This window comes from Oryx dammah, unplaced genomic scaffold (assembly GCF_014754425.2).
Source record: "Oryx dammah isolate SB20612 unplaced genomic scaffold, SCBI_Odam_1.1 HiC_scaffold_29, whole genome shotgun sequence".
Classification (NCBI taxonomy): Eukaryota; Metazoa; Chordata; class Mammalia; order Artiodactyla; family Bovidae; genus Oryx; species Oryx dammah.
This window is the reverse complement of record NW_024070213.1, coordinates 79,856,430-80,000,608: the sequence shown is the minus strand read 5'-3', so window position 1 is coordinate 80,000,608 and position 144,179 is coordinate 79,856,430. Positions and strand designations below refer to the sequence as shown.

The 144,179-nt window shown below is 39.4% G+C and overlaps 1 non-coding gene across 1 annotated transcript; it reads left to right on the top strand.

The window, feature by feature from the left end:
* Window positions 1-106,299: 106,299 nt before the first annotated feature.
* LOC120858959 lies at window positions 106,300-106,446 on the top strand. The gene has a single exon (XR_005719985.1). It is a non-coding gene; the product is annotated as a small nucleolar RNA SNORA62/SNORA6 family (small nucleolar RNA).
* The last annotated feature ends 37,733 nt before the right edge of the window (window positions 106,447-144,179 follow it).

The window sequence follows — 144,179 nt, the reverse complement described above, 5'->3', positions numbered from 1 at the left end:
AAGCTTATTTGCATTTCTATACTAGGAGATCTTACTTTTAAGGAAATAGAAAATTTTTTATTTTTTTACATAAAGTAAAAAAAAATCCTTTTGTAATATATTTAATTATTTTTGTCATTTGAGTATAGTTTATTTGTTATTTAATCAGCTTGCTTAAATCAAAACATATCTCACAACTTATTATTAATTTACTATAGAAAAAATTTTCTCAGAGCCTAATTGTTGAATTACACAGCACAGAGATGTTTTAAAAATCAAAGCTTATGTTATAAAGCAATCTACTTGGGCTTTTCTAAACCATGCAAGCTAAACCTCATGTCTTAAGATGTGTATTTCTAATATAGCATAAAGCCATCCCTGGAGACATGTTATCTAAATGTGTCTTAATTTTGAAGACCTGGCTGAGACTGAACAAGCCCTTCAGCATCTCTGAGTATCAGTTTCTCCATCAGAAAATGATGTGATGGATTAGATGTCCTTACAACCCCTTCCTGCCTTGGGATCAATGGCTCACAGCAAATGGAGAATGTGACTCGAAGACAATTTCATTTCAGAGACTTGCCTTTTAAGGTCACTTTAAAATGTCTCCAGTAGTGGCCCACATACTATGCTTTATTATCCATATCATTTACATTACAAGATCCTCAGTGTTCTGGTCAATTTCAACATTTATAGTCATAATTTATTAGTTATTAACTAATAAAGAAATAAGTGAGTTTTTGAAGTTTATATTATATAATGCTATGTTATGAATGGGCTTCCCTAGAGGCTCAGATGGTAAAGAATCTGCCTGCAATGCAGGAGACCTGGGTTCGATCCCTGGTTTAGGAAGATCCCCTGGAGGAAGGCATGGCAACCCACTTCAGTATTGTTGCCTGGAGAATCCCCATGGACACAGGAACCTGGTGGGCTACAGTCTATAGGGTCTCAAAGAGTTGGACACGACCGAGGGACTAAGCACAGCACATGTTGTAAATGACTTTTGCAAAACATCCCATAGTTTTAAATGTTTTAAGTCAGGCAGTATTTTAAGCATAGTAAAAAAACCTCTAGAATAGGGGCTTCCCTAGTGGCTCAGATGGTAAAGAATCTGCATGCAATGCAGGAGACCCGGGTTCAATCCTTTGGTTGGGAAAATCCCCTCAAAATTGGAATGACAACCCACTCGCCAATATTCTTGCCTAGAGAGAGTAACCTGGTGGGTTACACTTCATGGGGTTGCAAAGACTCAGACAGGCTGAGTGACTACACCTTCACTTTCACTTTCATAGACTATACTAAAACAGAATCTATGTATCTGTCATTCTGATTCACCAGTGCATTTTGTAAATTTTGCTCAAGACATTTTAGAAATAAAATACTACCTATAAAGCTAGTTTCAAGGGTTGAATCTCCTTTGTGAACTTCTCCCTCTCCACTCAACCTTTAAATGTGCTTGTTCCTGACCTTGATCTTAAAATGACCTTTCCTCTTTCTCTACTTTTTCTCTCTAAATGATTTCATCTATTTCCTCAGATTTAAAGGCATCATTAAGATGCAGGCACACACTTTGCCAGAAGGTCTTAGTCACAGAGCCTTTCCCCAGCACTGAAAGGACCTACCAGCCAGACTTACTGCTAAATATCAGCAATTATATACTGAGCAAAATATATTAAAGTTATACTATTTATCTTACTTAAACTTATTTTCAATGTATTTATAAGGATTGCTTTTAAATTTAATATTGATTAATTTTGATTAATTAGGTTTGTTTTAATATTTTATGAGATTAATTCTCACCTATGTCTTTCCTCATTATTACAGTTAATACAAATATTTTTGCTTATAATATTTCATTGTGACATCATATGTTGTCATACCTGTGCATATTATATATGTTTCATTTCAATACAAATTAATATAGTACATTGTTGTTGTTCAGTCACTCAGTCATGTCTGACTTTTTGCACCCCCATGGGTTGTCCTTCACTATCTCCAAGAGTTTGCCCCAATTCATGTCCATGGAGTTGGTGAGGCTCTCCAACTGTCTTATACTCTGCTGCCCTCTTCTCCTTTTGCCTACAATCTTTCGCAGCACCAGGGTCTTTTCCAATTAACCAGCTCTTCGCATCAGGTGGCCAAAGTACTAGAGCTTGAGCTTCAGCATCAGTCCTTTCAATGAATATTCAAGATTTATTTCCTTTAGGATTGACTAGTTTGATCTCTTTGCAGTCCAAGTGACTCTCAAGAGTCTCTTCCAGTACCATGAACTGTAGCTTACCAGTGTCCTCTATTCATGGGATTTTTTAGGCAAGAAAACTGGAGAGGGTTGCTATTTCCATCTTCAGGGGATCTTTCCAACCCAAGAGCTGAACCTGCATCTCTGGCATTGGCAGGTGAATTCTTTACCACTGAGCCAACGTAGGTATGGATTTATCACAATACAGTGACAATTTACTGTTGATTATTATAAATTGCTTTGAACAGTAATGTATCTGGAGCCATAAACAAGAGATGATTCTTTAAGAAAAACTGGAGACAGTAGAGCAGTTTTAGGCAAATTAAGTAGGCATTACTTTGTGTAAACATTGTTGATGTTTAGTCATTTGGTCTTTAACCTAGTCAAAAAAAAAATAATAATACAGAGCGAGACACAAAATAAAGGCCTTTCAGTTTGGCTCCCTTCACTCAAGCTATAAAGATAATAAATGTTTATTTCTTTGAAGTAAAATATTTATTTCCTTGAGTTAGTAGGAAAATAATAATATTTTCATTTGAAACATATCTAAAGACCATCAACACTTATTTTATTAATATGTTTCACTATTTAAGACAAACATTCTTCTGTGAAAGGTATTGCATCACCCACTGGGTCCCAAAATAAGGTGAAGAGCCAGCCAGCCCACCTTCATTAAAAAACCATAGCAGATAGTACATCATTGACATAGGTGCCCCCAGGTCCTGTAGCCTAGGGCAAAGGGGGCACATGGGAAGGCACACTGATTCCTTTAGTTAAGAGTCCTTTGGGGAAGATGACATTCATATTGGAATTTGAAGGATGGATAGAGTTTCACCAAGTTGAGAATAGAAGAAAAGGGCAATCAACATTGAAATCAGAGTAAGTAAAGGCATGGGAAGCACAACTTTTAAAATCTTTAATATACAGAGCTGACTTGTCCTTCAATAAAAATCCAGTAGTTCATTTTTTCAGTTACACACATTTCATAGGGGGAAATAAACCAAATGTACTATCTTTGTTATAAAATCCATATTCTTTGGCCCAAAACTCCAAAGCAAATATATTAGTGGAAGAGATAATCACACACATATACTGAAAGAAAATTAATTTACTAGTATATAATGAAATTTTTAAAATATATACATGTTAGGTTAGTGGCAATTCATGTCTCACTCACAGAGAGGCATAAAATTGTTTTTGGAGTTATTTTTAAAATCTAATTTTAGCAGATTAATTTCCATACAAGTATCTGACTTGTTTTCCTTTTTAAATGCCAATGCTATTATTATAGGAGACAATAAATGTTAGTTAACAATATAAGTAACTTCAATACAGAATAACATCTGCCACAATGCAGTCAAAGCCACCTATAACAAAGCTTCCATATCTAAATTATAAATACATGCCTTTTGTTATACTCTTTCTTACAGATTATGGAAGAAGCAAAGAAATTAAAGGCCTTTTTATTTGGTGCCTTGAAATGAACAACATGAAAGACACATGTGAAATTCACAGCCATTAACAAGTTCACAGAACACTTTAGACACACGTATTTATCAAAAAATGTTTATAGTTTTGGGAAACCATAGAAGAAATTTCACTGGCCAATCATTATCTCTTTTTCACTGTGCCTACTGCACATGGCCAACCCAGCATCAGGTCTTCCTCTGAGTCATCAGGCCATGCTGTGCAAGGGCAAATACCACCACGTTCCTAGGCAGTGTTCCATGCTTCGTTTACACAGAGCACCTAGTACCTGTGTGTTTTTTATTTTAAGTTTTGCCTCCTTGAATGCTATTTTCTCTCTTTTGGCTTTCACCAAGGTCAAAGGAATCTCTAGCAAAAAAAAAAAAAAAAATCTTGTACTGGAAATCTGTCTACCCAGTGTCTAAACAACCCTAACTTCAAAGTTCACAAATTCATTAAGTATACTACCAAGTCAACATCAATATTCTAATAGTTAGGGGCAGTAACAAGACCTATTGAAGGCTGACTGTGATGACTTTAATATTTCTCCTTTTGGCGCAGTCTCTGAGGATATATGCAAATGTCAATCGTCACAAGGGTGATCAATTCTAAACACCAATCTCTAAACAGCATCCAGGCTAAAGAGTCTCTAATTCACGTTCCAACTCATTCCATCATCCGCTTACCATAGAGCATCTCAGCATCAAGTTCACGCCAACAGGCAGACTAGAGCCTCCATGAGCCTCATGGAGGGGGAAATCTAGACAGGCCAGTATGTGAGCACAGCCTCTAGAAGCAATTCTACTCTTCCACACAGGACCTTTCATAAGTAATCTCTTCTTCTTCTCATTCCTTAAAGGCCTGTAGTGTTTGATGTCCAGAAGACTGAATATGAGATGTGAATGCTGCATTGCAGAAGCTTTCAGCAAGATCTTTAAAAGTAATGCCCTGGGAAAGTGAAGCATCCAGTTACTAATTACAGATAAAGGAATTACCAGGATTCAATTTTCAAAAGAGCTACCTAATTATCCACACTCATTGCTGCCTCATTATGAACACATGTATGGCAAACAATTAGAATTTTATCACTAAACTGAAGCTGAACTTTTATAAATTGAAATACATTAAAGAGACTCTCTCACAATGAATTTTATAAGCAGGTTTCAAAGATGTTTAGAAACATAGTTCTTGCAACCCCAAATGAAAAGAATATATGAAATTTCATTGCAGCAACCTTCAGTTTATATACTGCTTCCATTTGATGCTTTTTTATTTTAAATGCTCATATGTTAAACCTCATCCAAAGGCTCTTTTGACTAAATTACCCACTGTGTAACATTTTCTCACATAAAAGGTGGAGAAGTAGCCTCCTGGAAGTCATTAAAAATATATTTCTAAGTATACATTTTTTGACATAGATGTTCCAAAACATCAATTCAGTTTAAAAAATATTGATCTCATTTGGCTTGTTAAAACAAGTTGTGTGCTAATAACATGAAGGATATTTTTTAAATCTATAACTTCTGTTATTGCTTAATGATTGTCAATTTTATGGAATTAATTTAATTATTCAAGCTATATTTTGACATTTACTATGTCCCTCAGTGTTTGTTGCTTCCCTGGTGGCTCAGATGGAAAGGGATCTGCCTGCAATGCAGGAGACTTGAGTTCAATCCTTGGATAGGGAAGTTCCCCAGGAAAAGGAAATGGTTATCCACTCCAGTATTCTTGCTTGGAGAATTCTTTGGACAGAGCAGCCTGGGGAACTACAGCCCATGGGGTTGCAAAGGGCTGAGCAACTAACACACTCAGGGCTTGGAGTTGGCAAGAGGCTATCTGGTGGTATTCTCGAAAGGTGAAAACAACAACAACAACAACAACAGCAAAAGAACAGGACCAGGGGAAAAGGACCAAGACAGAAAGCTCTTGAGTGTGATCTACTTGCAAGATAGCTAGATATCCATGAGTAGTAGGCAACAAAAGATGAGAATTATCAAGTTAGAGATATAAATTGTTATGAATGAGACTATGCAGCCTGTGTGTACAGGATGAAAAGAGGGAGGAGAACCAAATCCTGTGAAACATTAACTTTTAAGGGAAAGATGGAATTAGAGGAGCTTGAAGAGGAAGCTGAGAAGGAGGAGCCAGAAAGAAAGAAAAAATTCCAGCAGCATGTGGTGCCAGGAACTTCATGGAGCAGCACATTCTGAGAAAGAGAAAGTGAGAATTAAGTTCAGAGCTGAGAAGTATGGCTTTGGTTGACCATTGGCTTGGATTGACCATTGAAGAAATCAGGCTGACTGTCACGGGGACCTCTTCAAGTGTGGGGAAGGGAAAGGGAAGAAGAGGAGATGGTAACTGCAGGATTCTCTCAACTTGCAGATCTGGAGTTTTTGTTTTAAAACTCTATAGAAAGGATTTTAGTTTTGTAAGCAATCTAAGGATTGAAACCGTTTAGTAGCTCTTGGAAGGGGACCTGTGGCAAAGAGCATGGAGATAAAAGCCTGAAAGAGACAATATCACTTATTTCACAGGAAAAAGATATACTTTCAGCAATAACCTGAATAAGATGTAATTATAAATAAATAAATGAAAAGTTTTCCCTAAATCTGTGTTTATTATTTACTAAGCTTTCATTATTTACTGTGTTTATTATTTATTATTTCCTAAATCTCTGTTGATGATTTACTAAGACACTTAAGTACTATCTCCTTAGTACTTGAGGTACTTGAGGTCCTTAGTACCTCAAAGGGCTTGAGGGACTTTGAGTACCTTAAGGGACTTGAGGTCAATAACAGCAAGACAATAACAAAAAGTGAAACTGTATTGAAAAATTGCAGATTTGATCTGAGGCTTTGGGTTAAAATGATGTAATAAAATGTAATAAACATACTAATAAAAACATAAGAATATATAATTATAAATGTATAAATTATAAAATAAACATAAAATCTTTCCAATGATCATCATTTAACTTAACAGTTCCTCATCTGAGGAATTTATTAAGCAAATAATCTGCTATCTGCTGAAAAAATATGTACAGAGATATTCATCAAAGAATTATTCTCAACAACAAAAACTGCAAATAATCTAATTTTCCAGTTATATGAAACAGATTAAATTGCTTATGATATATCCAAATGATTGAAAATATGGGTATATTAAAAGTCATGGTCTTAAATGATACAGAATGCAATACATACAACAGTATATAGCCTTGGAATTAAATTTGTAAACATAATTTACACTCATAAATAAGTGATATTTTCAAAATAAAAAGTGGTTACCTATGGATTGTAAGATCATGAGACTTTTGTATTTCTTCATATTTTATGTTGTTCACAGTCTCCAAAGTTTATATAATAATTAATATGTTACTTTTGTAGTCAGAAATATATTATTGTTATTATCAAAGACTGATAATTTGTATTTTTCAAAATATTTACCTAAAGTTTAGTATGCATTAATATTGCTTAAGATGCTATGTATCTTAAAACTGAAAAAAACTGATTCTCTTGGTCATTATTCAACACAGAAATTGTTTAATATCCTCATTCAGATTTTCTTGATGTTTAAAGCTATTCAGTGAAGTTTTCTAACACTTATACATATTAGTGCATTATTGGGACTAGATTAGCAACTTAGTGAATATCTTTGGTGACTTAGCATTTGGCAGATTGCTATTGCCAAAAAAAAGTCTATGGCTATGATTTCTCTGAAACACTAAAGTAAAAAAATATAGATTTATGGATGAAGTTGATTTATATTAAATTCTATTCCCTACACACTGTATTAATATTTGCATTTTTAGAGTATTGTTTGTTGCTGTTTATTTGCTAACTCATGTCTGACTCTTTGAAACTCCATGGACTGTCATCTGTCAGGCTCCTCTGTTCATGGGATTTTCCAAGCAAAAATACTGGAAGGGGTTGCATTTCCATAAAATTTTGTAGCAAGACTTTTAAGTATGCTATTGCTAACAACATTAAATAGTACCTGATTCAGTTCAATTCAGTTCAGTCACTCAGTCGTGCCCAACTCTTTGCAACCCCATGAATCGCAGCACGCCAGCCTCCCTGTCCATCACCATCTCCCGGAGTTCACTCAGACTCACGTCCATCGAGTCAGTGAAGCCATTCAGCCATCTCATCCTCTGTCGTTCCCTTCTCCTCCTGCCCCCAATCCCTCCCAGCATCAGAGTCTTTTCCAATGAGTCAACTCTTTGCATGAGGTGGCCAAAGTACTGGAGTTTCAGCTTTAGCATCATTCCCTCCAAAGAAATCCCAGGGCTGATCTCCTTCAGAATGGACTGGTTGGATCTCCTTGCAGTCCAAGGGACTCTCAAAGTCTTCTCCAACACCACAGTTCAAAAGTATCAATTCCTCGGCATTCAGCTTTCTTCACAGTACAACTCTTGCATCCCAGCATGGCCACTGGAAAAACCATAGCCTTGACTAGACGGACCTTTGTTGGCAAAGTAATGTCTGTGCTTTTGAATATACCATCTAGGTTGGTCATAACTTTTCTTCCAAGGAGTAAGTGTCTTTTAATTTCATGGCTGCAATCACCATCTGCAGTGATTTTGGAGCCCCCCAAAATAAAGTCTGCCACTGTTTCCACTGTTTCCCCATCTATTTCCCATGAAGTGATGGGACCAGATGCCATGATCTTCGTTTTCTGAATGTTGAGCTTTAAGCCAACTTTTTCACTCTCCACTTTCACTTTCATCAAAAGGCTTTTTAGTTCCTCTTCACTTTCTGCCATAAGGGTGGTGTCATCTGCATATCTGAGGTTATCAATATTTCTCCCAGCAATCTTGATTCCAGCTTGTGCTTCTTCCAGTCCAATGTTTCTCATGATGTACTCTGCATATAAGTTGAATATGCAGGGTGATAATATACAGCCTTGACAGACTCCTTTTCCTATTTGGAACCAGTCTGTTGTTCCATGTCCAGTTCAAACTGTTGCTTCCTGACCTGCATATAGGTTTCTCAAGAGGCAGGTCAGGTGGTCTGGTATTCCCATCTCTTTCAGAATTTTCCACAGTTTATTGTGATCCACACAGTCAAAGGCTTTGGCATAGTCAATAAAGCAGAAATAGACGTTTTTCTGGAACTCTCTTGCTTTTTTGATGATCATGATTAGATTATGTTAAATGTAATTTATTAAACTGATTATCTGAAATTACTTATTTCTTTAATTCAATAGATGAATGTTAAAATTTATTCCAACCCTGAGACTCTGTGATTGCATGAATTATCATATTTGGCGTATGATAAATCTCCTTTTAACCAGAATATTCATACAATAAAGATCTTTCTGTATAAATCTATTTTTATTGAATATATGTATGAGCACAATTCCAGAAGTCACAGTAATCACAATAATTTACAGAAGCAAATTGTGGAGATTTGCTTTTAAAAAGTTCAAAGATACCTCAAACAGATCTATTCATTATCAAATCATTCTTCAAACGTAGTTTAAAATGTTTGTCATTGAGGCTTTCACCACACATTTTTTTAAAGTCTTAACTTAACAAAATTAGCATAATTCTTAGGAATTTTAGAATTGATGTTTTGTGAAATACTAAATCTCCTATTCAAGAGATGGGAATACCAGACCACCTGACCTGCCTCTTGAGAAATCTGTATGCATATCAGGAAGCAATAGTTAGAACTGGACATGGAACAACAGACTGATTCCAAATAGGAAATGGAGTCCGTCAAGGCTGTATATTGTCACCCTGCTTATTTAACTAATATACAGAGTACATCATGAGAAACTCTGGCCTGGATGAAGCACAAACTGGAATCAAGATTGCTGGGAGAAATATCAATAACTTCAGATACGCAGATGACACCACCCTTATGTCAGAAAGTGAAGAGGAACTAAAGAGCCTCTGGATGAAAGTGAAAGATGAGAGTGAAAAAGTTGGCTGAAAGCTCAACATTGAGAAAACAAAGATCATGGCATCTGGTCCCATGACTTCATGGCAAATAGATGGAGAAACAATGGAAACAGTGGCAGACTTTATTTTCTTGGGCTCCAAAATCACTGCAGATGGTGATTGCAGCCATGAAATTAAGCTACTTGTTCCTTGGAAGAAAAACTATGACCAACCTAGACAGCATATTAAAAAGCAGAGACATTACTTTGCCATCAAAGGTCTGTCTAGTCGAGGCTATGGTTTTTCCAGTAGTCATGTATGGATGTGAGAGTTGGACTATAAAGAAAGCTGAGTGTAGAAGAATTGATGGTTTTGAACTGCAGTGTTGGAGAAGACTCTCGAGAGTCCCTTGGACTGCAAGGAGATCCAACCAGTCCATCTTAAAGGAAATCTGTCCTGAATGTTCATTGGAAGGACTGATGTTGAAGCTGAAACTCCAATATTTTGGCCACCTGATGTGAAGAGCTGATTCATTTGGAAAGACCCTGATGCTGGGAAAGATTGAAGGTGAAAGGAGAAGGGGACGACAGAGGATAAGATGGTTGAATGGCATCACCGACTCAATGGACATGAGTTTGAGTAAACTCTGGGAGTTGATAATGGCCAAGGAGGCCTGGCGTGCTGCAGTCCATGGGGTCACAAAGGGTCGGACACGATTGAGTGACTGAACTAAACTGAACTGAAATACTAAATATCTTCATTTTTAAACCAGGGTTCAATTAGATATGCAGTCACTTGAATCTAAAATTATCTTAAGTGACACAGTAGACATATTTAGCAAAGTCAGTGTTTTTTTGGTTGATTTAGAAGAGTTTGTGTTTGAGAACATATTTGTTTATGTTTTATTACCACTCACACCTAAATAACTTACAAAACTGCAATGGGAAATTGTTCATGTTTAATTACATTTTAACCAGTCATTCTCTTGCCACTGAAATTCATGAAACTGGCACTAAACCAAGTGATTTGATGTGAGTCCAGAAACATTAAGAGCATTTGATGAAATTGCCTGAATTATACAGCTAGCTAGTGCTTAAATCAGTGGTTCAGAATTTAGATAATTTAATTAGATTCCTTTTAGATTAATGTGGAAATCAGAACAATTAGCACTTATAGGTTTTTCCTATTCTACTCTAAAAGCACTATGACAAACACCTGCATAAAAAGTTAAGTTTCATGAATCACTGTCTTTAATTTTATCTACAAAATGTCAAAACTCTAAAATATTGAAAGTTTCAAAGTGTTAAATGCTATGTACTCAACTATCAGGTGATGATTGATTTCATCAGTATTTATCTAGATGTTTTGGTGACATCATGAGCAGGACTACCTCCTACTGAATATCATCTTACCTAGAAATAAACTGTGACTATAAACCATTGCTATCTGTCCCATTATCATTTTTATAGCTCATTCAGAGTGATAAAGAGTTAAATGTCAATATCATTTTAACCAGTTTGATTCAAAATATTTCCAGGTTAATGTGTTAACAACCTAAAAATGTATTTATCTAATTATTTACAAATATGCCATTAATAAGTTATAAGAATAATGATTACAGTAAAATATTATGTCCCAAGATATATGGCAATTAAAGTTGAAGGAATTAAATTAAGGAAATAATAATGAGTTATATAGTCCAATTATCACTTGATCACATATCAGCTTTGTCTGGGTCAGTTAAGGAAACTGAAGCACATGTGTTCAAAACAAAGCGACAAATAATGTAAAAACTAGAGGTTTTGTGAATGTGGGAAGAACTGGGCAGCAAACACCTGGAAGTCTGCAACTAGAACATCAGGGAAGCAATTACTCATGACCTCAGCCCACAGCACTGGAGAAGGTGGCCATGCCAGAGTCACCAAGAAGGTCGAGAAGCCACCACATCTGACTGCCATGACTCTGGAGGAAGGGCTCATGGAAAGATCTGTGATGCTACCATGTCTGGCTGTGAAGTGAGGCTGCCAGAGAGTTACCACATCTGCCTCAACATCCTCCCGCTATGTCCTCCCAAGACGAGTGACTTCTTTTTTATTTCCAAATTCCAAATCTCCCAGTAGTTCTTCTAACTGGCAAACTCTAATGCCACAACCACATAGGGAAGCACATTCTTAGAAATATACTTAACATTGTTAAAAGTTTTGATGAACGGGTCAACTCAACATCCATAAACATCTTTTTACCCACATTTAATTTCTAAATAGAGACAAAAACATATTCCACCTAATATTGCAACTATTCTTTTTTCAATTGAAGACAAGCTTACCTCCACAAAAGATGAAACACAAAGTCCCATATCATTTTATGCTTCTCTGAGTGATTTTTATTTCTTTCCTAGATGATTCACAATCCCTCTTTGATACTATGTAGTTTCATATTGAGATTAATCATTGTAACACACCTTAGATTATAAGAGAATTGAGCAGAGGAAAAGACTGATGTAAAGGAATATATGAATAGCAAAGCAAGGAAAAAATACACATGACTTCTGCAGCTCTTGTTTGTGAAAACACTCATGGGGCTGCAGTTGGTATTAATAATGTCCTTCTTCCATTACTGCTCTAAATTTTCTCTAGTCTCATCAAGCACCTGATTTGTCTTGGTTCTTTTCCTGATGTGGTAATTCATATCTTTGTTCCTGGAGTGTTTGTGTCGTTAGCAGTTATGCCTATATCATTTTACCACTGAACATGGAAAAACTGAGTGGCACATTGAGAGAATCATCCAAGTTCCAAGCAGATTCATCTTCAGTGCCATCGTGTCAGATCAACTCCATTTCCCCATAATAATCAGGATTAATCTTCAGTCAAAAGATATCCATTTCTTCTTGTGGTTTCAGGGTCATGAGGTACCCTAAGTGGCCTGGTGGCAGTCTCAAATTCTAGTTCAGTGGAACTATTGCAGTGTCCCCTGGTGGGACTATCCCTCTCTTGTGGGCTAAAATCTGGAAACAGGTGAAGATAAAGAATAGGAAAAGTGTTTTGATGGTAGATCAGTAAGATACGCATTAGGAGGAGTCACTCTCATTTTCCCTACATTTTGTTCTTTGGGGTTATTAACACATTCACCTTGGCAATGCCTCCAACCCCATGGGGAGAGTGTATTTCTCTGCATGGGATCGTCCCAGCGGAGGGGCTTCATGCAGGACGTGGACTGCTCCAGTTTAGTTCCACCACTGCTCCCTGCACACTGCACTGACTCCATGAAAAGTGCTGGTGAACCAATGGCATCTTTCCGTGATGCTTCTGCTCCACTATGCTTTATTTTACTTTTGGTTTCAAATTCTAAAATGGAAAACTAACCAAGTCAGCAGCAGCAAAGTAACAAACCGTTGATTTTGTTCAGTTGCTCAGTCGTGTCTCTTTGTGATCCCATGGACTGCAGCACGCCAGGCTTCCCTGTCCATCACCAACTCTCAGGGCCTACTCAAACTCACGTCCATTGAGTGGGTGATGCCATCCAGCCATCACATCCGCTGTCCCCTTTTCCTCCTGCCCCTAATCCCTCCCAGCATCAGGGTCTTTTCAAATGAGTCGGTTCTTCCCATAAAATCGCCAAAGTATTGGAGTTTCAGCTTCAGCATCAGTCCTTCCAATGAATATTAAGGACTGGTTTCCTTTAGGATGGACTGGTTGGATCTCCTTGCAGTCCAAGAGACTCTCAAGAGTCTTCTCCAACACCACAGTTCAAAACCATCAATTCTTTGGTGCTCAGCTTTCTTTATAGTACAGATCTCACATTCATACATGACTACTGGAAAAACCAAAGCTTTGACTAGACAGACTTTTGTTGGTAAAGTAATGTCTCTGCTTTTTAATATACTGTCTAGATTAGTCATAGCTTTCCTTCCAAGGAGCAAGTATCTCTTAATTTCATGGCTTCAGTCACCATCTACAGTGATTTTGGAGCCCAGAAAAATAAAGTCTAACACTGTTTCCATTGTTTCCCCATCTATTTGACATGAAGTGATGGAACCAGATGCCATGATCTCAGTTTTCTGAATGTTGAGTTTTAAGCCAATTTTTTCACTCTCCTCTTTCACTTTCATCAAGAGGCTCTTTAGTTCTTCACTTTCTGCCATAAACGTGGTGTCAGTGCGTATCTGAGGTTATTGATATTTCTCCGAGCAATCTTGATTCCAGCTTGTGCTTCATCCAGCCTGGCATTTCACATGATGTACTCTGCAAAGAAACTAAATAACCAGGGTGACAATAAACAGCCTTGACATACTCCTTTTCCTATTTGGAACTAGTCTGTTGTTCCATGTCCAGTTCTAACTGTTGCTTCCTGACCTGCATGCAGATTTCTCAGGAGGCAGGTCAGGTGGTCTGATATTCCCATCTCTTTCAGAATTTTCCACAGTTTGCTGTGATCCACACAGTCAAAGGCTTTGGAATAGTCAATAAAGCAAAAGTAGATGTTTTTCTGGAACTCTTTTGCTTTTTCAGTGATCCAACAGATAGTGGCAATTTGATCTCTGGTTCCTCTGCCTTTTCTAAGTCCAGCTTGAACATCTGGAGGTTCACGGTTCACACACTGTTGAAGCCTGGCTTGGAGAATTTTGAGCATTACTTTGCCAGTGTGTGAGATGAGTTCAATTGTGCAGTAGTTTGAGCATTCTTTGGCATTGTCTTTCTTTGGGATTGAAATGAAAGTTGATCTTTTGCCATCCTGTGGCCACTGCTGAGTTTTCCAGATTTGCTGACACATTGAGTGCAGCACTTTCACAGCATCATCTTTTCAGTTCAGTTCAGTCGCTCAGTCACGTCTGACTCTTTGCAACCCCATGAATCGCAGCACGCCAGGCTTCCTTGTCCATCACCAACTCCCGGAGTTCACTCAAACTCACATCCATCTAGTCAGTGAAGCCATCCAGCCATCTCATCCTCTGTCATCCCCTTCTCCTCCTGCCCCCAATCCCTCCCAGCATCAGAGTCTTTTCCAATGAGTCAATTCTTCACATGAGGTGGTCAAAGTACTGGAGTTTCAGCTTCAACATCATTCCCTCCAAAGAAATTTCAGGGCTGATCTCCTTCAGAATGGACTGGTTGGATCTCTTTAGTACCATCCCTTAGAAGAAATGGAGTAGCCATCATGGTCAACAAAAGAGTCCGAAATGCAATACTTGGATGCAATCTCAAAAACGACAGAATGGTCTCTGTTTGTTTCCAAGGCAGACCATTCAATATCACAGTAATCCAAGTCTATGCCCCAACCAGTAACGCTGAAGAAGCTGAAGTTGAATGGTTCTATGAAGACCTACAAGACCTTTTAGAACTAACACCCAAAAAAGATGTATTTTTCATTATAGGGGACTGGAATGCAAATGTAGGAAATCAAGAAACACCTGGAGTAACAGGCAAATTTGGCCTTGGAATGCGGAATGAAGCAGGGCAAAGACAATAGAGTTTTGTCAAGAAAACGCACTGGTCATAGCAAACACCCTCTTCCAACAACACAAGAGAAGACTCTACACATGGACATCACCAGATGGTCAACACCGAAATCAGATTGATTATATTCTTTGCAGCCAAAGATGGAGAAGCTCTATACAGTCAACAAAAACAAGACCGGGAGCTGACTGTGACTCAGATCATGAACTCCTTATTGCCAAATTCAGACTCAAATTGAAGAAAGTAGGGAAAACCACTAGATCATTCAGGTATGACCTAAATCAAATCCCTTATGATTATACAGTGGAAGTGAGAAATAGATTTAAGGGCCTAGATCTGATAGATAGAGTACCTGATGAACTATGGATGGAGGTTCATGACATTGTACAGGAGACAGGGAACAAGACCATCCCATGGAAAAGAAATGCAAAAAAGCAAATGGCTGTCTCAGGAGGCCTTACAAATAACATCATCTTTTAGGATTTGAAAAAGCTCAATTGGAATTCCATCACCTTCACTGGTTTTGTTCACGGTGATGCTTTCTAAGGCCCACTTGACTTCACATTCCAGGATGTCTGGCTCTAGGTGAGTGATCACACCGTTGTGATTATCTGGGTCATGAAGATCTTTTTTGTACAGTTCTTCTGTGTATTCTTGCCACCTCTTTTTAATATCTTCTGCTTTTGTTAGGTCCATATCATTTCTGTCATTCTCTTGGAGTCTAGTCTAAGCAGGAAAATAACTACTGACTTTAGAGGAGGTTTTTCCAAAATAATAGCAGCATCACTCTGTCTTTAATCAGAACTGTTATATACTTAATAAAGAATAACGTATTGGATGACAATTTATGTGAATGAATTTCACAAGATAGAAGTGAATAAGAAGAGAAGAATTAAATAGATGTTGAAGGCCATAGCATTACTTAGTCTAGGGAAGAGAAAGTTATTGGGTGACAATAATCTTTCAATATCTAAAATAATTAATGAGGAAATTTTAGTTTAGCAAATGGGAAAAAAGACTCCATGAGTAAAAAGATCAAAGGGCTAGACTGGATTATTGAAAGGAGACTTCATGAGTCTTGTCTGTGGTTCTAGATAAACAGTCCAATGTTAGGAAAGGAATGAAATAAGGTGATCATAAGGGCCTCATAAATTCTAAGTTTTTCATACTGTATCTTATTTACAGAGAAGAAAAGTGGTCCAGAAAGTCTGGCAGTACAGTATAAATGTGGCAGAACCAGGGATTACAATAATTATGTCATGTCCATTTCAGGGATAGGAGGAGGGTTTGGGAAGGTTGTCTGGCAAGTTTGTATTTTACAAAGTACTATCTCCCAAACAAACTTCTCTTAACCCCATAGCAGCACTAGGAAATTTGTATCATTAAATACATGCTCTGAAGTGGCTTTTTAAGGTTACACAACTGGAATAGAAAGTGTAGGGTACATGGAATATTTATTGACCTCTTATGAGTAAAAGCTTCTATGAATAAATATTGTCCTATATACTTTAATAATATTAAAATAATTTGACAAATAGACATTTACACAAGGATAAATCTTAAATAAAGATAGTTGTGATTACTAAAAGAAGTATCTCCAAAATCAATATTTGCTGTCTGATTTTCTCAAAAGTTCTCACTAGAGGAAAAGTATTATAATGATAAAGAGTTTGTGCTTTGGAGTTTGTTTTGACTCTTGATAGGCAAGAACTGGAATAGTTTTGGAAAAGTTACCTAAACTCTCAGAGCTACTGATTCTTCTCCTATGAAAACAGAGAAAATAACATATATCCACATAGGTGTTTTGAGTAAAAATTCCCCAATACAGTGTTTTATTTTCCTTTCCTTTTTCCCCATCTGTCTTTATTTGTTCATCTTCTATCTAATTTGGTCCCTTCAGCTTTTGTAAAGACCAAGTAGAAGCCAGCTGGCATGAGCATAAATTATAAATATAAATAGAGATAAAAATATATAACAATCAGTTCCCATGAACAGTTAATTTATATATACAACCAAAGGGTGTTCAACAAAATAATCAAGAATTACCAAAGGCTTTGAACCTAGGAGAATCTGTGAGAAGAGTGGCAACCTTCTGGAGCAGCACATTCCGATACAACTACAATGGGAGCCACATATGTAATCTACATTATCTGTGGCCACAGTAGAATAAGTGAAAAAGAAGCCAGTGAAATCAATTTTCAGAGAAGGCAATGGCACCCCACTCCAGTACTCTTGCCTGGAAAATCCCATGGTTGGAGGAACCTGGAAGGCTGCAGTCCATGGGGTCGCTAAGAGTCGGGCACGACTGAGCGACTTCACTTTCACTTTTCACTTTCCTGCATTGGAGAAGGAAATGGCAACCCACTCCAGTGTTCTTGCCTGGAGAATCCCAGGGACGGGGAGCCTGGTGGGCTGCCCTCTGGAGTCGCACAGAGTCGGACACAACTAAAGTGACTTAGCAGAAATCAATTTTATATTATCATTTCAAAATATAATCAATATAGAAAGATTGAGATACTTTCATTGTTTTTTATTCTAAGCCTCTGAAATCTGGTGTGTGTTTTACATTCATCAGTCAGTTCAGTTCAGTTCAGTTCAGTTCAGTCGCTCAGTCGTGTCCGACTCTTTGCGATCCCATGAATCGCAGCACGCCAGGCCTCCCTGTCCATCGCCAACTCCCAGAGTTCACTCAGACCCACGACCATCGAGTCAGTGATGCCATCCAGCCATCTCATCCTCGGTCGTCCCCTTCTCCTCCTGCCCCCAATCCCTCCCAGCATCAGAGTCTTTTCCAATGAGTCAACTCTTCCCATGAGGTGGCCAAAGTACTGGAGTTTCAGCTTTAGCATCAGTCCTTCCAAAGAAATCCCAATAGGATATGTCAATTATAGCCACGTTTCAAGTGCTCCACAGCCACATGTGGCTTGTGGCTCCCACATTGAACAGAGCAGCCCTAGCCCTCAGTCTTCTGGGAAATATTGAACATACAAAACAGAAGCCACTGGAAGGAAGCCAACTCGCTACTCTTTTACGTAATGACAGGTTGCTAAGAGTCACTCCAGCCCTGATCTCAGGTCTGCACTGAGTTTCTGGGCCAGAAACCGAATGCTTTCTGGGCAGCCTCTGACCTCTTCATGAGCCTCTTTATAACCTTTTAGAAGTATGGGTCATTGACTGTGAAACAAACAAATTAAAAAAAAAAATGTTAGTCTTGGGACAAACAGGATATAGTCCCAAATGCTCAAAGCTCTGATGAGAACAAAGGGACTTGGTGAATATCCTTAGAGCTGCTAAAGCATTTTATGGTCCAGCTGTGAGGTCTTATGCTTTGAGTTGGCTGGGAACACCCAAATCAGTTCTATAATCTAGCTTTGAAAAAAGGGCATTTGGGGCAATTTATTGTCTTTTATTTGTTTGCAAAAATCCGTGGAGCCTCATTAAGGAAAGGAAGGGGTTGGTCTTTCCGTTAGCTCATTTGATCTTTGTTGTTGTTTGAACAGGTGTGAAGGCTAGAATTATCTGGTGTATTTATATAATTTTTTTACTTGTACAAACCATTGTAAATTTGGTCATCAAACTTTTAAAACCTAACCACTCAACAGGGAGAAGCTTAAATTTGGGGACTATTAAAAATCACACATTTCACATTTTATTTCTCACCTATTGAAGGTTTTAAAATGTTTGAACCCTGACTTTTCCAGAGTTGATACCCCAAGTCAAGACCTCACTGTACCTCACTCAAACCTCTTGCCTAATAAGCTCCAGTCTGCTTTATGAATTTCAACTCAATTCCTTTCTCTAAGTATTCTAGCCCTTTTGCCCCTACCCCAGCCTGTTGTCAGACTGCACCAGAGTCTTTTTGAGGTGCAGCTCTAATCACATCCTAGCTGAGACTAGTAATTACTTTCAATTGCTATGCTTCAGGCATATGCACTTTGCCATTTAAAGCCTCATAGCAACTCTTAAAAGTAATGACTCTTATACAGATTTTACTTTTAAGGACACTAAGGTTTAGATAAAGCCCAATATCAAAACAATTTATAAGTGTTTCAAACTGAGATTTAAATCACAGTAGACTTGAGTCTCATTGCATAAACAAGAAACTATCTCAAAAATATTTGGTGGCTCCCTATCCTCATGAATCTATAGTAAGGCCTTCCACCATCCCACATCCTAATTTTCATAAATCCATGCCTTTATTTAACATCATTCCTACTGTCAGAAACGTCAAACCTTTGTACTTTAAACCATTTTCAAGGCATATGTTATTTTCCCCAGATAAAACTGGTACCTTCATTTCATCAGTTAGAACTGGTCTTTTTTTTTTAAGGATCCCCATCCCCATAAAAACCCTTTACATCATTATTAATTTATTTGAGACATTGCACTTGATGCCTCCAGCTTGAACTAAGAAAATCAAGGACTTTCTTAAACAAAAAAACTTGGCTTTACCAGTGAGGGATTTGTGGGCCAGTAAGAGTGCCCCAGGATGTATTCTCTTAGCCTCACACAGAACATATATGCTCCTGGTCATTTTTTTATTCCTTTCAATATAATTATACAAAACAAATATAATTTTGAAAAGAAATATAATTAATAACTACTATTGCTAGACTTCGCTGGTGGCTCAGAGAGTAAAGAATCTGCCTGCCGATTCAGGACACCGGGATTTGATCCTTGGGTCAGAAAGATCCCCTGGAGAAGGGAATGGCTACCCACTCCAGTATTTCTGGCTGGAGAATCCCATGAACAGAAGAGCCGGGCAGGCTACAGTCCATGGGGTCACACAGAATTGGACACAACTGAATGACTAAGCACACAACTACCTATTGCTAGTATAGTCTTCTGTTTCTTATATATTCTTCTTTTACTCATAAGATTTTATAAGGTTGAGAAAAAAGCAAGATGCAAATGCAATGCTGACCTACTGAAGAAGCTCAATTGATCCCCTGATCCAGACTTTACAGAAAGAATCGAAAAGGAAATTTGGACCTAATATACAGCATAAAAATCTCATTTCTGATTCCCTAATTAAAAAAAAACAAAACAGGATGATTGGAAGCAGTTAATGCCTTGGATTTATATAATGCATTTTGTTCTGAAAGTGCTTAATTTTTGGTACAGATTTCAAATGTTTCTCTATAAACTAAAAGTGAAACTAATACATAAAATCTGTATTTTACCAGCTTTAATATTTTCTAGAGGTTTGCACAATTGATCTGTCACTGATCTGTGAGGTAGCTACTTCCTCTACAGATATGAAATTGACAACAGAGTGTATAAATGGTTCCTTTTAAGGGACAGTGCAAATTGCAAGTTAAATATAGATTCCACATATCTTGTCTTTCAGATTCTTTTGATTTAAGTGTTCTGCTTTCCCTGACATTTTAATCTATTCATTGGGCTTTCATGACAAGTTCAATAACACTAAAAGAAAAGAAAATGTAATCACTAAGATTGACTCTTTGAAAAAAACTCAAAGATAAAAGGAGCCCAAGTCACAGTCTACACAATTTGTGCTTATTACATGCTTCTGATAAAAGAACAAGTGAGAGAGAAAAAAACTACTCTATATTATCTGGATTTAACATATTCATTTTATGGGACTATTTTTCTTGGGTGTCATAAAAATGGATGCATGCATTCAGTTCAGTTCAGTTCAGTTCATTTCAGTTGCTCAGTTGTGTCCGACTCTTTGCAAACCCATGAATCACAGCACACCAGGCCTCACTGTCCATCACCAATTTCTTGACAGAGATAATTTTTAAAAGACAAGTAGAAAAAGTATTAAAGAAGAATATAAATTTTATCATTATTCATTGAATGGTATTGACCTAAAACAGACGCCAACTATTTCTCCCACAAAAATGAGTTTATTCAGCATCAGCAGCAAATTGCAATTTGGGGTCTATTATACAACCATGATGAGCCACATGCAAGTCCCCACACAGAAGAGAAGACAAATTCATTTATTGAAGGGAAAAGAAAGTTTAGTGTTATTGAACTTGTCATGAAAGCCCAATGAATAGATTAAAATGTCAGGGAAAGCAGAACACTTAAATCAAAAGAATCTGAAAGACAAGATATGTGGAATCTATATTTAACTTGCAAATTTGCACTGTCCCTTAAAAGGAACCATTTATACACTCTGTTGTCAATTTCATATCTGTAGAGGAAGTAGCTACCTCACAGATCAGTGACAGATCAATTGTGCAAACCTCTAGAAAATATTAAAGCTGGTGAATAGTAAACAAAGAGTCTGTGGCTGAACATTGGCTGAGTTGTTGCCAAAAAAGAAGAGAGTTCTTCTTTGTTTCCTTAGAGACCAGATAGATATGAAGGACATGAAAGCTTCTCTTTCTGGTCACCTGAGTCTAATATTTAATTGATATTTCTGTTTAATTAATCTTGTTGACATTTCCCCCTTCTGATCAAGACCTTTCTCTGAAATCATTGATCAAGAGTCACATTTACCACTTTTGAGGGATTGTTTCCCCTCAATGCCAAGAAGGATCCATGTCCCACAATGGAAAGAAAATTTACAGATTAGAAACCTATTGATATCATTGCCTCCCTGCTGGCTCAACAGTTAAAACGTCTGCCCTTAATGTGGGAGACTGAGGCCCGATCCCTGAGTTGGGAAGATCCCCTGGAGAAGGAAATGGCAACCCACTGTGGTACTCTTGCCTTAAAAATCCCATGAATGGAGGAGCCTGGTAGGCTATAGTCCATGGGGAGGCAAAGAGTTGGACACGACTGAGCAAACTCACTTTAACTTTCAAGTAAAAAGGAGGGGTAGAAGGGAGAACTCTGAGACACTTTTTATTTAAAGTCAATCTGGTATCAAGGTCATGACAATGGAGTTCATTTGAAGTGTTGTTCAGCAGTATGTGTAGGTGAACTTTCAGATGTTCAAGCTGCTTTTCAAAAAGGCAGAGGAACCAGAGATCAAATTGCCAACATCTGCTGGATCATCAAAAAAGCAAGAGAGTTCCAGAAAAACATCTACTTCTGCTTTATTGACTATGCCAAAGCCTTTGGTTGTGTGGATCACAATAAACTGTGGAAAATTCTGAAAGACATGGGAATACCAGACCACCTGACCTGCTTCTTGAGAAAACTATATGCAGGTCAGGAAGCAACAGTTTGAACTGGACACAGAACAACAGACTGGTTCCAAATAGGAAAAGGAGTCCATCAAGGCTGTATATTGTCACCCTGTGTATTTAACTTATATGCAGAGTACATCATGAGAAATGCTGGGCTGGAAGAAGCACAAGCTGGAATCAAGATTGCTGGGAGAAATATCAACAACCTCAGATATGCAGATGACACCACCCTTATGGCAGAAAGTGAAGAGGAACTAAAAAGCCTCTGGATGAAAGTGAAAGGGGAGAGTGAAAATGTTGGCTTAAAGCTCAACATTCAAAAAATGAAGATCATGGCATCTGGTCCCATCACTTCATGGGAAATAGATGGGAAAACAGTGGAAACAGTGTCAGACTTTATCTTTTTGAGTGTCAAAGTCACTGCAGATGGTGATTGCAGCCATGAAATTAAAAGATGCTTACTCCTTGGAAGAAAAGTTATGACCAACCTAGATAGCATGTTGAAAAGAAGATATTACTTTGCCAACAAAGGTCCGTCTAGTCAAGGCTATGTATGGTTTTTCCAGTGGTCATGTATGTATGTGAAAGTTGGACTGTGAAGAAAGCTGAGCACCATAGAACTGATGCTTTTGAACTATGGTGTTGGAGAAGACTCTTGAGAGTCCCTTGGACTGCAAGGAGATCCAACCAGGCCATCCTAAAAGAGGTCAGTCCTGGGTGTTCATTGGAAGGACTGATGCTGAAGCTGAAACTCCAATACTTTGGCCACCACATGCGAAGAGTTGACTCATTGGAAAAGACTCTGACGCTGGGAGGGATTGGGGACAGGAGGAGAAGGGGACAACAGAGGATGAGATGGCTGGATGGCATCACCGACTCAATGGAAGTGAGTTTGAGTGAGCTCCGGGAGCTGGTGATGGACCAGGAGGCCTGGCGTGCTGTGATTCATGGGGTCGCAAAGAGTCAGACGCAACTGAGCGACTGAACTGAACTGAACTGAACTGAACTGAACTGAACTGATCATCATAGGAGATTTTTGAAGACAAGCTTCCAACAGGACTAACTGGGCTATTTTGGGAAATATGTTTCATCAAATGTTTTCTGCTTCAATTTTGGGAAATTTTCCTATAGATCACCAGATGATACGCAGGTCCAGTCAGGTTTAGGTGTGTCACATGGATCCAAGAATCTGTTCTCTGGAGTTTGGCAGCACAAGTGTTTGTTAGCAATACTTAATAAGGGCTTTTTCCAGTGAGGTTGACGAGAGTTATTTTGGAGATGTCTTTTCCAATAGATAAAATCTCAAGTTTTCAAGTTTTGATGCTTAAAGTTTTTGTCTCCTGAGAGTGCTCTGTGAAAACATTGTTCTACCAAAACATGGTTATTTTTAATTGAGGCAATTAGAGGTTTTCAATATTGCAGTATCTCTTCCTTTGTCTGCTGTGGTCAAACAAAACAGGAGCCAAGTACGTTGGGTATCCTGTGACTATTTCAAAAGATGAGAGTTTATGAGTTCCTAACACAGTGGATCTATGATTTAGGACAAACAGCAATGCTTTTGCCCAAGGTATTTGGAGGGTCTTGGTAAATTTTAATTTAATTTTAATATGGCTGTTAGTACATTCAACTGAAAAGAAAGATTGAGGGTGGCAAGCACAGTGAAATTCTGTTGCTATTTTTCAGTCACTCAGTCATGTCTGACTCTTTGCAACCCCATGGACTGCAGCACACCAGTTTTCTCTGTCAATCAACATTAGTTCAGTTCAGTTCAGTCGCTCAGTCATGTCTGACTCTTTGCGACCCCATGAATTGCAGCATGCCTGCCTGTCCATCACCAACTTCCAGAGTTCACTCAAACTCACGTCCATTGAGTCAGTGATGCCATCCAGCCATCTCATCCTCGGTCGTCCCCTTCTCCTCCTGCCCCCAATCCCTCCCAGCATCAGAGTCTTTTCCAATGAGTCAACTCTTCGCATAAGGTGGCCAAAGTACTGGAGTTTACATCTCCTGGTGTAATTTCTGTAAAACTGGCCAAACAAAGTATCTGACCAATAAAATGAGTTTCCTAATTGCTGCAAAGTTTAAGAGGAGTTCTTCAAGTATGGATACTCTTCTCTAAAAGGATTTTAGCCACATAAGAGACAGTAGTCTGTCAGCAATGGAATGCTTCAGTCCAGTGTCAAAACATACATACCATGGCTAAAGCATATTTATACCATGATATGGAGGAAGTTGTAAGAAACCTAATTTCTAGATCTTACATGACCCATTAGGTAGTTTAAAATGCCCAATAGCAGTACAAACAGGCTTCCTTGGGTTGTATTTCAAACAAGTGGGACAGTGAAGCAGGTACTTTTTACAGCTTTGCTACTGTTTCCCCCAATGTTGATTCATTAATGATATAATTTGTAAGAATACCAATAGTTTAATTCTTGTACTGTGGTGAGGAATGATGATTTTAGAACCTCCAGTAAGACTGGGTTGTGACTTGGTACAAACTAGAGTTCTCTCTTTAATCAGGCCAATAATTATTGAATTTCCAGTCTCATTTTTCCTTATTTGAGGCTAATTGTTGGGCATCTCTGGCCAGCTTTTATAAGTTATCATTTGGGGAAATATCCTTTTGGACCTGACAGAGGTTTATCTGCTCTTAGCTTCTTTAAGGGCATCATTCTCTGTGGAAATGTCAGCAGGGTGATTTTCCTTAGCTTTAGACAGTCAAGTTTAGAACACACAGAAACCTTAATAACTAAAGTAACAGATAATAATTGCATCTGATAATTCTTGAACATAAAGCCATTTTTAAATTTTATTTTCATCAGAAGTAAGAAAGCCACATTGCTTCCAAGACTTTCCAAAAGCATGTCAGTACAAATATTGACAGTGTTTTGCCCATGGCCAAAGTACAAACCTGTGTAGTAGTGGTAGTGTTAGTTGCTCAGTCATGTCTGACATTTTGCACCCCCATGGACTGTAGCCCACCAGGCTCCTCTGTCCATGGAATTCTCCAGGCAACAATACTGGAGTGGGTAGCCCTTTCCTTCTCTAGAGGATCTTCCCAACCCAGGGATCAAACCCAGGTTTCCCACACTGCATGCAGATTCTTTACCATCTGAGCCTATGTAAGAGTGTATACTCTTAAGGCAATGGCAACCCACTCCAATACTCTTGCCTTGCAAATCACATGGATGGAGGAGCCTGGTAGGCTGCAGTCCATGGGATCGTGAAGAGTCAGACACGACTGAGTGACTTCACTTTCACTTTTCACTTTCATGCATTGGAGAAGGAAATGGCAACCCATCCTAGTGTTCTTGCCTGGAGAATCCCAGGGATGGCAGAGCTTGGTGGGCTGCTGTCTATGGGGTCTCACAGAGTCAGACACGACTGAAGTGACTTAGCAGCAGCAGCAGCAAGAGCATATAATTCAGCCTGTTGAGCTGAAGTAGCCATAGGTAAACACCAACAACATCAAAAGAAGTTGCAATAAATTCAATATCAGAAAAAACAAAAAACCCAATAAAAATGGGCAAAAGACCTAAACAGACATTTCTCCAAAGAATACATACAGATTGCTAATAATAATGAAAAAATGCTCAACACTGCTTATTATTAGAGAAATGCAAATCAAAGCTACAATAAGATATTACCTACACTGGTCAGAATGGTCATGATCAGAAAAAATCTATAAATAATAAATGCTGGAGAGGATGTGGAGAAAAGGCAACACTCTTGCACTGTTGGTGGGAATGTAAATTGATGCATCACTATGGAGAATAGTGTGGAGATTTCTTTAAAAACTAAGAATAAAACTACCATATGACAGCAATCCAACTAGTGGGCAAATAACCTGAAGAAACCACAATTCTAAAAGACACATGTACCTCAATATTCATTACAGCACTATTTACAATAATCAGGACATGGAAGCAACCTAGATATCCATAAACAATGAATGGATAAAGAAATTAGGGTATATATATACAATGGAATATTGTCGTTGTTCAGTCACCCAGTTGTGTCTGACTCTTTGAGACCCCATGGACTGTAGCGTTGAGTAATGGGATATTACTCAGCTATAAAAAGGAATGAATTTGAGTTGGTTCCAGTGAGGTGGATGAGCCTGTTGTACAGAATGCAGTAAGTCAGAAAGAGAAAAGCAGATATCATTAATGCATATATATGGAATTTAGAAAAATGATACTGATGAACCTATTTGTTGGGCAGCAATAGAGAGGCAGACATAGAGAAGAGACATGTAGACACAGTGAGGGAAGGAGAGGGTGGGGCTGACAGAGAGAGTAGCATTGAAACATGTACATTACCATATATAAAACAGATAACCAGTGGGAACTTGCTGTATGTTGTAGGGAGCTCAACCCAGTACTTTGTGACAACCTAGAGGGATTGAATGGGGTGGAAGGTGGAGGGAGGTTCAGGAGGGAGGGGACATGTGTATTCCTATGACTGATTCAGATTGATGTTTGACGAAAACCAACACAACACTGTAAAACAGTTTTCTTCCGATTAATATTAAATAAATTTTAAAAAAGAAAAAAGGGCTTGCAATAGCATTGTTGTTCTGTCACTCAGCCATATCCGACTCTTGTTACCCTATGAACTGCATCACGCCAGGCTTCCCTGTTCTTCACTATTTCCCAGAGTTTGCAGGGCTATTGTGAAGACTAAATATCTCCCAAGTAACTAACGTCATGCCAGGCACAGGACAGTCACTTGATCCATGGAGCTGCCGCCCCCAGGACCCAACACAATATCAGGCCCATGACAGGTATTCCTGGGTAGGATGGATTGTTCAGTTGATAGACTGGAGATGGTGGCAGTATAATCATAATCATTTTTTCAGTGTTTCCATATTAGAGAATAATATGATTGATGGAGGTTGACAAAGAGAAAGGAAATGAGCAGTAATTTGAGGGAAGTAGTAAGAGAGATAGGACAATGTCACGCACAGAAATGTATGCATACAGTGACTGCCTTCTTAAAGAAACAGGATAATATAGACATTGCTTCCTGGTCACAATTATAGGCTCTGAAGGCTGAAAAGGAGTGCTGCTGCTGCTGCTGCTGCTGCTGCTAAGTTGCTTCAGTCGTGTCTGACTCTGCGACCCCATAGACAGCAGCCCACCAGGTTCCTCTGTCCCTGGGATTCTCCAGGCAAGAATACTGGAGTGGGTTGCCATTTCCTTCTCCAATGCATGAAAATGAAAAGTGAAAGTGAAGTCGCTCAGTCGTGTCCGACTCTGTGCAACCCCATAGACGGCAGCCTACCAGGCTTCTCTGTCCATGGGATTTTCTAGGCAAGAGTACTGGAGTGGGGTGCCATTGCCTTCTCCAGAAGAGGAGTGCTGGAGACCCTAGACCTACTCCCTCATTGCAGAGATAAGGCAACCAAGACCTAGGGAGAGAACTGTCAAGATAGGAATAGAATTGGGTTCCGGGAAGAGGCTATACAATCCCAGGAGCAGCAGGGGCGCAAAGTCTCACCTTAGGCCTGACTGCACCTTTCCTTCCCAAAGCCACTCTAGCCCAATTCCTGTCCTTGTACATGTGGAAGATTACTTCACAGATTTTGCAGATTCAGTATGTAGATCAACAATTTGCATATAATGCATTTCTTCTTTTCTTTTTTATTCTTTCTTGTTCATAAGCTTTTCTTTCTCTTTTCCTCTTTTTTATGATTCTCTTGCTGAAGGACTTGGTCTCATCCAAGCAGATGAGGCCATTGGATCTTAAATGTCCATAAATCCCTCTCCAGCCCTGCTCACCTATTTTCTTAGCATTGACCTAGTTTCTGACCCACTAGTTATAATGAAAGACTGAATATGCAAATAGACCATAGCTGACGGTGTGTAAAAATAGGATTCAATATGTACCTGAAATATGTAGCAACCAACCCAGGAATCAACACATTATCCAGTTTTCAGTCCAGGAAGCAGGCCTACCAAGTGGAAGTCAGACATATTGGAAGTTTGACCATTGTATCTAGCAACAAGTTCAGGAATCTAAATAATAATCTGACAATAATTGGCCTAAAATAGTCATATTTATAACCAAGAGTTTTCCTAATTATTGTACTCTCTTCCAACTTAAGACCAACCAGAGAAAGCCATATATGTACCCCTGAAAATCACACAGGATGTCCCACTTCTAGATAGATTCTTACAGCTTCCTCATGCCTACACACTCTAATTGGGACATAGCTGAAGCCTTCCCTTCTCCCAATGTAAAGATTCCCCACTCCTCTGCCTGATTTTGAGTCTCTGTCAGAATGTGAGTGATAGTGGCTCTAGACATGCCTGAATAAATAGTCTTTGTTTGTTCTCATTTGGTTGGCCTTTGTTTGTTGGACAGTTAATTGTGGAGAATCCACTGAGGCCCAGTATGATGAGCATCCTGTTGCTCCAGACCCCAGTTGAAGCAGGTATAGTACCCAGAGAGGCCATTGCTTTGCTGCTTGCAGCTTGTAGAGCCCATGATGATATGGTAAGTCCTCTGGGTCTGAACTTCACTCTTGTTGTGTGAGTTCCTGCTTATTCTCAGTTTGGTGCCCCTTTGTTTAGCTCCTTGGTGGAATCAAGCCATTCCTTTTCATCCCTTTTTGTTGTAATCTGCGGTACTGTTTTGTTTGGTGCTGTATAAAAGTATTGTGTCATAAGAAGGATAATCAAAGGATAAAACCAAAAATAGGTCTTATGAGTCTTCTTTGAGCCAGCCTTACAGAGTGTGATTGACATTCCACAGGACAGGTATCCATCTGGAAGAATTTTGTTGAAAGTCACCAATCATGCCAGATGAGGTTCTTTTTCTATCTGGATTTTTATTTCCTAAGAGAATCTTTTCTTTGGTTTTTCCACGGGCTGGCAGTACAAAAAGTTCAGTCTGTGATCAGAGCACAAGCAGTGTATTTGTAGCAACTGTCACCTTGGGATATTTAAGTCTAAACCCTCTTCTCTACCAAAAAAAAAAAAAAAAAAAAAGCTTGATTCTTGCATACATGCTCATTAAATCCTGATTCTGTTTCCCTTTCTAAATGGTACAACTTCAGCAAGAAATATTTGGATCTTCAGTGCCCACTCTGGAGAAGACTTAATTAGAACAAAACTGTTCATTTAAGGTGAGCCTTAGAAAATAAAGGAAGTAAGGTTTCACAAGCTCAATGGGCTGCATTTTTTGATAGATATGATGAGGCCTCCAAAGAAAATTCTGAATTGAAAATTGCTTCCTAAATCTACCCAGTGCTCTGTGGTGACTAAATGGGAAGGAATTCAAAAAAGAGGGAATATATGTATACATATAGCTGACTCAATTTGCTGTATAGTAGAAATCAACACAACATTGTAAACCAACTCTATGCCAATAAAATTAAATTAAAAACACAAATTCCTGGATTTTGCCTAAAGAAGAGCAACAGCAGTCACCTTTTTTTTTTCTACAATTCATTATCTACAAAATGAAACACAAAAGCTATAGAAGTATTGTTTGTTCCTTTACTACTAAACGTACTTTCTTTTAAAAATGTATTTATTTATTTTAATTGGAGGATAATTGTTTTACAATATTGTAATGGCTTTTGCCATATATCAACATGAACCGGCCATAGGTATACATGTGTCCCCCTTATCCTGAACCCCCATCTCACCTCCCTCCCTACCCTATCCCTCTAGGTTGTCCCAGATCACCAGCTTTGGGTGCCCTGCTTCATGCATTGAACTCACACTGGTCATCTATTTTACATATGGTAACGTACATGAAAGTGAAAGTGAAGTCGCTCAATCTTGTCCAACTCTTTGTGACCCCCTGGACTGAGGCCTACCAGGCTCCTCAGTCCATCGAATTTTCCAGGGAAGAGTACTGGAGTGGGTTGCCATTTCCTTCTCCAGAGGATCTTCCCAACCCAGGGATTGAACCCAGGTCTCCTGCATTGCAGGCAGACACTTTACCATCTGAATGTACATGAATGTACATGATTCAGTGCTATTCTCTCAAATCATCCCACCCTTGCCTTCTCCCACTGATTTCGAAAGTCTGTTCTTTGCATCTGTGTCTCTTTTGTTGCCCTACATGTTTTATCACTGTTACCATCTTTCTAAATTCCGTATATATGTGTTGCAGCAGCTGCTGCTGCTGCTGCTAAGTCGCTTCAGTCGTGTCCGACTCTGTGTGACCCCATAGAGGGCAGCCCACTAGGCTCTGCCATTCCTGGGATTCTTCAGGCAAGAACACTGGAGTGGGTTGCCATTTCCTTCTCCAATGCATGAAAGTGAAAAGTGAAAGTGAAGTCACTGAATCATGTCCGACTCTTAGCGACCCCATGGACTGCATCCTACCAGGCTCCTCCATCCATGGGATTTTCCAGGCAAGAGTACTGGAGTGGGGTGCCATTGCCTTCTCTGGTATATGTGCGTTAATATATAGTATTTGTCTTTCTCTTTCTGATTTACTTCACTCAGTATAATAAGCTCCAGGTTCATCTACCTCATTAGAACTGACTCAGATGCATTTCTTTTTAGAGGTGAATATACTTTCAAGAGGGCTTCCCACATGGTGATATTGGTAAAGAACACACCTGCCGATGCAGAAGATGTAAAAGACATGGGCCAGATCCCTGGGTCAGGAAGATCCCCTGGAGGAGGGTATGGCAACCCACCCCACTATTGCTTGGAGAATCCCATGGACAGAGGACCCTGGCAGGCTATGGTCCATAGGGCTGCAAAGAGTTGGACGAGACTGAAGCAACTTCACACACATGTACTTTCAAGAATAAGTTTCTCACAAGTAAAAATAATATTAAACAAGTTCAGTTCAGTTCAGTTGCTCAGTCATGTCCTACTCTTTGCAACCCCATGAATCACAGCACGCCAGGCCTCCCTGTCCATTGCCAACACCCTGAGTTCACTCAAACTCATGTACATCGAGTCAGTGATGCCATCCAGCCATCTCATCCTCTGTCGTCCCTTTCTCCTCCTGCCTCCAATCCCTCCCAGCATCAGAGTCTTTTCCAATGAGTCAACTCTTCGCATGATGAGGTGGCCAAAATATTGGAGTTTCAGGTTCAGCATCAGTCCTTCCAAAGAACACTCAGTGCTTATCTCCTTTAGAATGGACTGGTTGGATCTCCTTGCAGTCCAAGGGACTCTCAAGAGTCTTCTCCAACACCACAGTTCAAAAGCATCAATTCTTCGGTGCTCAGCTTTCTTCACAGTCCAACTCTCACATCCATACATGATCAAAGGGAAAATCATAGCCTTGACTAGATGGAACTTTGTTGGCAAAGTAATGTCTCTGCTTTAAATATGCTATCTGGTGGGTCATAACTTTCCTTCCAAGGAGTAAGCCTCTTTTAATTTCATGGCTGCAGTCACCATCTGCAGTGATTTTGGAGCCCCCCAAAATAAAGTCTGACACTGTTTGCACTGTTTCCCCATCTATTTCCCATGAGGTGATGGCACCAGATGCCATGATCTTAGTTTTCTGAATGTTGAACTTTAAGGCAACTTTTTCACTCTCCTCTTTCACTTTCATCAAGAGGCTTTTTAGTTCCTCTTCACTTTCTGCCATAAGGGTGGTGTCATCTGCATATCTGAGGTGATTGATATTTCTCCCGGCAATCTTGATTCCAGCTTGTGCTTCTTCCAGTCCAATGTTTCTCATGATGTACTCTGCATATAAGTTAAATAAGCAGGGTCACAATATACAGCCTTGATGTACTCCTTTTCCTATTTGGAACCAGTCTGTTGTTCTATGTCCAGTTCTAACTGTTGCTTCCTGACTGGCATACAGATTTCTCAAGAGGTAGGTCAGGTGGTCTGGTATTCCCATCTCTTTCAGAATTTTCCACAGTTTATTGTGATACACACAGTCAAAGGCTTTGGCATAGTCAATAAAGCAGAAATAGAGGTTTTTCTAGAACTCTCTTCCTTTTTCCATGATCCAGCGGATGTTGGCAATTTGACCTCTGGTTCCTCTGCCTTTTCTAAAACCAGCTTGAACATCTGGAAGTTCACGGTTCACATATTGCTGAAGCCTGGCTTGGAGAATTTTGAGCATCACTTTACTAGTGTGTGAGATGAGTGCAATTATGCAGTAGTTTGAGCATTCTTTGGCATTGTCTGTCTTTGCTATTGGAATGAAAACTGACCTTTTCCAGTCCTGTGGCCACTGCTGAGTTTTCCAAATTTGCTGGCATATTGAGGGCAGCACTTTCACAGCATCATCCTTCAGGATTTGAAATACCTCAACTGGAATTCCATCATCTCCACTAGCTTCGTTCGTAGTGATGCTTTCTAAGGCTCACTTGATTTCTCATTCCAGGATGTCTGGCTCTAGGTGAGTGATCACACCATCATGATTATCTTGGTCGTGAAGATATTTTTTGTATAGTTCTTCTGTGTATTCTTGCCACCTCTTCTTAATGTCTTCTGCTTCTGTTAAGTCTATACCATTTCTGTCCTTTATTGAGCCCATCTTTGCATGAAATGTTCCCTTGGTATCTCTAATTTTCTTGAAGAGATCTCTAGACTTTCCCATTCTGTTGTTTTCCTCTATTTCTTTGCATTGATCACTGAGGAAGGCTTTCTTATCTCTCCTTGCTATTTTTTGGAACTCTGTATTCAGATGCTTATATCTTTCCTTTTCTCCTTTGCTTTTCACTTCTCTTCTTTTCACAGCTATTTGTAAGGCCTCTCCAGATAGCCATTTTGCTTTTTTGCATCTTTTCCATGGGGATAGTCTTGATCCCTGTCTCCTGTACAATGCCACTAACCTCATTCCATAGTTCATCAGGCACTCTGTCTATCAGATCTAGTCCCTTAAGTCTATTTCTCACATCCACTGTATAATCATAAGGGATTTGATTTAGGTCATACCTGAATGATCTAGCAGTTTTCCCTACTTCTATTTAAGTCTGAATTTGCCAAATTAAACAAGTTATTTAATATCAAAAGAAAAGAAAATCACTTCCTAAGAGAGGACCTCCTAAGGACTTCCTAAGAGAGGACCTGTAAAAACTGGATACTGAAATACAATTGCAGTATAAGGAGTGGCCATACCTGAAAGCCATATCTGAAAGCCATACCTAAATCATTTCTAATAAAATGTGATTGGATCATCATCAGTCATGGAAACAGAAAAAATTCCAGACAGTCTAGAAAATACCTTCTGACAACATTCATGAATTTAAAAAAACAAAAAAGGGCTGATTCAATAGCACCCCTTCCATCTCATTTTGTCAGTGGAGTCACATTGAAACTGAAGATCTAATTTGAAAATATAACTAAAATGGAAGATATCCCCTTTAGCAGAAATACAAGAGCTGGCAGGACATTGTGAAAGGGTTTTAGAACAAAACTGTGGCAGGATCCAAAACTGGCCCCACACATCAAACAGCTAGGTGACCTATTCCCCACCCAATGTTCGACGAGGACATTTGCAGGCATTGTAAATAGAGGGGACACTGGAAAAAAGACTATCTTTTCTTATGAAAGGAAACCATAGACCAAGCAAAATTCAAATAAATGAAGGTGCTGTGAAGAACAAAAGCACCCAATATCTTCCCCAGCCCTGAAGCATTCAAGATGAATTAATCATAAATTTTGACACAATCCTCATCAAATCCTGGTATGTATTGATGCTAATCCTTCTACATTATATGTTGCTACCTTTGCTCAACCTCTTCATTACAATAATCATGCCACACCCCATACATGTGATAGGTATGTTCAATAACCATACGTTTTAACTGTCTCTCAGCTCCTGACCACAACCTTTGAGTCCATGACTGAAAAGAAGTATCTTGGTTTTCTGTGATACCATCTTGTAGATTTAATTGGAAGAAACTTATTTAGCAAACGAAATTGTACTATTGAATGCACACTGAAGAGAGTATTTCTTGAATATCCCAGAAGACTCTTCTGTCATAACTAAATTGTATCTTCTGTGGATAAACCTTTGCCTCTTTCATTATATTTAATGCACACTCCACATAAGGATCTTGGTGCTGTACGTGATACCCTACGAACTATGAATAAAATTTCACTGACATAGGCAAAATAATTGCATCAGAACCCATAAAATTTCAGATAGAGCCTACTAAACCACTGTCTAAACTTCCCCAATATCCCTTGAAGCCAGAAGCAAAGGAAAGAATCAACCCTGTAGATAAAAGCCTTATACCCCAAAGTCTTTACACACTCTCCACTAGCCCTGGTAACACTCCTATCTTGCCAATGAAAACACCAGAGGGATGAGAATGTTTTTTTAAGAAGACCTCAGCATCATCAACGAAATCATTAGCCCTTACTTTGTTGCAGTGCTTAATCCAAATACCATCCTGTTATCAATTCCTTTCAAAGCCACCTGCTTTACTACAGTGGATCTTTGCTCTGCCTTCTCCAATGTGCCTCTAGACCAGGAAGGTCAATACAATTTTGCCTTCACTTGGATAGGAAAATAGTAAACCTGGACAGTCATGCCCCTGGAAGTTCACTGAAGCCCCTCCACTTTTCCCAGATGCTCCATTAAGACTTTTAAAAAAATCTAAATTTCTCTTGCAATTCAGTTCTGACACAATATGTAAATTATCTCCTACTTTGTTCAGAAAACAAAAGCCTGTATGAAGGATTCCATTTAATTGTTCTCAACTTTAGCTAAAAGAAGAAGGAGCATAATGTTTCAAAAGAAATTACAATTTTGCCAGACACTGTTCATTATTTAAGTCATAACCTAGCAAAAGAGAGCAAAACACTCTCATCCTTAAAACTATCAAAACTTTCAAAAACCTTTGAGCTCTCTTGGTGTGAATACTCATGTCTTGCCTGTCTTGTTCATGACACCAATTGTCTCCCTGTGTCACTGTCTGCACTGTTTGCTGAACCCAGAATAGGCAAGACACAAGCTAAGAGGCTGGAAGGAGATGGGAGGAGCCAGAGGAACTGCAGACACATTCATCCTCTCCTTTGATGCAGCAGCCGTAGCAGCAGCCATAGCTTAACCTAACAACACAACGTCTCTCCTGGTTGGCACAGGGGCCATAATAGAGTTCTCTCCTGGCTAATGCAGCAGCCATACCACAGTTCTCCCTTCTCATGGCTGACGCCATGGGTGCAGCCGTGAGACAGCAGTAATGCCCCTGCTTTCTTGGGTAGAGCTCAAGTATGTGTATAGCACCAGGTAACTCGCGACCACGGGAGTACCTCATGAAGGCCATGCGCAGTGCTATACAGGATCTCAGCTGTTACACAGTCGTTATTTACAAAAAGTGGGGTGAGAAAGCCTGAACACACCATCTTGGCTAATTTGCTCTCTCCTCACAACACACTAGATTTAGGGCCATACAGTTAATTCCCTCAGGAACATATTGGTCCTCTGTCTATAAATTCGTAGCTAGAAAACCCCTACTGCATACAAAATATTGCAAAGGACTCTTGTACTATATACCCAATCCTTTCAGCCACAACTTAAAACTGTCTTACCTCAACATCTCTTTAAAAGCCTCTTCATGATTTTGAACAGATTTTGTCTACTGGGAGACACAACCAAGAAAAACTTCTCTTAAACTTCATTGAAAGAGGCTTTATCAGTTCAGTTCAGTTCAGTTCAGTCACTCAGTCAGGTGACTCTTTGCCACCCCGTGAATCGCAGCATGCCAGGCCTCCCTGTCCATCACCAACTCCTGGAGCCTACCCAAACTCATGTCCATTGAGTCGGTGCTGCCATCCAACCATCTCATCCTCTGTCATCCCCTTATTCTCCTGCCATCAATCTTTCCCAGAATCAGGGTCTTTTCCAATGAGTCACTTAGCATAAGTTCAGTTCAGTTCAGTCGCTCAGTCAGTCTGACTGTTAGGGACCCCATGAATTGCAGCATGCCAGACCTCCCTGTCCATCACCAACTTCTGGAGCTCACTCAAACTCACGTCTATCAAGTTGGTGATGCCATCCAGCCATCTCATCCACTGTTGTCCCCTTCTCCTCCAGCCCCCAATCCCTCCCAGCATCAGAGTCTTTTCCAATGACTTAGCATCAGGTGGCCAAAATATTGAAGTTTCAGCTTCAACATCAGTCCTTCCAATGAACACCCAGAACTGATCTTTAGGATGGATTGGTTGGATCTCCTTGCAGTCCAAGGGACTTTCAAGAGTCTTCTCCAATACCACAATTAAAAAGCATCAATTCTTCGGTGCTCAGCTTTCTTTATAATGCAACTCTCACATCCATATATGACCACTGGAAAAAGCATAATCTTGACTAGACTGACCATTGTGGGCAAAATAATGTGTTTACTTTTTAATATTCTGTCTAGGTTGGTCATAACTTTCCTTCCAAGGAGTAAGCGTCTTTTAATTTCATGCAGTTACCATCTACAGTGATTTTGGAGCTCAAAAAAATAAAGTCAGCCACTGTTTCCACTGTTTTCCCATCTATTTGCCATGAAGTGATGGGACCAGATGCCATGATCTTAGTTTTCTGAACGTTGAGCTTTAAGCCAACTTTTTCACTCTCACTTTCATCAAGAGTCTCTTTAGTTCTTCCTCACTTTCTGCCATAAGGATGGTGTCATCTGCATATCTGAGGTTATTGATATTTTCCCTAGCAATCTTGATTCTAGCTTGTGTTTCTTCCAGCCCAGCGTTTCTCATGATGTACTCTGCACAAAAGTTAAATAAACAGGGTGACAATATCCAGCCTTGACATACTCCTTTTCCTATTTGGAACCAGTCTGTTGTTCTATGACCAGTTCTAACTGTTGCTTCCTGACTGGCATACAGGTTTCTCAAGAGGCAAGTCAGGTGGCCTGGTATCCCATCTCTTTCAGAATTTTCCACAGTTTATTGTGATCCACACAGTCAAAGGCTTTGGCATAGTCAATAAAGCAGAAATAGATGTATTTCTGGAACTCTCTTGCTTTTTCCATGATCCAGCGGATGTTGACAATTTGATCTCTGGTTCCTCTGCCTTTTCTAAAACCAGCTTGAACATCTGGAAGTTCATGGTTCACGTATTGCTGAAGCTTGGTTAGGAGAATTTTGAGCATCACTTTACTAGTGTGTGAGATGAGTGCAATTGTATAGTAGTTTGAGCATTCTTTTGCATTGCCTTTCTTTGGGATTGGAATGAAAACTGACCTTTTCCATTCCTGTGGCTTTGCTGGTATACCTAATGTAGCACTTTCACAGCATCATCTTTCAGGATTTGAAATAGCTCCACTGGAAATCCATCACCTCCACTAGCTTTGTTTGTAGTAATTCTTCCTAAGGCCCACTTGACTTCTCATTCCAGGATGTCTGGCTCTAGGTGAGTGATCACACCATCATGATTAACTGGGTCATGAAGATCTTTTTTGTACAGTTCTTCTGTGTTCTTGCCACCTCTTCTTAATATCTACTGCTTCTGTTAGGTCCATACCATTTCTGTCCGTTATTGAGCCCATATTTACGTGAAATGTTCCCTTGGTATCTCTAATTTTCTTGAAGAGATCTCTAGTCTTTCCCATTCTCTTGTTTTCCTCTATTTCTTTGCATTGATCACTGAGGAAGGCTTTCTTATCTCTCTTTGCTATTCTTGGGAACTCTGCATTCAAATGGGTATATCTTTCCTTTTCTCCTTTGCTTTTTGCTTCTTTTCGCAGCTATTTGTAAGGCCTCCTCAGACAGCCTCTTTGCATTTCTTTTTCTTGGGGATGGTCTTGATCCCTGCCTCCTGTACCATGTCGTGAACCTCTGTCCATAGTTCATCAGGCACTCTATCACATCTAGTCCCTTAAATCTATTTCTCACTTCCACTGTATAAGTCATAATGGATTTGATTTAGGTCATACCTGAATCATCTAGTGGTTTTCCCTGCTTTCTTCTATTTAAGTCTGAATTTGGCAATAGGAGTCATGATCTGAGCCACAGTCAGCTCCCGGTCTTGTTTTTTCTGACTGTATAGAGCTTCTCCACATTTGGCTGCAAGCAATATAATCAGTCTGATTTCAGTGTTGACCATCTGGTGATGTCCATGTGTAGAGTCTTCTCTTGTGTTGTTGGAAGAGGGTGTTTGCTATGACTTGTGTGTTCTCTTGGCAAAACTCTATGAGCCTTTGCCCCACTTCATTCTGTATTCCAAGGCCAAATTTACCTGTTACTCCAGGTGTTTCTTGACTTCCTGCTTTTGCATTCCAGTCCTCTGTAATGAAAAGGACGTCTTTTGGGGGTGTTAGTTCTAAAAGGTCTTGTAGGTCTTCATAGAACTGTTCAACTTCAGCTTCTTCAGCATTACTGATCGGGACATAGACTTGGATTACCATGATATTGAATGGTTTGCCTTGGAAACAGATTGTTCTGTCAGGTATTGTCAAAAAAAAAAAAAAGTAGTGAAACTCTTAGAAGTTAATCTTCAGGTTCAAATTTCATAACCCCCCCAAAAAAATCAGTAAAAGTGAGAATGTTAGTCATTCAGTCAGGTTCAACACTTTGCGACCCCATGGACTGTAGCCTGCCTGGCTCCTCTGTCCATGGAATTCTCCAGGCAAGAATACTGGAGTGGGTAGTCATTCCCTTCCCCAGGGATCTTCTTGACCCAAGGATCTAACCTGGTCTCTCCCACATTGCAGGCAGATTCTTTACCATCTGAGCCATCAGGGGAAAATTTCACACAGTTGGAAAGCTACTCAAATTAGGAAACTTCAAAAGGAGGGTTCTCCATGATCATCCAGAAGCAACCAATCTTCAAAAGCAGACAGCTGACCCAACTTTCAGATCAAGAAAGTGATAATAGAGAATGGACAGTTTCACTGATGAGTATTTGACTGAGACGTCCATCTAATTCCCTTTTTTCGTTTCTTATCTGCTTCTGATCATTCATCTCATTTTCTATAGACTCCTTGTTGCCATCCACCTGTAGTGATCCTTTTGTTCATTTCTTCCCTACTTATTATAATTGTTAGGTCAGAACATGCTCAAACAGTTGTCACTTCTCTCAGTCTTACTGTCTGCTAGATAAACCATGTATCAGTTCAGTTCAGTTCAGTTACTCAGTCGTGTATGACTCTCTGCAGCTTCATGGACTGCAGCACACCAGGCTTCCCTGTCCATCACCAACTCCTAGAGCTTGCTCAAACTCATGTCCATCGAGTCAGTGATACCATCCAACCATCTCATCCTCTGACCTCCCCTTCTCCTCCTGCCTCAATCTTTCCCAGCATCAGCATCTTTTCCAGTGAGTCACTTCTCATCAGGTGGCCAAACTATTGGAGTTTCAGCTTCAGCATCAGACCTCCCAATGTATATTCAGGGTTGATTTCCTTTAGGTTTGACTGGTTTGATCTCCTTGCAGTCTGAGGGACTCTCAAGAGTCTTTTCCAACACTTCAGCTCAAATTCTTTGGCACTCAGCTTTCTTTATCTATCATCGATCAACAGAATCTATAATGAAAAAGCCTTTGGGAAATTATGGTTTCGTCAAATAAGACCATAGGGAATCACAGACAACAGCATTTCCACTTTCATTTACATGTTCAGTTGACTGTAAACAAGTCAATCTATGACTTTTCTACTGTTGCCTTCTCCCAGAAAAAAAGAGCCAATTATCACAACCTATTGTTAAGATTTTCAGTTCAGTTCAGTTGCTCAGTCATGTCCGACTTTTTGTGACCCCATGAATCGCAGCACGCCAGGCCTCCCTGTCCATCACCAACTCGCACAGTTCACTCAGATTCATGTCCATCGAGTTGGTGATGCCATCCAGCCATCTCATCCTCTGTTGTCCCCTTCTCCCCCTGCCTCCAATCCCTCCCAGCCTCAGGGTCTTCTCCAATGAGTCAAACTCTTCTCATGAGGTGGCCAAAGTATTGGAGTTTCAGCTTTAGCATCATTTCTTCCAAAGGACACCCAGGGTTGATTTCCTTTAGAATGGACTGGTTGGATCTCCTTGCAGTCCAAGGGACTCTCAAGAGTCTTCTCCAACACCACACTTCAAAAGCATCAATTCTTCAGCACTCAGCTTTCTTCACAGTCCAACTCTCACATCCATACATGACTACTGGAAAAACCATAGCCTTGACTAGATGGACCTTTGTTGGCAAAGTAATGTCTCTGCTTTTGAATAGCATTATCTAGGTTGGTCATAACTTTCCTCCTAAGATTTTAGGTAATTATAAATTTAAATTCAACAGTCTTTGTTGGGCAATGGGTCAAATGCTTAGCACCAAAGACAGACTAATAGAGATCCAAATATATGACCCAGCTATTATAGGTCCTTGTTTTTAGCCTTGTTTGGTAAACAGCTTCTTTCCCCCCAAGATCTCCACATGTGCCTAGTGGGTATTACTTCTACTGTGGCCAAGGTGCTTGGTCCTGTTCACCTGCAGCTAACACTCCAGCAGTTTGGGAATAGTGTTCCTCTGATTTATCCCCTAATTTTGTACTTAAGTAAAATAAATATATCTGATTTTATTACATTTTAGGAAACAGTGACTTTTGTAACCTTTTAGTATGGAAATACACTAAATCCATTACATTAGTGGGTAGCCTATCCCTTCTCCAGGGGATCTTCCTGACTCAGGCAGTGCAGGGTTTTCTGCATTGCAGGCAAATTCTTTACCAACTGAGCTATGAGAGAAGCCCCTTAACTTATTTCTGCTGCTGCTAAGTCACTTCAGTCATGTCCGACTCTGTGTGACCCCATGAACTGCAACCCACCAGGATCCCCTGTCCCTGGGATTCTCCAGGCAAGAACACTGGAGTGGGTTGCCATTTCCCTTCTCCAATGCGTGAAAGTGAAAAGTGAAAATGAAGTCGCTCAGTCGTGTCCAACCCTCAATGACCCCATGGACTGCAGCCTTCCAGGCTCCTCCATCCATGGGATTTTCCAGGCAAGAGTACTAGGGCATTATATATATTATTTAAAGGCATAAGCAAAAGTTGGTGTTGGTAGTAGGAAAAATAGAGAGATTATTAAAAAACAAATGAAAGTGCTCCAGTAGGCTAGGTTGTCCAGTTTGAACATGAAAATCTCATGGCTTAATTTTATTGAGGGTAGGGATCAAAGTTATGGTTTTTCCAGTAGTCATGTATGGATGTGAGATTTGGCCTATAAAGAAAGCTGAGCACAGAATTGATGCTTTTGAACTGTGGTGTTGGAGAAGACTCTTGAGAGTCCCTTGGACTCCAAGATCAAACCAGTCAATTCTAAAGGAAATCAACCCTGACTATTCAGTGAAAGGACTGATGCTAAAGCTGAAGCTCCAATACTTTGGCCACCTGATACAAAGAACTGACTCTTTGGAAAAGCCCCTGATGCTGGGAAAGATTGAAGGCAGGAGGAGAAGGGGAGGACAGAGGATAAAATGGTTGGATGGCATCACTGACTCGACGGACATGAGTCTGAGCAAGCTCTGGGTGTTGGTAATGGACAGAGAAGCCTGGTGTGCTGCAGTCCATGGGGTCTCAAAGAGTCAGACATGACTGAGTGCCTGAACCAAACTGAGGGGTAGAGGAGCATGGGCATCACTTCCACTTCGGTGTCATCAGACATCCTGCACCCCACAGGGCACAGGGGTCTGGGACTGCCTTCTTCATCCTGCAGTCCTAGAGCCTCTCCTCTCCTGCACATTAGTGTCACTATCTGGGGACCAGCTACTTGAAAGATGCATTGCTAAATGCCCAAGTTAAATTGCTTTGCTGGGACAGTTGTAAACACACTTAATAGGTAGCAGTCATCCTCTGCAGAGAGTACCAAAATGGCCTCAGTGCACTGCAAACCTGACCCCCATGGCCACTTCTCCAAGGCCTGAGGGGCCTCCTGGATTCTGTAAACTCTTACCATTGGATCACCTCCTCTACCTCTCTCTCCTTCTCCCAAGTGATTCCAGCACCTGTGTTTACATGGAAGATTCTAGCACGGAAGCCTCAAACTGAGTCTCAGAGGAGGTTGAGTTGGCAGTGTCCAGAAGATTAAATTAAGCCAAGGAACAGGATCCTCTTCATTGCTCCTCCTCTCCCAAATCAGTTTATTTAGTGCTAGTTAATTAGTTTCTGAATTGTACAGATTCAGAATTAAAATTAGATCTATGATTTGTGTTTATTGTTGAAGGTTTTAACATAAATCAGTTTATCTACTATGTCTCATTTTTAAAATATTTTATGTAAAATAAAATCCATAAATAGAAAAGCATTCCATAGGTCTTGCTGAATTATTATAGACAATAACCCTAATGGTCACCAGCAAGGTCACTACTTCTCTTATGCAACTTTCACTGAGTCTCAGATGCAAAAATGTTTAGTACTTACATCAATATCTTTCTAAGAATTTTATTTTCTGAAGTTTTTTTCTTCCCTCTGGAAGAGGATCATGGGAAGTGTATTATCCGAGGTCTCGCTTGATGACTTAAAGGTCAGTGCAATTTATCCCTGCAAGTTACTTTTGCTGAGTATGAAATTCATGGCTTACACTGCTTTCTGTCAATAATGTATTCACTTGCTTTTTTTCCTAGGTGACCAAACAATCTTTCTTTCTTGAAAGCCTAGTAATTTCAGTAGTATATGCTCTGTCATTGGAGATTTGAAGTTCAATATTCAGTGTGTTCTTTTAATATGCAGTTTTGAAGCATTTTTTTAATTTCCAGAAATAATTGCAAGGCATATTGGACAGCTTCCCAATTCTCTGCATCTGAGAGATTATTCTTATTTATTTTCTCACTGAGTTCCCTGTTAAGAGACATTTGGTCTATTTCCCAACACTTCTTATTTAGGCAAAGGTGTAATTAGGCAAGATCTTAGAACTCAAGGGCTGGTGAATCTATAGGAAACAGATCAGTAAGCCCATGGGAGTTTGTAGATTCACTGTTAGTAACAAGTGAAAAGTCAGGAGGCTCAGTGAAACAAATTTGGTAACATACTGATAACTGCTGAAGCTGGGTAATAGGTAGTATGGACTTATGCAGTTCTTTCTACTTTGTGTATGCTTGAAATTTCTTATAAATAAAAAGATTTTTTAAGGGTGTGCTCTCTATGACTAAAACATTACAAAAGAAAAGCTAATTTACTCTCAAGATAATGACAGTTTAGCAGAAAGGGTGAAATATATTAAAAAAAAAATAACTCCAGTACAAAATAGAGACTCCTAGAAAAAATAACTTTGAAAACCGAAAGAAAGCAGGATAAAATCATCCTTGTGTACATAACATTTAAGTTCAATCTTGGCAAGAGGATGACATTGATGCTGGCCTGGAATGGAGATTTATGTGGAAGGACAGAAAGTGGAAAGTTTGAGAGCACATGTGAGGGCTGCAGAGTGAGTTTTAACTGTATATTATGATGCTGAGAAATAACAAGAATAAGGTCAGTACAGTAACTCTACATGTATTTCCTAAAAATGCATGATGTCCAGGTATGGTCTTACTGGGGAAATAGCTGTGAAAACAACAGCAACACCTTCTGCTGTTTTCATTCAACTGAAGGGATTCAATCAGATAATAAACAAATAAATCAATAAGTATTACTGCAATCTAAGAGGAAAGTAAATCAGGGAAGGAGATCAAGGTGAAGGGAAGGGTTTTCACATGAAACAGGCTTTATTTCTTGAGAAGGTGACACTTTTACAACGAAGTGAGGACATGAGCCAGATATATCTAGGAAAGAGAATTACAGGTAGAGGAACAGCATGTGCAGAGCCTGAGAGTGGGGACATGACTGGAACGTCGGAGCAGAAACCAGGAGGTCATGTGCTATGCAGGAGTGCAGTGAGAAGGAGAAGAATGATAGAAGAGTCTGATGAAGTGGGGCTCAACACTGTAGGGCCTCAGTGGACACCGTGTGAAATGCCATCCTTTGGAGGGTCCTCAGTAGAAAAGTGACATGATCTGATTAAGGTTATTGAGGAGTCACTGAGGTAGCTGTGCTGAAAGCAGCCTTTCTAGGGTGGGGAGGGGAAACAAGAGCTGGTGAAGGGGGCTAGTTAGAAGAATATTGCAATAATTCAAGCAAGAAATAAGGAGGCTTGAGACCAGACTGGAGGTGGTGATAAGAATTATGATGCTGGGCATATTTTGATGAAAGAACTGATGAGGTTTGCCAACAGTTTGGATGTGACATGTGAAACAACTGGTCAACCAGCATGATTCCAAGGTCACTGTCCTGTCAGAAAAGATGGAGTTGTTATTAGCAGAGAGAGAAAAAAATGCAGATGGAGCATATTTTAGTAGATTTGAGAAGATCAGATTTTCAGCTTTGGAAATGTTAAGACTGGGCTTTCTAGCGGACAGCCTTGTAATAATGTTAAATAAGAATTTGGTGATCTGGGTAAAGATTTGAGCTGGAGAAAGCAGTTTAAGAGTTGAAATCAGGCCATACTAGATCAGAAAGTTGGAAAACTATCAGCATAGAGGTTGCCTGAATCAGACAGAGGGAAAAATAGGATAGATTCAGTGACCCACTTCAAACTACCTTTGAAACCTTTGTTTCAAAGGGTGGAGGACACTGGAATTGAGTTTGAATCCTTGGTGTGCTTCCTAGGTTCATCCTCTACAGAAGCCTCATGCCTCAAAGAAAAGTAGAAATGACCTTCTTGGAGAAGCAGTGTCTGGGTTCTATGGACAATGGATTCTGGTTCTCTACTAGACACACAATTAACATACCCTAAAATGACTTTTCTGCCTTGGTCCCTGAAACCCTCACAACACATGGGTGTCCAATGCACTTTAATAAGCCCCTTTCTTTGAAATACCCTGAGTGATTTCAAATAGTCTCATCAGTCATAAATGAGTAGCACTAATGGATAAATAGTGCTGAGAAAACTGATGAACTATCATGTAAATTATAGCTAGATCTCAGTGTAATAGGTCATCATAACATTGATTATAATATCACTTTGTTTTCTCCATTCTAGTTAATCCTTTTATTTTAAGGACTTCCTTCAGTCTATCTATCTAAAAATGAGACATGGAGCCTCACTACCCTCTCATCTTTCAACTCTCTCAACCTATCCAACCACTCAGATATTTTTCTCTTCCAACCCCTCCACATTGTTCTGTCCTTGACACCTCTTCTCAATAGTTTTATTGTATTTCACATAAACTCTGAAAACAGAGCTCTTGCTGGCCCCACTCTCAACTCACTCTCCCATCTCCACCTCCAAATGTGCCCCACTGGGTCTCATCTGGCTATTCTCCTACTCAGATTTTTCAGAACTTTCTGCTGCCTGAAGTACACGTGTATATTTCAGAAACTGAGATGGAAAGACCCTGGTCTGGTCTGTGCGCCCCTCTTCCAAGTTCAGTTCAGTCACGCAGTCATCTCCTACTCTTTGCAACACCATGAACTGCAGCACACCAGGCTTCCCTGTCCATCACGGACTCCCAGATCTTGCTCAAACGCATGTCCATTGAGTCGGTGATGCCATCCAACCATCTCATCTTCTGTCATCCCCTTTTCTTCCTGCCTTCTATCTTTCCCAGTATCAGGGTCTTTTCCAATGAGTCAGATCTTTGCATCAGGTGGCCTGAAGTATTGGAGTTTCAGCTTCAGCATCAGTCCTTCCAGTGAATATTCAGGACTGATTTCCTTTAGGACTGACAGGGTTTGATCTCCTTGCAGTCCAAGGGGCTCTCAAGAGTCTTCTCCAGCACCTAAAGGGAAAAGGAAATAGGGTACACCTCCCCTACATCACACAATACACCCAACCAGGTTTGAGGCCAACTTTGCAATTCAAAAAAGTTGATATTCGTGTAGCAAAATGTTTAGAAATTCATGTCAAAGGAGAGTATAAAAAATGTAAATGGATTCTCTTCCGTCGTGGTCACGTGTGCTGCCGTTTCAGTTTTGGTGCCAATTTGAAGAAGAAAGCCTTTCCCTGGCAAGAGCTTTATGGAGTTAGTATTGCAAGGAATGTCTGTTGACTAGTGCCTGAAGAAAGTTATGTGCTACTTTCAGCATGACCCTGTCAGACTTCAAGTGAGCCAAGAGCTGGTGGGAACAAACAGCCTTGACCTCCTTCATCACAGGGCTTCAAGGCTGAAAGGGGAAGTGACCACGATGAGCATGGCACACAAATCCGCGAATACTTACAAGTTTTCTCTTTCTCATTGTTTTGAAAGACAGAAGAGCAGGGAGCGGTGGGGAATTTAAGTCACACACCTTGACTCAAGAATGGAGGAAAGGGCTCCTTGGTAGAGCAACATTTAAGGCAGATACTATGCTTTATTATCCCATAACTGTTCCCTCATAGCTCAGTTGGTAAATCGTCTGCCTGCAATGCAGGAGACCTGGGTTCGAAACCTGGATTGGGAAGATCCCCTGGAGAAGGAAATGGCCACCCACTCCAGTATTCTTGCCTGGAGAATCCCATGGACAGAGGAGCCTGGCAGGCTACAGTCCATGGGATCCCAAGAGTCGGACACGACTTGGCGACTAAACCACCAACCAAATCAACTGTTCTATAAGAGTCCCTCAATGTTTTTGTTTATTGTCAAACAGCTCAGGGTGGTGTGGTGAAGGCAGGAGGCCAGGCTTTACCTTGCGCTTGGTTCTATTCCAAAAGGCAATATTTCCTGCCTATGTATGTTGGAGTGATATCCCTGTGACAGAGTATTTTTAAAACTGGTCTCTGCATGTGGAAATTTTAGAACCTGCAATTTTTTGGACATTCCTCCCATTGAGCAGTGGGGTCTAGCCCCCTCCGTGTGACCAGAGCTGACATGGTACTTACTTGTCACTGACAGATGTCCTGGAAATAACACTGTGTAGTGTCCAGGGTTATTGTAGAAAAGACCATAAGTCTCTGCCTGGACACTTGGGTTGCTCCCTTGTGGCATCTGCAGGTGCTGTGGAAGAGAGCTGCATGCCCTGGGCCTGCCCTGCTTCAAGGAAGCCTGGCCACATGAAGAGGTCTTATGGAGCCAAATCCAGCTTCAACTGCCAACTTGGGAGTGAAGTCACCCAGAGGATTCCAGTCCCTGGATGTCGAGTCAGCCCCAGTCCACGAGTCTTCTCTGCTGAGGCCCTGCCGTCATAGAGCAGACGTGCTCTGTCTGAGTTCCTCACCCTGTCACCATGAGCCAAATAAAGTGGGTGTCTAATGCTACTGTTATGGGGTGTTCATTTTTTAAAATAAATTTTATAGTAAGAACAACAATAATGACATACTTGTACAAAATTCAAAAAAGAGGAACAGAATGCACATTAACATCTGAATTTTCTTCACTTCCTGTTCTGAAGTTTTCCAGGTTCTGTCTCCAGAAGGATCCATTGCTGAGTTTCTGTGTTCCTTCCAGATTTATTCCTTGAACTTTCATATGGCACTGATACTGTTAGAAGCATTTTGCTAAGGGCTTTAGTTATATTTACTCATTCTTTCTTATTTACCACGGACATTCGGGTGACAGCAGGAAGAGAAGTCCTGTGCTTCATTCTGACTATTCTTCATAAATGGGGTTGTGAATTGCTCTTTGTTATAAGCTTTTGAAAACTGTTCCTCCAATCTGATGGCTATATTTTTCTTACTATACCCCTTAATTCTTTTCTCCCCCAATTTCTATGTCTACACATATACACTTTTTCTATCAAGTTGGGAATCATAGCAATTCTTTACCAACAGCAATGTAATATTATCTGATTTTTTCTACCGTCACTCTATCACTCTTTTCATCCTTGGAGAAAATATGTCATCATTCATATTTTTATGCCTTATCAATAACCCACTTGATATATTAGTTCTAGATATTTGGAGTGAATGAGCAGTGATAGAAATAGGTACCAGAGTATTCCATACCTTGAAGGGTACCTACATTATTTTAAATATGGTGACTCTCTCATCTTTCTCCTAAAATTTCACTATTCATGTTTTGGGGGCCTAATTACTTACCTTTCAATAGCTAGCTTTATAACATTATCATAAAAATGGGAGTGATTAGGTGTTAAATTATGAACCAGAGCATGCATTTAATCCCAGAGTTTGGGGTTATCTAAACATCTTCACTTAGAAAAGTGTTGATTATATGTTTTCACCCAACCCACTGGTGATTCTCTTTTCTTAATTGCTTAGTGAATAGCCAGTCTTTTACATACACAATGACAGGGAAAATGTTCAATGAATTCAGAGGTTGAGGAATAATTAAGTATATACATTTAGTCACATACAGAGAAAAAGAAAGTAACCTACACAGAGAATAGTGTTAGTCACTCAGTCGTGTTCAACTCTTTGTGACCCCATGGACTGTAGCCCACCAAGCTCCTCTGTCCATGGAATTCTCCAAGCAGGAATACTGGACTGAGTTGCCATTTCCTTCTCCAAGGGATCTTTCCGACCCAAGGATCGAAGCTGGGTCTCCTGCATTAGCAGGCAGATTCTTAGCAGTATAAGCCACCAGGGAAGCCCACTTTAGGTCGTGGTGGTTTAGTCAATAAGTTGTGTCCGACTCTTGTGACCCCATGGACAGTAGCCTGCCAGGCTCTTCTGTCCATGGGATTCTATAGGCAAGAACACTGGGATGGGTTGCCATTTACTTCTCCACACAGAGAATGAGAAAAGGATTTACACAATTTGATAAGCATATGGTTAGAGAGAGAACGATGACTTTTCAAAATTGAATTTCTATTGATATTCCTTTCTATTTCATGTGGAACAACAGTTTGGTCTAGAATATCTGGTGACTCAGGAATAGTAGGAATAGGTGGAGATAGGATTTTGGTCAAGAGTGAAACCTCTTTATTGTTCAACATATTAGTTCTATCCCTCTTCACTCCGAAATTTTCACTATAAACTATGTTTGGAGGCAGGCCATTTTTCTCCTCCAATTTGTTTTCATTAAAAGAGAGTAATGTATGGGGCCAGGGTGCAATTTTTGAACCAAAACTTGTGTCCTGAAATGCTGCATTCATCCATGGAAACACACACCTGTCTAGACAGCAGCAGTTGGACCCACGGTGTGCAGAGCCCTGTTCACTCTGAAAGTTCTGTGATGATTCATTGCCATGGCAATTTGATGATGCACACCTTTCCTTCTGTTCCAACTAATGCTGTGAGCTGAGAGATTTAAACTTGGTAACAGGTGAGAAGCTCACAGCTTCACATCTCAAGTATTTGAAAATGGAAAGTCGGAATTGTTATTCTGGAGGTGTGTTCATATGGATCTTCCGAATGCTGTTCCTTAAAATGGGCTGGTTGACTTCTGCTGAAAATGTTTTCCTCATTTCTTTTCATTCCCACTATTCTAATTTGTCTACAGATTTATAAATGTATTTTACAGTTTTCTGTATTACTTGTCAATCTTTTTTATTCTTCTATCAAACTGACTCACAAATATTTTTTAAATATAGAAAATGTACTATTTTTAATGCCAATTTTCAGATTCTTGTTTTAGAGAGCAGACACAGGGAACACACCCACACTAATTTCAGGAGATCAGTAGACTGCTCATGCCACCCCCCAATAGACATTACAGGAAAGGGGAATTACAGCTCAACTCTTCTGAATGTAGATGTCAAAACCTGAAACCAAATGTTGGCAGTTTAAACCCAGAGACTGCTTTTCTTTCATTTTGGCCACACTGCCCGACTTCTGGGACCTTAGTTCCCTGTCAAGGGATTGAACCCAGGCCCTCAGCTCTGAGAGCACAGAATCTTAACCACCAGACCTCCAGGGAATTCCCAGAGATTTTTTTCAAAGGGAAAAACCTGAGATTTCCTGGTGGGATTTCCATGGACTGATGTGGATGGGATTGGTTGTTTCCTTGAGAGTGTGGTGAGAAGGGCCAGCGCCGTCAGGTTAGTTGAATGAACATTTGATGACAGAGGGAAGGAGGGTCCATCTAGTGGTCCTCGTGGAGGGTCCTGGGATGGAGTCTTTAGGCTGTGGGTATGGAGTGGACCCTCAAAGAAGAGACAGGATTATATCCCCTCCTGTTACAGAGTCTAGAGAAGAATGAGAAGTAGTGACTGCTGCTGCTTATTCTCAGTCAGGCTTTGCTACCAGCTCTCAAAAAGTTGTCCAGTTCAATAGTGAATAAGACACAGAGCATCACAAATTCAATTTATTAAGCCACCAAAGCACCAGCCCAGATGGTTATTTTCCCAGTTAACTCACATTAACTGCTCAACCAGTGTTGGTCAGTAGAAGGGAAGTGAATTCTCAGCAGGATGGTCATATGACCTGGTATACAAGGTTGGGTTTACAAAGTTGTGAGCTCTAAGTCAGCCCGGGAATCACTGGTCACTCAGTGGTCAATTGGCCAAGAAGGCTGATGACACCGAGACAGCTGACAGTGTGAAGATGGCACAGGAAGTTGGCCACAAATGGACTTCCCCTGGTCCTTCAGACGGGCTTTGTAGGAAACTATTACATTTTGGGTCAGGAATCAAAACATAGAGGCAAAGGCTAGGTTAGGATTTGGACTCTTCTCTTGGCTCAGACATCTCCTCCAGGGCATCATGCTTCTTCTGAATGAGATTTGAACCCAAGCTATCAGGCATGGCCACTGTGCTTTGTTTCATTTGTTTGCTTCCATAGTGTCTCAGCCGATTAAAAGTAATTACCTGCAATACCTGTCTGTTGGGTGTTTTAAACCAAGATCTTCCTAAGTCCAACTTTAATTCCGGAGTCTCTTCTGGGCCTATGGTAAATAAGGAGATCAAAAGACTAAACTTGAATTAATTATTACTGATTTCCCTATTGTCTTCTGCCAGGAAAATGCCAGAAGTTCTCTCTCTAGTCATGAATGTCCCAGGAACTTGTTTCAAAGATAAGAAGAAAAGTTCGTCTGAGATCAAGAACATCAACTGCTGGCTCCAAGCAATAGATTAGAAGAATTGGTGTCTGGAGGCCATGACCCAGTCAGTGGGAGATCTGTGGAAATGTACTCATTAAGTTGATTCAAGAATAATGATACTAGTTTATTCAGTGTTCCAAATATACGAAAAAAATTATAAAAGTGCTAAGCCATATTCTTCTTTTATTTCAAGCATGCAAATTTTTTCAATTAATTTATTTTAATTGGAGGATAATTACTTTACAATCTTGTGATGATTTTGCCATGCATTAACATGAATTGGCCACAGGTATACATGTATTGCCCCCCCCACCTCCTGAATCCCCCTCCACTTCCTTCCCCACCACATCCCTCTGGGATATCCCAGAGCACCAGCTTTGGGTACCCTGCTTCTTGCATCAAACTTGCACTGGTCATCTATTTTATATATGGCAATATACCTGTTTCAATGCTATTCTCAAATTTAAATTTATTAAATCAGCAGTGCTATAACTACAGAAGTAAAGGTGTATTTACAACTCAAAACTTGTTTAATAGTGAACAATGTAGAGACATTAGCTGTTTCTTGAACAATAGCTAAAATAGATGGCTCCCTGAAACAGTGTTTCCTGTTTTTGTAAAATTAATAGGTATTATTTAGAATTGCTTTAAATTTACATTAACATAAATGTTGGACAGATAGTAAATGAAGTTCCCATATTCCCCTTTCTAGTTTTTTCTATTCATAATATCTTACATTAGTATGGTACATTTTTCACAATTAGGAAAACAATCAATACATTTTTATTCATTAAAAGTCCATAGTTTACATAAAAAAAAACCTCTCTGTGTTGTGACATTCTATGAGTTTTGACAACTGCATAATGACATGTATTATGTTTACAGTATCATACAGAAGTTTGTACCAATGTTCATAGCAGTATTATCTCCAGTAGCCAAGAGATGGAAACAACCCCAATATCCATCAAGTGATGAATGGATAAATAAAGTGTGGTCCCATCACTTCATGGGAAATAGATAGGGAAACAGTGGAAATAGTGTCAGACTTTATTTTGGGGGGCTCCAAAATCACTGCAGATGGTGACTGGAGCCATGAAATTAAAAGACGCTTACTCCTTGGAAGAAAAGTTATGACCAACCTAGATAGCATATTGAAAAGCAGAGACATTACTTTGCCAACAAAGGTCCATCTAGTCAAGGCTATGGTTTTTCCAGTAGTCATGTATGGATATGAGAGTTGGACTGTGAAGAAAGCTGAGCACTGAAGAATTGATGCTTTTGAACTGTGGTGTTGGAGAAGACTCTTGAGAGTTCCTTGGACTGCAAGGAGATCCAACCAGTCCATTCTGAAGGAGATCAACCCTGGGATTTCTTTGGAAGGAATGATGTTAAGCTGAAGCTCCAGTACTTTGGCCACCTCATGCGAAGAACTGACTCATTGGAAAAGACTGATGCTGGGAGGGATGGGGGCAGGAGGAAAAGGGGACGACAGAGGATGAGATGGCTGGATGGCATCACTGACTCGATGGACGTAAGTCTGAGTGAACTCCGGGAGTTGGTGATGGACAGGGAGGCCTGGTGTGCTGCGATTCATGAGGTCACAGAATTGGACATGACTGAGCGACTGAAATGAACTGAACTGAACCGAATATATACACATAGTGGAATATTATTCAACCATAAAAAGGAATTAATATTTGAAATATGCTACAACATGGATGGACCATGATAATGAAAATATTATAATTAGTCACGTAAATCAGGCACACAAAGACAAATATTGTGTTATTCTACTTATATAGGATTCTCAGAATATCCAAATTCATAGAAGCAGAAAGTAGAAATTAACAAGGGCTGGATATGGGGGAGGGGGGAATGAACTTATTCCTTAATGGGTAAAGAGGTTATTTGAATATGATGAAAATGATTTGGGTGTAGATAGTAATTGTGAACACACAGCATTGTGAATATAATTAATGCCACTGAACTGTATACATATAAATTATTAAAAGGATAATGAATATATATATTTCATCACAATAGAAAGTTTAAAATCCAATAGAATGGATGATGGATACAGTAGCAACATATACACCTGCATGGAAAATGAAAGGGTCTTGTAACATTTCAAAAAGTGGGAATTTGGCTGAGTTTGAAAATGGGCCAGAGGAGTCATGGGACTCTGTCATTGAAATAGAATGCATATCACTGTTACCCTGTTTCAGACTGACGACTATGTCCTACCTTTAGATTCCTCTTAACTAGAAAACTAAAGGCTCAGTTTCTTGTTTCTTTCCTGATCGTCTCCTTTGCCTTCTTTCATACACCAAGGAGGATAGCCCAGCAGCATTTCAGTCCATACTTATTAACCACATGCATCCATGCACTCTTGCCTTGAATCCACCTCAGGCAAAGTTCCCTGAATAATTCCTGAGCTCACCACGATGTCCTGACAGTTACTCTGTATCACCCTAGCTCTTGCCAAGGACCTATTGGAAAACCTTCCTGGTATCAGGGCAGAGGAAGAGGCCCCATTTACCCCCAAAGTAAGCTCACCTTTGTCTAAAATAGAAATGTTGCTTCATTTAGTCTTTTTCAATTGAATTCAGATATGAAAATCTAGCAGTGTACATTTTTGATGATAGTTATGATTTCTTTGGTTGGGGAAAATATTGAGTGAACGTCTATTATCACTTGACACTTAATTGAAGGAGGCATTTTAAAATGACAGCATCAGTTATAAACTAGGACAGTGAACATTTTCCTCAGCAGAAAAATTTCCTTCCTGAAAAAACAACTTTGTACTGGCCAGTCAAAATGGACCTGAGATCTCCTATGAACCGCTGAAGCCTTTGGCATAAATGTCCTCTGTGTTTTCTTTGGGGAGGTCTTTGACTCAATCACTCTTTCCTAACTGTTGCCTAAATTCGCCAAGACAACAAAAAGCTGTGCCACCCCAATGTCTCACCACACTTGATGATTTCCTGGAGATGCTTTCTGCTGACATGGGGGGTTGGGAGACAGGACTGGGTCTTGTGGAGGGACATGTTGAACCCTTCCAGTGATACTCTTTACAAAGAACACAGTGTGAATTATCCTTCGTGGTGTCAAACACGTGGTGGCCCTCCAGCCTCCCCCCAGTCTCTCCTCCAAATGTAAGAGCTAATGGAAGACACAGCCTAGCAGCCTCAGAGGCTTGTAGGAAATGGTATCTGTTCCCTAGGAAGCTGTGCTCAGGGCATCCTCCACTGGCCTGCATGTATTACCATACTCTTATCTCTATCTTTGTGGACTCATGCAACAGCAGCCGCCCCACTGTTTTTGGTGCTTTTGCTGAAATGTCAACAAGTATTGGTGATGTGATGGAGAAACATGAGTACTTGTCTACCTTATCTTCTCATCCTTATCCCTTCACATTAACCTTTTCTTTTCCAGGTCGTCTTCAGCCCAAATGGTTTCTCCTACTTCTTCTCTTGAAGAGATTTTCTACACAGTCAGAGGGAAAGGAACAATCAAATTGTGTATGTCCAGAGCCACCCAGGGCAGGAGAACTCCCATGTGGGAAGCCTGAAGGAAGAACCATGCTTTGTTAAGTAGGGAACACTATAGGATCTCAGTCTGACTAAGAGTTGCCCAAACCCTTGGGTTCCCTCAGCCACTGTGAAGCCCTGTGAAGGGCCAGGGTCACCTCACAGCTCGGCTTCTCAACCTGAAACTCGAGATTCTATAGATTTTTTTGTATGTATGTCAAATTCAAACAGAACAAACACCTGAAGGCAGTTCCATGCAATACTCACTTTGAATGAGTGCAGCAGGAGACCTGAGTTTGAGCCCTAGATTGGGAAGATCCCCTAGAGAAGGGAATGTCAACCCACTCCACTATTCTTGCTTGTAGAACTCCATGGACAGAGGAGCCTGGTGGATTACAGTCCGTGGGGTCACAAAGGGTCAGACAAAAGTGAGCGACTAACATTTTAACTCTTTATTTCAGGATTCAAATTACTTATGTTCCTTTTATTTACTTTCCAATTTTGTCACAAATTAACATAAATATAACTGGTTTTAATACATTTTATAATGAAGTGTCTTCTGTAAACTTTTCATGTTAGAATATACTGAAAAGATAAAATATACTATTTTATTACCACTGCATGATTTGTTTAAAGTGAAAAGTACAGGCAAGTTTGGTTGAGGTGTTAGAAAGAAAAACGATTATTAGAGAGAAAAGGGGGCACACCAGGTCTCAGTCCATTTCTACTGTGTGGGTCTCAGAATGGGTCACAGTGAGTGTGGCAGTGAGTGGAGTGGCAGGGTCACCATTCCCACCTGGATCATCAGACTTCTTGCTCCTTGTAGCCCAAGGTGAGAAGGACTTGGCCATTTCATCTAGGAGTCTCAGAGCCTCCCCTGTCCACTGTCCAGGGACCAGTCACTTAAAGGCTGCCTGGCCAAATGCCCAGGTAAATAGCTCTTGTAGGACATTTATAAACACTCTCTGCTAACAGACAGCACCCTCAGCAAAGAACTGCAAACAGACCCCAGTGCCCTGGGGACCTGATCCCTGGGGATGTCAGTCCCAAGCTTACCTCCTACAACTAATATACCTCCTCCAGGGAGCCCTTCTCCCACTGTCTCTGCACCTCCCCAGTGATTCCAGCACCTGTATTTGTGTTGTAAGTTCTGGTTTAAAAGCTATGAGGGTCATGACATGGATGCCTCAGTCTGAGACTCGATGGGGATAAAGTTTAAACGGCTTCAGGAGGCTCCGTCTGGAAGAATAAGACCAGACTCACTGCTCATCTCCCAAGAAGACACCTAATTCAGTACAAATTTAGTTTCCCTGTGGCCAGACATCCTGAAATGAGAAGTCAGGTGGGCCTTAGAAGCATCACTATGAACAAAGTCAGTGGAGGTGATCAAATTCCAGTTGAGCTATTTCAAATTCTAAAAGATGTTGAGCATCTTTTCATGTGTTTGTTAGCCATCTGTATGTCTTCTTTGGAGAAATGTCTGTTTAGTTCTTTGGCCCATTTTTTGATTGGGTTGTTTATTTTTCTGGAATTGAGCTGCAGGAGTTGCTTGTATATTTTTGAGATTAGTTGTTTGTCAGTTGCTTCATTTGCTATTATTTTCTCCCATTCTGAAGGCGGTCTTTTCACCTTGCTTATAGTTTCCTTTGTTGTACAGAAGCTTTAAAGTTTAATTAAGTCCCATTTGTTTATTATTGCTTTTATTTCCAGTATTCTGGGAGGTGGGTCATAGAGGATCTTGCTGTGATTTATGTCAGAGTGTTTTGCCTATGTTCTCCTCTAGGAGTTTTATAGTTTCTGGTCTTACATTTATATCTTTAATCTATTTTGAGTGTATTTTTGTGTATGGTGTTAGAAAGTGTTCTAGTTTCATTCTTTTACAAGTGGTTGACCAGTTTTCCCAGCACCACTTGTTAAAGAGATTGTCTTTTCTCCATTGTATATTCTTCCCTCCTTTGTCAAAGATAAGGTATCCATAAGTGCATGGGTTTATCTCTGGGCTTTCTATTTTGTTCCACTGATCTATATTTCTGTCTTTGTGCCAGTACCATACTGTCTTGATGACTGTAGCTTTGTAGTAGAGCCTGAAGTCAGGCAAGTTGATTCCTCCAGTTCCATTCTTCTTTCTCAAGATTGCTTTGGTTATTCGAGGTTTTTTTGTATGTCCATACAAATTGTGAAATTATTTGTTCTAGCTCTGTGAAAAATACCACTGGTAGCTTGATAGGGATTACATTGAATCTATAGATTGATTTGGGTAGAATACTCATTTTCACTATATTGATTCTTCCGATCCATGAACACGGTATATTTCTCCATCTATTAGTGTCTTCTTTGATTTCTTTCACTGTTGTTTTATAGTTTTCTATATATAGGTCTTTTGTTTCTTTCAGTTCAGTTCAGTTCAGTCACTCAGTCGTGTCCGACTCTTTGTGACCCCATGATTTGCAGCACGCCTGGCCTCCCTGTTCAGAGTTCACTCAGACTCATGTCCATCGAGTCAGAGATGCCATCCAGCCATCTCATCCTCTGTCGTCCCCTTCTCCTCCTGCCCCCAGTCCCTCCCAGCATCAGAGTCTTTTCCAATGAGTCAACTCTTTGCATGAGGTGGCCAAAGTACTGGAGTTTCTTTAGGTAGATATATTCCTAAGTATTTTATTCTTTTCATTGCAATGGTGAATGGAATTGTTTCCTTAATTTCTCTATTTTCTTATTATTAGTGTATAGGAATGCAAGGGATTTCTGTGTGTTGATTTTAAATCCTGCAACTTTACTATATTCATTGATGAGTTCTAGTAATTTTCTGGTGGATCACTCATTATCAGAGAAATGCAAATCAAAACCACAATGAGGTACCATTTCATGCCAGTCAGAATGGCTGCTATCCAAATGTCCATAAGCAATAAGTGCTGGAGAGGGTGTGAAGAAAAGGGAACCCTCTTACACTGTTGGTGGGAATGCAAACTAGTACAGCCACTATGGAGAACAGTGTGGAGATTCCTTAAAAAACTGGAAATAGAACTGCCATCAGGTCAGGTCACTTCAGTTCAGTCCCTCAGTCATGTCTGACTCTTTGCAACACCATGAATCACAGCACGCCAGGCCTCCCTGTCCATCACCAACTCCCAGAGTTCACTCAGAGTCGCATCCATCGAGTCAGTGATACCATCCAGCCATCTCATCCTCTGTCATCTCCTTCTCCTCCTGCCCCCAATCCCTCCCAGCATGAAAGTTTTCTCCAATGAGTCAACTCTTCGCATGAGGTGGCCAAAGTACTGGAGTTTCAGCTTTAGCATCATTCCTTTCAAAGAAATCATACAACCCAGCAATCCTACTGCTGGGCATACACACCGAGAAAACTAGAATTGAAAGAGACACATGTACCCCAAAATTCATTGCAGCAATCTAGATGTCCATCAGCAGACGAATGGATAAGAAAGCTGTGGTACATATACACAATGGAGTATTACTCAGCCATTAAAAAGAATACATTTGAATCAGTTCTAATGAGGTGGATGAAACTGGAGCCGATTATACAGAGTGAAGTAAGCCAGAAAGAAAAACACCAATACAGTATTCTAATGCATATATATGCAATTTAGAAAGATAGTAATGATAACCCTGTATGCGAGACAGCAAAAGAGACATACATGTATTGAACAGTCTTTCGGACGCTGTGGGAGAGGGAGAGAGTGGGATGATTTGGGAGAATGGCATTGAAACATATATAATATCATATGTGAAGTGAATTGCCATACCAGGTTCAATGCATGATACAGGATCCTCGGGGCTGGTGCACTGGGATGACCCAGAAGGACGGTATGGGGAGGGAAGAGGGAGGGGTGTTCAGGATGGGGAACACGTGTACACCCATAGTAGATTCAGGTTGATGTATGGCAAAATCAATACAATATTGTAAAGTAAAAAAATAAATACTTAAAAAATAAAAGCTTTGCAGAGAGCTGAGCACAGTAAAAAGAAAAAATAAATAAAAGCGTTATTTGTGATAGAAAAAATTAAAAAAATAAAAAGTATATCAATGAAGCCTCATAAAAAATATTTGCCCAAGAAAACAAAATAAAAGATGATGCTGTTAAAGTGCTGCATTCAATATGCCAGCAAATTTGGAAAATTCAGCAGTGGCCACAGGACTGGAAAAGTCAGTTTTCATTCCAATCCCAAAGAAAAGCAATGCCAAAGAATGTTCAAACTACCACACAATTGCACTCATCTCAAACATTAGCAAAATAATGCTCAAAATTCTCCAAGCCAGGCCTCAACAGTATGTGAACCATGAACTTCCAGATGTTCAAGCTGAATTTAGAAAAGGCAGGGAACCAGAGATCAAATTGCCAACATCCATTGCATCATCAAAAAAGTGAGAGAGTTCGAGAAAAACATCTAATTCTGCTTTGACTACACTGAAGCCTTTGATTGTGTGGATCACAACAAACTGAAGAATATTCTTCAAGTGATGGGAATACCAGATCACCTGACCTGCCTCCTGAGATCTGTATGCCAGTCAAGAAGCAACAGTTAGAACTGGACATGGAACAACAGACTGATTCCAAATTGGGAAAGGAGTATGTCAAGGCTGTATATTGTCATCATGAACTTATATGCAGAGTACATCATGAGAAATGCTGGACTGGATGAAACATAAGCTGAAATCAAGATTACTGGGAGAAATATCAATAACTTCAGATATGCAGATGACATCACCCTTATGGCAGAAAGTGAAGAAGAAATAAAGAGCCTCTCTATTAAAGTGAAAGAGAAGAATGAAAAAGTTGGCTTAAAGCTCAACATTCAGAAAACTAAGATCATGGTGTTTGGTCCCATCACTTCATGGCAAATAGATGTGAAAACAGTGCGACACTATTTTGAGGGGCTTAAGAATGTGAAGTCAAGTGGGCCTTAGAAAGTATCACTATGAACAAAGCTAGTGGAGGTGATGGAATTTCAGTTGCACTATTTCAAATCCTGAAGGATGATGCTGTGAAAGTGCTGCACTCAATATGCCAGCAAATTTGGAAAACTCAGCAGTGGCCACAGGACTGGAAAAGGTCAGTTTTCATTCCAATCCCAAGGACAGGCAATGCCAAAGAATGCTCAAACTATTGCATAATTGCACTCATCTCACATGCTAGTAAAGTAATGCTCAAAATTCTCCAAGCCAAGCTTCAGCAGTAGATGAACTGTGAACTTCCTGATGTTCAAGCTAGATTTAGAAAAGGCAGAGGAACCAGAGATCAAATTGCCAACATCCACTGGATCATCAAAAAAGCAAGAGAGTTCCAGAAAAACGTCTATTTCTGCTTTATTGACTATGCCAAAGCCTTTGACTGTGTGGATCACAATAAACTGTGGAAAATTCTGAAAGACATGGGAATACCAGACCACTTGACCTGCCTCTTGAGAAACTTATATGCAGGTCAGGAAGCAACAGTTAGGACTGGACATAGAACAACAGACTGGTTCCAAATAGGAAAAGGAGTCTGTCAAGGCTGTATATTGTCACCCTGCTTATTTAATTATATGCAGAGTACATCATGAGAAACGCTGGGCTGGAAGAAGCACAAGCTGGAATCAAGATTGCTGGGAGAAATATCAACAACCTCAGATATGCAGATGACACCACCCTTACGGCAGAAAGTGAAGAGGAACTAAAAAACCTCTTGATGAAAATGAAAGAGAATGAACAAGTTGGCTTAAAGCTCAGCATTCAGAAAACTAAGATCATGGCATCTGGTCCCATCATTTCATGGGAAATAGATAGGGAAACAGTGGAAACAGTGTCAGACTTTATTTTTGGGGGCTCCAAAATCACTGCAGATGGTGATTGCAGCCATGAAATTAAAAGACACTTACCCTTGGAAGGAAAGTTGTGGCCAACATAGACAGCATATTCAAAAGCAGAGACATTACTTTGCCAACAAAGGTCCGTCTAGTCAAGGCTATGGTTTTTCCAGTAGTCATGTATGGATGTGAGAGTTGGACTGTGAAGAAAGCTGAGTGCTGAAGAATTGATGCTTTTGAACCGTGGTGTTGAAGACTCTTAGAGAGTCCCTTAGACTGCAAGGAGATCTAACTAGTCCATCCTAAAGGAGACCAGTCCTAGGTGTTCTTTGGAAGGAATGATGCTAAAGCTGAAATTCCAGTACTTTGGCCACCTCCTACGAAGGGTTGACTCATTGGAAAAGACTCTGATGCTGGGAAGGATTGGGGGCAGGAGGAGAAGGGAACGACAGAGGATGAGATGGCTGGATGGCATCACCGACTCGATGGACATGAGTTTGGGTAAACTCCGGCAGTTGGTAGTAGACAGGGAAGCCTGTCATGCTACAGTCCATGGGGTCACAAAGAGTCAGACACAACTGAGTAACTGAACTGAATGCATGGATTTAATATTAATTATGAATATATGATCTATATTTAATATGGAAGGTTTTATATTAAGTTATATTTATCCACTTCTAATATATTTTTAATAAATTGACATAGTAAATCAACAATACTTCAATAGAAAAGAAGAGAAAAGACATGTATAGAAAAGTATCTTAAACAGAGGTAGAACGTAGTGAATGACAGCCACCCTGGTGACATCCATTAAGATCACTTCCTCTCCCATATGACACTCATTTAGTCTTAACTTAGCAAGATTGCTGCAAACTTAGTACTCAGCATCTATACTTGTGTAAGTGTCTTTCTAAGGATCATTTTGTTTATAGTCTCTTCATTCCCATTATTCCTGGAACAGTATTATCCTAGACCTTTCATGATGACTTGGATGTCCAGGGCCTTTGCCATCTAAGTAAGTTGGCTGCTATAAAATCCATGACTCATCATTTCTATCATTTTGTGTCTTGACTACGTTTCTCTGGCACAGAGTATTTCTCTTAAAAAAGAAAAAGTTGGTAAAATTCTACATTTTGTTCTCCTTTATGTCTTTTTCTCTCTTATTCTAGATGCCCAAAAGATTTTTCTTTTTCTTTAAAGCCCAGTTATCTTTACTACAATATCACTTACTCATAGTCATTCCAAGTGAATTCTCAGTGTTCTCTTTTAAAAGCAATATCAAAGCTTTTTATTTCCAGGAAAAAATAAATCATAATGTTTCATATTTGCTTTGTATCTTTGCTTTGATTTTTGTCTTTCAAGCATCATTTACATCAGATATCTCATTATTATTTTTCACTTACATCAAATATTTTACAATCTCTTCCTTAATTTCTTTCTTAAGAGTTGCTTCAAAAGTTTTCAAGAGTTTCCCCCTTCTCACCTACTGATTCTTAGAAGTCATTATTTGTCATCATATTTCTTCTGTCTCTAATTTTATTTATGAAGTGATTGCTCAGTTTTTTTAATCCTCTTTAACTGAGTTCTGTCCCTTCATTTTGAGTTTTTCTAATTTGATTTATGATTTGCTTTCATATTTTGTATCACTTTCTTAATGAATTTGACCTCATTCTTGAAAATGCACCTTTGCATAGTTGGTAAAATATTCTTCATGTTTTGCAGTGGCATCACTCTATACTTGCTTTTTTCCCCCACTGTAGTAACTAACTTTGTTTTAATATTCGTATATCAATAGTTTTCAGTCTTTTATATGACATTTGTGATCTTGAAATTATAGTCAGCACCATGATCCCAGAAAAGATTTTACAATTTGACAAAGCCTCTCTTTGATATTTCTGGAATATGCTCACAAATATGGCACCCCATTTCCTGATACTTCCTGGATCTTTTCTCTCCCACTCTCTCCTATTGGTCCTCCTTCCCATTATCTCTACTGCACTTGACCTTCTCTAGTCTGATTATTCCTTCACATTGTAAGACTTGTCTTGAAAAGGAACAACTGCCACCATGTTCCCAAATCTACAGTGAGACATGTTTTTTAAATGATTGTGTGTTTTCGGGATTATTTGGATGATAGAATCATTTTTGATTACATATTTTAATGGAAAACATTTCCTTTTAGAACTATTTAACTTATCTGTATCAGCATTTTATTCTTAAAATTATTAATATTTAGCTTCTTCTGGTTTATTTCAGTCATTGCATTTCTTTGTTTTTTGGTATTTATATTAGAGTAATTTGATATTAGAGGTATCATTTTTCAGTATATATTTAGATGGATCCATTTTCAGAACAACATGGTCTTAGCTGTGATGCTTATTTTTTAGTTAGTAAACAGCCTTTATTTCTAGTCTTTAGTGTGCATGCAGGTTCATTTCTCATTAGGCTGCAGTTCTACCTGCAAATAGCTTTTGCTATTTACTGGCATGTATAGCAGGCTTGCCATGGTGACTACTGTATGTCACAGGATCCCTGAGGAGGGTCTTTAAATACTTGCCCATTTATATTTAAAGCACTGTTTTAAAAATAACTTCTCAAAAGAATCTTTTTTCTAATTTTTTTTATTGAATTTTAAAATGTTTCAAGTCCACACATAAAAACATGCCAGCCATTATAATACCGTGAATCTTATCAATTTGGAAACATATACATATACAAACTAAGGATTGTTTTGCCTGAAAGCAAAATGTTTTTCTCCCCTACAAATGGGGTCACATTTCAGGATTCTAGAAATGCACCTTAGGCTTCCTGTACCCAAGGGGCAGTCTGCTGCTATCATGGACTGTCATTGACGCAAGTCATTGAACTGTATTCAAGGACACATCTGAAACATACTCCTGTGGCATCTCTCTTTAACAAAAGGCAAAAGTCTTTGATGCTTGTAGCTCTGTACAGGCTACTAATCCCTGAATGGTAAAGACTAGCTCAATGCATGGATAACATGGTATATACCGGTGGCCTCAAGCATGTAGGCACAGCAGGCAGTAAGCAGCATGCAGCTGAGGAGCTGGCCTGGCTGTCAGGTACACATGTGCGTGGTGGGGTAGGTCAGTCTAGGGTTAGCAGGTGCCCAAGTGATGATGGCAGCAGGGGCAGCAGCAGTTACAGCCTTAGGCAGAGGAAGGTGCCTCTGCTGTTGTACTAGGACTCATGGCAGCAGGCTGGCTGGTCTGTTTGTACCTGGAGCCTGTCCCTACAACATCTGCACAAATTCGGATGTTTAGCCTAAATGTTAGGATGTAAACTGCAGAACTCAGGCAGCAAACTTGATCAGCAAGTTCCTGCAAAAATAACTGGATGTATGGACATTGCAGTAAGTCATATCTCAGGAAGAATTGAAAAGCAATAGAATTCTTCAAAGAATTTAGTATTTCTGGCTTGAAAGCATGATGCATGTGGGTATTACAAAATGAATACCCACAAATTTAGAATGGCAAATTAAATTTAAAGATCACTGCAGTCCGCAGAAAAGAATGAAGCCCCTGAGGAACCATGTGTTAATAAAGAAGACAATTTTAAAATTAATATTCCATTAGTTAAAGATACAGTGGTAGCAAACACTTGATCAGTGCAGGCTCTGTCCAGCAGTGAGGAAGGTCCACTATCCACACAGAACTTCTCTTCTTATAGCCCTGGAGTTTGAGGTGGAGGGCAAGTGGAGAGGCGGGTAATTGTAGAAGATGTCTTTTAAACCTCTTATTCAAGAGAAGTCCTAGTGTTTAAGTAGAATATTTTTCTGTCATTAGCAGAAATAGAATCTCAAAATAGAAGTTAATGGAATTTTTTTTTTGGAAAATGAAGGAAGACATGTTTGCATAGTTAGTTTTGTGGCACAGGTAGTACATGTCTAATATAATGTTTCTAATTGTGCTCCTTGGCTCCATGGGATCTTGTGGGAGGCAAGGTAGCCCTGGGGAAATGAAGGAAGAAAAATTCTAAATGTTTTATTAATAAAACTTTTATAGTCTAGAATGATGTAAAATGAGAACTTAAGCCTCCCCTGTCCATCCCTACAGAAAGTAACTTCTAAAAACATTTACTTGGTATATGTGGTATATGGCATAATTCCATAAATCCTATCAATGTTAATAATATAATAGTCAGCAAAAGTGAGTTTATCAAGGAATAGCAGAACTGCAATTCAGCAAATGCAAGCTATAGTGGGCCACAGGGAAATCCAAAGAACAAAGAAGGGCAACTTCCTTTTATAAGGAAAAGAGAAGAGCTGAAGGGGCTTTGATAACCAGAGTCCACTGGAGGAAGCTGGGAGTCCATAGTATGGAGTCTTTTTAGTGATTGGGATGCTACTATGTCTGATTAGCTGATCTGTCATGAAATGAAGAGTTTTCTTCTTCCAGCTGAATAGTAGAGGTACTCTCTTACTGGAAAAGTAGGGTGTAGGCTGTCTCTTCCTGTTTGGAGTAATTAATGGTACATGGAAGGTCCTGAAAGCTCTCACTACAGGCCTGTCCCAAATCTAACTTTCATTGGGGTTTCTTTAGTTAGTTCCACATTTTCTCCTTTTGATCAAGGTCTTTCCTAGAACTCATCAGTTCAACATTTTTATATGGAGTGGTTCATCCTTCAGTGTCAGGAAGGATCTCCCATGACTGTCATGTTCCATGTTGGAGGGAAAGTACACAAATCAAGAATTTCATGAGGCTGCATTGACCCATATGTAGAAATTATCAGGCAAAGCAGCTACTATAACCATGCCCAATGTAGCAAGAGCAAATATTTTGGAAATTAATGGAAGGAAACAAGTTCTTAACAGAGACATAAAAACAATGAAAAAGAAGCCAATGAAAAATTTAAAACTTGGCATTCAATATCCAGAATTAAAATTCATTGCATGGATATAACGATAGTATGGAAAGAACAGATCATTAGAAATGGCACAATCTGAAAAACATCAAAGGAAAAAAAAAAGATTCAACAAAATGTAATAGGGCCTCAGAGAGGTGGAGAACTTATTAAAAGTTCTGATTTCGAAGAGAAAACAAGATGGCGAAGGAGTAGGTGGACGTGGAGTACATCTCTCTCCACTGATACATCAGGTATACACCTTCAGACACAGAAGTGCATGCAGAACACCAGTTGAGAGCAGACAGGAGTACCTGGCCAGTGGAAAAGAATATATAGAACCATGTAAAACTCAGTAGAACAAAGGAACCAGGGGGGAAAACAGGAGTGTTAGTAAGATTGGACCTGCTCTTGGCTGGTGGGGGAACTGAAGAGGGGGTCTGATCCCCACATCAGGGCAATTGTCTTAGTCAGAGGAGAAACATTTAAGGCTGAGAGTGAAACAACTGGTCTGTGGGAACCTAAATGGAATGAGAATCAGTCCTTGCCGCAGCCATACATACACCAGACAGCTACGCAGCTCCCCTGGAAGGCATGGTGGTTGGGAGCTGGAGTTTAGGGATTGTGGAGCAATCCCAGGGTGAGGACTGCTGTTGATTGAGAAGAGTAGATCAAGGGGATGTGAGGGAGAATATTTTGGTGGGAAATGCCTGTGGAGGAAAGCCAGGCAGCCATGGAAGCAAGGAGATACTGCTGAGTCATGCATAGGGGGTGGAGCCATCACTGTAGCATCTCTCTAACCACATGCCAGCATCAGCAGCTGAACAAAAAAGAAGCTGGTTCATCAAACGTCTGATGCACTGAACTACAGAGTAGGACCCCAGCCAGGGGCCCCCTCTTTGTGCTTAACTCACTGAACAACAGAGAAGGACCTCAGGCAAGGATCCCAGGCCTGAATGGGCAGAGCTACAGAGAAAGACTGGTCCAAGAGGTCTTCGGATGGCCTGCTACAAAAGGCTTGAAAAAAGACTCTGACAGGGCTGTAACTTCTGCAGCACCAGCAGTCTGTGTCCCTGCATACTTGGCACCACCAGGGTCCCCACAAGCCAAGCAGCTGCACCACCTTCACACTCAACACTCACTGGGGCAGAGCTGCCACAGGCAAATAAGTCTTGCATCTATGCACACAGGGTCACTTCTGTAGGGTCCTACAATCTTTGTGACCCTGTAGACTGTGTTCTGCCAGGCTTCTCTGTCAGGGAGAGGAGTTCTCCAGCCAAGAATACTAGAGCATATTGGCCAATACTGGTTGGCATACCCTTCTAAAATGCTGTATTTCCTGCTGCCCTAGCTGCCAACTCCCCTGAGTACCTGGTGCTGCCAGAACCCCTGTGACTCAAGCAGCTGTACCACCGCCATACCTGGCCCTCACTAGGGGAGACCAAAGGCCTCCAAGGCAGCCTGAGGAGCAAACACCAGTGGATGATCCACATGCATAGGTGGAAATAAAATCACAGTTGAAACCCAGGGGGCAGTGTGGCTAAGGAAGAAGACCCAAAACCTTCCCACCAGCTGCACAAGCTGCAGATTAAATCCACACAATCAACTAGGCAGACTTTGTGTCTATGGACTATATAAAAGGACACTGAAAGCTCCCACAAAAGAAAACACACTAATTCTGATAGCTGTGAACATTGGAGGCAAGTACACACAGGAATAGTACCAGATTAAAATATAGCTTTTCTTCCAAGTAACAAGCATCTTTTATTTTCATGGCTGCAGTCACCATCTGCAGTGATTTTGGAGCCCAAAAAAATAAAGTCTGACACTGTTTCCACTGTTTACCCATCTTTTTGCCATGAAATGATAGGACCAGATGCCATAATCTTAGTTTTCTGAATGTTGAGCTTTAAGTGAACTTTTTCACTCTCCTCTTTCACTTTCATAAAGAGATTCTTTTGTTCTTCTTTGCTTTCTGCCATAAGGCTGGTGTCATCTGCATATCTGAAGTTATTGATATTTCTCTCAGTAATCTTGATTCCAGCTTGTGCCTCATCCAGCCCAGCATTTCTCATGCTGTACTCTGCATAGAAGTTAAATAAGCAGGGTGACAATATATAGGCTTGATGTACTCCTGTCCCAATTTGGAACCAGTCTCTTGTTCCATGTCCAATTTTAACTGTTGCTTCCTGACCTGCATACAGATTTCTCAAGAGATGGGTCAGGTGGTGTGATATTCCCATCTCTTGAAGAATTTTCCAGAGTTTGTTCTGGCCCACACACTTAATGCTATAACAAACCACTTGTGGAATCTTCATTCCTGACCAGAGGTCAAGCCCTGAGCCACTGGAGTGGGAGCACTGACTCCAAGACTCTAGACTACCAGAGAATTAACCCTAAGGAATATCAAATAGTGAGAACTCACACGAAGGAAACCACCTGAATACAAGACCTGGCATTACACAACCACCAGTAGCACCCTGTGCAGGACGCCTCATCTAAACAACAAACAAAACCAGAAATACAAGCCCAATCATCAGCAGTCAGGATTACCTCACTCAGCCTTGCCCATCAGAGGAAAAACAAACAAACAACAAAAAACTCAGCACAAATATCACCCTATATGAAGCTTACACAAGCCACTGGACCAACCTTAGCAGGGAAGAAACAAAAAGGAAAAAAGAATTCAACCTTGAAGCCTGGGAAAAGGAGACCTCAAACATAATAAGTTTAAAAAAAATAGTGAAAAGGCAGAGAAATACTACACAAATAAAGGAACAAACTGGAAACACAGAAGTCCAAACAAATGAAGAGGAAATAGGCAAACTATCTGAAAAAGAATTAAGAATAATGATAGTAAAGATAATAAAAAACCTTGAAAACAAAAAAGAGAAAATGCAAGAATCAATTAACAAAGACCTGGAAGAATTAAAGATAAATATAGAGAGACAAACAACACAATTACTGAAATTAAGAATATTCCAGAAGGAATCAATAGCAGAATATCTGAAGCAGAAGAATGAATCAATGAGCTGAAAGATAAAATGATGGAAATAACTTCTGAAGAGCAGAATAAAGTAAAAAGAATGAAAAGAACTGATGATAGTCTCAGAGACTTCTGGGGCAATATCAAAGGCACCAATATTCAAATTATAGGGGTCCCAGAAGAAGAAGAGGAAAGAAAGGATATGAGAAATTTTTTGCAGAGATTATATTTGGAAATTTCCCCAACATGGAAAAGGGAATAGTCAATCAAGTCCAAGAGGCACATAGAGGTAAACCCAAGGAGAAACATACCAAGACACATACTAATCAAACTAATAAAGAATAACCACAAAGAAAGAATATTAAAAGCAGCAAGGAAGAAGCAACAAATAACATACAAGGGAAACCCCATATGGTTAACAGCTGTTCTCTCAGCAGAAACTCTGCTGGCCAGAAGGAAATGGCAGGACATATTTAAAGTATTGAAAGGGAAAAATATACAACCAAGATTACTGTACCCAGCAAGGATTTCATTCAAAATTGATGGAGAAATAAAAAGCTTTTTAATAAGCAAAATTAAGAGAATTCAGTACCACTAAACCAGATTTACAACAAATGTTAAAGGGACTTATATAGTCAAGAAATACAAGAGAAGGAAAAGGATCTACAAAATCCACCAGAAAAAATTAAGAAAATGACAATAGGAACATATATGTCAATAATTATGTTAAATGTAAATGGATTAAATGCTGCAACCAAAAGACATAGACTGGCTGAATGGATACAAAAACAAGACCCATATATATACATTCTACAAGAAACCCACTTCAGATCTAAAGACACATATAGATGAATATAAGATGATGGAAAAATATATTCCATGCAAATAGGAAGCAAAAAAAAAAAAAAACTGGAGAAACAATCCTCATATCAGACAAAATAGACCTTAAAATAACAAAGATTACAAAAGATAAGGAAGGACACTACATAATGATCAAGGAATCAATCCAAGAGGAAGACAACAATTGTAAATATCTATTTACCCAACATAGGAGCACCTCAATACATAAGACAAACACTAACAGATATAAAAGGAGAATTTGACCTTAACACAATAATAGTAGGAGACTTTAACACTCCACTTACACCAATGGACAGATCATCAAAATGGAAAATTAATAAAGAAACACAGTCTTAAATTATATATTAGATGAGATGGATTTCATTGATATCTTCAGGACATTTCATGTAAATGCAGAAGAATACACTGTCTTCTCAAGAAGAATACACTGTGTACATGAAGCCTTCCCCAGGATAGATCACATTTTGTGTCACAAATCAAACCTCAGTAAATTTAAGAAAATTGAAATCATATAAAGCATCTTCTCTAACCACAACGCTATGAGACTAGATATCAATTATAAGAAAAAACTGTAAAAAACACAAACACATGGAGATTAAACAGCATGTTTCTAAATAACCAAAAGGTTACTGAAGAAATCAAAAGGAAAATAAAAAAATTTCTAGAAACAAATGACAATGAAAACATGACAACTCAAAACCTATGGGATGCACCAAAAGCAGTTCTGAAAGGAAAGTTTATAGCAATACAATCTTACCTCAGAAATACAAAGGATTACGAGACTATTATGAACAACTATATGGTAATAAAATGGATAACCTGGAAGAAACGGACAGATTCTTAGAACAGTTCAATCTTCCAAGACTGAACCAGGAAGAAATAGAAATTATGAACAACCAATTACAAGCACTGAAATTGAAGCTTTGATCAAAAATTTCCCAAAACACAAAAGCCAGAGGGCTTCACAGGAGAATTCTATCAAACATTTAGAGAAGAGCTAATGCCTATCCTTCTAAAACTCTTTCAAAAAATTGCAAAGGAAGGAATATTTCCAAACTCATTGTATGAGGCCACCATCACCCTGATACCAAAACCAGAAAAAGACAACACAGAAAAGAAAACTACAGGCCAATATCACTGATGAACATAGATGCAAAAATCTTCAACAAAATTTTATCAAACAGAATTCAGCAACACATCCAAAAGCTTATACACCATGATGAAGTTGAGTTTAATCCAGGAATGTGAGGATTCTTCAGTATACACAAATCAATCAATGTGATACACCATATGAACAATTGAAAGGTAAAAATCATATGATAATCTCAATAGATGCAAAAAAAGCATTTGGCAAAATTCAGCACTCATTTATGATTAAAACTCTTCAAAAAATGGCCATGGAAAGAACCTACGTCAACATAGTAAAGGCCATATATCATAAACCTACAGCAAACATTATTCTCAATGGTGGAAAACTAAAAGCCTTCCCTCTAAGATCAGGAATGTGACAAGGGTGTCCACTTTCACCACTATTATTCAACATAGTTTGGGAAGTCTTAGCTACAGCAATAAGAGAAGAAAAATAAATAAAAGGAATCCCGATCAGAACAGAAGTAAAGCTCTCACTGTTTGCAAATGACATGATACTGTACATAGAAAACGCTAAAGATAGTATCAGAAAATTATTAGAGCTAATCAGTGAATTTAGCAAAGTTGCAGGATACAAAATCAATACACAGAAATCACTTGCATTTCTATATAATAACAATGAAAAATGAGAAAGAGAAATTAAGGAATCAACCCCATTCTCCATCGCAAAAAAAAAAAAAAAAAGAGAGAGAATTAAATATCTAGGGATAAACTTACCTAAGGAGACAAAAGAACTGTACACAGAAAATTATAAGACACTAATGAAAGAAATCAAAGATGCATAAACAGATGGAGAGATGTTCCATATTCCTGGGTAGGAAGAATCAATACTGTGAAAATGACTATATTGCCAAACACAGTCTACAGATTCAGTGCAATCCCTATCAGATTACCAATGGCTTACATCTATAATTCTACACAGGAGTTCCTTTAAATCTTAGCACAGTAAGGTGTTTTTCAGTTTATTTTCTTTCTACTTTTGCTGATTATTCTTCTGCTGTATTATAGCAGGTCATTCTCATCTTTTTACTTTTGTTTTTCTTGAGATGAACTTTAACATACCTCTATGTGGATTTTTCATTTATTCACACATCATGGTTTTCATCCTGTTTCCTAAAACTGGGAATTTTTATATTTTATCAAATCTATAAACATGCTCAGCTGTATTACTTCAGATGTTTTCTGTCTTCCATTCTTTTCATTTTCTCCTTGGAATAAACTGAAACAATTTTCAGACATTCTCATTTTGTGCTTCTTAATATTTAACCTCTTATTTGAGTATTACATATCTTTGAATACCTGAGTTTTGAAAATATGCCAGATCTAACTTCTATGTCTATGTTTCTTTTTTATCTATTTTTCGTATTCTAGAATAGCCTGTTAAGTGAGTTTTTAATTTTACTTTTCATATTTTTTCATCCCTAGTAGTTCCATGATCCTTGACCATGTTTTTAGTTCTACATTTACTTTTTTACATATTTTAAGACAGTTATGATTCTGACAGCTATAGAGTTTCAAGCCCTCAGATATCTAAATTGATGGGAAAATATAGACAAATTTCTAATTATCTGAAAATTCACAGGTCTATCCTCTCCAGTTATCTGGATCTTATATTTAGTTGTTTCTAATTCTCCTCTCTTTCCTTTTATTATTGTTGTGTTATAAACTAGCATGAAATTTTAAATGTTTGTGTGTTGATTGCTCATATTTGGATATATTTATGTAGAAAGGAAAAACAAACAAGTTATTTGCTCTTGACATCTTAAGCAGACTAAATTAACCAGAACCCTTAATCAACTTAGTCATGTGTCAGTTCTTATTTTAGATGAGCATATCATTGACCTAAAATAAATTGGGATCAGGATCCTCTTATTAGGGAAGAAGGGGGAATAGAGGAAGGGTAAGCAATCTGTATAATCTCCATCACCACATGATTGACTCCTCATTCTCCGTATGCATGACATTTCCTACAAAATGCAGTATGCATTTTTGCAAACAATATGCTCAATAAAAGTGGGTTAAATCATGGAAAGTTAAAATCTAACTGGTAGATAAATAGAGTTCATAAAGAAATAGAATTCACTGTGTCTGTGTATGTGTGTGTGTGTGTGTGTGTTTTAAGCCACAAGATTGATGTGCTCTGCATGTGTAGGAGACTCTCCTTCCTGTATCCAAGGTTCATGCAGAGAAAAGTGATAGACAGTGCTGCTATGGGGTGGTCCTGGCTGTGATGTTAAATGGGTGTCTATGTTCCAGGCTCTTGCTGCAATCCAGGACCTTTTGCTGCTGTGAAATACTTACTCTAAATGTCCCCAGGTTAATTGTTGCCCTTGGGCAGAGAGGTGTGATTTGGGGTTTGTGATATTAAATTACTCAAAATACCCTGTTTGCAACTATGTATGACTGCTGAGATTTTCATAACATGTTTGAAATATTATTTTTTTTTTACTTTTAATTGAAACATTGCATGTATACTGAAAAATCTTTCATATTGTGGTTGTATATATAACACAATGAATTTTAGCAAACTGTATAATCATTCTCTAGATTAAAAAACAAAGACAAAGTATTAAAAACTTCAGTGGAACCCAGCACCCAAAAAGTCACCTAGGCTTCTTTTCCATCATGAAACTCTCTCCAAGGGTCACTACTGTCAACCACTTGCAAATAAAGGAAATCACGATTCCTCTTGTGTCTGGCTTCATTCAATCTATATTTTGTAAGATTCACTCATAGAACTGTGTATCTTTGAGGATCATTCTTTTTTATGAAGATAAAGCATACAGTTATTGGAATATAAGGGAATGTGTTGACATGTTCTACTGTTATGAGGATTTCAGTAGAGTACAACTATGGGCAATTAAGAACAATGTTGCTATGTGCATTCCTGTATACGTCTTCTGGAGAACACATGCAGGCATTTTTGTCAAGTATTTCTCTACCAGAAGAATCACTGTTTGCCTTTAGTGGATATGACCAAATGTTTCACATATAGAGTGTGCACATGATGGTCACACCCTATATGGAAGAGTTTGGTTGCTGCCTAACATCACCCACAATTGGTTAAGTTCAGTTCAGTCGCTCAGCTGTGACAATTTGTGACCCCATGGGTTGCAGCATGCCATACCTCCCTGTCCATCACCAACTTCCAGAGTTTACTCAAACTCATGTCCATTGAGTTGGTAATGCCATCCAACCATCTCATCCTCTGTCATCCCCTTCTCTTACTGCCTTCAATCTTTCCCAGCATCAGGGTCTTTTCAAATCAGTTCTTCGCATCAGGTGGCCAAAATATTGGAGTTTCAGCTTCAACATCAGTCTTTCCAATGAATATTCAGAATTGATTTACTTTAGGATGAACTTGTTGGATTGCCTTGCTGTCAAAGGGACTCTCATGAGTCTTCTCCAACACCACAGGTGGAGCATCAATTCTTTGGTGCTCAGCTTTCTTTAGAGTCCAACTCTCACATCCATACTTAACTGCTGGAAAAACCATAGCCTTGACTAGATAGACCTTTGTTGGTAAATAAATGTCTCTGCTTTTTAACATGCTGTCTTGGTTGGTAATAACTTTTCTTCCAAGGAGTAAGTGTCTTTTAATTTCATGGCTGCAGTCACCATCTGCAGTGATTTTGAAGCATCCCCCAAAAAAGTCTGCCACAGTTTCCATTGTGCCTCATCTATTTGACCCGAAGTGATGGGACTGGATGTCATCTTAGTTTTCTGAAAGTCATGATCTTTAAACCAACTTTTTCACTCTCCCCTTTCAATTTCATCAAGAGGCTCTTTAGTTCTTCTTCATTATCTGCCATAAAGGTGGTGTCATCTGCATTTCTGAGGTTATTGATATTTCTCCCAGTAATCTTGGTTCCAGCTTGTGCTTCATCCAGTCCAGCATTTCTCATGATGTACTCTGCATAGAAGTTAAATAAGCAGGGTGACAATATACAGCCTTGACGTACTCCTTTTCCTATTTGGAACCAGTCTGTTGTTCCATGCCCAGTTCAAACTATTTCTTCCTGATCTGCATACAGATTTCTCAAGAAGCAAGTCAGGTGGTCTGGTATTCCCATCTCTTTCAGAATTTTCCACAGTTTGTGATCTACACAGTCAAAGGCTTTGGCATAGTCAATAAAGCAGAATTAGATGGTTTTTGGAACTCTCTTACTTTTTTGATGATCCAACAGATGTTAGAAACTTGATCTCCAGCTCCTCTGCCTTTTCTAAAACTAGCTTGAACATCTGAAAGTTCACGGTTCATGTACTGTTGAAGCCTGGCTTGGAGAATTTTGAGCATTACTTTACTAGCGTGTGACATGAGTGCAATTGTGTGGTAGTTTGAGCATTCTTTGACATTGCCTTTCTTTGGGATTGGAATGAAAACTGACCTTTCCCAGTCTTGTGGCCACTGCTGAGTTTTCCAAATTTGCTGGCATATTAAGAGCAGCATTTTCACAGCATTATCTTTTAGGATTTGAAATAGCTCAACTGGAATTCCATCACCTCAACTAGCTTTGTTCATAGTGAAGCTTCCTAAGGTCCACACTTGACTTCACATCCCAGGATGTCTGGCTCTAGGTGAGTGATCACACCATCATGATTATCTGGGTGGTGAAGATCTTCTTTGAACAGTTTTTCTGTTTATTCTTGCCACCTCTTCTTAATATCTTCTGGTTCTGTTAGGTCCATAACATTTCTGTCCTTTATTGAGCCCTTCTTTGCATGAAATGTTCCCTTGGTATCTCTAATTTTCTTGAAGAGATCCCTAGTCTTTCCCTTTCTATTCTTTTCCTATATTTGTTTGCACTGATCACTCAGGAAGGCTTTCTTATATACTCTTGCTATTCTTTGGAACTCTGCATTCAAATGGGCATATTTTTCCTTTTCTCTTTTGCTTTTTGCTTCTCTTCCTTTTACAGCCATTTGTAAGGCCTCCTCAATCATTTTGCATTTTTGCATTTCTTTCTCTTGGTGATGGTCTTGATTTCTATCTCTTGTACCATATCATGAACTTCCATCTATAGTTCATCAGGCACTCTGGCAGATCTAGTCCCTTTAATCTATTTCTCACTTCCACTGTATAATCATAAGGGATTTGATTTAGGTCATACGTGAATGGTCTAGTGCTTTTCCCTACTTTCTTCGATTTAAGTCTGAATGTGGCAATAAGGAGTTCATGATCTGAGCCACAGTCAGCTCTCAGTCTTTTTTTTCTGACTGTATAGAGCTTCTCCACCTTTGGCTGCAAAGAATATAATCAATCTGATTTTGGTGTTGACCATCTGGTGATATCCATGTGTAGAGTCTTCTCCTGTGTTGTTTGAAAAGGATGTTTCCTTTGACCAACGCATCTTTTGGCAAAACTCTATTTGCCCTGCTTCATTCTGTACTCCAAGGCCAAATTTGCCTGTTACTCCAGGTGTTTCTTGACTTCCTACTTTGGCATTCCAGTCCCCTATAATGAAAAGGACATCTTTTGGGGGTGTTAGTTCTAGAAGGTCTTGTAGGTCTTCATAGAACTGTTCAACTTCAGCTTCTTCAGCATTACTGGTCAGGGCATAGACTTGAACTACTGTGATATTGAATGGTTTGCCTTGGAAATGAACAGAGATCATTTTGCCGTTTTTGAGATTACATCAAAGTACTACATTTTGGACTCTTTTGTTGACTATGATGCCTACTCTATTTCTTCTAAGGGATTCTTGCCCACAGTAGTAGATATAATGGCCATCTGAGTTAAATTCACCCATTCCAGTCCATTTTAGTTCTCTAATTTTAAAATGTCGACGTTCACTCTTGCCTTCTCCTGTTTGACCACTTCCAATTTGCCTTGATTCATGGGACCTAACATTTCAGGTTCCAATGCAATCTTGCTCTTTACAGCATCAGACCTTGCTTCTATCACTAATCACATCCACAACTGGGTGTTGTTTTTGCTTTGGCTCTCTCTGTTCATTCTTTCTGGAGTTATTTTTCCACTCATCTCTAGTAGTGTATTGGGCACCTACTGACCTGGGGAGTTCATCTTTCAATGTCCTATCTTTTTGCTTTTTCACACTGTTCACATGGTTCTCAATGCAAGAATACTGAAGTGGTTTGCCATTCCCTTCTCCAGTGCACATTTTGTCAGTTTAGCCATTTTGAGACATGTGTAAAAGGCACATAAAAAGATCAGATGCTTCTGGTCAGCTGGCAGATTCTGAGAGTTTGGAAGCAAGAAGAAGGGTAACCTGGTGAACTTCTGACATGGTTTAGATTATTCCTTAGTATTGACCTAACAAACAAGAACAGAGGATACATTTTAGTGATACTTGATATCACAATTCTAGAAACACTCAAATTCTAGAAGAGTCATAACTTAGGGACAGAAACAAATAAGAGCTCATAGTACCAGTTGGTTATTAGCTTGGTGGTGTCCAATACTGGTTTTGCAAAGTTCTTACATAACTGGATTAGAGAAATGCATGAGGAGTCCATCAATGTTCTTAAACATTCATCTACATCCCCTAGTCCTCCAGACAACCTGTTGGCAGGGTAGATGAGCAAGCACATCTAACGACAAGTTAAGACGGTCTTTGAGATAGAACTATGGCTTTCTTGATATTTTCCTTAGTCTAGTTCAGGTATGAAAACTTATCATGTACATTATAGAGGTTACTGTTTCCATGGAGGGCTGGAAGGATAATCACTGATCAACTGTTGGCTGCTTCAAGAAGCACTCAAGTACAAGAGCATCAGGTTATAAAATGTTAGTAGGGGACATTTCTTCAGCAAAGATTTTTCCTCTTTGATTAAGAAGAAAAATTATAATTTCCAACCAAGATAGACCTAAGAGACACATCCTTCAAGGAAAGGTCATGTCTTTGGTATGTGCAGGTGTCCTCTGTTTTGCTTATAGGTTATTTTGTCTTGACCACTGGTTCCCATTCAGCTTTGTAAAGTCAACAAGAGAACAAAAGATCTATGCAAACAGGACAAAGAATGACCTGATCTTTATAGTGTTTTCTTTTCTGTAACTGCAGATGGCCTCATGAGAAAGAAAAATCTGTGTTTATCCTGGGTCAGTCACTTCCTGGGAGTGTGGGGGAAACAGATGATAAGAAAGGTGGGCCTCTGGTATGGAGATTTCTTTAAAATCTATGAATAAAGTCACCATATGACCCAGCAATCTCACTCCTAGGCATATACCCTGAGGAAAACAAAGCTGAAAAAGACATGTACCCCAATGTTTATTGTAAGACTACTTAACAATAGCTAGAACATGGAAGCAACATAGATGTCCATCAACAGATGAACAGATAAAGAAGCTGTGGTACATATATGCAGTGGAATATTACTCAGCTATAAAAAGGAATGCATTTAAGAGAGTTCTAATGAGGTGGATGAACCTAGAGCCTATTATGCAGAGTGAAATAAGTCAGAAAGAGAAAAATAAATATCATATACTAATGTATATATATGGAATCTAGAAATATGGTAAGAATGAATTTATTTGCAGGGCAACAGGGGAGAAACAGACAGAGAGAACAGAATTATGGACACGAAGGAGTGGAGAGGGGAGAGTGTGAGAGGTATGGAGAGAGTAACATGGAAACTTACATTACCATATGCAAAATAGATAACCAATGACAATTTGCTCTGTGACTCAGGAATCTCAAACAGGGGATCTATATCAATCTAGAGAAGTGATCAGTGCAAAGAAATATAGGAAAACAATAGAATGGGAAAGACTAGAGCTCTCCTCAAGAAAATGAGAGATACCAAGGGAACATTTAATGCAAAGATGGGCACAATCAAGGACAGAAATGGTATGGACCTAACAGAAGCAGAAGATATTAAGAAGAGGTGGAAAGACTACACAGGAACTATATAAAAAAAGATCTTCATGACAGTCACTCACCTAGAGCCAGACATCCTGGAATGCAAAGTTAAGTGTGGGCCTTAGGAAGCTTCACTATGAACAAAGCTAGTGGAGGTGATGAAATTCCTCCTTACTGACTATGACAAAGTCTTTGAGCTATTTCAAATCCTAAAAGATCATGCTGTGAAAGTGCTGCACTCAATACACCGGCAAATTTGGAAAACTCAGCAGTGGCCACAGGACTGGAAAAGGTCAGTTTTCATTCCAATCCCAAAGACAGGCAATGCCAAAGAATGCTCAAACTGCTGCACAATTGCACTCATGTCACACGCTAGTAAAGTAATGCTCAAAATTCTCCAAGCCAGGCTTCAGCAATACATGAACTGTGAACTTCCAGAGGTTCAAGCTGGTTTTAGAAAAAGCAGAGGAACTGGAGATCAAATTGCCAACATCTGTCAGATCATCAAAAAAGCAAGAGAGTTCCAGAAAAACATCTATTTCTGCTTTATTGACTATGCCAAAGCCTTTGACTGTGTGGATCACCACAAACTGTGGAAAATTCTTCAGGAGGTGGGAATACCAGACCACCTGACCTGCCTCTTAATAAATCTGTATGCAGGTCAAGAAACAACAGTTAGAACTGGACATGGAACTACAGACTGGTTCCAAATAGGAAAAGGGTATGTCACGGCTGTATATTGTCACCCTGCTTATTTAACTTATATGCAGAGTACATCATGAGAAATGCTGGGCTGGATGAAGCACAGCTGGAATCGAGATGCCGGGAAAAATATCAATAACCTCAGAAATGCAGATGACACCACCTTTATGGCAGAAAGCAAAGAAGAACTAAACAGCCTCTTGATGACAGTGAAAGAGGAGAGTGAAAAAGCTGGCTTAAAACTCAACACTCAGAAAACTATGATTATGGCATCTGGTCCCATCACCTCAGGTCAAATAGATGGAAACAGTGGAAACAGGGACAAACATTTTTGTGGGGCTCCAAAATCACTGCAGATGATGAATTCAGCCATGAAATTAAAAGACACTTACTCCTTGAAAAAAGCTATGGCCATCCTAGACAGCATGCTAAAAAGCAGAGATGTTACTTTGCCAACAAAGTTCCACCTAGTCAAAGCTGTGGTTTTTCCAGTAGTCATGTATGGATGTGAGAGTTGGACTACAAAGAAAGCTGAGCACTGAAGAATTGATACTTTTGAAGTGTGGTGTTAGAGAACACTCTTGAGTCCCTTGGATAGCAAGGAGATCTAAGCAGTCGATCCTAAAGGAAATCAGTCATGAATATTCATTGGAAGGTACTGATCCTGAAGCTGATACACCAATACTTTCACCACCTGATGTGAAGAGGTGACTCATTCGAAAAACCCTGATGCTGGGAAAGATTGAAGGCAGGAGGAGAAGGGGACAACAGAGGATGAGAGGGTTGGATGGCATCACTGACTCAATGGATATGAGTTTGAGTAAACTCCAGGACTTGGCGATGGACAGGGAGACCTGGCGTGCTGCAGTCCATGGGGTTGCAAAGAGTCGGACATGACTGAGCAACTGAACTGAACTGAGAGGGGTGGGATGGAGAGCGAGTTGGAAGGGAGGTTCAAGAGGGAGGGGACATATGTATACCTAAGGATGATTCATGTTGATGCTTAACAGAAAACAACAAAATTCTGTAAAGCAATTATCCTTCCATTAAAAAAATAAACAATTTTTTTTTAATGTGGTTCTTCCTTGATGGCTTTCGTTTAGAGAATTAATGTGATTCTCACTTTCTGATGGGAATGAGGATTGAGGGTGGTGAGAAAGAAAATTATTTTCTAGGTAAAAAACCATGGCTGTGTTCCCATAAGCAGTTATATTCCTTGGAGATGTATGGATATATGCCATGGGGGTTGGGGTGTGCCTATATGTGAGTATTGTGGTAAATAATGTGGGCATGTCTTTCCCTTGGAATTCTACCTGCCTTGTACAGCAAACTGCAAGAGTCAATTTTTACTTTTCTCATCAAAGAAATCCCACTTTACCATTGCTTCCTGGGTATATGTGTGTCCTCTGTCCACCTTAGTTGGATGTACTACAATGCCATTCTGACACTAAGCACCCAGAATTACTGTCAGATCCCAAAGTTAAGGACAAAATCTTCTGTAAGCTGCCTTATTTCTCAGACACCAGCCATTGGCCAGGGTTCCCCAGGACACCCACACTTCCAAAAAACTGGCTATAGATTCAAGGATTACTGTGACCCCCTCAGGTTTTATGTGGTTCACTTGAAATAAGTCACAGAACTCAGAAATGTACTATACTTATTATTACATTTTCATTATGAAAAATACACATAGAGCAGGATCTGAGAGGGTCCTGGAAGCAGAGCTCCTAATATTTGGAGGAACAAGTGTGGGGTAAAGATGATAACTCAAATGTATTTCCCTAATTGACTATCAAATTTAATATCATTTATTTACCAACAATGCCAGTGTTAGACTTTATTGCAATATAAGAGATGTAATCTGCAAGTAAATGTTAGAAGGTACTGGCACAGTACTGAATTCCTTTCAAGCATTAAAAATCAGTCCAACCCATCATCAAATTTTATGACCAAAATATTTCCTGGGGCAAGGTCACACAGGTTTGCAGACTTCTTGAAGTTGTCAGGTTCTAAAAGGACTGGTCTCAGCTGTACATGGTTTCACCCTTTCAAACATCTGACATAATTGAACTAAAAGTTTTTTTCTTGAAGGATACTGGATTTCCCTCATTGTATAACCCATGTGTTTATTCCTTTAACCTCAACTATTATTTCCCCATCTCCCCATGTGTACAGAACTAGTGGACTATTTTTACCAGTAAGCAATACAGGCGCATTCACTGTTAACCTCCTTTGACCAGGTAGAGTGAAAGCATCTATTTGGGCATCCTTCTAACAAATGAGTTTCCCTTTGCCCTCCTGCCTGACCATATGGCCAGGTCACCATCCATGCATCAATAAAAACCTAAACATAGGATCAGAAAGCATGCAAGTTAGCCCACTGAGCTAATTTATTTTTACCTTCCTTAATCAGAGTGGTAGACTTCCAAACAGTTCACTTTGGAACTGACAACCAAAAGTTGAGCAGCTATATGTTGGTCAATTAAGAGCTGATTATAGGGCACTGTCCAAGTGGCAATAAAGTCAGGCAGCTCCTTGTGTGTTCCAAAGTCAGATCTAGGGGGAAAGAATGTACCTGCTTATGAATATGCTGAGAAATTCTTTGCATTACCTTCATAGCACACTCTTGACAAAACTATTTCTATTTTATTATTAAACTCGTCTGGGCATTGTCTTCCACATTAGAGTGTCTCTCTACTATCACCCAAGCTATTATGGGTTTCAATATTATTTTATGTCCCTTAGTCACAGGGACAGGGTGAATTAATGTCTAAAAGCAAGGTAGTAATTGCTTCTCAAGTGGAAATTTTCTAGTCCATGATCCCGGCAGTTGTCACTGAGAGAAAAGCTCATAGGATTTTGCCACAAACCCAAGTCCACACTCTATACAAAGTTATTGCACAGAGAATTGGGTCGTACCAACATTCCACTTCTGTTTTGTACTGTACGGGCTCTGGCATTCCTATGCATTCCCACGTATCGTGTCCAATGTTGTTGAACGTGTTGTGTTATGTGTGCCTTCTGTTTTATAATGAAATGTAGAGGAAACACTCCTCAGCCAGACACAATATCCAACTCTATAATAAATTTGGTAAAACAGATTCAACCATTTTACACTGGGCATATGTAAAAATTCCAAGTTTCCATCCAAAGTTTTCACCTTAATCCTTTCAACTCTTGAATTTATATGATTTTTCAATTTAATTGTAGGCTCCATTAAGGTCTCACCAACAGATTCTGGTACTAAACAGTTTGTGAGTTTCCCTTGTCAAGAAGTCTGAGAAATTTCTCTTCTCCGCTTCCTAGTGATTCCACTCAGTCATAAGCATAAGGCTTCAGGTCCCCAAGCAGAGGGTTGAGCCAAGATACACTGGACATTTTGTCAATATTTAGCTTAAAAAAAAATATGTAACTTGATAAATCTGCTTGAAATCCACTTGGCTGTGGTTCAAAGTAATTCAGGTTGTATTTCTCAATGTAGTCTTTGTCTTCTTACTTTTTAATATTCCTCCTCCAACCTGGGTCACATAGAGTGGACAGACATATTTAAGGACCTTTAATGTTGAGGATCCCAAAGAGGCATCATCGGTCTACTCATCCTTTGACAGTGCTCTATGAGGACCTTTGCTTCAACCCTGTTAATGTCTACTTTACTCACCCCATTCTTTAAACACCATGTAAAGATTTCCATTCTATCAGGATGAGTCCCTTGCATGTCTCTTCTGCTTTTTCTCATTTTTGTGTTAATTAATCTATTTCTATTAGCATCTATAAGACCCATAAGGGGAAACTAAGACAGAAAAATCTAGTAAGTTATTTTGGACAGCTGTCCAATTTTTCAGCAGTGAGGTTATATGGTGTCCCAGACCAAATGAGTATTTTAATTACAGCACTTACCATGACTTGGAAAAGGGGCACGTTTCATGGATTAGTATCTTGATCATCATAAAGTCAACTTTCGGCGGCTCAGTGGTAAAGAATCTGCCTACCAATGCAAGAGACGTGGGTTTGATTCTTGGGTTGGGAAGATTCCCTGGAGAAGGAAATGGCAACCCACTCCAGTATTCTTGCCTGGGAAACCCCATGCACAGAGGAACCTGGTGGGCTACAGTTCATGGGCTCGCAAAGAGTTGGACTCTACTTAATGACTAAGTACACATGCATGCATCATAAAGCCAGTTTAGCATGACTTGCATGCAAAGCATATTAGCTACTTCATCTGAGATGTACCACTTGGCATTTATGTACAGGGAGACAGACAGTTCCACTTCTGAGTAAACAAACTTTACAATGCCTTTTACCTAGTCCACTAGGATAGGTGTCAACTTGGGGATAACCTGCAATGTGTCTGAATTATTCATTGTTTTTGTTGTTTAGTCACTGCTGTGTCCGATTCTGCATCCCCATGGACTGTAGCATGCCAGGCCTCCCTATCCTTCACTCTCTCATGGAGTTTGCTCAAACTCATGTCCATTGAGTCAATGATGCCATCCAACCATCTCATCCTCTGTTGACCCCTTCTCCTCCTGCCCTCAATCTTTCCCAGAATCAGAGTCTTTTCCAATGAGTTGGCTCTTCACATCAGGTGGCCAAAATATAGGAGCTTCAGCTTCAGTGTCAGTCCTTCCAATGAATAGTCAGAGTTGATTTCCTTTAGGATTGACTGGTTTGACCTCCTTGCTGTCCAAGGGATTCTTAAGAGTCTTCTCTGGCACCACAGTTCAAAAGCATCAATCCTTCAGTGCTCAACCTTCTTTATGGTCCAGCACTCACATCCATACATGACTACTGAAAAAACCATAGCTTTGACTATATGGACCTTTGTTTATCCATAGCCATCTGTGATTGTTCTATAATGCCCAAACATACTCTTTCACTCTGTAATATTTAAAACCGAAGACACAGTCCCCAAATTAGACCCTCACACATTCCATTTCAGTAAAAGTTCTTCAAGAAGTAGATGATACCAATCCAAAAAAATGAGAAAAGTCCTTCATACTGTAACTCCTGGTTTTGGTAGTTTCATGGTCTTACCATGCTCCCAGTTTGGATGACCTTTTGGATGACCAGAGATCTCAGAAGTACTCTCTATTGTCTAAACATAACTCTTCCCTTTGGGGAAAGCTTTGAGGCCAGTGACCATAGCTCAGATTGACCATACTCTAAACTTGGTCAGCACCAAGATCTGACTCAGTACTCTTTTAATTTCAATTTAGCTGCTAAAGATAACAATAATCATGGAATTTAATATTTAACCTTTGTCTTATTATTTCACTTATGCATCCAGTGAGCCAGCTCCTCGGGAGTTGGGTGAATCATCTCTAAATTTTATTAATTTTTAATTTGAGTAAATGATAGGAGCACAGCTGCTATTTCATACCACAGGTAATATTTTGGCCACCCAGAAATCAAAAGATTCTTATCCCCTACCCTTTTATCCTCGCTCTTTCCAAATCATATGTCTCAGTGAGTCAGGGTCCTTCTAATGAATCCCACCTTTCTGACACCAAATGCTCTGTCTCCCTCCTAACTAAGAGTATAGCAGAAGCATTCTGCTAACCACTCAAGTTGGCATCATACCCCACAAGTTAGGACAAAGTCACCCACAAAACTGTCAGACAGGAGACACAGTTGGGGGATCTCTAGGTCTCCTACACTTTTCACAGTCTGGCTATATATTTAGGGATCCCCTCAGGCTTAGTAATTCCCTGGAAACAATTAATACAACTAAGGAAGCACTATACTTACAGTTACAGTTTTATTATAAAGGATATACCTAGGTGAAGCCTGCAAGAGTTCTGGGAGGCAGAGCTTCCATACCCTCTCCCTGCAGAGTCCTGGACAGATTTTCTACATCACCTTCCTGGCACATCAATGTGCTCACCAACCTGGAAGTTCTACTGAGCACCAGTGTCCAGAGTTTTTATTGAGGTTTCATTGTGCAGGCATGATTAAATCACTGGCCAAGTGACTGAAGTCAGTCTCTAGCCCCTTCCCCTCCCTGGAGTTTGGCTCAAGGTTACAACCATCTGACCAGGCAATTGGTCTTTCACTACCCCGCTGAAGCTACTTAAGATCCCACAACAGCCACATCATGGCATAAAAAAGGCAATATTACCACTCAGGAAATTTTAAAGATTTTCAAAGCTCTGTGCCAAGGACCAGAGACAGAGGCCAGATATAATTTTTATTATATTGTAGTATTCATGCCAAAATGTATCAAATTGTAGGCCTTAAATATGTGCAGAATGCTATATACTAACTATACCTCAATAAGGTAGGAAAAAAGCACCATTGACATTCAGAAAAAGTTTCAATGGAGTTCTAAGTGGACAAAACTGGGTTTCACAATCCCTATTACTGGGATAATAATCACTTCATTTAATAATAAATCTTCAATTCTAAGTAGGTCTTTACATTCAGCTCATGACATTTTGATTGATTATACACAAGAAAAGAATCTACAACTGTATTTATTTAACTTATGAGAAAAAAGAGGATAAATTATGCAGAATTCCACAACCAGCAAATGGGGAACCAGGCACTGTAGATTAACCCTTCAGTTCCAAACACAATGCTCTTCTTCTCACACCCCGCCTGCTGGAAGAGACTCTAAACTTCTACTATGAGTTTGGCATCAATTACGATTTTAATCCTTTTTCCCGATCCTCCTGTGTAGGCCACTTGCCAGGCCTGAGATTTCAGTAACCCCAGCCCTTGTTCCCTCAGAAACATCAGCATTAAAGGGGTACTTTCTCAAATGTAGCTTCCTTCCTGTCCTCCACATATCTTTCATTGTAGGGACCTTAGATTCAATCCTTCCCCCATCTTAGCTGGAGTACTGAGGCAAAGCACCTTGCTTTTGTTGGTAGGCCCTGGTGGATCTACATGCTTCAGCCAATTCTGAAGGAATCTGAGAAAGAAGGAGCCTCCAGGCAGAGTTGGGACAATTTCACTCCAAGGTTCACCAACTGAGGCCTTATGTTTTGCTTCAGAAAATATTGGCAAGAATAGGATTGTCTTTGTCTTGTGGAAAGTCTGTTTCCCACCAGTTATGACAGTTCCAGTTTCTGTGTGCTAGGCAAGAAACCCTATACGAAATTAAGAGAGCAGCTAGAGGTCTTCCTTAGGGTGAGCGTTAAACATCAAGGTGGGCACTAAGCTCCCTTTTTACTAGGATGAGGTGGAGGTTGTGTGTTGGTTGCAAGGTGGGGAAAAAGAAACTTGGCAGTGTGACAGGAGCGTGCCCACTCGTGTCATGTTGAACCTGCCAGAGGAAATAGGACCTTAGTTTCTTCTACCAGCTTCCCCAAGTAACAAATCAAAGAAGTTGCTTTAAGTCAGTATAAATACAAAAATGAGGAAAATTATGGCTTGAGGATCCTTTTGGATCTTGAATCCTAAATACATGTATCTCAGTTGAATTTGACTGCCTTATAGGTGTTGATATTTTTTCCCCACAAGACAAAATGAGATTGCTTCTTTAAAAATATCTCTTCTCTCCCATAGAAACAAGCTTCACGTAACAGGATTGTTCTAGAAATCCTTTGTCCGTAGGTCACATTTCCCCAGTGATATTTGAAGGAAAAATAGCTGTGTGCAACTGAATGCTAAAATGAGTGTACCAGGAGCAAGGGCACTAGAAATCCACAGAAAGCAATGGTAGATTCCATGGGAAAAAGAGGACCAAGAGTCTTGGGCAAGGCATTAATAGGGAAAAGGAATAGAGAAGCAGAAGGAAGAAACAAAAGGTAACCAGGCCATGGAAAGGTAGAATGATGGATTCCTAAGTCTTAAGATGAGGAGAATCAGTACAGCATCGCCAGCTGCATCCAGCCATGGCCATCTGTACAGTAAAAATCTGTGCTAAGTGGATGCAAGCATAAAGGCTTGAGTGAGAATGGCATTGATGCTGTTCTAATGTCCACAGAGAGTAGCTTTCTTCATTCGGCTGCCATCTCCATCTATTGTGACACACCAGGCACTTTCTTTCATGAAAACTGGTGAGAAGCAGAGAACAGGAATCAAGTCAGACATGGGTCCGTGGGAACTGTCTTGGACCCCATAAATGTCTGATAAATACATCTCTGGTCTGATATCTAGTTCAGATGTGGAAACTAGCTGATCCAGGACTTGTTGGGTCCTCCACTAATCTAGGTGCCTTTCAGGCATCAGGATCTGCCTCAGGAGTGACAATGGTGAGCTCATGAAGATGGTGTTTCTCCCTTCACTCTATCTCTGCTGCTCTGATGATGTCTAGCACATGTGTACCAGGCCAAGCTCTTCACCTCTTTTTACAAGTGAATCCCACTCGGGGAATTCTCCAGGACCTGGATGTTGATCGTACTGTGTGAGTATCCCTAGGGCCTCATGTAGTCTCTGGCACATGTGTATGAGCCCAGGAAGAATCTACAAGTGAATCATCCGATGAGGCCACCAAGCTACTCTGCAAGGAACAAGCAGGGAGGGGAGCCTACAGATGGATAAGTGCAGAGGAGCTAAGGAGGAAAGGGTATATATCTCTCAAAGGGCCTAACAAAGTGGAACAGGTTCAGAGACAGGATTTCATGAGAAATCCCCTCTATTTGAACTGTTTTAGTGATCTGAGGCAGAGGCTATTTTATTGTAGTGGAGTTGGGCACCTTGAGTGTGGCACTGTTGTCAATTAGGACTAGAATTTATTCCCAATCTGGGGGGAATTTTCTCCAATTAAGAAGGAGGATCTGGAAGAGCCTCTGTAGTTCCTTAGAGCCTCATCATTAAGAAACGGGAAGATGCTGGAAAGGTTGGTTAGAGATCTGAAGGCACCTGGAGTGCTTGAATTTGTAAAAATCTTTCTTCCAATGTCCTGGCTATTTGCCTAATAGCAGGAAGTAGAAGGTTTCATTTATAAACCTCCAACTGCTACAGTTTAAGACTAACAATTTCAGTGGTCTTCCTTTCACGTGACTCATCTAGAGTACAGGAAAGCTGGATTGCTAGATTGATTAAATCTGGATTAGACATAGTTTCCTATTCCATCCTGGTCATTTTTACTACGAGGTAAAGGTCCTAGTTCAGCTCATTAATAAACACAGAGTTAAAAGTCTACTCAGGTGGAATCAACATCTGAAGGAAGACAAGAATTTTCTCTAAAAATAATCTGAAGCCAACTGCAATATTCATGAATAGGTTCATTAGAATTTTTTTACAAGTTTGAATTTTGCTCCAATCAATGGGCTTTGGGAAAGCCTTAGGAATTTCTTGATGAGGTAACCTAGAAATTACCCAATCCTGATCATATAAACCTAAAAATAGCAGGATGGCCTCCCAGCTGTAATTCTAAAATCCTCTTAGAATTTTCCCAACTAGCCATTTTCATCCAAAGGTGGGTCTAGTCTTCATTGACAAACCTATGAGCCAGCTGATGTAAGTCAGAGAAATGAAGTTGATCATTTGAATGATGATATTAAATTTTTCAGCTAATCTGGGATGATCTTTTATTACTTTGGGGAAATCTTTGACTATGCTTTCAGTTCAGCTTTCTCCAAGGAATATAAAAAATAAGGGTTTAACCTCTAGATCCTCAGAAAGCTTAAGTTTAAATGGACAGTTTCTCAGAAGTTCAAGGAAAAGGGAGTGGAGAGAGTTTTAGAGATGAAGGAAGGTTCAGTGACAGAACTAGTATGGGGGACTTGAGGGTACAGTGGAGGTATAGGAGACATTGAAGGGAAAAAGGAGGATAGCACCAGAGGCAGAGCCTGAGAAAAAACGCCAAGGAAGAAGAGCCTGAAGATTCAAAATCTATTTCTTCTTTGTTTGTTTGCCTCAGTTCAGCTTAAAACATTATTTTAGAATAGCAATTTTAGGCTCCTGATAGCATTTCGAAGCCTCAAATTATCAATTGAAATAGTCATTTTATTCAGTTCTGAAATTTTTGAGCTATGGTGGTCCAAATCAATTTTAAGAAGACTAAGTTTGGAGGTTTCAAAAGTTCACCATAATTGCCATTGATATTCTAAATTGCCTTTGGTCAAAAGGACTATGGGTTTTAAATATAAAATCAGCCAGAGTTCCTGTGGGTGGGTGAGTGGTGCCCTCATAATATTTAAATAACTGGGATCCTATCTCAGAGGTTTTTCTTTAAAATAAGAGAATAATTTTCAAATAGCCTAAACCAATTACACCTCAAACATCCTACAATACACACAATTCAAACAACCTGTAAACTTAATACCAACCAGTAGTAGGAGGACAAATTTGTTATGGAGGAGCCAGGCCAAGGGGTTTTTAGACAATTCCCATAGAACAACCCCTATTCCTAAGGAATAAACCCCAGTGAAAAGAGCACAGTTTCAATGAAACAGCCCCTATTCCTGAGGGAATGGGTCAAAATCTAACCAATTTCAGCTGAAACAGTCTAATCTCAAAATTAGCCCCACATGCCTTAACCAGAAAGGGCAAAACCTAACGTAGACCCAAATACAGCCAGTAGAGTTTTGGACACAAAGAGGGTGGAAGCTCAGATTCAGGAGAAAAATAAGACTTCAAACTCTAGTGAAAGTGAAAGTGAAGTTGCTCAGTGCGACCCCATAGACTGTAGCCTACCAGGCTCCTCCCTCCATGGAATTCTCCAGGCAAGAATACTGGAGAGGGTTGCCATTTCCTTCTTCAGGGGATCTTCCCAACCCAGGGATAGAACCCAGGTCTCCAGCGTTCCTGGCAGATGCTTTAACCTCTGAGCCACCAGGGAAGCCCATCTGTGAGAACAGCAGTAGGCAACTATGGCTCAACTGTGGGTAGCTCATCTTTTCGCTCACCATCCCTGGAACCATCAGAGGTCTTCTCTCATCCCTTATGGGCCACAAAATGTTGGTCTAAAACAAATAGACTGCCAGTTAGTTATTTCTCCAGCAAAAAAAAAAAAAAGGATTTATTCCAAACTAGCAGAGAATTGAAATTTGAAGTCAGCAACTATGGTGAACTTATATGCAAGTTCCCACAAGGCCAGGCAAGAACACTTTTTTAGAGGGAAAAAGGAAGTTGAGAGGGCTATAAAAACAGAATCGGTGGCTTTTCATTAGTTGAGCTGTTGCCAGGGAAGAAGGAGGTCTTTTCCCTGTTGGCTTCTGCCAAGGTCACAGGGCATGTGAGCTCCCCCTGCTGGTTTATAAACTCCATTTAATTTGAGTATTCTGTTTAATTTTTTACAATACTATTTCTAAATCTTGCAATTATAAAGAACATAACAGTTGGAAAGAATTCCACAGCCTAAGTCTTCATTCCCAAGCTTAATATATCTCTTTAAATAAGTTATAGTGTTATGTAGAATCAAATAATAAAAAGAAACATACTGATGGCTTTGTTATTCAGTTCTAATGATTACATTTGCATATACTCCAGCTTTTTTAGAAAAGAACAGCACTGCTAGTTTTACCAGAATTGTGTAAATCTTATTATCCCAAATGAGTTGTCTGTCCTTGAAACAGATCTGTTGGTCATGGTAGGTATTTAAATGAGAAATAGCCAATTTAACAGGGACTCTAAATACTAGAAATAATTTAGTCATATTTAATGACAACTTTTTGAAAACTTAATTTTTTCTTTTAATATATAAACAGCTCAAGATAGTCAATAAAGAATAACAAGCATAGAAATTTAAAAACTAAACACAATTAGAAAAAATAATGCCAAAAACTACAAGTAACTAATAAATATGTTGAAAGACTTTTCAATCTCATGAGCAAGCTTATGTAATCTCACATAAGGGAACATGAGACAGCAGCACAACCTAACTCTTCTAATTACTGACAAGTGAATAAGCAGAAAAAAATCAACATAAAGATGAATAAATTCTTCAGCATAAGTTGGTGGTGGGGGGGCAATATCCTAAAAGTTAGGTGGAAAAGTTTTCCTCTAAATTAGATTTACATGGGAAAAAAGAAATCAAACAGAATCCCTGTTCTGTTTTTAGCAGAGGAAAAAAAAAAAAAAGCACACTATCAAGGACAAAAGAGGTGCTCTGATCACAACCTGTTAGTGTTGTTATCAACACACTTGCCAAGCCTGTTAGCACAATTGGAGCCCCTCCGCTCTTCACCTTCCCTCACCAGCTTGGCTTCCCACCATCCTTCCCCACCATTCTCTTCCACCCCAACACAGCTTCACACTCCCTGTCTCAGCAATTTTTATCCATTTGAAGTTCACCACATACTGTGTGCTATTACATTGTCCATATGTGGAAGATGCTTTACTCTTTGCATTACCTCAATTGTTCAGTTTCTTAAATCATTTTGTTCACTTATTCAAAAACACTATTTTTATTGACTACCAGCTTAGTAACTGGCAGTCTGCTAGGCACTAGATTTGAAAAGATAAATAGAACATAGTTCCTGTTCTCTAGAAGCCTGCGTTCTAATCAGGAAGAATTGGAAGAAACAGTTGTTAGGCTTTGTAACCAAGATAGGGCTTCCCTGGTGGTTCAGATGGTAAAGAATCCACCTGCAATGCAGAAGACCTGGGTTCAATCCCTGGGTTGAGAAGATCTCTTGGAGGAGAGTATGGCAACTTACTCAGTATTTTTTGCCCGGAGAATCCCCATGGACAGAGAAGCCTGTCAATCCATGGGGTCACAAAGAGCTGGACACGACTCAATGACCAAGCACAGCCAACACAGCACATAACTGAGATAAGCATGGGATCTACTAGAGCAGGGGGCACCCAGAGAAGGTGACGCCTCCATGGAATACAATAATATCACCTGTGGGAGTGAGCCTGACAAGGAGTGGGTAATGGGACATTCTGGAAAGATCAACTGGTGGAAAAAAAAAAGAATTATAACACATGATCCCAAAACATGAGTACAAAATAAGCTGCAATTATTCACACTCTCCCTCCAAAAATAAATAAATAAATAAATAAATAAATACACCACAGACTCTTCCATCTCAATGAAAGGTAATTTAGCTCATCCAGACACTCAACAGGAAACCTTAGACATATCCTCAAGTCCCACATTCTCTCACATTCCACATGCAATCACTAGGCAGATTTTATCATCCCTACCTTTGGTAAATATCCAGAATGCAATATAGTCTTGGAGGATTCGTGTATGCCTACTTTAGGACTTTATATAGGATTTTCGTCTACCTGGAACATGTTTCCCCTGTAAGCTGAGTGACTCTCTCTCTCTCCTTTGGAGTCGCTGTTCAAATATCAACTTCCCAGGGAGTAATGTTCTGACCACACCCAAAATAGAATAGTGACCCAGAACCCCACTCTGACACTCCTTGCTCCCATTACTCTATTTGCCTCCAGAACGTTCATCAGTATGTAACATATGCTACATTTGCAACCTCTATCTCCACTTTCTACAACATAAACTGCACCAACAGAAGGATTTTGTGTGTTTCGTACATTGCTTTCTTCCTATGCCTAACTCAGTAACTGGAACATAGCAGTCACTCTGTAAGTACTTATTAAATCAATTAATTAAGTAACAGACTACCAGTTAACTGGCTGAGGAATAGGTTTTGTCTCAAAAAATGAGAATGGGAAATGAAATCAGCCAGCCTTATTGTGGCAAAGACTGGTTAACCTTTTACCAAAGCTGTTTCCCGACATGTTGGGGGAAAGATGGTAACTCAAGTGGCTGTTGGCAGGAATCAGTTCCTCATGGAGTGTTGGACTGAGGGCCTCAGTTTCTTGATGACTGCTGGCTCAATTTTTTGCCATTGAGCATTTTCAAGGGAAGCTTACACGGCAGCTGGCTTCCCCCAGAGCCAGCCAGTCAGAGTATAGAACAGAAGCAACATAGCATCAAAAATGGCTCCCAAAGATTTGTATTCATTAGAAGCAAGTCACTAGTCCAGCCCATCCTCAAAGGATTACTCTAGGGCATAAAACCAGGAGGTAAGGAATCATTGGTGCCCATCTCAAAGTTTCCTATCATTAAACAAATTAACACAAGTAAATATAAATGTATAAATTACCATGAGAGGAAATAAAAGATGGAGAGTGTGAAGCATATAGTACACAATGGCATTAGGAAAGGCTTCTCTGAGGAAGTGACAGGTGACCTGAGAACTGCAGGTAGAAGAAAGCATGAGTTTCATGAAGCATATAGGAAGGACATTCCAGGTAGAGGGCACAGTATGGGAGAATCCTATGAAAGAACTCAGGTTATTGAAGAAACTAAAAGGCGATCATGAAAGTAAAATGAAATATGGTACAAGATAACAAAGTAGGAAAGACTGAAGATCTCTTCAAGAAAATTGGAGCTATTGAGGGAACATTTCATGCAAGGATGGGTACAATGAAGGACAGAAATGGAAAAGATGTAAAAGAAGCAGAACAGATTAAGAAAAGATGGAAAGGATACACAGAAAAACTATACAAAAAACAAAAACAAAAAAAACTTAATGATCCAGATAACCACAAGGCATGGTCACTCACCTAGAATTGGACATCATGGAGTTTGAAGTCATGTGAACTTTAGGAAGCTACAACCAAAGCTAATGGAGGTGATGGAATTCCAGCTGGGCTATTTAAAATCCTAAAAGATTATGTTGTTGAAATGTTGCACTCAATATGCCAGCAAATTTGGAACAGGCAGCAGTGGCCACATGACTGGGAAATGTCAGTTTTCATTCCAATCCCAAAGAAAGGCAATGCCAAAGAATGTTCAAACTACTGCACAATGGCACTTATCTCATGCACTAGCAAAGTAATGCTCAAAATTCTCTAAACTAGGTTTCAATAGTACGTGAACCAAGAACTTCCAGATGTTCAAGCTAGATTTAGAAAAGGCAGAAGAGTTCAAATTGCCAACATCCATTGGACAAAAGAAAATGCAAGAGAATTCCAGAAAAACATCTACTTCTGCTTTACTGACCAAAAAAAGCTAAAGCCTTTGACTGTGTGGATCACAACAAACTGTGGAAAATTCTTTAAAAGATGGGAATACCAGACCACTTTACCTTCCCCCTGAGAATTCCATATGCAAGAGGAAATGAGGTATGAAGAAATCCTCTTGGACTTCCTGCGATGATTTAGAAATGACTACATATAAATGTTATTTGATGGCACAAGATGGGATGAAATCATTGCTGCACAATTTGTGAAACTAACTCCTACCTACATTTCAGATCTCAACTCATCTGTCACTTCTTACAGAGGAAGGATCTCAGACTGAGCCCTTAAGAACTCCACTTGCTTCAAGGTTCTGGAGAGGGGAAGCTGCTGGCAAAGGAAACTCAGAAGAAATGACCAGAGGGATAGGAGGACCTACCAGAATGGGCTGGTGCTGAGGAATTTGAGAGCAGTGAACTAGGATTAGAAAACTGCCCAGTGATGAGCACGCAGCTAGCTAGGCAAGCAGTTTTATCTTACTTGTAAATCATCATGAATTAAATGTTAAAATGTTTCTGAACTGAATGTTAAAGTTCTTCCATTTTCATGTTCAAGTGCCAAAGTTTTATGAATCACAAATACACTAAAATAGTTAAAGACTAATGCTATCTGCTTTGTAAATTTTTAAAGATAAAAGTCAATAAAACACATTCTGTATATTAAAGGATAAATACAAAGTGAAAGAAATATAAAGACGGGTTGAAAGTTAAAGGATTAGCAAATGTAAGAGAATGTGTAAAATACACATAAAAAGAGTAAGAGTGGCTGGAGAAATACTAGATAAGGAAGCACTTAAAGGGGAAAAATGTTAAATGAGATAAAATCATTATAGAGAGGTAGAATGTACAGAAAAAGCATTTCAAAGGAGAATGGTAAAGTACCAATAATAGGTCAAACATGCTTGAAAGACAATAAGGAACTGACAAAACAAAACTGTAGATGGTTCAGCTTGATATTAGTAAACTTTACTCCTTGGAAGAAAAGTTATGACCAACCTAGATAGCATATTTAAAAGCAGAGACATTACTTTGCCAAGAAAGGTCCGTCTAGTCAAGGCTATGGTTTTTCCAGTAGTCATGTATGGATGTGAGAGTTGGACTGTGAAGAAAGCTGAGCACCGAAGAATTGATTGATGTTTTTGAGCTGTAGTGTTGGAGAAGACTCTTGCGAGTCCCTTGGACTGCAAAGAGATCCAACCAGTCCATTCTGAAGGAGATCAGCCTTGAGATTTCTTTGGAGGGAATGATGCTGAAGCTGAAACTCCAGTACTTTGGCCACCTCATGTGATGAGTTGACTCATTGGAAAAGACTCTGATGCTGGGAGGGATTGGGGGCAGGAGGAGAAGGGGATGACAGAGGATGAAATGGCTGGATGGCATCACTGACTCGATGGATGTGAGTCTGAGTGAACTCCGGAAGTTGGTGATGGACAGGGAGGCCTGGCGTGCTATGATTCATGGGGTCACAAAGAGTTGGACACGACTGAGCAACTGAACTGAACTGAACTGAACTAAGAGACAAAATCAATGACTTAAAGATATAGAAAATGTTTAAAATTTATTTAATCTAAAATTTGATGTACCAGATGTATCAAAGACTATCAATTTAATTTAAAAAACCCCATTGTCTTCAACATTTAAAATCGAGCTTATATTTATGAACAACTAGAATTCCAAAAATGAGAAATATTTGCTCTGTAATTTTTTGGACCGCAACACAAGGAAAACTCAAAATTATAAATAAAAATTCAAACTAATAATAACAAAAGTACCAATCAAAACTATGGAAAAGATTTAATTAATCATTGATTCAAGTAAGAAATAAAAAATGAAATAGTACAGAACTTAGAGAACAATCAAAATACAAAATTAATCTTTTATCTCAAAAGAGATAAAGAAAGAATAAACGGAATAAGCATTTAACTCAAGCTGTTGGTATTAACAGTTCTAAGGAGAACAGATAAAAATAAGTGACAGTGTATAAAATAGAAATTACTGCATTGAAACAAACAAATGTGGAATAAATGAAATAAGTAAATAAGCTTTTTTCAAATAATATGTTCAGTTCGGTTCATTTCAGTCGCTCAGTCATGTCCAATTCTTTGCGACCCCATGAGTTGCAGCATGCCAGGCCTCCCTGTCCATCACCAACTCCCAGAGTTCACTCAAACTCATGTCCATCGAGTCGGTGATGTCATCCAGTCATCTCATCCTCTGTCATCCCCTTCTCCTCCTGCCCCCAATCCCTCCCACCATCAGAATCTTTTGCAATGAGTCAACTCATCACATGAGGTGGCCGAAGTACTGGAGTTTCAGCTTTAGCATCATTCCTTCCAAAGAACACCCAGGGCTGATCTCCTTTAGAATGGACTGGTTGGATCTCCTTGCAGTCCAAGGGACTCTCAAGAGTCTTCTCCAACACCACACTTCAAAAGCATCAATTCTTCAGCGCTCAGCTTCCTTCACGGTCCAATTCTCACATCCATACATGACTACTGGAAAAACCATAGCCTTGACTAGATGGACCTTTGTTGGCAAAGTAATGTCTCTGCTTTTGAATATGCTGTCTAGGTTGGTCGTAACTTTCCTTCCAAGGAGTAAGTGTCTTTTAATTTCATGGCTACAGTCACCATATATTAGCAAATTTAATGGATAAAGTCAAAAAGTAAGTAAATAAGATTTAAATATATATATTTATAAAGCAGATCCTAATGCTGGGAAAGATTGAAGGCAGGAGGAAAAGGGGATGACAGAGGATGAGATGGTTGGATGGCATCACCAACTCAATGGACATGAGTTTGAGTGAGCTCCGGGAGATGAAAAGGACAGGGAAGCTTCACATGCTTCCATGAGTCCAAGGGGTCACAAAGAGTCAGACATGACTGAGTGATTGAACAACAACAATAAAGCAGACAACAATTAAAACATTAAGCATGTGAAACTTTATATAAATAATTTATTTAATGAATTTTAAGAAAACTAAGGCTCAGCTGGTAAAGAATCCTCCTGCAGTGTGGGAGACCTGGGTTCAATCCCTGGGTTGGGAAGATCCCCTGGAGAAGGGAAAGGCTATCCACTCCAGTACTCTGGCCTGGAGGATTCCATGGACTGTATAGTCCATGGGATCGCAAAGAGTCAGACAGGACTGAGCAACTTTCACTTTCACTTTCTTTCACAGAGCAATAACATATAGAAATTGAAAACAACATAAAAAAAAAAATACTTGCCACAAATGGCTTCAGGTCGAGATGCTTTTGAGAATAAAATTATTTCAAGTTGTCAGAGAAAAGTTCTATGCCCCAGAAATATTTCCTAGAAACACAAAGATGAAATGCTTTCCCCTAAATTTTCTAAGCAAATGTTTTTCTGAAATCAAATCTAAATAAACATCAAATAAAACTATAAACCAACCACTTGTTAATAAGATGTGAAAAATTCTCAGCAAAATATTCAGTATAAGGTTAAAAATATAGTCTGTCAAAGCCAAGAAATATTTATTTTAGGGATTCATAAGTGAATGAAAACCAAGTTGAATAAGACATAACTTCACATCTGTAGGTCATTCTCAAAGATTTATAAAAATTATCTGGTAAAACTTCAAATCTACACTTAACTCAAAAATTCTTTTTAAAAAAATTGGGATAGTCTATTTTAATGATAAGCAATATTTAATTTAACCAATAGTTAATAAAATACTGGTAACAAAATATAGTCCATTTTACTAAAATTAGAAATAAAGTAATGTTAAATATGATTGCTATTTTTAATACAATATGCCTAAAAATGCTATTAGATGCAAAGAAAAGAAAGGAAAAGACAAAATTAAATGCCCTGAGGACATTAGGTTAAAAATCTAGAAATATATATATACAGATTTTCACTTTACTTCATATACTAGAATAAAATCCCATATGTTATCTGTAAAAATATTAAACCATAAGATCTTAGAAGATAATATGGAATTGTACATCACTAAATGTTTGGGTGAGTGGAGGAGCAGACCAAGAGTGAGAAGTATATTTAAAATTTAATGAAAGTACAAATTGAAAATATAAACGGCCTTAACTACATTAAAAATTTTAAATCATAGGTAAAACATGCATAATATAAATTACCAAAGGAAAGACAAATTTGCAGCAAATATGACAGTTAGCTTCTTTATTAAATAATGAGCTATAAGAAATTTAAGCACAAAATCCCAAATACATTAATGATTAAAGGACATGAAGAGAAATTCACAACCAAAACACATAATATAAACATTTGGAAAAAGGTTAAGCTTCTCTAGGAATAAAAAAAAAATTGTTTCATAATTGATGTATGAAATTAGGGAGAAAAATCAAATGTATAAGCACTGCCTGGCAAGAATGAATGCAATGGCCACCCTCATGTCCCCAGTTACACTAAATTGCTACATGTTTGGAAAACAATAGAGCAAATGAACTAGGATCTGTGGTGATATTTACTCATGTTTAACCAGTAATTTCACTTTGGGATGTAAATCTTAAGGGAAGAGATCTAAATAGAGACAAGAAGTTAGATGCACAGAGGTTCTTCTCAGGGTTTTCTTTCTTCCATGTGCTTAAATCACATTTATTCAGTTATTTTTCGCAGTGACAATGAAATCAACTTAACCGTGTAAGCTGAGGAGAATAATTATTTTCTGGGATATCCACTTAGTGAAATATTATGCAAAATAGACTTTACCAGTGCTGAGTGAAAATCAAAAATATAAAATGATATGCACGGAAAGAATAATTGTGTCAAAATTAACTTTTTACACATGGATAAAAAGGCTGAAAGGAAATATATCAAAATCATAATGGCGGTGGTGATTGGTTGGTGAAACTACGTGCTGTGAGGGTTTTTTTCCTCTAATTTTCTCTATTGTCAATTTTCTCTATTTTTGATGAAACGAAATAAAACAACAAAAAAAGCCAAGACAACTAACTTGCTTCTCTGACTAGGATGAGGTCAGCTGTTTCCCAAGGCCCCGGGGAGAAGGTAGGCGCCCCCTACCCGGGCAGCATGGAGCCAGGCCCGCACTTATCCCAGCACAGCCACTCCTGTGAGAAGCAGGCAAGGGGCCGCTCTGATGCTCTGAGGCAGGAGTGCTTTAGGAATGAAAGAATTAGGAACAGCTGTGGCAGATTCAGACCCATGACAAGCCTGCCCCTTCAAAGGCAGCTCAAAGGCAGGCAAGGTGAGCGAAAGTTCAGAGCAGAGTCAGAGCTTGCAAATGGGTGGATTAAGCTGAAAATGCACAGGAGGCTTTTCCAGGGCACTACTAGTGTCGGGAGAGAGCAAAGCGCAGTATATGGCATTTGACACCTGTGGACTAACCAGCAGCTGAGTGCAAGCTGAAGGAGAAGAGTTCAAAGCTACAAATGTGATGGTATTAGCCCATGAAAAGGCAGAGGAAGCAAGGCCATGGTTAGAAGGAAAAAAACATATAAAACCAGTAGCAAGGGATAGTATTCACAGCTAAGCCTTTCTTGGTTTTTGTCATCTGTAATTTTGTGCATTATAATTTACAAGTGATATTATCTAACAATTATGATTTAATTTTATGTAATGCAAGTTGTTTCCTTTTTTTTTTAAGGGAATATAAAAGAATGGAAAAGACATTAGAAAAGTAAGTCCCTGGTTTGCATTTGCTTGGCCAAATGGGTTAATTACTGTGAGCCTTGGTTTTCTTTTTATGAGGACTGGGTTATTCATTTAGGTATTGCCTCTCTCTACTCCAGATACTTTAGTTGGCACTGGAGATCCATGGTAAATAAGATGGATGAGCGCCTCAAATTTCAGAGGACCTTTAGGGAAAACTGAGAATTACCAGGCAGTGGGATGAGTATCATGGGATGCAAAGAAGGCTTCCTGGGATGAGAGTCCAGAGGGTGCATAGCACACATGAAGGGCTAAAGATAGGGTTTTCTGTTTGGCCTGAGCATAGAGGAACCTGTCAAGCTGAGCCTTGCTGCCCATTCTGGACTTTATCCTGCAATGTTTGGGAAGCTTTTAAGCAAGAGAGTCACACAAGCAAATTTATGCTTCCAAGTACACTTGAGGGCATCTGAAGGAGGAAATGAGCTCGTGTACTCCGGCAGAAAGTCAGGGTGGAGATGCCAGCACATGGGCCTAGAGCTTTGTCTATGAGGACAAATAGAGAGGCTCTATTCGGGCTGTGAGAGGAAGGATGAAGGATGACTCCCAGGCTTCTGACTTTATTAACTGGGAGAAAGATGATGCTGTGATCTGGGGAGAGAGGAGGAGGAGATCTGAGAGAGAAAAAATGGTAGTTTCTGTTTTGATCATCCTGATTTTGAAGGACCTGTGATGCAAGTAACTTGAGAAGTCTCACTTAAATTATGGGGCTGATAACAAGTCTGAAACTGAGGAGAGAGATCTGGCTTGAAGACAGACTTGGTAAACATGAGCAAATAGATACGTGTGAATGAAACTTCCCAGAATACATAGATGGAGAAGCGGATCCAGGGAAGAATCCTGACAAATACTAACATTTAAGGGACAACAAAAAAGAAAGTGAAAATGTAGCTCAGTCGTGGCCAACTCTTTGGGACCCCATGAACTATACAGTCCATGGAATTCTCTAGGCCAGAATAATGGAGTAGCCTTTCCTTTCTCCAGGAGATCTTTCCAACCCAGGATCAAACCCAGGTCTCCTGCATTGCAGGCAAATTCTTTACCAGCTGAGCCACAAGGGAAGCCCAACAAAAACAAGAGGAACTCAAATAATCACTGAAACAGAGTGGCCACAAAAATAATGAGAAAATTTTGTGGATGCAGTCAACAAATTCAGGGAGGAAATGGTAAAAGGAAATAATGAATAATGAAATAATGCAAAAGCTGAGAAGTATATGGCCACAAGGGGCTCTTGATAAATCTGGTAAAAGCAATTTCTGTGAAATGATGAGGCGGGTAGACCCCAGACTACAGTGGATGAGGAGTGAATGTCACTCAATTAAAAAAAAAAAAACAAACAGCAATTGTAGGTGATTCCTTCAATAAATTCAACTGTGAAGTGGAGAAGATGGGGAAAAGTTTGGGAGGTTATGTTTGTTTTCTAGGCTGCCATAACAAATTACTTTAAACTAGGTGACTTAAAACAATTATTCTCTCACAGTTCTGGAGGCCAGGAGTCTGAAATCAGGTGTCATTAAGGCCAGTGACCCTCTGAAGTGTCTAGAATAGAATTCCTCCTTGGTTGGAGCTTCTGAGGGTTCCTGGCAATAAAGAGTGTTCCTTAGCTTGTGGCTGAAGCACTTGATCTCCATCTTCATATGGTCTTCCCTCTATATCTGTGTCTCTATGTCTGGATCTTTTTTTTCCTTTCTTTTCTAAAAACACCAGTCATTGGATTTAGGACCCACCCTAATTCAGTAAGGATCTTAGTCAGCTCAGGCTACATGACAAAATACCTTAAATTGGGTGGCCTAAAGAACAGAACTGAATTTCTCACAGTTCTGGAGGCTAGACATCTGGGATCAGGGTGCCAGTATGGTCGGGTCCTGGTAAGAGCCCTCTTCCAGATTGCAGAAGGACAACTTCTTAAAGCAGGGCAAAGAAAAGGAAAAAAGGGCAAGCTAGCTCTTTGGATTCTTCTTCATCCTATTCATGAGGGCTCACAGATCTGGAAGCTAGACATCTGAGATCAGGGTGCCAGTATGGTTGAGTCCTGGTAAGTGATTTTTATTTTTGTTGATTTTAATACCCATGTTCTCTAAAGATGACAATTATTTCATAAGAGATTCTTATAAAATTTTATGAGATTTTACACCAGATCTGAGACTCACAGAAAAAATTGTCCCAGAAGGGTAAAAATGGTAAGGTCTTAATAACTTAGTATAGTTTCTTATGGGTCTCAACAACTGTTTTAAATCTTCTGAAATTATAGTAATGTAGATAAGACATCTGGGATAGAATAGAATAAGATTTGTATTTTATTCACTACTAGATTTTGTCTAGGATGGTGTGATTTTAGAGTAATCCATTTCCATAAGGAATATTTTGGCCACTTGTTTACAAATAACCAAAAAGAACAAAATCTTGTTTATACTCTAAGTAAATTGGCCAGTTGAGAAGCATATCATATAATTACAGTTTGTTATCATTTTATTTGGATTAGAATAATTAACTTATATACCTTGTTTCCTCATGGCATGACTAAACAAAATAAACAGAACAAAACCACATCCCTTACCTTGAAAAAGAAAAGAGACAAAATTTCAAGACCAGTGACACAAAAGCTGTTTGAAACACTGGAGTCCATTCTCTCTTTACTGTTTCTGTTAGAAGAATTAGAATTCTGAATTCAATTGGTGACAGCTATTCAGATAACTAGAAAATGCAGAAAGGGTAATTCTCATGTCATATTTTCACTCCTGCATTCATCCTTATTGTTTTAACTGAATTTCAGCAATCTAGAAATGCATACATGTTATTCTGGTGCCAATGGAATAACCATATTTTTGTTTACTTTTAGTTTCTTCCTACGGGGGCGGGGGGCGCAGGGGACAAATTCTGAAAGGAAACACCTGCAGACTCCAACCTTTAGCCTCTGCCTTTTTTGGTGATAGGATCCATAAACTGGTGCATGGACATTCTATATGCTTCATTTCAGGTTGGAACGAGAAATAATTGTGAAGTGTTTGTAAATGATCATCTGCTCTTTTCCCCTCGTGACAAAAACTCAGCATCCTAGCACACACCAGCACGTGCTTTCTCAAAGCCTGCTCAAAGGCTCTGCATGGGCCTCTCAGGGTCACATGTGAGGCCCGCCATTATCTTACTGTGATGGTCATTGGAGCTGGGAGCTGAATACTGCCCACTTTGCCCAAGCTTGTCATCATCATACTCTAGTCACTGCTCTTGTCCATCATTCACTGATCTTCTGAACTACAAGAAAGAAACAATAATAGTTATAAATAACAGTCAATTTTCCAAAGACCTCAGGAAAAAAATGTACTTCTAACTCCAAGGACATTCTAAGCTGAATGTTATATAGGTTTAAAGTCTTCTTTTTTTCACGGGGTTAAATTATTTTGGTGCCTTCCCTAACAAGCTCATAAATTTATAAATTTATATGTCTATAGAAACTCGTGGTCTCTAAAATAAAGACCACTTGTGGTCTCTAAACTAATTAACTAAAGTTAATTTTAAGTTAACTAAAATTAACTCATTTTTCTTTTACATGAGTCAGAAGCCAGCACAGAAATAGTCTCTCCAATGGTTCAACAAGTAACATATCAATTATATGCCAGGCACTATGATTAGCATTAGGTACAGAATGATCAGCAGAAAAGCAACAGGTTCTGGCCCCATGGAGCTCGCAGTTTGGTGAGGAAGACACATAATAAGTAAATGAGTTTGTAGAGAGTTGTAAATTCTGGCAAATTCTGCAAAGGTAAATAACAGGGATTTTTGAGAGCATAGAACATTGTAGACAGCATGAAGTTTCCATGAGACTGTGATGGTAGATATGAAATCTGATGGCAGAGTAGAAATCTTCAGTTAAGTGCAGACGGAAAAGTATTTCAGCCAGGAGGATGGGTACATGCGAAGGTGAGAAGAGAACATAATATATTCAAAGTAATTAACAAGGTTAATATTTGCATCACAGGAAGGGTAAGAAGGTGGTTAAAGAGTGTCAGGAGACGAGATTTTAGTCTAATAACAATGGAAAGTCATTCAAAGGCTTTGAGCAGGATACTGATGTGATAAAATTTACATTTTTTAATGTACTTGGGTGGCAATGAAAATGTCCAAAGACTGAACGTCTGGAATATTCTTTAGGAGGCAACAGCATTAGTTAGAGCAAGTGGTGAAGATAGCTTTGATCACAGTGATAACAGTAAGGAGAACAGAGAATTAGATCTGGTCAAGAATTATGCCTAGATTTCTGGCTTTTGAACTTCTGTGAATGATGACACCACTTATTATGGTAGGGGTTAATGAAGGAGGTTGTAGGTACCATCATGAGCTGGGTTTGGGATGTGTCTGCTTGGAGTCTTTGTAAGACCTCCTGGTATCAAGCAGGCCAAATACACAGATCTGAGACTCTGGAGAGACTCATTCAAACTGAAAATATGAATTTGAGAGTCACTGACACATAGATGATCAGTCTAACAATTAGTCTGAATATCAGATGAGAAGAGAAAGAATTCCGGAAACAAGCCTTAAGGAACTTCAATATTTAAAGAGCTGCAGTCCATGGGGTCGCTGAAAGTTGGACATGACTCAGTGACTTCACTTCACTTTTCACTTTCATGCTTTGGAGAAGGAAATGGCAACCCACTCCAGTGTTCTTGCCTGGAGAATCCCGGGGACAGCAGAGCCTGGTGGGCTGCTATCTATGGGGTCGCACAGAGTCGGACACGACTGAAGTGGCTTAACAGCAGCAGAGTAAAATGAGCTAGCAAAAGAAGTCTGAAACGGGCAAAGGGGAAAAGGATCCCAGGAGAACGCCTTTGTTTCAGAAGACAAGGAAAAGGATTGTTCTAAGGACAGAATGATTTGCTGTTGTGAAATCAGCTGAGGAATCAAGTAAAATGAAGGCTGAACAGTATCCTTTAAATTCCAGGTCCTAAGAATGATCGGTGGCCTTAGCAAGAGCTATTTCAGGAATGATGGGGGTGGAAGCCAAATCGAAGGGAGTGAGGAGTGTGTAGGAAGTGTGTTGTTCAACAAAAATTTGCTATTTTATGAGCCTTTCATATGTATGCTCATTATCTAACAGGATGTGGCAATTATGTATGAATAATATTCAGTTGCCTGGTTATTCTGTAGGTTTGTTATTGATGAAAGAAAGAGAAAAAAGAGGAAGGAAGAAGGAAAGAAGGGAGGGAGAGAAAGATAAACATTAAATCAAGTCAGTTTTACTAAGTAATAACTACAAATGAGATGCTGGCCAGTGATCTAAATGTACCAGCATCACCTTCTGTTTAAGACTCAGGGGTAAGATTTCACCTAAAACACTGGTAACATGAAATATTTCACTTCATTTGAAGAGCAGACATTTACCTGACATTAATTGTGTCTAGTGAAACATTTTGCAGCTAGTTTAATATTCTGTTCCAAGGTCCCTCTCCTCAGCACGGCCAATTGAAGAAAAGAAGAAAAGGCCTCTTACAATTAAAAGATATACTTGCCTCCAGAATTCTTTTGCTTTTATCACATTGACTGAACAAACATTATACTAGACTTACAGTCACCTAGGAAAAGGCTTTTCTGAGTAGAATTTTACTTATTTATATTCGTCGCACACAAGTGCAGCATGTGATTTAAAAGAACATATTCACATTTTTTAAAACCTATATTGTGTCCATTATAATTTCTCCTTCAATTCATGTTCCAAGTTGCATCAGTCCTTCCAGCCATGCCTCATGTCCTCCTACTCAATCCCCTCCACTGACTTAACCCTGCTTTCAATCACTAGTCTTCTGCTACTCTTGAGGTTTGTCCAATATCGTTTTCCTCTGGGACACTCTCCAACTGTCCGAAGTCTCCATTTCCTGTCTCCTCCTCCACCGGTTGGAGGAATGAGCCACACTTTCCCAATACCTTGAGAAGCCCTAGAGTGGATAGTGAAAATTTTAGTCATATGTTTTATGAGAGAAAGGAGTGGAACTCTAGTGCCAGGAAGATCAATGACAAGGACTTGTCCTGAATGTCCCCCCTACACCCTAATATCTTCAGGTTACACAATTGGTCTACAAATATGTAACTTTCATTCATTTCTGCCCACTTTCTATTAGGATTTCTCTCTTTTATACCTTTTAAATATTCTTATAAAGGCCCACTTGAGCAGGTGTCCATCAAATTAAAATACACAAGTTAGTGTCAAAGGAGGAACTGAGTTTCCATAGTCTAGACCATTATAAATTTTAGACTTTTTGAACTTCTCACAAGGAAGAGAAAGGACTTTCAGAAGACAGTTTCTCTTTCACCAGCAGTGTTAAGAAATAGTAGTGCTGGGAGATTACTTGAAGGAGAAGGGAAACAAAACAGAAAGAGTGAGAAGTGACTGCAGTGTCTGCTCCAGTTTGCCTGCCTCCTAGCCCAACTGCTCTTCATTGAAACAGAAGAACCAAAAAAGGTTGAAACAACTAATTTGTTTCTAAAGGTAAAAATAAGAACATTCTAAATTTTATTTGAGCATTTACTATTTTCTCAATCCCAAACTATTGTGTATTAGATATGTTGCATTTGCTCACATACAAAAATTTCAGTTCATCTATAGACCACTTTTTGGAGCCAATTTAAGGAAAAAATAAAATCTGTGACTCACCACCAAGACTCTCATCAGTCTTCTTTCAGCTACAAGGACCCAGTTCCTATAAATAATCTTTTCCCTGATCCTGAGGCCCTCCTGCTGCTTAACATGATAACTATGTGGTACTTTATGTAGTAATTATTCTCAACTCTTCCATGCTCCAACCCTTATTTTTCAGCACCAGATCTTTACCTTAAATGAACTCATCTTGCTGATGTACATATTTTTGTGCCTTCCCCCTATTATTCAGATCAGAATCTTACCATATGCTGTGATTCGTCCTTTTCTCTCAGTTTCCCAAATCCAACCAGTTATCAAGTCTTCTACTAACAGCAACTATCTTGTGACTTCTGTTTTATATCAGTACTGACTCTCTGCTCAGATGTTTTCTGTGGCCCCTCCATGGGTATCTGGGACTTTCTGGTTCCAGTTCACAGCACACAGAAATCAAAAGTAGCTCAGAAATTGTCAACTCTGGCTTTCCTTCTACCTAAACAGGCTACAAAGATGGAAGTTCTTGGCTGCCAATTGTTAGAGCTTGAAGTTGAAGCCACTGGCTGGTGAACTCACAAGTGTAGATAGGGTACTATGTGAGGGGCAGGCTTTTCACTAACACCACAAGGGTCTCTGGCCCAAGTGGAGTTTGATAGTAGCATTTGCTATAAAAGAAAAGAGAAGAAAATATGGAGTTACTTTGTTGAGCACCACCTACCCTCTTAGACTCCACAAAATCAATCATGCATTCACGGGAGAGAAGTCCACCCAAGTGTCCCCTCCCTTGGCCCTCCTACTTCCCTGTATTTTCCTCTTCTCAAACCTCTGGAACTGCAGAGATCAAGCCCCCTCCCCACTTTTCTTCCTGGGTGTATAAGGCATCCCTTGTGTAAAACTCTAATTCAGCTATGCCTGCCTCTTGATTTGTTAATGTGAAAATTCAACAAATATTTTACCTCCCCAGCACCAAATCATTCTCTATAAATAAAGTCTTACTACAAAATGTTATTTTAGATATCAGATTTTGGAGTAATACTTGCTTTTGCTTTCATTCCTGCTATAAGTACCTGTCCCTACCCATATACACTGGCTCATGCGTGCACACACACACACACAGAAAATGCATAATATGAAATGTCCAAAGAGGCCATCAGATGCTAAAAAATACATAAAGGACAGGCACATTTGTATTTGTTTTTTTGAATTGTAGTTGCTGCTACTTGATCCTTTCTCTCTAGTCTCTAACTCTAAACCTATCACCCTGGATGCCATGTCTCTTAAATGACTCCCTGGTTACTTTCCCTGCAGCTCAGTCCCAGATATGGCAGTTATCTGCTCAAAACACTTTTACTGCCTCCCTCCCTGCAAAATAAATTCAGAACTCTTAGCAATGTGTGGAAGATGGTTTGCAAAAAATGGTCACAACTTTTCCCATCCCTGTATGTATACTCTGTGCCATATGACTTTGCTACTCCTGCCAACAAGAGATGGAATCTATTTTTCCACCCTTGGAATCTGGCTTTGGTCATATGACTTGCTTTGGTCAATGGAGCATTAGAAAAATGTGACATATCTGAAACTTACAAAGTGTTTGCATATTGGGACTTGCCTTCTCTTGCTACCTTTGGTCTCCTGAGTCAATCCATGTGAAGAAGCCCATGCTTCCATCCTGGAGAATGAGGCCTACTAGAGAGTGGAGCAGAGCCATGGGCTCTAGAACCAAGGTCAGCAAACTCCAGTCACAGACCAAATTCAACCTGCTCTGTGTTTTGGTACAGACTGAGCTAAGAATGTTTTTCTAGAAAAACATCAACAATTGATTTGATGATAAGGAGCCCTACCTTTGAACCTAATTATGATATTACCACTTCTCCCCAAAAAGTTCAAGTCTCCTTATTAGAAGACCTGTATCACAAAAGAAATTACTCAATTTTTATTTTTCTTTTAATTCTGTCCATTAAAAAAATCTATGGAGATAGTTTCATCTCTTGTTATATATGTTCGTATGTAATATATCAATGTTTTCTTTTGACCTGCAACATCTGACCTTTTTACTACCTGATCCCATATAGAAGAATTTTGCTGACCCTGCTCTGGAATACCCAGCCTACCAACTACCAGTCCTTTATGAAAGCCATTCTAGAACCCCACCCAGCCACACTGCTGATGTGCTGCAGGAATCAGCTGACTCTGCCCAAACCAGCAAACCTACAGAGCCATGAGAAGAAACAGATTCTTGCTACTTGAGACACTAAACTTAGGGGTGGATTGTTATACAGCAAAACCTAACTAATTCATAACATATGCAGAGGATGAAATGGTTAGATAGAATCACCGACTCAATGGACATGAATGTGAGCAAACTCCATGAGATAGTGAAGGACAGGGAAGTCTGGCATGCTGCAGTCCATGGGGTTGCAAAGAGCTGGACATGACTTAGCGACTGAACAACAACATACGCAAACTGCTTTATGATCTGACTTAGGACCCTGTATCCATGTCACCTCACCTCTAAACTAGATTCAGAAACTTCAGTTCTATTCAGTTTCACAAACCTACCCTGTCTGCTTAACCTCTAGCCCTCCTTCAATCTAAAATGTGCTCTTCCCCCACCACTTCTTTTGGACTCTTACTCATAAACGGTGACCTTCACAGGTCTCCTGGTCACACTCAATTTCATGCTGCTTTGATATCTAGAGCAATTTTTCCTACATGATAGGTTCCATGTTGTTTTCATCATTATGTCTCATCTACTTGACCATAAAAAACATGTCATCCCTCAGTCGTGTCTGACTCTTTGTGACCCCATGGACTGTAGCCTACGAGGCTCCTCTGTCCATGGGATTTTCCAGGCAAGAGTACTGGAGTGGGTTGCCGTTTCCTTCTCCAGGGGATTTTCCCAACCCAGGGATTGATCCGGGTCTCCTGCATTGCAGGCAGATGCTTTACCCTCTAAACCATATTTATTAAATCATGTCTCCATTCTACTTACACAACTTTCTTGCCCATTAGCCCTGACATACACATACTTGAATCACTCTTGAAGATATCTGTGATTTTTGCTAACCCTCCAAAAATTACGCTGTAAACAATGACACCTTAACATTATTCTTCAGGAGAAGATATTCTTACCAATTTACTTGATAAATTTCTGGTTTGAGTCTATCAAAGGAAATGGATTTGACTTATGCACTATATTTCGATGAACACAAAGCATATGTTTTGTGAGTGGGAGAAAGAGGCAGATTTTACTCTTCACTCCTTTGTGCTCGTTGTACTATTTCCTTATGTCCCAAAACATTCTTAATTTTAACTTTTATTTTGGCCTGAAGATGTGTCTCTGTGCTATTTATTTTTAAATGTGGTTTTAGTACAGAGTAACCATGAGTCACAAAGAGGTTTCCTGCCAAGAATGGATCACCTGACTCTCTACCACCTTCCAACAAATGAGTCTTCATACTCCATCCCACTAATACCCCAACTATCTCATCCTCTCTTCTTCCTTTGTCAGGCACAATAACCTCCTTCCTTACATTGAATTTTATATCCCAAACTAAAAAAAATAGAGTTAACTGGTATATTTTTATATCTGTGAAAATATTTTTGGATATTTCAGTATAAGATGAGGTTCATCACAATTTTTCTATAAAATTTTAAAAAGTCTTATTTGTTTTAATGGTTTTTGACTTAGTTACAGTTTGTGGGGGAAATATATTCTATCCTTTCATCTTTTTTCCTCTTTCTTCTCAACCATTCCTTTCTTCTTTATTTTTAACAAACATTTAGGATTGACTAATGTATACACTCATTGGAAAAGACTCTGATGCTGGGAGGGATTGGGGGCAGGAGGAGAAGGGGAAGACAGAGGATGAGATGGCTGGATGGCATCACCGACTCAATGGACATGAGTTTGAGTGAACTCCGGGAGTTGGTGATGGACAGGGAGGCCTGGCGTGCTGCAATTCATGGGGTCGCAAAGAGTCAGACACAACTGAGCGACTGAACTGAACTGAACTGAATGTATATACAATGACAAAGACCCTTCTCTAAGGCTCTCTGTTGCTTTAATGCAGTGGAACTTAGGGGAGCAATTTCCACCACCATCCCCAGGGCACGTGACAAACTCTGGAAATAGTTCGGTCGGTTGTCACAATTCAGGAGTGTAGGGGTGGGAGTACTATTGGCAATATGAGTAGGGCACAGGGATGTTGCTAAATTTTCTATAGTGCACAAGGTAGCCCCCAAACAATAAGGAACTATCTGCCTCCAAATATCAATAGGACTGAGGTTGAAAAAGCTTGCTCTAAGGTATCCAATTTTTTTTGGTCACAAGATCATTGTTCACAGTAGAATAATTTCCCTTTGTCATTCCTCTTGACTTCCATCTCAAACATTGAGAATTTTAAATTCCTTTTTTTTTTAAGCTATGGGAATTATCATTCTCATTATAATGTCTTTTTTATTCCTACTACTGAATGTAATATCTCCTTTCTCTTGAATCTGACAGTATTTTGTCTGTACCTTTCTCATTGATGATGTCAAGCAACTGAGCACTGATCATGTTACTTTTTCTATGAACCTAGTGATCTTTATTGGAAACTTGGGAAATCTGTCAATCTCATTGGACCTCAACTTTGTCACCTGCATAATAAAGGTGACTGTAATACCTCTAATACTCCTCCAACTCCTCTCTTTTGATTCCCTCCTTGTCAATCATATGTGATCCTTGTCCCCACATACCAGTATGCAAATGAAGTCATACCTCCGAAGGACTCTTGTTCTAACTTGTCACATCAGCACCCACCATCATCCATTAAAATTCTTTTCATACTAATTATAGAGCTCTGGCTCAGTTTGGGGGGGAAATTGAAAAAAACTCAAAGCAATGACTAAGAAGTTATTGATAGACACATAGAGATTACAGTGGTTTAAATATGAAATATCCCAAGTGGTTACAAATATCAAGAGAAGAGGGCTACATCTCTATTTCATCCTACATTTTTAGTCCCTTAATCCAAGTGGAATTTAAAACACTGTCCTACCACTTATCCCTGTAATCTGTCTTCTCAGAATGGTTTTCTGAACCTTGGAAACAACCTACATATTATGTAAATAATGAGGTGTCATATCATAAAAAGTGAGATAATTATATACTATTTTAAAGACATAACTAAATTGTTTACATTTTTTTAATCAAAGTAGCAACATATTTCAGCTCTATGTTTAGTCAAAATAGAGATTTGGGAAATAGGGGCTTTTTATAGCTTGTCAGTCTATTTTTATTTTTTTAATAAATCATTCCATGATTAACCAGATAGTCTGTTTCAATTAACTTCACCTCACAGTGTTCTTTAGAAACTCTAATTACACCTTAGATTACCATTCAGAACACCTGCTCTTGTGGGTTTCAGTAATTTCAGCCTTGAATATTTTGACACAAAGAGCTATAATCATTGAGAATTTTACGGTTTTTTAAAAGTATTCTGTGCCCCACCTTACTAGCTAACTACAACCTACTTTGTATGCCATGACTTTTTGCTTACTGAAGCTACTGTCTTTTATCTTTCATCTTGAGTCACTAATTTAGGGAAATGTGGATACTTAGCATGAAAACCATGAGCGTCTAGTGTCCCCACTCTCAGCTTATATGACATATAACAGATCACTACCATATTGGAAAACAAAAAAGAGAGATCTGAGCATTAAATTCCTAGAGAGCCCATTCTCTTATCTAATGACATCATTAGGCAAGATGTGTCAAGCTTTCAATGAGATAAAGAATACCACACACACAATGACGTTTTTATTCCAATGTAAGTAATTAAATGTCTATATATAGTTTGCACACATATCTTGTGTATTTACCCAGCCTAATGGCCAGTGGTAACAATCAGAAGTCAATTGCACATACAATTCTCTATTATGATTAAATTTCCCCTATAGAATCTCTTTCATAACTGACATATGCTAAGCTTCACATTTTTAACCCTCACTGTTAGCATGTGGAAGACAAATTAGAAATGTGGGATGTGGCAATATTAATTTCCTTTGGTGGCTCTGAACAAGTTTGGTGGCATATATCTCGCTGTGCTGTGCTTTGTTGTTCAATCATGTCCAGCTCTTTGTGACCTTATGCACTGTAGCCCATCAGGTTCCCCCATCAATGGGGATTCTCCAGGCAAGAATACTGCAATGGTTTCTCATGCCCTCCTCCAAGAAATCTTCCCAACCCAGAGATCAAACCCAGGTCTCCCGCACTGCAGCCAGATTGCTTAGCTTCTGAGCCAACAGGGAAGCCCAAGAACACTGGAGTGGGTAGCCTATCCCTTCTTCAGGGTTTATTCCCAACCCAGGGTTTATTTCCAACCAAGGAATCAAACTGGGGTCCCCTGCATTGCAGGCAGATTCTTTACCAAGGAAGCTACCAGGGCATATTCCCTGAGCTATCAGGGAACCCTGGACACATATCTTAAGCCATCTTATTTCACCTGGAAAGCTGTACTTACCATTCTGGGCTCTAAGAAAATAGGCCCAACTTCAAACAGACAAGCTGTTCATCAGAATTGATGATTTGATGTGAATATATTTTAACATCACTCCTACCTATCCCCCCAATACTCCAACTTTCTTGTCCCCAATTATTTTTTATTATAAAGTCCAATATACATCTAACCACTACAAATTCCAGTTGATAAACTAGGATATTTGCTTATGCTAGTCTTAAAACTGAAATTATGCAAGTAGTATAATTAAAAGAAAAGGTTTTGAATTTTATGTCCAAGTGCAATATGAAAATAGCCAACACTAAAAGTGATATCAGATGGGAAATTAAGCAGGCATTGTAGGTCATGAATCCAAAACTTGACATTTCCATTACAGCAACTTCTATATCTGTAGTTTACATCTTGTAAAACTACTTGGTATGATCTAATAGCACCTTAGAATTATGTGCTACCACTTGACCTAGATTTTACTACTGAGGGCAGCAAATGTTAAATGAAATGACTTCTCTTGTCTGCATTCTCTCTCCTCCCCTGCCACAGACAGCATCAAAACAGACTTAGTTTTTATTTTACTTCTCTTTGACTAGGTCTACATCTTTTTGGCCTAACTAGTAAGCATTTACTTTATTTTTATTTTTTGAGATACAAGCTGTATCTCAACCCAGAGGCCATCCATTTCAGTGCCAAAAGCAGCAGTAACAGCATTTATTACAATTAAATCCCAATAGTACTCAAGCTTTGAATCAAGATGCTACCCTTGACCTTTGGGAGAGGTGATTGCCATTAGGTTTATTAGAGTAGCTCTGAAGCATGTTAGAAAAGTGTTTTTTCTTAAGTGCAAGATGGATGGGAGTTCAGATGTAATCAAGGATAGGTTCATTTAGCCCAGCTGTACCACTGAGATTTTGACCCAAGACTTAAGAGTCAGAGATTCATCAAATTTAAGAGCCAGAACAAACATTGAGAGGCTCTCCTCCTCGCTGAAAAATAAATAAATAAATTCCATAAAGATGAAGCAGATGCAAGAATTGATTGCTATAAGGAAACTCATCCTACACCAAAAAAGCCCACAATGTTTGGTATTAACAAAAGGGGATCAGAGAGAAAACGATACAAACCACTGCTTTCTGTGCTGCCTCCATCTTTGTCAAAGGCTATAATCTCAAAAGAGAAACTGTACCTAGAAGATACTTTCCGGGAAAAATAAATTTCTCTAGTGTTTCAGTTTCAAGATTTCTTTATTATTCACTCACATCTCCCACCACAATAGTCATTTCTCAGGTGAGGACTAAGTAATAAAGTGAAGCCTCCTTTAGACTGCTGTCAGGACCAGAATGGTGTTTGTATCACTCAGCAGAAACAAGTGGAATAATCACCAGGTTTTGAACCATTTGAAGGGAGCCTTCCTAGGAGATGGTGAAAATAGCATAGTAACTAACTCTCTATGTCTATTACTGCTGGTGGGCACAGGCTCCAGTCCAATAACAGTGGAAATGATCTGTATCCTTGAAGACATAACCTCAATAACACCCTTTTCTCCCCACCTTTCCTTCTCTCCATGTACACCTCAAAAATGGAGTCTCTTTCACATCTTCCACTGATAAAACATTTTCATTTTTCGTGCTTAGTGGCTCAGTCATGTCAGACTCTTTGCTACCCTTTGGACTGTAGCCTGCCAGACTCCTCTGTCCATGGGGTTTTCCAGGCAAGAATATTGGAGTGGGTTGCCATTTCCTCCTCCAGCGGATCTTCCTGACCCAGGGATTAACTGCTGATTAGACTAGAATTAATATCTGGATTGGTAGGGAAGGGAAAGGAAACAAATAGCTTGTATTATCTCCCAGGTTAGCTGCAGATGGGCTGGGCATCTGAAAGTAGGGGATGGATTTTTTTTTTTTAAAGAAACCAGAGAAAGGTGTACCCCTGTGGTCTTAGTTCTATTGTCCTATCACAAGTCAAAAATTACCAGAGTTTTGGGGACCAAGTCCACTTTTTATTCATATGCTTATTTTAAATTTCAAAAAGAAAAGATTGTTAAAGAAAAAATCTCTATGTAATCTTTTAATTATTCAAAATATGAAGTCAACTTAGTATATTTCATCACACATCTGTCCAGGACCAACAATGGGCAAGGAGATAAGATGTTGTGGTTGAAAGGGCATAAGACTTGTAAACAGCAAGCTGTGAACTTGAATCCCAAGTTATCCAATTGCTGGCTATTTATACTTGGGTTCTCACATATACCTTGGAGTTTCTCTTTCATTATCTTTGAAATGGAAACAAGGCTTCCCTGGTGGCTCAGAGGTAAAGAATCTGCCTGCAAAGAGGGAGACCTGGGTTCAATCCCTGGGTCAGGAAGATCCCCTGGAGAAGAAAATGGCTACCCACCACAGTACTGTTGCCTGGAAAATTCCATGGACAGAGGAGCCTGGTGGGCTATAGTCCATGGAGTCACAAAGAGTTGGACATGACTGGGCAACTTCACTTTCATACTTGGGTTCTCATATATACCTTGGAGCATCTCTTTAGTTACCTTTAAAAAGAATTATGGAATTGTTCTGAACATCAAATGAGGTGAATATGTGCAGAGATCTCAAGAATGTCAGTTATGACCATTTTATTCAAAATTATATCTTCTCACCCCACCCAAGAGCGATACTGAATTGGGCAGGTACAGCTTGATTGAGAAGCATTTTAAATGAGCACCATTCCCTAATGATTTAGAGAAGGGGATATGTGAAGACTTTTTCTTAAGTTAGCCCCCACATTCTCCAGTAAGCCTTCACTTTATTTCAAGTGTTTTTTAATATTTAATCCTCTTATATAGGCAACTGGTGTTCCAACCATGGATAGGGATAGGGCCTTATGAATTTTTCCTGACCTGGATTGAAAACATCCATTAAGGAGAAAAAATTCCAACCAGTATATTATGTTTATAATTTAATTTGCCAGGGAAAACATAGAATGATTTGTATTTTCTCAGTGGATCCAGCTTCTTCTTGTTACTCACTATTAATTTTTTTATGAGTAGGAAGCTGACATTTAGATATATTCTGAACATTGGCTGACATTATTCAAGAGTTTTCAACAGACTAAAACCTTCTCCTTTGTTTAATTATATGCTTATCTTATTACTCTCAAACCTATTTCTAGTTGATAAATTGTCCTGAAAACATTGTTGTTATGGGGGAGGAGGTGAGTGGGAGTTGGGAGGTGGGGCAGGGGATGTGATTAAGAAAATAGAGCTACCAAACAGTTATTGGTCCTGAGCACGTGGACCAGCATGCCTATTCTTGTAAATAACAACTTTTTGAGTTCAGAGACTTGACTGGAAATCTCTTTTATCTTTAAGGACAAAGATTGCAGGTTCTATGTTTATTTTGCTTCCCATTGGATCATTGGCTTAGTTCAATTTGTTTTTGTTTTCACGTCTTTTACTGTAGTGAACACAAGACCAGGAGTGACTGTGGCTCAGATCATGGAAGTCTGTATTGCCAAATTCAGACTTAAATTGAAGAAAGTAGGGAAAACCACTAGACCATTCAGGTATGACCTAAATCAAATCCCTTATGATTATACAGTGGAAGTGAGAAATAGATTCAAGGGATTAGATATGGTAGACACAGTGCCTGAAGAACTATGGACTGAGGTTCATGACATTGTACAGGAGACAGAGATCAAGACCATTCCCAATAAAAAGAAATGCAAAAACGCAAATGGTTGTCTGAGGAGGCCTTACAAATAGCTGAGAAAAGAAAAGATGCAAAAGGCAAAGGAGAAAAGGAAAGATATACCCGTTCGAATGCAGAGTTTCAAAGAATAGTAAGGAGAGATAAGAAACCCTTCCTCAGCGATCAATGCAGAGAAATAGAGGAAAACAATAGAATGGGAAAGACCAAAGATCTCTTCAAAAAAATTAGAGATACCAAGGTAATATTCCATGCAAAGATGGGCTCAACAAAGGAGAGAAATAGTGTGGATCTAACAGAAGCAGAAGATATTAAGAAGAGGTGGCAAGAAAACACAGAACTGTACAAAAAAGATCTTCACGAACCAAATAGTCACAATGGTGTGATCATTCATCTAGAGCCAGACATCCTAGAGTGATAAGTCAAGTGTGGACCTTAGGAAGCATCACTATGAACAAAGTCAGTGGAGGTGATGGAATTCCAGTTGAGCTATTCCAAATCCTAAAAGATGATGCTGTGAAAGTGCTGCACTCAATATGCCAGCAAATTTGGAAAACTCAGCAGTGGCCACAGGACTGGAAAATGTTAGTTTTTGTTCCAATTCAGAAGAAAGGCAATGCCAAGGAATGCTTAAACTACCACACAATTTCACTCATCTCACACGCTAACAAAGTAATGCTCAAAATTCTCCAAGCCAGGCTTCGATAGTACATGATTCATGAACTTCCAGATGTTCAAGCTGGATTTACAAAAGGCAGGAGAACCAAAGATCAAATTGGCAACATCCATTAGATCATCAAAAAAGCAGTAAGTTCCAGAAAAAATATGCTTCTGCTTCATTGACTATGCCAAAGCCTTTGACTGTGTGGATCACAACAAACTGTGGAAATTTCTTCAAGACATGGGAATACCAGACCACTAGACCTGCCTCCTGAGAAATGTGTATGCAGGTCAAGAAGCAACAGTTAGAACTGGACATGGAATAATGGACTAGTTCCAAATCGGGATAGGAGTACATCAGGCTGTATACGGTCTCCCTCCTTATTTAACTTACATGCAGAATTCATCATGAGAAATGCTGGATGAAGCACAAGCTGGAATCATGATTCCCAGGAAAAATGTCAATAACCTCAGTTATGCAGATGACACCACCCTTATGGCAGAAAGTGAAGAGGAACTAAAGAGCTTCTTGATGAAAGTGAAAGAGGAGAGTGAAAAAGTTGGCTTAAAGTGCAACATTCAGAAAACTAAGATTATGGCATCCAGTCCCATCACTTCATGGCAAATAGATGGGGAAACAGTGGAAAAAGTGGCTGACTTTATTTATTTGGGCTCCAAAATCACTGCAGATGGCGACTGCAGCCATGAAATTAAAAGATGCTTACTCCTTAGAAGAAAGTTATGACCAACCTAGACAGCATGTTAAAAAGCAGAGACATTACTTTGCCAAGAAAGGTCCGTCTAGTCAAAGCTATGGATTTTCCAGTAGTCATGTATGGATGTGAAAGTTGGACTATAAAGAAAGCTGAGCACTGAAAATTGATGCTTTTGAACTATGGTGTTGGAGAAGACTCTTGAGAGTCCCTTGGACTGCAAGGAGATCCAGTCTGTCCATCCTAAAGGAAATCAGTCTTGAATATTCATGGGAAGGAATGATGCTGAAGCTGAAACTCTAATACTTTGGCCACCTGATACAAATAACTGACTCATTTGAAAAGACCCTAATGCTGGGAAAGATAGAAGGCAGGAGGAGAAGGGGATGACAGAGGATGAGATAATTGAATGGCATCACTGACTCAATGGACATGAGTTTGAGTAAGCTCCGGAAATTGGTAAGGGACAGGGAAGCCTGGCATGCTGCAGTCCATGGGGTCTCAAAGTCAGACATGACTGAGCAACTGAACTGAACTGTAGTGAAATACAAGTGTAAATCTTTGGGAACTTAATCATTAATTCCTATTTTTAAATATTCTTAAAAGAAAAGTAATTCTAAAAAGCTGTTTGCCTTGATATCTGCTATGCATATCCTAAAGCTATTTCCACAGCTTCATTTCTCCTTGCTGCTATAGGTTTTAAATGAGAACTGTATTGAGTCTATTCCCTACTGACTATATTCTGGTATATTAATTAAAACACAGAGTGTATTAATCATATTTTTAAAATGTTTATATATTTTATAATGCTTTGACATCTTGGTGGTTTATGGACTAGGGAAGGAACTGACCCTATAAAGATCAGCTAATTCCTAGAGATAGCAAACAACTTACCTTGAGCAAGACCTTGATGCACTTAACCATCAAAGTGATGGACAGGGAGGCCTGGTGCGTTGCAGTTCATGGGGTCGCAGAGTCGGACAGGACTGAACAACTGAACTGACTGACTGACACACCCTAATCTTGTCAGCAACTGTTACTGCCTTCATCCTTATCCCATACCTCCTCTTCTCCCTATCTATCCCCCAGGGAAGGGGGAAAGTTCTTGAAACTTGGCCTACTGTGTTCCCCTTTTGCCTGGCAAAGAAATAAAGCCACTCTTTCCTTCTCCATAACTCTGTCTCCATATTTCTGTTTAGCATCAGTACACAGAGAGGAGCCGATATTTTGGCAACAAATTGAAATGTATGTGTGTGCTGAGTCTCTCAGTCATGTTCAACATTTGTGACCCAGAGACTGCAGCCCTCTAGGCTCCTCTGTCCATAGAATTCTCCAAGCAAGAATACTGGAAAGAAAGTGAAAGTGAAGTTGCTCAGTCTTGTCCAACTCTTTGCAACCCCCTGGTGGCTCAGAGGGTAAAGCGTCTGCCTGCATTGCAGGAGACCTGGGTTCGATCCCTGGGTCAGGAAGATCCTCTGGAGAAGGAAATGGCAACCCTCTCCAGTCTTCTTGCTTGGAGAATCCCATGGATGGAGGAGCCTGGTGGGCTACAGTCCACGGGGTCACAAAGAGTCGGACACAACTGAGTGACTTCACTTTTACTTTCATATATAAAAAAGAAGAGGAGGATGGAAGCAACACAAATTACTGTAAGTGCATGGCCCTGGACTGCATGGGTACCACTCAAGTTCTCCAGTTGACTCCACCATTAGACTCGGCTGCAGACACCATCTGGGAACCAGAGCTGCTCTTTCCATCACACCAGGAGGGAACCTTCTATGTCACCGGGGCATGGAGAGAACCCAAGTCTGTGCCTTCAGGCACCTCTTCTGCCAGGCTCCAAGCAGAAGGCTTAGCCTGAGTTGTGTTCTTCATCTTCTTCTCCTTCAGGTTAATGGTGGTAAAATGAGGCAAAGGAAGAGCCTAGAACTTGGGCACCTCCCCTTTCTGTAGTTGTTTTATTTTCTTCTCCTTCTGTAAGTGACTTTTTTGAATCAAAAGAAAAGGACCTATTTCCACAGCTCTCCTCAGTGGGATTTGGGGCTTAGAAGGTTTTCCATCATGGGGCAGTTGTTGAGCTCTTATCACTCCTGACTGCTCCTCATCCTTACCCTCTTGGGTGGGTTTTGAGTTCTCTTCTTCCAAACAAAGGCAGGAGGATTCAGGAGGGAAAGAGCTCCATGTGGAAAATGTAGGTCATCCAGAGGACCCAAGACATGGTGGCTACTAATAGAGTCTTCCCACAGCGCTTCTTCATAAATGTGGACTCCTACAAGGGCAGAGAACACCACAACTTCCCTTGAACTTGATCTGGGATCTTCTTCCCATATACAGAAGATCCTAAAAAGTGCTGAGAAGCAAGAGTCAGAAAATGCAGTAAGAGGTGTTGGAAACAATGCAAAATCCAAGAAATGTAATCCTATAGAGGCAGGGCTCTACAAATTTAAAGCATGGAAACTGGATTCTGGAATTCTTTACAGTGGATGCATTTTCCCTAAGAAACTGCCAGAGAAGCCACCCACCATGCCTATTGGCTTTGATTCTGAAATGGAGAAAAGAATCAAACAGTGAGAAACAAAGAAAGTATTGGAAGATAAACACTTTAAATTTATGGAAAGCCTTGCCCTTATCGTATCTTGTTAGGTGTCGTGGGTGTTTCCAAAAAAAGAAAAGAATACTGGAGTGGGTTGCGATTTCCTTCTTCAACTTGAAATATGAAGATCCGATTTCCCCATCTTTAAATAAAGAAAATCAGTGCAATCACACCTGCACTGCCCAGTCACTGTGAAGACTGAGTAAGATCACTTATGCAAGCAACAAGGACAGTGCCTGAAATATAAAGTGTAAAACCATGTGATTTTCTCTTCTATTTCTATCAGTATCTCTCAGTTGAGTTCAGTTCAGTTGCTCAGTCATGTCTGACTCTTTGTGACCCCATGGACTGCAGCATGACAGGCTTCCCTGTCCATCACCAACTTCCGGAGCTTACTCAAAACTCATGTCCATTGAGCCAGTGATGTCATCCAACCATCTCATCCTCTGTTATCCCCTTCTCCTCCTACACTCAATCTTTCCCAGAATCGGGGTCTTTTCAAATGAATCAGTTCTTTGCAACAGGTGGCCAAAGTATTAGAGTTTCAGCTTCAGCATCATTCCTTCCAATGAATATTCAGGACTGATTTCCTTTAGGATGGACTGGTTGGATCTCCTTGCAGTCCAAGGGACTCTCAAGAGTCTTCTCCAACACCACAGTTCAAAAGCATCAATTCTTCAGCGCTCAGCTTTCTTTATAGTCCAACTCTCTCATCCACACATGACTACTGGAAAATCCATAGCTTTGACTAGACGGACCTTTCTTGGCAAAGTAATGTCTCTGCTTTTTAACATGCTGTCTAGGTTGGTTATAACTTTTCTTCTAAGGAGTAAGCATGGCTGCAGTCGCCATCTGCAATAATTTTGGAGTCCCCCAAAATAGTCTTTCACTGTTTCCATTATTTTCCCATCTATTTGCCATGATGTGATGGGGCCGGATGCCATAATCTTAGTTTTCTGAATGTTGAGCTTTAAGCCAACTTTTTCACTCTCCTCTTTCACTTTCATCAAGAGGCTCTTTAGTTCTTCTTCATTTTTTGCCATAAAGGTGGTGTCATCTGCATATCAGAAATTATTGATATTTCTCTCGGCAATCTTGTTCCAGCTTGTGCTTCATCCGGCCCAGCATTTCTCATGATGAACTCTGCATGTAAGTTAAGTAAGCAGTGTAACAATATAGCCTTGACATACGCTTTTCCCGATTTGGAACCAGTCTGTTGTTCCATGTTCTAATTGTCCAGTTCTAACTGTTGCTTCCTGACCTGCATAGAAGTTTCTCAAGAGGCACATCAGGTGGTCTGGTATTCTCATCTCTTGAAGAATTTTCCACAGTTTGTTGTGATCCACACAGTCAAAGGCTTTGGCATAGTCAATAAAGCAGAATTAGATGTTTTTCTGGAACTCTCTTACTTTTTTGATGATCCAACGGATATTGGCAATTTGATCTCTGGTTCCTCTGTCTTTTCTAAATCCAGCTTGAACATCTGGAAGTTCATGGATCATGTACTATTGATGCCTGGTTTAGAGACTTTTGAGCATTACTTTACTAGTGTGTGAGATGAGTGCAATTTTTCAGTAATTTGAGTATTCTTTGGCATTGCCTTTCTTTGGAACTGGAACAAAAACTGACCTTTTCCAGTCCTATGTCCACTGCTGAGTTTTCCAAATCCGCTGGCATATTGAGTGAACCACTTTCACAGCATCAGCTTCTAGGATTTGAAATAACTCAACTGGAATTTCATCATCTCTACTAGTTTTGTTCATAGTGATGCTTCCTAAGGCCCACTTGACTTCACATTCCAGGATGTCTGGCTCTAGGCGTGTTATCACACCATCATGGTTACCTGGGTCATAAAGATCTTTTTTGTACAGTTCTTCTGTGTATTCTTGCCACCTCTTCTTAATATCTTCTGATTCTGTTAGGTCTATACCATTTCTATTCTTTATTGTGCCCATCTTTGCATGAAATATTACTTTGGTATCACTAATTTTCTTGAAGAAATCTTTAATATTTCCCATTCTGTTGTTTTCCTCTATTTCTTTGCATTGATCACTGAGGAAGGCTTTCTTATCTCTCCTTGCTATTCTTTGAAACTCTACATTCAAACAGGTCTATCTTTCTGTTCTCCTTTGCTTTTTGCATCTTTTCTTTTCTCAGCTATTTGTAAGGCCTCCTCAGACAACCATTTTGCCTTTTTGCATTTCTTTTTCTTGGGGATGGTCTTAATCACTGCACCTTGTACAATGTCATGAATCTCAATCCATAGTTCTTCAGGCATTCTGTCTATCAGATCTAATCCCTTGAATCTATTTCTCACTTCCACTGTATAATCATAAGGGATTTGACTTAGGTCATGTCTAGTGGTTTTCCCTACTTTCTTCAATTTCAGTCTGAATTTGCCAATAAGGAGTTCATGATCTGAGCCACAGTCAGCTTCTGGTCTTATTTTTACTGACTGTATAGAGCTTCTCCACCTTTGGCTGCAAAGATAAAATCAATCTGATTTCAGTGTTGGCCATCTGGTGATGTCCATGTGTAGAGTCTTCTCTTGTGTTGTTGGAAGAGGGAGTTTGCTATGACCAGTGCTTTCTCTTGGCAAAACTGTATTAGGCTTTGCCCTACTTCATTCTGTACTCCAAGGCCAAATTTGCCTGTTACTCCAGGTGTTTTTTTATCCTACTTTTGCATTCCAGTCCCCTATAATGAAAAGGATATCTTTGTAGGTCTTCATAGAACCATTCAACTTCAGCTTCTTCAGCATTACTGGTCAGAGCATAGACTTGGATTACCATGATATTGCCTGGTGTGCCTTGGAAACAAACAAAGATCATTGTTGTTTTTGAGATTGCATCCAAGTACTGCATCAGATTCTTTTTTGACTATGATGGCGACTCCATTTTTTCTAAGGGATTCTTGCCTAGTAGATATAATGGTCTTCTGAGTTGAATTCACCCATTCCAGTCCATTTTAGTTCACTGATTCCTAAAATATCAATGTTCATGCTTGCTATCTCCTGTTGACCACTTCCAGTTTACCTTGATTAATGGACCTAACATTTCAGGTTCCTAGGCAATACTGCTCTTTACCACATCAGACTTTACTTCTATCACCAGTCACATCCACACTGGGTGTTGATTTTGCTTTGGCTCTGTCTGTTCATTCTTTCTGGAGTTATTTCTCCACTGATCTCCAGTAGCATATTGGGCACCTACTGACCTGGGGATTCCATCTTTTAGGGTTCTATCTTTTTGCCTTTTCATACTGTTCACTAAATTAAGTGTATCATGTAAAAGGGACTTTTATGTCATTCAGTAGTAAGGTGATAAGAGGATACTGGAGGATTTTCAAGGAACCAGATAAAATATTCTCTATAAGTAGTGAATATCAGGATTAATTTTAGAGTCTCATCAAAAAGATCTTAGAGATTATAAATTACAAGGCTGGATTGTCATAGGTACTACATATTTTTTTCAAAAGACTTACAATTGATTCTTATATGAATGTTTGTTAAGAATCCTTGAAGTACTTTTTTTAGCAGGTATATTTGTTTTATGACATTATGATGCTGCCATATTTCTAATTCTTCTCTTTTTTTTATACATTCAATGAAATTTTATTTCATTCAAGTTGCCATGAAGTAAGGGGCTTCCCTGGTGGCTCAGTGGTAAAGAATCTGACTGACAAATGCAGGAGATGTGGATTGATCCCTGGGTAGGGAACATCCCCTGAAGAAGGAAATGGCAACCAACTCCAGAATTCTTGCTTGGGACATCCCATGGACAGAGGATCCTAGTGCGCTACAATCCAGGGGTCACAAAAGCGTTGGACAGAATTTAGTGACTAAACAACCATGAACTGAGCCAGGCACCAAAGATACAAAAAAAAAAAAAAAAAAGCTGCAATTCATGATCTCAGAGATGTCTTTAGTGAAAGACATGTACGTCAAGTAAATAACTATTAGGAGATAGAGATGCTATTAGCATATTTACCATTCAATAGAAGCTCAATAGAACTCTGCCATGACCTTTCTCTGGCTTCAATTGTAGCTCGTTTTTTTTACTGCCAAAATAAGGAGCATTTTAGTACAAGCTATGAATCTTTTGCTTTCAAGCAGCTGATGTGTACTAGCAGTTCCCAGGTCCTAATAGGTCCCAGTGCATAATACCATTGCCAAGAGTCCTGGTACAAATCTCTGAGCAGAGCCTCTCAGATTGAAGGATGTCTGAATTCTAATTATGAATTCTCCTTTACCCTTAGTTACACTGTCCCCAGTGGGCAGTTACTTAATACTTAATACCCATGACCTACTTCCCCAGTCTATAAAACTGGCACAATAATACTTATCTGCTTTTTATGATTTGGCATTCAGCAGTTAGATAGCATTTTTATTTTAAAGGAATCTTATAGTCGTTAGCTAGTTTTTTTCTAACTAGCAGTGCCTGCCTCACAGGGATGGCATGAAGGTGAGTGAGTTAATGTTGGCTAATGCCTTGAAGTTGAGAAGACATTTCCACCATTGTACAAGCGCTGACTTTGTCATCATGAGGTTTCCCAAGCTTGCTTGCTGCCAGGGTCAGCGTTTGGGGTGAGGGTGGGGGATGGGGTTGGTGGTGTGCAATGCTCTCTTCCCTCACCTCTCTTAAACAGTTCACCAGCAGAATCCAGCATTGATTCAGAGAAAACATTTTAAACATACTTACGTCATGTAAGAAAAGGATTTCCCTGGTGGCTCAGATGGTAAAGCGTCTGCCTACAATGCTGGAGACCCGGGTTCGATCCCTGGGTCAGGAAGATCCTCTGGAGCAGCACTCTTGCCTGGAAAATCCCATGAATGGGGGAGCGTCGTAGGCTACAGCCCATGGAGTCGCAAAGAGTCAGACACGACTGAGCAAAACCCTTCCAGTGATAAGTATAAGTACAAACTAGATGGGCAAAGCAGAACTACACTCCCAAGTATCCAAATCTTTCACCTCCAGGTTCTTCCTAACAACAGTGAAATGCCTGGCTGGAGCCAAGGGAGTTCAAAACTCACCAAGTCAACAGGTAACACAGAATTAAAGGGTTTGTGTTACAGCACGGGAAAAGTACATTTTCCTAATTATGTAGCTGGTGAAAATATCTATCTCTACTGATTTATGCATTCACATACTGAGTAAATTGGTACTTTTTAGAAGATATGTACTATACAGCAGTTTGGGGTTTTGTTTTTCTTTAAACGCAATCAAACCTTTGACTAAGATTGTAATTTTGTGGTATCCATCCTAGGGAAATAATAAAAAATTGGACATTATTACTTATGATTCTGAAAAAAGGAGTGGCATAAATATCCAATTAGAAAATAATTGTTAAAATTATATAACATGCATAAAAGGAAACATTTTAGGCACTTAAAGTTATGTTTAAAAGATGTTTACTTGAAAAAGAGAAATTTTCCAGATAAAATAAGTAAAAAATACAAGAGAGAATATGCCTTATGATCTCATTTATATGCATCAAAATTGGTTAGCTCTGGATGGTAGAATTATCAGTGAGTTTCAATTTCCTCATTTGATATTTTGACCTTGCTCAATTTTGCAATTTTACATAATAAGCAGTCCTGCTTAACTAATCAGAAAAATTATGGTAGTTTAATGCCAATTCTGAGACAAGCACTCTTTCATTCAGCTCCTCTCCTACTTCTAATGGCATTATTATGAAGACTTGCTATTATTTATAATGGTTACCATTTACTTAGCATTGGGTTGTATGATTACAGGTATCATCTCATTTTTGTAAGGCTTTAAAAGTGACCATTCCACCACAGCATCTCCATGTGAACCTTGAAAAAGTTACTTAATTATAGCACCTACCAACACTCAGCTTGTATTACATCTCAAAGACTATGTTCTGTACATCTAGTACACCATATTTCCTAGTACTAAATACACGTTACAACAAAGAATTGTTCCCATATAGTGTCATCTTATCTAACTGCACCTGAATCCTCCTATTTTATGCCTATATCTACCCAAAAGGCCAAAATGAATGTCTTATTAACTGGCAGTCTTAAAACCAGCTTATCTTCTCTCCCATTAATTCATTCATCCAACAAATTTTCAGTGATCACCTACTACATGCCAGGCACATTTCTAGGCACTGTATAAAGAGCATTGGAAAAAAAAAAAAAGCATAGCCTCTCTTTCATGGAACTTAGACTCTTGTAAGAAAAACTGATAATATACAAGACAAGGTATGCGCATGGTCAATGGTATTAAGATCAGGGGGGAATACCTAAAGCAGAGAAGAAGTACAAGAAAAGTCAGGAGAGAGGACTGAATTTCAGTATGGCCAGCAAAGGTCTCACTGAGAAAATGGGACTTTCAGTAAAACCTGAAGGTAGTGCAGGAACAAATTATGTGACTATCTGGGGAAAACATTCCAGACAGAGACACTAACCAGTGCAAAGGCCTTGAGGTAGGTCTGTGACTGGTGTATTTGAGAGCAAGGCCAATCTGGCTAAAAGTAAAGGGTCAAACTATAAAAGATACAGTCAAACATTGGCAAAGGGCTAAGTTGTTTAGGGCCTTGCTGGCCATGGTAAGGAGTTTGGTTTTTATTCTGAAAGAAAAGAAGAGTAGCTGGTATATTATGAGCAAGGGAGTGACACGAATTGTGTTATCAGTAAAACTTTAACTTCCATGCTACAAGCGGACAGGCAGGGAAAGGAGAGGAGCACTGGAACGCTTACACTCCAGGTGAGAGATGATGGTTTAGACAAGAGTGAGAATCATGTAGGTGCTAAGAACTGGATTTTGCAGAGAACTTGCTGATATATATTATTTGCAATAAGAGGAACCTGAACACTTCCAAAGTTTGGACATAAGCAACTCAAATGATACAGTTACCATTGACTGAGATGAGAAAGATTATGAGTGGAGAAGGTTTGGGGAAAACATCATGAGATCAGATTTGCTGTTATTCAGTCACTAGGTCATGTCTGACTCTTTGTGACCCTATGGACTGCAGCGTGCCAGGCTCCTCTGTCTTCCACTATCCCCTGGAATTTGCTCAAATTCATATCCATTGAGTCAGGGATGCTATCTAATCATCACATCCTCTGCTTTCCTCTTCTCCTTTTACCTTCAATCTTCCCCAGCATCAGGGTCTTTTCTAATGAGTCAACTCTTCACATAAAGTGGCCAAAGTATTGAAGCTAAAGCTTCAGCATCAAGCCTTCCAATGAATCTTCAGGGTCGATTTCCTTTAGGATTGACTAGTTTGATCTCCTTGCTGTCCAAGGGACTCTCAAGAGTCTTCTATAGAACCACAGTTCAAAAGCATCAGTTCTTTGGCTTTCAGTCTTCTTTATTGGTCCAACTCTCACATCCATACATGACTACTAGAAAAACCATGGCTTTGACTATATGGACTTCGGTTGGTAAAGTGATGTCTCTGTCTTTTAATACACTGTCTAGGTCTGTCATAGCTTTCCTTCCAAGGAGCAAGCATCTTTTGGTTTCATGGCTGCAGTCACTGTCTCCAGTGATTTTGAAGCCAGAGATCAAGTTGGGTTGTGTTAAGTGTAAAATGAGACTTCCAAGTGAAAATGTTGAATTGATGGTCAGATATGTTAAGTTCATGGGTCAGGGATAAGTTCTGGAATGGACAAAGAAAAGTGAGGATCAATAGTGTATAAATATTGCCTGAAGTCATGAGTCATCCAGCATTGCCAATCATACTTAGAAGCTTATGAAATAATAAGTAAAATATTGTAAGAAGGCCCTCTTCCCTAAAGGTAGAAAGAAATAATGGCCACACTTCTACTTACAGCAGGAGGTTCACCACCCTAAAATCCTAGGAACACCAGTGTTCTCCAGATTTCCAGCTGGATCTTTCACCATTAATACGGTTAGAGTTCTTATTTATTCCCCACTATTCTGGCCTCATCACTGATGGCAGAAGGTAGTAAAGTTAAAAGTAGATTTGGCCTGTATCAACTAGTTCACAAGATCACAAACGTTGCCACCTATAAGAGCTTACTAGAAACATAAAATTCCAGGTCCTATTCTAGACTTACTTCTTAAGTATATTAAAGCTTGAGAAGTGCTGTACTAAAGAACATTAGGACATAGGAAGTTTATAGGAGCCTCTGAGAGGCCTAAAGAATCATCTTGGAGACTCTGCATGCAAAAATTATCTAAGTATCAGGATGCTCGTGGGTGTGAGATACTGTGGGAACAGGCAGCACACCTCTCAGAACAGAACACACCCACAGAAAGTTCTGCTGTCCCTGCATCCAAAATGTTAATACTGATCTGAGGCCATGAAGGTGAGCTTGATTTGCAGAACGTGGATCACTGGAGGCAGGGAAAATGAGATGCAGCTTACATTTTTTGATGGAAGACCTCATAAAATCAAGAGATTGGTGGAGGCCACAAACATAACAAATGTTCTAAAAACTGCTGGGAAAATATAGATAAAATAAGAAAGCCAAGTAGTTTTGGTGAAGTCAGAGATAAGGACATACCAATCTCAGATGTTGGACAAAGGATAACAAATGTCCTAAAGATACTCAGAAAATATACATTAAAATAAGAAAACCCAAAATTTTTGGTGATATCAGAGATAAGGACATACCAAATTCAGATATTTGGTATGGACAAAGAGTAGATCTAACTCAGTATAATAACAATAGTAGGAAATAAAAGTACTAGACAAGTCTGAGCAAGAATGAATGAGAAAATCTGAGTCTAAAGATAGATTCCAAGTCAGCAAATAGGGCCAAAAACAAGAAGGTGTGGTGGCTTTGTTTCGCATCAGCTTGGCAAAGCTAGAACTTTGTTTCCCAGAACCCTCTTTCCTATGGGGTTCTAGGTGGGAACTGGCCAAAAGAGAAACTGGCAAGATACAAGGGTCAGAAATGGCACAGGGGCGATTACTCTCTGAGAGTCGGTGGCCTTAGATGCAGTAAGAGACAGTGCACAGGTGCTGTGGGGTCCAGCTTGTGGTCTCTTTCTCCCACTCCAGATCCAGCTCTTCCTGCTGAGAGCTAGTCGATGATGCTGGAGACTGCAGGTCCATCCCCAGATGCAGAGTCTTCCCTATTCTTCCTTCTTTCCCAGCTCTCCTGTGTGTTCACTTCTAGCAGTGAATGAACCTGGCTTTAGGAGAGTTGCTTAACAAAAATATTCTCTGATCTTCCAACTCCCCTTTCCAGACTCTGTCTCCAGCTTCTCCTACAAAAGCATAGACTAAATTCTAGTCCCTGTTTCATAATACTCATATTGCTTCTGCTTCCCCAGTTGAATCCCAACCAACAGTTACTGCCACCAGAATTAGCTCCAGAGAACAGACATTCATGTAACAGTGGGAATCTCAGGAACTACTGCTCTGATAAAGCTGGAGTTAAAGGCATCAGTGACCCTGTGCTCATTGGTAAAGTGGACATTGGTTGGTCCTGGCATGCTACTGCAAGACAGTTATTTAAACATCATCTATTATCACATAATCGGATAATTATAGTATATAAGGTTTCAAGTGAACAAGTAATTGCAACCAGATAGTAATAATATTTTAGTGAAAATAGAAAAATACACTGGTTGGTTTGCCACTCAGTGGACTGCAGAGCATGGACAAAGAAAATCATGAACACAAGCCTATTAACTCCCAACTCCAGGTCTGGGGAAGGGACTATATTAACTCTTAGATTTATGTCTTCTTGGCTAAGTAATAACTATGTTTCTCAGCAGGAGACAGTTGATGCATCAGAGGAAATCCACTAGTCATCTCTCCTAAAGCAAGGTGCAGGTGGCCAAACTGGAGTCTGCAGGTAAATCTGGGGCTCTAGGCTGTCCAGCTACCAGCTGCTGCTGCTGCTAAGTCGCTTCAGTCGTGTCCAACTCTGTGCGACCCCAGAGACAGCAGCCCACCGGGCTCCCCCATCCCTGGGATTCTCCAGGCAAGAACACTGGAGTGGGTTGCCATTTTCTTCTCCAATGCATGAAAGTGAAAAGTGAAAGTGAAGTCGCTCAGTCGTGTCCGACTCTTAGCGACCCCATGGACTGCAGCCTCCCAGACTCCTCCATCCATGGGATTTTCCAGGCAAGAGTACTGGAGTGGGGTGCCATTGCCTTCTCCAGTTCAGCTACCAGAGTGGACCCATAAAGGGAAGCTGGTGGAGAAACCCAAGGAAAACTGTTGCCTCGGCACTATCACTGTTTCTGAAGCCTCAGAACCAAAACTCAGACTCAAAGTTTAATCCCCCAGGTGGCTGAATTACAGTGCAAATTGAATTCACAGCCTCACAGGGTCTGTCTTATAAGTATATATCAATAGAAGGATGGATGGGAAGAAATCAAGTCATATCCTTAGGAATAAGAATCTTTTTTTTCATTTTTAAAACTTTCAAGGGTAATTGTAATAAGAGAGTAATAATAATATACCCAATCAAATAAAACTGCAATGAATAAATGCAATTTACTTGAAGGAATGGCAAAATTGGATTGGATTTCATACTTGTCATTTGCTTTTGTGTTAACAAATTGGCTGATTCACTGTATTTCCCACATTTTATAGAATCATGAAATTTAAAGTGGAGAGACTGTAAAGTTCTCTATTTTTTAGCCATATACATAGTTTCCATGTATTTTTATTCTACTCTTCCATGTGTGTTGACTTAGGTTGCTAAATTTGTTCTTAAGGTTTAGCATGCTAGAATATAAAGTCACAGTAGAAATGATCAGCATTGAGTTTTGGACAATCATTATCTGTGGGTTAGGTGTAGAAGTGGAGAAGGCACAGAGGTTGTTTCCATTCCTTTTATAATGTTCTATTTCTTAACTAAGTGCTAGAAACAGTTATTTGTTCTCTTACTTTATACCATAATTTTGTATGACTGAAACCTTTTGCCAAAATAAGATGGTAAAAATAGATTTAGTTTGGGCCTCATAAATAGATTTTTCTTTATTTTATCTTTGGTACAAAGATTTTAATGAAAGCCATTTTATGTTGGATGAAAGGCTTCTTCACAGCCAGCCAATGAATTATAGAAAGCAACTGTCAGGAAATCTGGTTTCTGCTGAAATGCCTTTTCAAAATTTGCATTGAGTTTTATAGATAGAAAATGTTGAAAAAGATATTATTTGAACAGATTCAAAATAAAGACTTCTTCTGGATGCAAGCAATGCATGAAATTGTCTGCCTTTTCCTACCCCCTCCAGAGAAGAAACAACAGTGAGTTTGAGTGATAAGAACTGGATTCTTGCCAGAACTCTGGCCTCTGCAAGCTGGAAGGCCCCAGCTCAGGCAGGGCTCTGAAAGGCTTCTGCTGACTCCAGAAGTGCCAAAGGGGAGGGGAGGAGCCTGGCACTAACACACAAGGAAAAAAAAAAATCAAAGTCACCATTGTTCCCTCTTATCATGAAGTATCCTTAAGGAAGAGAGAATGAGAGAGGAAAATCGTTCTCAGGAATAGTGAGAGCATCTTTTTATATATATATATATATATATATATATATATATGTGTGTGTGTGTGTGTGTCTGTGTGTGTGTGTGTGTGTCTGTGTGTGTCTGTGTGTCTGTGTGTGTGTACAATTCTAGTTTTCAGAAATGATGATATTTGGGTCACTTTTTAGCTCTGCCTTTAGAAACTTCCAAAGACAGCATCTCCTAAGCATGCCTCAAATAGCTTGCTCGATACACATGGCTTTTGTTTATTCTTATTCACCTTGGTTTTCACATTTTTCTACATGGCCTCCAGGAATGACTTTGATGCTGAATTTTTCTGGGAAAAAAATAAACAAGTAAATACAGAAGTCATATACACACGAAATGCAAAAGTAGATATCAATGGGATCAAGTGTTTTTTCAGAAATCTATGTTCCCTGATAAGTTTTCAAGCAAGATTCTATTTCTATAGCAGTTTCATGTCTCTTGACTACTGATGTATGCTAATTTCTGGACTCATGAATTAGTTAGGTGTTGGTTACATTGTGAAATGCTATAACTATAGAGACAAAATGACTAAGAGTTACAAAACCATTTTAATAGCATTCTATCTTTTCCCAGGAGAATATGACAAAGTCTGGATCAATTCTATGGCACATCTTTCTCAAGTTGGCTAATTTATTACCTGTTACCCTGGAAAATCCACTTGTCCAGAAGACCTATATTCTGTTTTACTCTTTGGCTAGGCAGCTTTTTTTTTTTGACTTCCCAAATTTTTCTAGTTCTTCAAGGAATATTTTTATAGATCGAATAAATTCATTAAATGGGGGAACTGAAAATGTCTGAATGCAGACAAAGGGCAATAACATATTAATTTTAGCTGAATAAATTTAGTTCACATCAGAACCTTTTGAGCCACCATTATTTCTACATTTTGCAGATGAAGAAGCTGAGGCTCCAATGTGCAAGGTCCCACAGCTATTATGTGAAACAGGAATTCAACCCAGTCTGGGGTCTTCAATGCCATACTCCAGAGTGTGTCCATGGAACTCTTACTTATAACAAAAATAGATCCAAAATAGTAGCAAAATAGTTACATGGTCTGCTGCTGCTGCTGCTAAGTCACTTCAGTCATGTCCGACTCTGTGTGACCCCATAGATGGCAGCCCAGGAGGCTCCCCCATCCCTGGGATTCTCCAGGCAAGAACACTGGAGTGGGCTGCCATTTCCTTCTCCAATGCAGGAAAGTGAAAAGTGAGAGTGAAGGTGTTCAGTCGTGTCCAACTTAACGACCCCATGGACTGCAGCCTACCAGGCCCCTCCATCCATGGGATTTTCCAGGCAAGAGTACTGGAGTGGGGTGCCATTGCCTTCTCCAGTTACATGGTCTACTGTTCATCTATTCAATGTATATGGTAATTGAAATGGACAGACAACATTTTATCTTACAGATGGGAAAATAAATAGATACAATCATTCCTGAAAGCTATTTCACAATATGAATAAAGTGTGTTTTCAAAGTTCATACTCTTGGGCCCATACACTTGGGCCCATGGACTAGGACCTTTTCTTAAGGTAATAAGCAAAACTTCTGAAAAATGCTATTTGAAAAAGAACTTATTGAAATAGTACTTAATTAAAAAAAAAACTGGAAGGCATTTTTCTCTCTTTTCTTCTGCTTGGACCACTTGTACACCATGGTGGGTGGGCACTGGGTTTCAAAATATTCTTTTCAAGAAATACATATATATATATATATATATACACACACACACACACACACACATATGTATACATGGTTTAAAGCAGGATTTCACTTTAGCTGCCAAGCTTAAAGAAAGTTGTAAGCAATGACTGAATAAATACTCTTCATATAATTTATGGTCATCAGGTGCTACTCTAATGAATATATCATGTATTCTAAACATTTAGAAAATTTCCTAACAGAAAGGACTATAATAAATGCAGGATGAATTCGGTCCTGACATTTCTTCCCTCCTTTCCCTTATGCTTAGCAACTTTTCCCTTAAACTCCCAGTAAGACTTTCACCAAACAAAATGCTGATTCAGATTTACCAAAACTTACAGTGTTTGTGGGTAAAATATATGTCTCATAAAATAGTGCTGACAAAATAAAAACAATTTTAAGTTTCAAACTCTTTTTAAGCTAGATCTTCATATTAATAAGAATAATTAAGAATGCTAATAATTTCAATGTACAAAGAGAGAGGTGTGAGGGCAGAAGTTGTTACCAAGTCATACAGGTTTAGTCCAAGAAACATCTGCTTCTCCTCCTGCCTTTTCCCCAGAACCCAGTGCACTTTTCTGATCTACAGTTTGGCTGCAGTTCCTTAGCCACTAACACATATTCAGCAAGAAATCTAGTAAACATTCTTTTAATCTCTTTGAAGGAAATTTTTCAGCTGAGAAATGAGAAATAGAGCAGTGTATGGAAAGGAAAGTAGTTTAAGTGTTTTGTTCTGTTTTAGCTGACAGACATTACAGCATGTTTGTATCTTTATGAAATTGTGTAACCATAGAAGGCAAAGTTTATAGATTCCAGGAAAGAGGGGGAATTGCTGCAGTGGAGTCCTTGGGAAAAGGGAAAGAGAAGGTATTTAATGCACAATCAGAAAAATTAGGCAAGAGGAGTATGGATATTTCTTCCACAGTAATCATTTTAGTTCAGTTCAGTCGCTCAGTTGTGTCGGACTCTTTGTGACCCCATGAATCACAGCATGCCAGGCCTCCCTGTCTATCACCATCTCCCAGAGTTCACTCAGACTTGCTTCCATCGAGTCCGTGATGCCATCCAGCCATCTCATCCTCGGTTGTCCCCTTCTCCTCCTGCCCCCAATCCCTCCCAGCATCAGAGTCTTTTCCAATGAGTCAACTCTTCGCATGAGGTGGCCAAAGTATTGGAGTTTCAGCTTTAGCATCATTCCTTCCAAAGAAATCCTAGGGCTGATCTCCTTCAGAATGGACTGGTTGGATCTCCTTGCAGTCCAAGGGACTCTCAAGAGTCTTCTCCAACACCACAGTTCAAAAGCATCAATTCTTCAGCACTCAGCCTTCTTCACAGGAATAGGTAGACACAAAAGCTTATGGATACAGGTGCAAGTAGGTTGGTAGATACGGTGGTGAGAATATACAATACAATTTTAGGGATGCAGAAAGTAATCAACTGAGGGTAGAGATATAGAAAGAGGTTTTAGAGACTTAAGGAGAAAAGGAATGAGATAACCATGTAGAAGAACCACGGATCAGGGACAGGAGGTGGGATTGCCTGGCATCTCTGAGAACCCATCTTAGGGTGGCAGTCATGAACTGAAAAGGAGATTGGGTAGTATGGTAGGGTTTTTTCTCCAGCCACATTCAGCTGTGTGGATGCAGGGTTGAATTTGTGCACAGTTAGGATTTTCCAGATAAGCAAGATGAAGAGAAAGTGGAGTTAAGGTGATGGAGGCAGTGTGATGGTGAAAAAAGACCATGGAATGGAAGTTGGGTAAAGAGTAAAATAAGGACCAGAGGGAATGGGAAACCATGAACCAGTAGTGGAATCAAATAGGGTTAGGGTTAGGACATGGACTGTTCCTCCCAGTTGGTCCAGAGAACAGTTTGAGCCAAATTCTCGAAGGATTAAGTTGGAAAGAAAGGAGGAGGGAGTCAGAAAGTGTGACACTTAAAATTACTATGATAAAGGAGATGCCATTATTGATAAAGAGCCTGTGTGTGGTATGCATGATGATAGAAATAAAAAATGTAAGTGGGATGCAGGACAAGAAAATTAGAAGAGAGAAAATTTGAGGACAGGTTATTATTAATAGAAGAATTATCTACGTGAATATTGAAATACCCATGAATTTTGAATGGAGAGCCACTAAACAAGAGCTAAATGTCATGAGGGAGCATGGCCAGAGTTCTCGGGCTGACTTCTACAGGAAGAACATGTAGGTGGTAGTACAGGGTTACAAGCCAAAAATGTGAAGGATGTAGGGAACGGGGAAACAGTGAGTGACAGTGAGAACATGGACTTCAGCCCCAAGCCCCTGGCATAATGGGTTCAGAGAGGGAGGAAAAGAGTTAGAAAAATAAAAATCTTCCTTGAATTTCTAGAAGAATTTTTACATTCACGTTGCTAATATGGCCTGATATGTGAATTTTTATCATTGTTTTCTTTTCCCAGGTTTAATATTTTCTTCTTTTTTCCTTAATTGTGTGATGTTTACAATTGCATCATCTCCCAATACTCATTAGATTATGAGAGCTGGGAGTAGGGAATCCAAGACCTGAATCAACCAACAAATTCACATGATCAAAATTGAGATTTTTGTGTTTGGTTCTTTTTTTTTTTTTTTTAATTGCTTTAACTTTCAGTAGTCTTGGTACCAAGGGGTGGCTTGGATATGAGGAGGAGGCTTGAGTCTCACACACAAAGGCAATCTATCAGTTGCCTTAAGAGAAATGAAACAATATTTTTCAAAATAGTCTCTTGACATGTCTCAATGTTAATAAGGTGTGAACGAAGGCGTCTGGAAGTAGAAGGCTGCTATTTTGATTGATTTGCAACATAAAAATCATTTTAGAAACAAAGCAAATTTATTTAGAAAAATGTGCTTGCCATGCAAATGCAGCTCCCTACCACAAGCTCCAGCTTTCCAGCCCAAATCTGCTATACAAAACTCTAGTCACTATTCACTGTTACAAGCTTTCACTAGTAGGTGGCATGGGTGTAGACACAGCTCACATTTGGGGTATAACAATTCAACTTGTGACTATAAACTTGATCTATCTTGAAATTCATCCAAGCAAATTTAGTTACAAAAAGTACTGGAAGATTTTGTGTTTGCATTTGTGTGAATTGAACCCTAAAACGATGTTATAATGAGATTTCAGAACACTGTGTGTTTTAATAAATATTGCAAAGTGAGTCCTTTTGAAACATTTTTTCTTCACTAAAGCCTTGTGTAATAAGCTTATACCAAATGCAACATAAATCCTATTCTCAGAATCCAGGGGTCGACAGGATCAGCAAAGTCTCTCTAATACTGAAGTTCATGATACTCCTCATAAGACCCAGGATAGTCCAAAGCAAGCGAAAATGCACTGTCCTAAAGTGTATTTGACTTGGCTTTGGAAGCAGGAATTTAGAAAAACTCTTGGCCATCCTACTCATAGCTGCTTGATAGGAGGAGGGGGTGATGGCAGGCATGGGAGAAATGTGGTAGAGGGGATTGAGATAGAAACAAACAGGGGGATAAAGGTAGGAGGGAAAACTAACTTCATGGGACACCCACCCACAGTGCACAGCAATGTCAACCTTCCAAAGCCCCGGGTCTGGGATTCATTCAAGCGTGTGTTTGGAAAATGGCAGCTCAGACACAGACAAAATGTAGGCTTCCCTGGTGAATGAATATGATAGACTGCCCTGGGAGTTTCATTTAGGAATTTAGAGAAGGAAGTCATTTGATTTCTTTGTAGATCATTAGGTGGGTCATTAAGTCATTTATGGCTTAATTTCCATGTCAGACCCTCAATTTTACTCACATACACACACATACACGCGTGCGCGCACACACAAAGATTACAGATCAGATTTAATTTTTCACAGGTGTTTTGGCCAAAAGCCTCCTAAGTGGTTAAAACATCAAGAACATATGTAAACTCTGCTTTAGAATATATTGTGAGGGTAAAGAATTGATTTTTAATTCATTTTGTGGGTCTCAGAAGTCGAGTATGTAACGCAAAGGGAATATAAATAACATACCATAACATACCACCAACAAGGTAATGACTAAATGCTGAACTAATTTAACAAAATCTAATATTGAAATATATATATTGCATGTAAATTCCATATTTATGATCACAATAAATTTATAATAACATCCCAGGGCATGCCTGAAGTCTTATTATTATTTCATTTCCATCTCCAACTGCCTACTTTTAGAAATATGTAATATTACCTTGAGCCATTCGGTTTTTATGTGGCAACTGCATTTACCTTAACTCTTCCCTGGAGAAAGATTCAAGCATTTATTTCACTCTGAAGGAAATGGATTTTTGCATCAGAATGAAATAAAAATGATTAAATGTGAATTGAATCACTTAATCCTTTTTCTTGGGTCAAAGGGCATAATTATCAACCCTACTAAGTGCTTTATGTGCAATCATGCACCAGAACTTAAACTTATAAAGGGCTATAAAGTGATACATTGTGAGAAAAGAGTGGCAAGACCCCAAATATATAACCAGAGCAAGGACTTCAGGTGTTAAGTTAAACGTAAGATCACCAAACTTGTGTTGGTTAACAACACATTTGAGGGTGGGCTCAAATCCAACATGATGAGTCTTCATAAAAATGAGACATTTGGACATAAACAGGCAGAGAATGGACCATGGATGTACAGACCCAGGGAGAAGGCAGCCACCTACAAGCCCAGGAGAGAGGCCTGGGACAACAACTTCCCCACCAGCCTGCAGAAACCCAACCTTGCCAACACCTTGATTGTAGATCTTGAGTCTCCACAACTGTGGGAAAAATAAATGTTCCACTTCTTGAGCTCCCTGGTGCATGGTACCTAGTCTGTTACACTAGCCCTGGCAAATGAACTCGGGATCTAAGGCAGGGAATGTAGCTCCCACCCTCTTTTGGTTCCTGAGCTTCCATTCCCAGAATACCACCCCTTCCCAGACTCTGAAACCATGATGCTTTCTACTGACAATCCTCTAGGCCAGTTGCCTGTAGCCATGTCTCATGGGAACTCTGGAGAGGGAACTTTAAAACTCGCACTATGAATAATGACACAAATGCTCAATTAGCAATGACGGCATATATCAGAGTTGAGGTTCCAGTCCCTGAAAATACCTCAGGATCACCCCTCAAACTGCCTGGGATTTATAAATTATTAACACATTTATCTAGAAAGCATAACAACTCACTATTATGAGGAAACTGTGTCCATGGAATTTATCGGTCATTTGGAGGCCTGATAATTTACTCTTTGTTCTCTAAAGTAAATATATGCAAGTTACATAAATCAAACCCAGTTTGAGAGCCATATTTTTCCTCAAAGAAAAAGCAGCACGTTTCTCCCAGTACCCCACTCTGTCTCCCACATATATATCCACACAGACACAAAGATGCTAGAGCCAAAAATTTAGTTTTGTATACATTTTGTAAAATTTTATCTTCTACATTTTGGTTAGATTCTAGGTCATGGCAGTGTACATCTATGTACAGAAACAAACAGAGCATTTGTCATTGATACTTTTCCCTTGGAAATAAAATATCTTAATATTGCATTTAATATATCACAAATGCTTCGGTTTTAATTAATGTCAGATACATTGGAAAGTTTTGAAACAAAGAAAGTGGGTAAAAACAAGCTTGATTTTTCCCTCTCACAATTTATCTGCCATATATTGTTAACACTTTCAGATAATCTACCAGTAGGTGGCTGTAAAATTGGGAAGTTTGGTTCCTTTTTTCCCAAAGCATTTAACTACCCCATTATTGCTTAAACGGTATATTACCTAAATTTAGAAAGTCTAAATTCATGTTTACATCATATTTTCAACTTGATCCAATGTAGACCAAAAAAAAAAAAAAAACAAATCACTAAGAAGGGAAAAAATTACTTCTATTGTGTGGGAGTGGGACTTTCTCATTTCTCAAATGTGAACATATATTTATTCCAGTTAAAATAATCCCTTATAATTCGCTAATTACCATAGCATGTTAAAACTAGTTCTATTAAACACAATTTTCCCCTTTTCCCATATAATCTATATAAAAAGGTCATATAATGGAAGGAGTGTGGGCTTTGGAGTAACACAGAACTGGGTACAATCCTGGCTTTATCACTGTGTGGCCTGAGGCGAGTCTCCAAGCTTCCTTGGGCCTCAGTTTCTTTAGCTCAGAAATTAGGGTAATGTTTACCTTGCAGTGTGGCTGAGAGCACTGGAGACCATGTGTGGAGGCAGAACGTGGGCTGAACTCATAAGAAGCAACATTGTGAAGTGCTGTCTGTGGCTGGCGGTGCTTTCCCAGTAGGATATGCCGTTAACCCCTTTCCTACAGTGTGACCAGGACACTCCTCCATTAAGAGTGGGATGCCTTCCTCTCCTCTTGAATTCGACTGGCCTCATGGCTCCCTTAACATACAGGGTGCAGCAACAGTGAGGCTGCCTGCCCTCCCAGACCAAAGTCCTGCAGCCTCTCTGGTTCTTGTGAAACACTCCCTCTCCAGACCCTTTAGGACACCTCCTCTATGACCCCAGCTATTGTGTTATGAGGAAGCCCAAGACCCCTGGAGAGGTGACAGGTAGGTGTTCAGGTGAACAATCTCAACTGAGCCTGCTCTGAGTAATTCTAGTCCAGGTGCCAGGCATGTGACTGAAGACATATCCAGGAGATTCTAATCCCAGTCCTGTGGGTCACTCTCAGTCATTGGTGTCTTCCCAGCTGAAGCCCCACATGTCATGGAGCTGTGCCCTTTGTGACTCTCATCAATAGAATCATGAGTACACTAAGTCCCCTATATACTGCTGCTGCTGCTGCTGCTAAGTCGCTTCAGTCGTGTCCGACTCTGTGCGACCCCATAGACGGAAGCCCACCAGGCTCCCCCTTCCCTGGGATTCTCCAGGCAAGAACACTGGAGTGGGTTGCCATTGCCTTCTCCAATGCATGAAAGTGAAAAGTGAAAGTGAAGACGCTGTCGTGTCCGACTCTTAGCGACGCCATGGACTGCAGCCCACCAGGCTCCTCCATCCATGGGATTTTCCAGGCAAGAGTACTGGAGTGGGGTGCCATTGCCTTCTCCCCTGCTACATACAGATGAGTTCCATTCTGAGAGTGTGTTTGTAAGTCCAATTTGGTCATAAGTCCAACAAAGTTAGCCTGGGTACCCAACTAACACAATTGGCTGTATAGTACTGTATTATAATAGGTCATAATACTTTTCATACGAATGATACATAAAAAAAAAACACATAAAAACTAAATAAAACCTTTTTAATCTCCCAGTACACTACCTTGAAAAGTACAGTATAAGTACAACAGCTGGCGTACAGGAACTGGTATCAAGTGAACAGGCAAGAAGAGTTACTGACTGGAGGAGGGAGAGGAGGTGGTAAATGAAGAGCTGAAGGATCCTCAGCAACAGGAGAAAGAGGGCAAGTTGCAATTGCACTCATGCCTGACACTGTCGGAATGCACATTTGCAACTTACATGTTCATTTGTAGGGAACTTACTGTATTGTAAAATGGTTGCTGTTTTACACCTCCTAGTTTGCAGCATTTTATGTAGCAATAGGTGACTGGAACAGAGCTGGTAATGTTCTTGGAACTGTGCTGCAAGAGAATTCAAAGGGGACCCCACTTGTTGGGAGCCTAAATTTCTAATGTTTGCGATACACTGGCAACACATACTCTCTCACTGAACAGCAGCTCTTTCTTCTGAGCTCCTGGACAAGTTTGGACAAGTGAGAGAAAGTGGCAGCTAAAACATCCATTTCTCCAAAGCTGACTCCACACATGATAGTCCTTGGAAAGAAGAGCAGGCAAGCAGCTCCCAACCCAGAACTACATTCCCTCTGCTGTCACCCAGCACCCCACCAGTTTCGTGGTCACCAGATCACTGTGTGTTTGTCTTTAAAATGCAATACCTTCCAGAGGTGCCCTGAGACTCATTCACTCTTGGGCAGGAATGGTCAAGACCATTTCCTTAGAGAAGGGTAGTTTTGATTTGTAGTACAAGGGAAGGCATTCTGGAGACCCATGGAAGCATGATAATGGGGGTTATACCAAAGTAAGAAGGGAGGGGGAGGCTACAGGAAAGTAGCTAGGAGAGGAACCCTGAAATTTTCCTGCCTACAGATTGCTTAAATCAGCAGAGATGGATGCCTTCCACACTGGAATTTCACCCATTTCCTGGCCTGAAAAAAAAAAGTTGCAGATTTCCCTATGTCCAGATCACCTCTAAGCCACTGAAGCTTCCATCAGAGTTTAAACTGTTCCCAAACCACCTGACCTCAAGAAGCAACAGTTAGAACTGGACATAAAACAACAGACTGGTTCCAAATTGGGAAAGGAGTACATCAAAGCTGTATATTGTCACCTGCTTATTTAACTTATATTTCTCTTATCATTGGAAATGTTGGACTAGATGAAGCACAAGCTGGAATCAAGATTGCCAGGAGAAATATCAACAACCGCAGATATGCAGATAACACCACCCTTATGGCAGAAAGTGAAGAGGAACTAAAGAGCCTCTTGATGAAAGTGAATGTGGAGAGTTAAAAAGTTGGCTTAAAGTTCAACATTCAGAAAATGAAGATCACGGCATCTAGTCCCATCTCTTCATGGCAAATAGATGGGGAAACAATGGAAAGAGTGACAGACTTTTTTTGGCTCCAAAATCACTGCAGATGGTGACTATAGCCATGAAATTAAAAGATGCTTGCTCCTTGGAAGAAGTTATGACCAACCTAGTCATCATATTAAAAAGCAGAGACATTACTTTGCCAAGAAAAGTCCACATAGTCAAAGCTATGGTTTTTCCAGTAATCATGTATGGATGTGAGAGTTGGACTATAAAGAAAGCTGAGCACTGAAGTATTGATGCTTTTGAACTGTGGTGTTGGAGAAGGCTCTTGAGAGTCCCTTGGACTGCAAGGAGATCCAACCAGTCCATCCTAAAGGAAATCAGTCCTGAATATTCATTGGAAGGACTGAGGCTGAAGCTGAAACTCCAATACTTTGGCCACCTCATGCGAAGAACTGACTCATTTGAAAAGACCCTGATGCTGGGAGGGATTGGGGGCAGGAGGAGAAGGGGACGACAGAGGATGAAATGTTTGGATGGCTTCACTGACTCAGTGGACATGAGTTTGAATAAGCTCCAGAAGTCGGTGATGGACAGGGAAGCCTGTTGTGCTACAGTCCATGGAGTTGCAAAGAGTCAGACATGACTGAGCAACTGAACTGAACTGAACTGAAACTACCCGTTGACTCTTGGGTTTTAATTTCCTCATTCAGTTTGTCAGTGGAAAAAAGGAGGAAAGGAAATATGAGGAAGAGAATAGAAGAGAAGTGAAAATACCTAAGTCTTCTACCTGTTTTCTATCCCTCAGAATGAAAACCTCTTAATTATAGGGCTGGGTCTTAGACTAGCATAATTACTACACATAACTGATAGCTAATAAATTGTTGATTAAGTGGGATTGGACAAAATCAGTGCAATATTTTGCAGAATCTCATATCCACAAGAATTTTTAGAATATTGCACAAGAATGCCAAGGGTGGGATAAGGAAGACTCACTTTCAACCCACATAAGTCTGTACTATTAATGTACCTTTAAAATTTTCATTTAGAAATATTCATATATGTTGTACAAGTAAAATCCTTCAAAAAGAGACAGAAAATACCTAATGTTTGAGTAAAAATAAAATAAAGCAAAATTCTAACTGGTCACCAATGTCACTTTCAAGGCCATATGAAACTATTTCCCCTTCTTCAAGCCTACCCACCCACCATGTGGCCCCCAGGATTCAAAACCTACATTATTTCAACTGGATCCCATTGTGGAATAATTCTCAACATGGCAATTTTCATAGACTGGTAGCTTCTTAGCATTGCACATAACAAGTCCAACAAAGCATGGGCAATGGCCAGTCTCTCATCTAAGAGGGACGCCTCCTCCCCAGGGGAGCTTCAACACACTTTGGGGGCCTCTTCCACTTTTCAAGGCTACTGCTCCCACCTTTGAAGAGCTCTCTATTTTTAAACATTCTTTGAGCTGAAATCTCTCTTCCTTCTGTCCTGAATACTTTATGAAACTATTATTAATGGAATCATTCAACATTTGATTTATTTCAACAGAAATTTATTGCAGAAGTAGAGATATTGAGTAAAAATCAATCTTGATTTATATTGTTTATGTAAGTTCTATAGGTGCTAGACACTATGACTTTTTAAAGAAAGAGGAAGAGTATAGGGAGGATTTAACCATTAGCGAATGGTCTTATTAAATTGGCAGTTATAAGCTATGTAAGTTACAGTAATGAAATAGGATAACTATAAGGAAAAGTCCCCAAAAGGTACAATAACATTGATACAATGAAACATGAAACATAGCTAATAAATGGAAACATTAATATAAATTTTTTATAAAAACATAATTTTAAGCACAAAACTGTGATATACATACAAGTACAAAACTAAAAATCTTCCAAACAAGTCTACGTAAACTTTTACAATGAAAGTTTTTATAAAAATAAAATTGTAAATAAAAATGTCAGAACAAAGAAATATTCTTTGTATTCTGTTAGTAATACTGAATAAAGAGGCCATTTTTATACTCTGTGCATGTTTAGAGGTTAAGTTTAATTTATAAATAATTTTGAAACATTAAAAGAGACGTGGGGGGAATTTGTTCTGCAAGTTAAACAGCAATTTGATCTCAACATCATTAAAAATAAACTTTCACCTGTTACTAATTTTCTTCTTAGTTACAAAGGCATTGTTTGTTTGAATGAAAGGCAAAAAGCATCTTGATGCTGTTTATACAGTCCAAATAAGAGAACAAATTGCAAAGGCCCGTGAATGCTAAAAAGCAAATAAAGGAACTTTTCCAAGAATGTGTTGAAAACACAGCCAGGGCTACAGACAATTATAAGTACTGGATGGTGAACCTCAAACAGCACCCCAGATACTGCATATTTTAGTTGCAAACAGTACTGCAATCCTACATCTGAGAATAATTCTTTTGTGTGTACTATCTAATTGTCGACCTGTAATAAACTCTGAAAATTGAGCCCA